Below are 130,393 nucleotides of genomic sequence, written 5' to 3'. Positions count from 1 at the left end.
CTTGATTTCATCGTCCACACAATCAGATTGACACATCTTCTCTGCTTGTGATCTTGCTGAATGCAGGGATGTGAAAAGCCAGGAAAGGAAATGATGAAAGCTACAAAGCGGGATGAGTAATGTAGAGATGAACGGTGAAAACAGATTGAGAATTGGACTGTAGTAAGCACCAAAAGCAGCGTACGCAGCCTGAGTTGGAGGCACAGCATGGAGCCAGCAGTGCTGTGGTGGTTGGGAACACAAACCTTCAGCTGGAGAGGGAAAGAAGGGCAGTTTGTGCCCAACACTAAGCATGCACCCTGTTAGATGATTTCGTGCTTCCATTATACTTCACCCCTTCCCTAAAAAAGGGGGACTACAGAAGACAGCGTGGTCTCAGCAGAGCCAGCTGTTCCTCTGGGTAGCGTTATGCTAAGGTGTCGCTACCCAGAGCCCTCTGCTCTGCCACATGCTGCCTGTTGTATATTTTCCCTGACCCAAGGTGGGCTTGTTAATCCTGTCTTTAAATGGGCAGAACGCGGGTGTTCAGAAGCCTGAGACACGGAAACCCCACTGTCGAAAGCGGGACAGCAGCGGTTGAGTAGGCTGAGGAACAATTTCCATAAAACATGCAAGCTAACTAAAAGCAGTGGCTTTGACTGTGCTTCCCTATTGGAGCTCCCCTCTGGGCTTCTGTTCTTTAATAAACAATTTAAACAGAAGGTCTCGTGCTCTATAAACTCCAAAATGAGTGCCAGATTAGAAGTAAAATCATCCCTTTAACGCAAACAACTGACTAAATCACCTTGAACTTTAAGGCCTTTTGTTCTGGACAGATGTGGAGCTGAGAGAAGTGCGAGGGGATGAGCCGCTGCTGGCTGTGAGATGATTACAGCTCTGCTTGCTTAGCCAAAACCAGGCCCTTGTACTCAATAACCAGCCCCAAATGAAATCTGTGGCCTTAACCCGCTTTCGGAGACATGCTCAAATGGGAAGAGGCGTCGACGATGCAACTGGCAAATGGGATGCGACTGTTCCCTGGGCGATCGCTGCAGCTGTGTGGCGCTGGTGGAGGAATGCCCGTGGAAAGGAGGTGAATGCAGGCATTTCTCTGGCCTTGGAGCTTTGTGGAAATCTGCAGAAGTGCAACTGGAAAGCGGCAAGTAGCTCTCTGCAGTTGGTTTGTGCAGCAGCGCTGTGCTCTGCGCAGTTGTTTGTGCGCTGTGTAACGTGGGTTACCTAACGAGCTGGTTTGCTTTCAGCTGTAGGAAGTTGCACGGATTTAATATGGTAAAAGGCAGCAGCTTGGTGCAGCAGCTGGCCACGGAAGGCCTTTTGTTTCCAAAGCAGAAGCGGGGCAGCCCTCGGCGCGTTGACTCAGGGCAGGGAGAAGCACGGTGGCTGGGAGGTGGCTGGGGGCTTTCCCTGGGAAGGCTGCGCGTAGTCGGGCACCTCCGGAGCGCTGTTCCCTTGGCTGACTCAGCCAGCAGTTTCGAGCAGCACCACGGGTGCGTGGTGTGGCCGAGACACGTGGTGTGGGCTGGGGAGGAGGTTTTCTAATCCCGTCTGCGCCAGGCTTGTTATACCTGCAGGAATGAGGCCTGCCTCCCGAACGGTTTCACCATGTGAAGTCACCCTGGCGGTCCTGCTGCACTTGAAGGTGCTCTGCAAATCTTGTCGTGACCCTCCTGTGACGTGCTTCTTTCTCTCTTTCCAAACAGAGAAATGTTTTCCGGGTCCGATTCTAGCAATAGTGTTTGCAATATAAAGCTATTGGGATGCCTGCAGTTATCTGCCTGCACTCCGTCTTTCAAAATGGATTAAGCGCGGCTGCTGTTGAATTTCCTGGCAGATTTCCTGGCCGTAATCTTAGCTTGTGCAATCCCTGCTTCATTTTCTGTTATAAAAACAAAAAAAAAAAAAATGGAGAAAGTTCTCTAGTTTCAATAGTAGCACTTAGCTTTAACATAAGGGCCGTGATCACCCTGGAAATGCGGCTTTGAAGGCTCTTTTGTGGCTGGAGGAGATCGCTTAGACACACAGCCCTGCATCCTGTGAAAGATCTGCGGGAGCAGCGAGTGCTGGGGGCTCATCGGGGAGATGTCTGCTGGAGCCAGCAGTGAGCCTGCCCCTTCCTGCTGCCCTTCCCAGGTGGCAGCAAGAGCTTGGGCCCTGGTTCCTTGTCCTTGCTGTGAACAGCAGCGTGTGGAACCAGCTTCCGAGGCGGTATCCCATGGAAACAGACCCAGCCACTCGAGCTGAGCCGGGGAAACGCTGCCTGTGCTCGTTGTGCAAGAAGCAACCCGGTGCTCCGGGCGAGCTGGGTAGTAGCAAAGCTCTCGGAGGCAGCTGGGGATGTGCATTTGTACCCTAATCCCATGCCTGAATGTTCACGTCCCTGCCTGGGTCCCCGTGGGAGCTGCTGCCTGCTCTCCCCACGGTGCTGCGATGCGGTCCTTTAGAGCAGGTGACTTCGCAGCAGAAGCCTGCTCGGCTTTCTGGGCGCGAGCTTGTGTGGGATCAGCTGCGGCACCAGCTCAGGCTGTATCACCTGAGGCTGAGCTGGGGGGAGATGAGTAACCGGAGGCGAGGTGCCAGCGCTGGCAGCCAGCAGCTCCCTGCCCACTCCCTGGCCCCAGCCGCCCCCGGGATCGCTGAGCTGAGCATCTCGGCTGCTGCCACGCAGAGCAGCGGGGGAACGGTCACAGGGTGTGCGGGGGGAGGAATCACAGGGCAAAAATAGATGGTGGCAGGCAGCTGGGGAGGGGTCTGGTGGAGGGGAGCACTGGGAAACCACAAACAGGGTTAAAAAGCAAAGGGAAAATGGGAACAAAAGTCAGGTGAGTCCAGGGAGAGCAGGGGAATGGGCCTCAACGTGTGGGCTGGAAAAGCAGCTCGAGACATCTCAGCTCACGCAGGCTCCCAGGGCCTGCAGCTCTTGTGGCAAGGAGTCCAGTGGCTCAGCTGCGTGCTATGGAGCGCCTTCTGTTTGTTTGGAACCTTGTAGCACGATCACTTTGCTTAAAACCCAGTTTCTCGTCTGACAGGCTGCAGTGAATAACCATTTCCCATCCACCTTGTATGCACTATTCATAATTCCCCCCGGCATGCCCAGCCGTCCTTGCAGACGGGCACCAGCACCAGCAGCACCCCAATTTCTGCCCCCTCCTTTATACCTGGCGAGGGCGAGTTTGGGGCAAGGCAGGGGGCTGCGAGCAGAAGCAGTGAAGGCACCAGCAAACTTCTGCCCTCCCTGCCAGGGGCCGGTGCCACCACGCAGAGGGGAAGGCAGGGCCTGAGCCCCCTCGCAGCCTCTGCGTGGGCGCGAAGGAGCTCACGGAGCAGGCGGCGAGGCGCTTTGCTGCTGGCAGAGGCAACCTCCTTCGTGAGCTGGCAACGCCTGCGATGCTGTGATGTTTTTATTTTGAATGCTTTTGCTGATTTAGTGTCACTTCTGTGGAAACTAAACAGCTCTGAGGCAGGAGTGAATTATTAATCTGCTCTGATTTCCTTCCTCTGCCGTGGCTGCGTATACAGCACCAGCTCTGTGCTGTGATCACTACTGGAGGGCTGCCGTCCTCAGAAACACGACAAGTAAAATCCTTTGGAGTCGTAACTTGTCCGTGCACCAGGATTGTCTATTTTTCCTCTTCCTAGTGGAAAGGTTTCATTAAAAGGCTTCCCTCCACAGCACTTGCACAGCACACGACTTACTCCTAGGGATTCCCTGGGAGCGTGCTTGCATTAAGCATGAGCAGCACAGGGAGGGGAGAGAGGAAATAATTCACTTATTCAGACAGTGGATGTACAGAGTACAGAGTTAAATCACCTGGGGAAAACCTTCCTTGTGTGTATTCTTTATGAGCAATTCCCAAGATCATCCCGCCTGCTTATCTTATTTATAAGACATTGTCTCTGTCCTTGCATTTGTTTCTGCTTCAACTAAAGAAAAATTCAGTTTCACTTTTCTCTACAGCTGCTTTGTCTTACAAGTTCGCAGTCACTGTGGTTATAATTTTTTAATTGAAATACAAGATTGCTTTTAATGCGCTAAACAGCCTCGGCCAGATTTGGGCTCTGCAAAACGTGCTTTGTGTTTTTGGTTTTCGTTATCTGTTTTTCAGCCAGACAGGGTTTCCCTTCAGTCTCTCCTGGATAATGCTGGAAACGAGAGCTGGCAAAGGATAAGGTAAGAGCGATCGCTTTGCTGTGCTCCTGGGAAACAGCCACCTGAAGGATGTCTTGTGGGGAGCCTGCTGTTGCCTCTCTGGGCCGAGGGGATCTGCTTCTTTCCTGCTCAGACCTCACAGGGTCTGTCCTAGCACCTGCCACGTCAACCTTTTAAATAACCTTCTAATGTGACCGCCTCACAGCTGGCTCCTACCTGTGCCGTTCTGTTTGGTTGGCTGAAGTCTGAGAGCTGAATGAACGCGAAGCCTGATGTGCTTCCATTCTCTCATCTCTCCAAAATAATATTTTTAGCTGATCCCTGAAGATTCGAAACAAAACAAATGCATGCAGCAATATTCTAAGCTTGCCTAGATGCAAAGCTAAAAACTGCAGCTTGCTGTCATGCACTGTAGGAGAGGAATTGAGTCAACTCATCTTTTCCAAAAAACATGCTTTTTTTTTTTTTTTCTGTTGTGTGGGAGGAGGAGAGAATTAGTTATTCAGTGGAACGAGGACAATTAAAAGCAAACGCAGCTTCCAGCAATGCTATCATCTGTTCTGTTAGCCCTGAGCAAAACGGAGACAACCTGGCTTTGAATTGGCCTCTTTCTTCCTGGCCTGTGCTTCCAGTTGGCATGGAGGCTGGCGTTTCCAAAACCTCCGTAGGACTGAGATGAAGACGTGCCCGCTTTCATTTTGCCTGGGCAATCATGTAAAATGTGATGATGTTCAAAGCAGGTGAAAGGCTCCGAATTTCAGGGGGTTGAGAGGTTGGGTCTCAGCTGTCTGTTTGCAGGGAGGGATGGGGACGTGTCTGTGTGTCCCACAGTGCACTGAGCCCGTGCCACCAGCGCTGCTGGAGGGTGAAGGATGCGCGAGGTGGGCTGCAGGGACACAGCACCTCCCAGCTGCTGCCCCTTCCCCGCAGCCCATGGTCACGGCAAGGCTGGGCAAGCTGCACCCAGGCTCTGCAGAGCAAAGCTGCCAGGGCCCCAGCCTCGTTTCATTAAGCTTGGTTTGCTTCTAAGGAGGAGCAAAATGAAACAGAAGCTCTTTTAAACGCCGAATAACAGCGCTGAGCACGGGTGTTTAGCACTTTCTGACTTAACTCGTGTTAAAAGTGGATTCAGAGCAGCTTTCCTGAGAGAGGCAGGGTGAGTGATGCTGAAGCCCTCGGCTCCACCGCGGCTCCCGATGCTTTCAGTGTTACTCAGCACTCCTGCCAGCGTCACTCCTTATCGCTTGGAAATCTCACGCCGCCTGTTCTGGAGCAGGGGAAGCAGAAGGTGTGCGCGAGTGCCTTGGGGCGTCGATGAATCAGCGCTCACGTCGCACACGGGCAGCTCCTGGCAGCTGCCGGCCCGGGGAAGCCATCGCCAAAAGCTGGGGCAAACGCCTCCGCAAAAGGGGCTGGCGAGGGGCCGTGCCCTGCCAGCCCCCAAGGAAAAACACCACGGCCCCTGTGTCATTAAAATAATATTGCCAAATGCGCCGTATTTATACAGTGGAGTGTTTTTCATGCCGTGGAGGCCTGGGATTAGCGTTCCTCATGACAGCATGAATATATTTATAGGCCGTGCGTGTCTGCATTTTGTTATATTTTTATCTTTATAGGCTAATAGTTAATAAAGCCAGGCTGTATTTATGTTTCTGTGGTGAAAACATGTTGAAGAGTATCACGCAAGAGGCTTAGGCTCCGCTGGCCCCAAACACTCTGAATCAGAGTGCAATTTAGGGACCGATTCAGATTACAGAAGTGTAAACGCGGGATGTCAGACACCAGCTTCCCCAGGCCACAGCCGGGGCAGGGCAAAACCTTTTCTGACGTGGGGAAGAGACGAGCAATTGTGGGAGTTGCTGCGATGCAAAAGGTGCCAGGTCCCGGCGCCTCCCAGGCGATGCTGTCCCCTTCCTGGCAGCGCCGATCCATCTGATGTGGGCTCTGCTGATAGTGGAGGTGTTAATCTGTTCATCGCAGCATCGCTCCGTCCTGAGTCAGATGTCTTACAAAATTCCGGTACCGCTGCCTCTTCTCTGCCACTCTTGTCACCTCGGAGAAGGAAAGCAGGTTTGCCAGATGTGAGTTTTTCTTTCAAAACAAAAAAAAAGGACACCGCGACACGCTGACTGGCACTCTGTTATTGTCCTTTATGGACGAGCTCTGACTGGCGTTATTCTGCTCGCTATGGATGTCAGCTGAGCTAGTCTAAAATCATAGTCCTGGCGCTCTGTTGAGAACCAGCTCATCCATTCGCTGGAATTTCCCCAGTGCTCCAAGGGGGAGAGGGGAAAGGAAACCAGCAAGGGCTCCCAGATTGCACCAACACATTCTTTCCAGAATTTCAGTTGCAAGCTTCTTTGCATCAGACGTTTTGAAAAAGCTTTGTTCGCAACCTAACAAAGAATCCGTGGAAGTCCTCTCCTGTGTTACTCAGCCCCGTGGCAGGGTCAGCCCTACCCGTGTTCTGCTTGCCAAGTGTTCATCCGACTCACACGTCCAAAATCTGCAGTAGGGGAGACTCCACAGCCTCTCCAGGTGTTTTGTTTCGCAGCTCAGCTATCCCTGCAGCGAGAAATTGCGCCTCATCTTGAGCCTCGATCTCCCCAGAAGGTGAGATTTAGCACGTTTTGCTTGTTCCCTCCCCAGAGGACGTGGAGGCAGTGGGGTTTTGCTCTCTGCTTCTAGCAGCCTTTTTACGTATTTGAAAGCTGTTAGCACGTCTCTTCTCAGCCTTTTCTTCTCTACGCTAAAGGAGTCCTTTGATCTTTCCTCGTAGGTTGTGCTTGCCAGACTGCCCTGGTTCTTGTTTCTGTTTCCTGAACTCTGTCTTCAACTTCAGCACATCCCCCCTGAGGCCCTCGACTCGCTAAGTGAAGCGAGAAGGTCCCTGCCCATATCCTGCATGCTGCATGTCCCTCAGAAAACTCTTTCCTGTGGGGAAAAACATCCCCATTCTTTGTTTCAGTGCATTTCTGCCCACTGAGAGGCATTCAGTTTGGCTTCCCTGAGTCCCACACTCCAAAGCAATCCAGATCTCTTACAGTGTCCTCCTTTGGGGTTTTAAGGACAAGGTGACAGGGTTACCCACACCACACCAACTCGGAGTAAATAAATAGTAGTGCTGCTTTCCATGTCACTGCTGCACCCAGGAGTGGGGCTGGGCACTCCTGGGATGGGAACAGAGCAAGTTTCACCCTGAAAAACACCACGTAGCAGCTCCCTCCATACCTGGACTTCTCCTTAACCATCAGCTGTGTTTGTTTTCTGTGCCTCTCCTGAAGCATCCACGATTCACCACTCTCCAGGGGACAGATCCTGCGTTGGGATCTCTCTGACGTGGAGCAGCAGTCTCACACAGCCACGCTGCTCCTGTCTTCCCCGAGAAACCAACTCCTTAATGAACAAAGCTGGAGTTTGTCAGCTCCTGCTCTAATAAGTCAGGCTGAAAAGCAAGTTGAGACCAAAGGCTTACCTGCTGCTTGGGGGGTTTCTTGTATTTTGTTTTTATTTTTAAAAGAAGAAAAAAAAAGCAACCCAAAGCAAAAGCTTTTGTGTTGTAAGCAGTCGTGCAGAGTTTGGAAACGAAGACATCACAACTTTCTGCGAGAGGTCTGCCTGCCATCGACCGGCAGCTTCCCCTGCGTGGCATCGAATGAACTCATCCAACAAATGGACCTGGAAGGAGAAAGGGAGGAAAGGTGCCTAAGAAGCCTTAAACCTCTGATATTCAATTTATTAAAATTTAATGGCGAGCTATTAATAATGAATGCAGGCAGGAAGATGGGAGAACTGCAGTATAATGGCCTCGAGATTTCTATTTAGCCAGATCTCTCTACAGAGCTGGGGAAGAAGAGGGCAGCTTTCAAAAGGATGAAAAGCCTCCTCCGAGGGACAGAGAGAAGAAGCAGTCTGCAACAGTCTCTGCGGGCTGGGGAGCTTGGTGGAAGGGTATTTTAAGTGTTTCTTTCATTAAAAGCTGAACTGGGGGGTGGGTGGCGCGCATGGCTTTTAAGGAAAAGATGATTGTGAATGCTGAGACCTTGAATCTAACATATGGAACCGGGGTCATTTCCTCACTGACAGTGATTTCCTGTGTGAAATTAACTCTTTCTCCCTGCATCTCCCACCTCTCCTGTGCAGAAATACAGCCTTCTGCCTCTTGGGGCACACGGTGGGGCCCACACAGGCACGGTGGTGGCTGTCAGGGGCACAGCGAGCTAGGGCAGGGCGATGTGATGAGCGTTACACCTTGAGCATAAACAACTCACTCGTCTGTTGGGCTCGTAGCAATGTTGTCTAGACCGTTTCCTTTGGTGGCTGCATGAGCCAGCATTATTCAAGGGGAGATATGGCACATCTGTGACTTCCCTTTCCTAGCTGCCAGGCCAGCTGTCTTATCAAAGAGAGGAATGGACTTGGTTCGATGGGACTTGTTTTTGTAAGCCCGTGGTGCCGTGTTTGGATGTCCCCCTGGATATTGATAATGGGCTCCCTGTCCCTCAGAGTTTATAAAGCCATTTGCTTACAACCATTTGAGTAGTTTCTTGAAGGCTCCAAAGTAAATTTTACTTGGCCCTGCTGACTCTGAATTCCTCTGATCTCTCCTAACTATTGTTTGAGCTGTTCTTTTCCTCATCTGGCCTGTATTTCCTGTCTCTGGTTGTTAGTATGAAATGTGTTAATAAGCATCTGGATGACATTAACATATTTTGTGAGAACAGAAGCAGGATAAATAGTAGAAATTGAAGGCAGAGCCTATGCAGGGGTAAATCTATGTTCTTTTATGTTTGCACCACGAATTACCTTGCAGAACAAGACATCTTTGCACCTCTTCCTTGTCCTGGTGAAACAGCCCCCTAGGATTGATGTGTCCCAGTCAGGAAGGTATAGAGACAATGCAGACAGGGGAGCTGGCACTCGGTCAGAAGAAATTTATGATCTAGAGGGTATCAGAAAGAGCTTGGTGTGGCAGAAAACTGCCCGTGGCCTTCTCCAAAAAAAGCCCTTTCCCAGTAAGCGTTCCTGTTCTGGCTCTTAGAGCAGGGAATAAAAGGAGGCAGGACAGAGGAGCACTGATCGCTTCTCTCTTTGCTTTTCAGGGCTGGGTGAATCCACAGAGCATATCTGAGGCTCTTTTGAACAGTCACCAACAGATGAAGTAATTTGAGGCCTCGCCCACACCACAGTTGATTGAGCCAGCTGCTGTAGGTCGTTTCACAGAGGTGCTCTTTAATATGGCGCTAACAGCTTATTAAATCAAGCGCTGAAAAATGGCGCTTTGATTTTGACATACTACCCACAAAATACGAGGTGTTTTCTGCTACGTGTTGTTGTCAAGGTGAGAAAAGGAATTAGCGTGGATTTTTAATGACTTTGATCTTGAACTCTGATATAAGTTGGAAGGGAAACGTTGTCCTAGATAAATAAAGAAGTGGCACAACAGCTGATCAGACCTCTGGTGAGGAGCCGGGTCCTGCAAAAGCAAGGAGATGATTTCAGTCTTGGTTCTATCTCTAGCTTCTCTGATCCTGCTGCTCCTTTCCTACGGAGGCTTCTGCTGGCAGCAAGCAGACACCAGGGAACAAGAAAAGACATGTATTGTCTGAAATCCTGCTGCTCTTTTCTGGAAATCTGGGGAAAGGCTGCCATCTGCTGTAATTTGCCATCTTCAGCAACGAGGCGGCTGCTGAAAATCAAACTGACCTAAACCAAACCACAACAGTTTTGTTGAGGCTGTGCAGAGCTTAGGATAGAAGCAAGGTAAGACAAGCAAAGATGAACTGTGTGCTTACAGACGCATGGATGCTTTCCTAACAGATCACCCTCCTAATAACAGCTACTACCCATCCCTACAAAATCATGCCCTTAGAGGAAAAGAATCACCCTTGTTGCCCCCACCTGCCTTCATCCCTGATATTTCCAGTTGGGTTCAGAGATGAGCAGAGGAGCAGCAATGTTTGTAAGCACCTCTCAGGAAGCTACTGGCTGGGAGACAGACAGTGCGCTGCTTCCTCAGCTTCTGTCCCTGATTTAATCTAGGTGCCCATGGTACCTCTACAGCCTCTCAGCTGTTGTACGTGAAGAGGTACTTTATAAAATGCTTAAAGGTGTCTGTCTCCTCTCCGTGGTATGTATGTGATAGCTAAGACAGCAATAAGTTAGCTTGGCCGCTTCAGCATTACTTGATTAAGATTCATTGTACCTTCTACCGGAGGACCTTGCATCCTGGAAAAGAGCAAAGTCTAAAAACATCTATAATTCAGAGCCCTTATCTCTGTTCTTTATTAAAAACAAAACAAAACAACAACAAAAAAACTTCTGAAACTGTGGTAAAACTAAAATCAAATCCATATCTCTTAAAGTCACTGACTAACATCCCAACCCTCCTTGGCTGGTACCTCCTTGCTCGATTCTTTGAAACTGCACATTTTTGCTCAGGTTTTCTCACAAACAAGAAGTTTTATCGTACTTGAGCAAAGAAAGACCGTGAGGCCAGAAAGAATTGTTCCAAATAAATGAGTTATCATGGGAACAGGTGCAAAGGTGGGAACAAAGGACAGGAACTCCTGACACCCTGCCCATTTTGCAAACAGAAATTCAGTGCGCGGCTGTGGGTGGCAGCTTTGATGGATGCCTGTTCCTGGATTACTTTAAGAATCAAACGCTTCTCTCACATGCTCAGAAGAAAAGGATGTGTTTAGGAGATGATACAGTTTTTAAAACATTTGTGTAGTGCATTTTCTACTTGCTTGCAAGGTAGAGGTAGGGACGGCATCCATTCCTCTGCCGGGCAGTGGCTAACACACTGAACTCCGGTAATGTCAAGACATTTTTCTGCTCCTGCAATGCCAGCAGATGATGGAAGGATGGTTGGAAACAGTGAGGCCTGTGAATAAAAATAAATGGTTTTGGCTGTGTTTTGTCACAATAATCAGGAGGTCAAACAGCAAATATTGCTGAAGAAAAGTCAGGTCAGGGTGGTGGGTTCTCAAGTCTAAATGGTGTAAGCAGACAGAAAGAGAAATTTATCTGTAGGATAAAGCTCTGGGTGAGACGTGGCAATACCCAGGGTAACATACAGACCATAAAAAAGATGAGAGAGAGAGAAGGGGACTTCTTCAGGAGTACCTCAAAGAGCAGCAGGATTAAAAAGGAGTCTACTGTCTGCAGAAGTCTTACACTGAAAGAGCTGGAGGGCCCTGATAAGGCATCTTAATCCCCATGGATGATTTAAGTAAATGCTGTAGATGAATTCCATATACCAGGCATGCCTTCTTCCCAAACAAGAGAATTTCTAGTTGTGCTTTTCAGTAACTTCCCATGTTGCCACCTAATTTAAAAGCAAAGTCCTGTTTGAATTCGGGGTTGATGATAGCAGATTTGCCACTCGGACTAGACTGCTTTCCATTACACTTCTCCGAAAACATCCTGCCAGAATCCCTCCTTTTGTAATGTAGGGATGGCAGTGACTGATTTCAAAGGGAGTACTGCACGTAACAAAGCTAGCCTGGAAAGCTGACAAATTAAAAAAATAAATTAAAAACAAAAACAGAGCCCCTGATGACTCAGGTATTAATGTACTCCATCAGACTAAGCTGGCATCTGATAAAATGTGCTCGCTCCAGATAGAGAAGCCTCTGTACTGGAGGCTGGCAGTACCAAGAAGAAGCTGGGTTAAGCGTGGATACATCTTCAGCATGTCTAATGTGCCTGAATGCCCTGAAGCCAGGAGGAAGTCTGCTGGCACTGCAGATATAGAGAAATAAATGCTCTATCACTTAGGAGCAACAGGAGTGATTTGACATCCCTGTTTTATGAGCTGTCCTCATGTCGTGGTGGTGTCTCGATGGAGTCTACTTACAACACCATGCCTGGCCTAGACAGAGCCATTGACCTCCCCTACCTTGATCCAACCACTTTTTCTTCCTGCAGGCTGTAGGAACAACTGTTTCTTCTGACACTTTGTGTTTTCTGTAAAACTGCTGTCCTGTTCTGCATCCCAAGTTCCTCTCCTCACTGGTTTCTTGTGGCAATGCACACCACGCTCCACTTACACGAGGCATGGAAATGTTTTCCCCAGTCTTGGCATGAAAAATTCAGTCGTAAAATCCCTCCACTTCACTGAAGACAAGGAGAGCAGAAACTCTCCATCTGCTTTCACTGCAGTGTTCATTATTTTACATATTTCTTTTATATCCCCTGCTTCCTCTGAGGAGAGCTTTTCCTTGATGTTTGGTTGTTCCTCTCATTGTTTAATGATGCTCTTTTCATGACAGGATTACCCACTCTACTCAGGGATCCTGGGGGACTTGCCCTTCTAATTACATTTAATCTTTTTTTCTTTTTTCTCTCATATTCTTTATGGATCCCAGTATCTTTTCATTTTTTGCTTGCAGTACAAGTTGAGGAAAGTTTTTATGTGAAAGTTTCTGAAAATTGCCAGTACCAGGGCCCTGCAAGCAAGGCCTTTTAAAATACTATAGCACCCCAAGAAAGGAGCCCAGATATTACTACAGATAACCCAGCTTTTACAATAATTGGCTGACAGTTCTGCCACCATTCTTTTTCTTATCTATTACTATCTGATACCTGGGGAAATGTTGAGCTACTTTTTTCTTTTTACTATTATTTTTTACACCGTAAAACCTACTCCTGTTACTTTTCCAGGAAGACACCACAGAAAACTCCTTGAGCAAAGTGACTGTAGGAAAAAGCCCTGTCATATTTTTGCTGATTCTCAAGAATGCCAATTTAACTCACATATTAAAAAAGAATAGAAGAAAAAAAGAAAAAAAAAAAAGTGATAGAAAAATTTTCCTGGCTAAAAGTACAGGGGATTGGACTTGTTTACTTAGGAGATTCTTTGTAGTACTGTGTCCCACATACACAGGAATAAGGATGTTTGTCATTTTATATCACCAGGGCACCGTAGCACGCTGGCAGCACTGAGTCACATTCCCCTGCAAAGCCTACGTGGCCCTTGGCAATCAGTAGGAAGCTGAGATAACTGAAATGTTGCAGTCAGAAGAATTACCATAAAAACATACTTTATGGATACAAGTCGTACTCAAATAGGCAGATAAACACCACATCAAATGAACTATGGTTTACTGACTCACAATCTCCTCACCAAACTCTGCTGGTAAAGAAATGGCAATTTGTTTTATCTGCAGAGAACTATCAGCATGTTCAGGCTGCAGACACGGGAGTTCACAAGACCAGCCATGCTGTGTGCCCCGGAGAACTTTGTTACGGTTTAAAGGAGCCTTCCCTCTCAAAACTGCTAGAAATCACCCACTAATATCCTACAGTCTAGGCAGGAGGATATACCTTGGGCTGGTTTTGTTATTTTTACAGTGGTGTTTAACCAAAAGATGACAGCCAGAACAGCAAGCAGTAGGACATAAGGGCAAGTCTGTCATCCTTTCACTCCAGTCCACAAATATCATTCAGCATCATTTTACTCTTACCAAGGGGAACAGAGAGCTTTGCTGTTACTACAGAATGCTGCAGGACAGTAAAAACATTCGATTCAGAGATAATGTCAATGAAGCATAAAGTAGAAAATCAAGCGACTGGTTACTCACTCTTTCCCTGTGTAAGTAGATAACAAGGCTCTTTTCATTGCGACTGAAAAACATTAAAGATCATGGGAGGGCGCACAGCTAAAAGGTCACTCGAGAGTATGGCTTTCCTGTATGTCTGCAGCACAACTAATCATTTAAATGCACCTCTTTGGTGAAAGAGAAACAAAGACCTGAGGTTTTCAACCAGCTCAGTACTTCCTGGGCAAGTGTCAGAGAAGGGGTAGGTCCGGCTCTGGGTAAAGGTTACTTCATGCTAAGCGAGTGATGCCAAATTTCTTTTGAAAGTTGCTCTGAGTGACTGACTGAGGATAACCAGGCAGGAAGTCCTCCTCAGCAGAGTAAGGACACTTCAAAATCGTCGGTCTGAACCACGCCAGAGGTCAGCCCTGGGTCGGGGCCAGGGCTGGAGGCTACACAGCAGCGGGTGCCTCAGCACCTGCCTCCCCCACAAAATGGCGCCCGCAGCGCCGGCCTTCAGCCTCAGGCTGACCCAGAGGGCCGGGGAGGGGAAAACTGGTTTACCACTGAGGCTGTGGGAAGGGCTTTCCCTTCACAAACGGTGGCTGTAGTTAACAACCACCCACAGCTGTTCCTCTGCTGGGAATTCCCTTTCTTTTTGCCTTTCCCTTCCTCTCCCGTCTATTTCTTTGCCAGGGGGAAGCGGTTATGTACATACTCACAGGTCCCTTTCCAGAAAGTCAGTCAGGCTTCTGAAAACAAGCAATGAACATGGTTTGAGCAAACCTGGCTGACTTTCCATCTCCCTCAAGAGTGCTTGCAGGAGCCCAGACAGTCTGTAGCAATGACGAACCAGAGAGGCAGGAATGCCATCCTGAACTCCCACGGCTGAGGACATCCACCAGAAGCAATAATAAGTAACACAAACCAGACCCAGACACGGCCTCCATCCCTCCCGCAGCCTCTTGGACTTTCTTTCTGCCACGTGTGGTTGCCAGATCACTCACCTCTTGGAACTTCACCACTTGGGGTTTCCTAGATCTTAAAAACATTGGAGACACAGCACAGGCTCCTCCAGCTGGCTCTGCTTCTTACTGATAGACCTCAGACTCACAGCATCATCCGTGTTGAAAGGAAAATGACCCCTGGCAAACAGGTGGAGTATTTTTGATTACTAGGAACCTGTAAATCTTGAGCATTGCCATTCCCCCTCCCTAGATTTACAACCTATTTCAAAGACATTACTGATTTTACTGGCTTTATCCACGTGAGTAAATTCTGCAAACTCAGTGTTTCTGCAGTATGGATCTATATACAGCGATCAGTTTTGCATTATGTGCATGATCTCACATTTTATTGCAACTGTGCCATATTTGGGGGATGAAAGGGTAGAGAAAGATATATTTTCCCCATGAGAAGCATGTCAAACGTGTGCCTACAGCCTGAACACAGCTGTGGCTGTTAGGGGCAAAGAGATTTCTGCCAGGTAGTGGAAAAGATGCTGCAAAAATATGGTGAGAGAAGTTTACAGGTTGCTGGAGGGAAATTCCTGTTGGCTTCCTAACAAGCATTTAATATTTAACATGCTTTTTTTGCTCCTTTTGCTATTCCAGCTACCAGTAAAACCTGTTTGAGCTCTGCTGAAATTATATTAATAGCAGTACCTCAGAAAGCCAAGCACGGTATTTTAAAGCGAGAGAAAGTACAGCTTTATTTTCTAAATTGTCTCTAGGAAAGGTATAATGGATGTAAAGAGGACGAACTAGTGGTGCTGGTGACATCAGAAGTCGAAGCCAACAGTTACGATGTAACAGTAATATTAAACTAATGATTCTTTTTCTGTAGTGCCACATTTTCTGCTTTTTAACGTGATGAAATAAACCTTGCACAAATCTCTTGCAGGGTAAGACAGAAGATGAGATTACATTGCACCTTCACACACAGAGCAGCTAACAGTGTTGTTTCAGCCTACAGCAGCGTCTCCCAGGCTGTCACACACACAACTGGCAATCAGTGGGCCAGGCTGGGTGGCCAGCACTCCCGTCCACACAGGACCACGTTAAGCTGTGCTTTCAATAAGCTTTGCAATTAAATGTTTGGTGCTGTGTGAGTAGCGAGCCACAAAGACATTGTAAAAAACATGGCAGGAATATTCTTATGCGAAATGCTTGTGATCCACAGCACAGATTTCACTCTCCAGTTGTTTCAGCTTTAGGGTGTTAACCTGGATCAACAATAGCAATGACAACACAAACATCCAAACGTCCAGCACTGGGCATGACATTACCACTTCCCAACAGCTCTGGAAGGTTTTACATGGAAAACAGCAGTATTGATATTGTGAATGAAAGGGAGTCAAAGGTGTTCCCTGTGCCCTCAATAAAATGTGATGTTGTGCTGCTAGGGCTGTGTGACATGCAGGCGAGGGCTGTGATTGTCACAGAGGTGGCCAGCATGCTCACACGCTTCCATGTGGACAGTTGATGAGGAGTTTGTTTGCCTTCATAGTGTCAGCTCAGCTGGGGCCTTCCAGATAGGTAAACAAGAGGGAAGTAATTGCAAAGTAAGCATCTTAGGACCCTTTTTTGTGCTCCATGGCATCACTCAGGATTTCACAGTTTGAATACTGGGGACCCACGAATGCATCCAGGCATGCAGTGGCCTGAGAGAATGAAATTAAGAAGTGAAAGCAGAAAAACTGCAGCCACACATTTACATTGCCCTTTGAGGGTAATGAACACTAATGAAATCCTCCCACCTAGAACTCTCAAGCATTCCTTTCTGCAGTGTCTGAGAAGCTGACAAACCAACAAGAACATAACTGTGGTCTGTGCGGGACAACAGATCCCACAAATAGTTGTCCCCTATTTGGGACACCTGACCCAGGAGATTCCATGTCCTGGTCCAAAAGCTGCACTCTGCCTAGCTCTTAGACTTGTGCTAAGCTGGTGGTAGCAATGCTAGCACAATTTCTTTAGCCTGATGCAGCCATTTGCTGTGTTGCAAACTAAGTCAGACAGGAAAAATGAAAAGGGTCACTTCACTCATAAAATGCACCCTCCCCAGGACCACCAGTGAAATGCAGAATAATAATGTCCTTAAAACAGGGTTGCATGGACAGCAGTGTCTTGCATTTGCTTCTGTTATTCACAACCTTGTAATGTGTGCACGTATGTATGCCTCTATTCTGCATCCACAACTAATTTCTTCTCTTGCAAAAAAATCCCACTCTGCTGCAGTGGCAACTAGAGGGGGTCACTATGGATGTCGGTGGGTTTCTGTTGTCATTACTGCAAAGTTAAAAGCTAAAGACAGGAGGCTGCCACATGGCAGAGGAGCAGAAGGGCAAATTGGGTCAGGTCAGGTCCAGCGCTCTCAAGGAAACAACCAAGGAATCCCTGCAGCTCTCAGGTGCTCGATCCTGGTGACTGCCATTTGGGCCTTACTGCTCCGGAGTCTGCAAAGCAGATTGTACCCAACTAAGGTCTGTCAACATTCACCACCAAGGAGTGAGAAAACATCTTAAAACCAGCTGTGGTGACGTGTTTGAGCGAGCTGGACTGCTGGGGCCTGGCTGCCAAGTTCTCCTCACGCGGTTAGGCTGCAGTCACGCCAGGCAGGACACACAGCGCTCCGTGTCAGCAGGCGTGAGCTGGCGAGCCCTGGGTGTGAATTTCCACAGACATGCGCTCACCCAGCTTACATAGCCATGGGCCCGTGGTGACACGTCCCCGTGCCTTTCTGCTCCTTAACGAGACTGGAATTGCCGCTGGTGATTAATCAGCGCCTCGCGCGCCTCCGCATTGCGATACTTTTTGTTGTTTGGTGTTTGAGTACATTGTACACATGGTAAGGTGTGAGGTGTTTCACTGGGATGTGCCATGCCCCTGTGTTTCACAGAATAATGAGTATCCTGAGCTGCGAGGGACCCACAAGGCGCATTGAGCCCAACTCCTGGCTGCACACAGGAGCCCCCAGACATCAGCCCGGGTGCCTGTGAGCATTTTCCAAACACTTCTTGAGCTCTGGCAGGCTCGGTGCTGGGATCTCTGCCTGGGGGACCCTCCTCTATCGCAAACTTCACCACCTTTGGCGGCCTGCTACGGCATGAAATCCTAAAACACGACCCTGAGGGGCACTTCAGGCGTTACGAAGAGCTTTCAGCCCACGCAGAGCGCCTCACACCTCCCTCCCCAGCCCCATCCTCATCCCACCCCGCTCCGGCCCCTCAAATGGCGGCGGAGCCCGCGGCCTCCCCGGCCGGCCGGGGGCAGCCCCTTCCGCCGGCCGCCGCCGCTCCTCCCCCGGGCGGCGGGGAGAGAAGGCGGCGCCTCGGCTCCTCCTCTCAGCCTCCTCCGTGCCTCCTCCGGGCCGACACCGCCACCGACACCGCCCGGGCCGCTTCCCGAGGGCCGCCCCGAGCCCGGGGCAGCGACGTGTCGCCGCGCTAGGCCGCGCCGCCCGGCCCGGCGCCTCAGGTAGGCAGCGGGGAGCCGCCCCCGGCCGCCCTGCCGCTAGGCCGCCCGTACAGGTGCCACCACAGGGCCGGGGGCTCAACCTCGGGGTCCCCCCCTTTTTGGTTTAAAGGCTTGGAAAGTTGAATAATTTCCCTCAGGGCCCTTTGTCCGGGCCGCCCCCCAGCCCGTGTGCGCAGCGAGGCGGGCGGCGGGGGCGCTGAGGGGAAGGGGCGCCGAGCCGGGGAGCGTGCGGCTCTCCTCTCTAAAGATAAATTTCGCATTTCCATGGCAACCCCGGGCAGTTTGGAAAGTGGTGCCTGGTGGTTTTGTGTGTGTGTGTGTGTGTGTGTGGACGGGAAGGCGTTGTGTGTGGAAATGTCAGCCTTCCCCGGCCGGGCACTCACTGGGCTTTTTTCCACGCAGGTCCTCGGCGTGCTGCTGCCCGGCTACACCATCAGGAGGGTTTCTGTATGATGCAACTGGAAGAGATATGACGACGGCCTTCCTCAGATGCTCTTGGAGTGTTTTCACTAAGGTACGGTGTGGTGGCACCGTGCTCGGCACGGGCAGCTTTTATACAGACCAGCGTAACGCTTGGAGAAGGCGTTTTGGGTTTTCTCCCTAATGCCCAGCTGGGATGGGGAGCGCAAAACAATTTGTTGTTTGTTTGTTTACAGATATTCAGAAGTGTGGTGGTTCCTGAGTTTGTAGACAAACAGAATCACAGCCACTTCCTTCATAGTTGTGGCACTGAGGGACACGGTTGTGGCACTGGGGGTGGTTTAGTGATGGGACGCAGCAGTAGGTCAGGTTGGTGGTTGGACCTGAGCATTTTTTAAGGTCTTTTCCAACCTAGGTGATTCTGTAATTCTATGACAAAATTGTAGAGAAACATTGTTGCTTACCTTTCTTTACTGTAATTTTCCAAATGCAGTATGCCCTGTTGAGAGGGACGTAGCTAAGTGTGTTTGTCAAATGCTGACCACCTGTATCACCAAAACATGAACTTTCTCTCTCTTTGACTGTCCAGTTTTGGGCTTACCACTTTATTGATTCCCTTTTCCTTATCTGTTGTTCTTATATTCTGTAAATACTTTGGATTTCTGTTAGAGAACATCGAGTGATCTCAAACTCACGAAGTACCAGTTCAAAATATTTACTTGATGAGACTTGGATACGTACTTCTGGGTGTTTTGAAGTACAAGCGGTGTATTGACTTTACTGTCTTACTCGCATCCTGTCCGATGGAGTCCTTAACAAGAAGAAGGCACGTGGAACAAAGATCCCCAAGTGTGACCGCAGTTGTCCTGTACAGCTACAGCTGCTTTGTGTCCCTGTGAGAAAGTCGTCTTACTGAAAACCCTGACTGCAGTACGTTAATTGTTGTAGTGGCTACAGTAATTGCTGCTTTACTATAGAGCCAGGGTGACTCTTTCCCAAGCTGTAGTTCCCTCGAAATCCTCTGGAAGTCGGACAGTACTTCCGTTGGGTAGGAAAACAATGCCTAAAATTAACTAATTGACAGATCTGCAGCTCTCTAAGCAAAAGCCACAGCGCATCGTGCTGGCAGCCTCGTCAATGAGGTCTGAAGGCGGTGTGCTGAGAAACAGCTCAACCTCTCTCATCCCATTCCCCAGTAACATCTGGGGACTTCCCACCGGGTGTCCCTGTGTCTTCATCACTATCTTTCTGTTGTAGGAGTCTGGTGCACATATAGAGGAATTTTGCTTTTCTGTTGCCAGCATGAACTTCATGGGATAAAAGGGACACCTATTTCCAAGGCTGAACAGAAACATTTCCCCGAGAAGTGTCAGGAGCCACTAGAGAGGGCAGAGAAAGCAGCCTGCAGACTTGTTCTTTGTCGGTTTGAGTGAGAAGTTGGGAAGTGGAATCAGGTATCGTTTCTCCTTTTGGGGCTCCAGCTTTGTGTAAAAGCCACTTCTGCTTTCCCTCTTCAGACTTTTGGGGAAATAAGGAACCGTATGTTTCTTGAGCAGAAGAGTCAAGGGCCACAGGCATCTTACAATCCAAGATTTAAAATCCTCCAAGTTGGCAGGCTCAGCCAACCTTTTTTTTTTTATTATTTTTCTTTTTAAATCTTTATTTTGTTGATTCTTGCTGATTTACGAATAAGGCATAAAGAGAGAAAGGGTGTGCATGAATGGATGTTCTATGTATATATTTCTGGGGCTTCATACTATTAATTCCAAAGAAATATTTTCCAACACATGTAAGGCTCTCTGTATCTAACTTTTTGCACCTACCTCACCTAGATATTAGGCTTTAAAAAAAAAAAATTATTATTTTCAAAACAATGTATTGAATTGTTTTCTTCCTACTTAAAAATGCTGGATCAGTTTTCTGACCAGATGTTCCAAAACACTCATATTTAGATAGTAGAAATATCCTAGCATTTTTTTATGAATCTGGTCTTAAAACATAAAAAGAAACACACACACACACCCCACCTGAGGTGGCATGCAGTGGGTTATTACAGTTGCAGTAGCTTACTTTGTGCTTTTCAATATGGTAGAGTGTGTCCATTGGTATTATACAGTTACTGTAAGCAGCAGTGTGAGACCTTGCTTCTATTTTTTGGTATTCTAAATGTAGCATAACCATGCTCTACTTTATGGTTATAGAAATATTTTTCATTCTTGTAAGTGGAAGCTCCTTGAGGGATGAAAAGGCAGTGATGAGGTGATCCCTTTTGATTGATCTTCTGTTGGGATGGTGTTAACATCACAAGAACTATTAACAAACACGGGTGGCACTTGCTGATGCTCCCCGCGGTAAAGTTTTGGTGGTCTTGCTTGCAGAATACTTGCCCTGCAGAGCAGCTTCCTGCCTCTTGCTTGTGGACTGGGGTTGCTCAATAAAACTGTAGAAAGTATGATGTGCCAGCTCTTGGATAATCCCTGATCTCAGCTTTTTGCATAATGGCAGAACTGTTAAATATCTTTATTTGGCCATTTCACAGCTGCTTGCAGTTTTTCAGAGCTGTGGTATGGCTTTGGAAAGCGATGATTCTCATGAAAAATCGCATTTTTAGAAAATTAGTTTCAGATTAATGAATTGAGCCTAACCCTGACGAAGATAGCAAGTGGAAAGCCTGTGCAGGGAAACCTGCTGTTGACGCAAATCCCTGTGAGCTTCTGTCTGACTCCTTTCAAAAAGTCAGAACCTTACTGTTACAGTTTTTGCTCTGGCTGATGTAGTTCTGCCTCTCCTCAAAATGTCACTACTCTGCAGGCTCTGCCTTTGACAGACCTTAGCTGGAGTGTCTGCCGGGGCTCCTTGATCTCTGTTCAGCTGCACGTACCTTTGTGGAGCTGTACGAGATGCTCGAGATGCTCATGTTTCACCATTTTCCAAGGAGATGATGCGCACGGTAATGCTGGTGCCTGACAAAGAGAACAAAGATCTCACTCCTTTGTTGTGTGATAGTGTGGGCAAATAACCACAAGGGCTTTTCTTTTCTGATACAGGTTTTTACTGCTTTGTTAATTGTTTCTGAATGATTCTACCACTCCTGGCATTGAAGAACTCGATGCGTAATGACCTAAATAGCTGTAGGAAAGACTGTTCCAGCACAGAAGCTGCCTTCTGACTTCAGATTAGTGTTCATCATTTGGAAGTCAGGTTTCCAGATGAGAAGAAATGCGTTTGGCACATTGGATGTATCACAGATGTTCCATTTAATTTGTTTCATTTAATACCTGGAGAACTGTGAAATACTACTTCTGACATAGCTGGTCTATAGAGAGATTGATCTCTCAAATATTTAACAAAATGATTACACCTGTTTATTATTCTAAATAATTTGTGGATACGTTCACTCAACCATTCAGCACTGGGGGCTTTACAGGGTAACTTTTTTCAGAGGATCTTATTTTTTATGTTTAAAGAAGTGATGCTCAGCTAAAGCTCACGTGGCTCTTCTTTAATTTTTATTTTCATTCTTAATCTACTGCCAAGGTGACTTCAGCTAGGGAAGACAAAAGGAACTGGTACAAACTGTCGTGGTATGAAAATCTGCTGCTGTTTTGCCCTGGCCTTGTAGTCTGCACACAGTGCAGTGGGGATGTAGCTGTCGTGTTCATTATAGTCACTTTTTTTTTTTTCTTGCCAGTTCCCTCATTTGAGGAAGGCTCTGCAAGGTGGTGTTATGAAGGAGATGATGCAGGGCAGGATGGTGGCATTGCTCATTAAGCTTTTCAAATGCTTCTGCTTTTACGTGGTCCCTGGAAGTGGGTTGCTGAGAAAGTAGCACAGTCTGTCTCGGCTCAGCGCGGCCCAACCCAGTACAGAATATGCTGGCTTGTGACAGCACACGTGGCGGAGAGCAGGGCAGATGAGAGATATGGATAACTGATAAACGGCCTCCTTGTCAGGTCGCTTTCCTTCCAGCAGAGCTCATCTGGGCGGTCAGCGCTCCTGCTACCTTTGTGGACAAGGTGGGAGTACGAGATTGGAGATGCTATTACTGGGTGTGCGGAACGCACTGAAATACCTGTGTGTGTGAGCAGAAATACACGTGTAATTAGTCAGCTTTCAGAAGGCTGGGCTGGCACAGGCTCCTCTCCAAATTTTGTAAGGAAACGTGCTGCTGAAATATGCACCAAGCGTGGATGGCTCCTCCTGGGGACAAGTCACAGCTCTCCTCCGAATCTAGCCTTGCCTTCCCCCGACAATCTGCTTCTTGCTCTGAAGCCCCAGGATGTAAATAGTTATTCAGAAAAAGCTTGAGTTTGCAGAACAGCTTCCGCAGCCTTAACATCATTCTCTGAAACTGCTTAAATCTTTTAACTGAAAGCTCACCCTCTTGGCACCCCTCCTGAAAGAGAGATGTCTGTCTTGAGGTGTGGGGGCACGCGGGGAAACTTCAGCCCGAGGAATTGGCTGGTTGAAAGAAACTGAAAGCTTGCATTAGCCCAGGCTGCTCCATATTGTCTTACAAAGGTGGTGTGTACTTTGCTCCTACCGCGGTTTCCTTGTTACAAGGTTAAATCTTGCTGATTCAACAAAGAGCTGTAAAATAGCAGTGGGAAACCTAGGCTTTTGAGGACAGGGTAAATACACCGGACCAGTAACGGGCACATCGTTGCCTGTTGAGGTCCTGGAAGCAATCCGTGGTGCATTTTTCTCTCCCAGTAACGTTTCAAGTATCCGTTTCCTGATAAGTATCTGCAGTATTTATCACTTCTCTGGAAATAGTAAAATGTTTTGCTTTAACGTGAGTTGTGGGTAGCTTCTGATGGTTTTCCGTTCCAAAAGGGCCTCTTCTCAGGTGTTGTGCTTGAAGTCAAAGCTGCGTTTGGAGAGGAGCTTCTATGAATAACATGAAGGTTTGGAGTTAATAAGCTCTGTGTTCCTGGGTGGCTATTGTAGGACCAGCTAACTAATCAAAACTACCAATTTAAGTTGGAGTTAATACTAGTAGGTTAGATTTATTTTCCTTTGAGAGGTAGAGTGCAGATCAAGGAGAAATTACTACCTACTTCTGCACCTTGCAGGGACTGTGCTGGCTTCATAAATTCTAATTTGTATTGTTAGCACAAAATTACAGCTTTACAAACCAGAGCGTGCACACATGAAAATTTCCAGTAAAAAAATAAGATTAATTCACTTGAAGTTGCTACCTCAAGTAGCAAACAGAAAAGTGCTTGATAGTGCTAACGGCAAACTGCCAGCAAATGAGGAAATATGAGAACGAAGCTAACCACGGGTAGGTGAGGCTTAGTTTGTGCCTCGTGTGATAGACTGCGTATGGAGCTGCGTACTGCTGCTTCAGTAGCAGAGGGTAACAGAATATGGACAGGCAGTTTCTGAGGAACTTCACCCAGTTGGTAAGAGCTTAAAAAAAAAGCAACACGTGCGCAGGAGTTACAACCATCCCGTGCAATCACTTCTGAGTAATACCCAGAGGTTGAATCGTTTGTTGTGCTCTCCTTTTAACTGCTGAAAGCTTGCTTGTGTAACTTCAGTCCTAGAGCAGTCATCGCAGCACTTGTTAAAACCGATGTGATTAAGATATTACTAACTGCACAGATCTCATACTGTGCTGAGTGTACGGTATGCACGCGTCAGGTTATTGCATTTATCATTACAGACATTTTATTCAACGCTGCTCATTGTACGGCCGTGTCATATCGTAGTTGCCAAGCCTGTTATTGAATGAGGATGTTTTCAGAGGAAGCTGTGTAATGGTTAAACACGAAATATTAATCTTCGTGTGTTCAGAGTGCTGTGAATTTGCATCATCGAAGCTGTTTTCTTTGTGGTGGTTGAATTTGAAGGGGAAAAAAAAGTTTAACTTCAGTGACAGTAAGGCATCACGACAGTGTAATTCAATGTCATCCTTTAACTAAGGAAATGAATAGTGTGTACAGGGTGGGTTTAATACATCGAAGGCACGTTGCAAACGCAGCCGTAATCCTCTATTTCCATTATTTCTCTAGTACCTAATCCCTCAGGTTTTTTATTATGCTACTTTAGTATGCGTTGCTAGACAAGATGTGAGTAAATTACAGTGATTACTGGAGAGAACAGAGTTAATCTAACCTGGTTTTAATTGGATGTCACTTAAATATTGATGCCATGAAGTCACCCAGATACATATCCTTCTTGCTGCACATATGCTCTCCTAAGCAGGAGGCTCAGGGGATGCACCATCCCCTAACTCATCCCATATTATGCAGTTGGCTCCATTTACCTGCGTTTCCCTTCAAGTTGAAAGAGTTAAATATCCTGCAGCAGTTTTTTTCCACGTTAATGTTGAAAGTCATTGTTTCTCGGGTGTTTAAATCAGCAACTTTATGTATCGCCGCATATTTTAAAACGCTGATTCAGAAGGCTGGTTATAAATCCACTTCTCTCGGAAGTGTTTAGCAGTGTAGCTAAAGGAAAGGCCGTTCTGCTGGTGGGCAAGTGAAACAGCATTTTTGGGTTGTCTGCCAGGTTAACAGACACAGAAGGGCTCAGGTGTAGGCCAGGATTTTTCTCTTAAAATAGGCTTCTCACATTTTCCTTAGCAATTTGGATTTAATTCTGGTAATTCTGTCTGGTTGTCTGCCTCTTTATTTTCTTTTCCTTCCTCTATCCGAAGCAATTCTTCCTAATTTAAGGACTGCAGTTTGGGGAATGCCCGTTCTTGGCAGCACAGATGAGAATATTCCTCTGCAAACGTGGCTGTTGGCTGAGGTTAATTATCCATAAGGCCCTGACTTATGAGTCTACTAGAATAGCTGTTAACTATGAATAATTTAGTGCAGCATCGTATTACATGCCACTTAAGAAGGTCTCTGTCTGTGAATCTTTATATCTCGCTGAAATCCACTCCTTGAAATTCTGTTGTGCTCTTCTCGTTCCGTTTTCAGGTTTTGTCAGTGTCCGAAGGCAATGTGAATTTTTACTATTTTCACCCTAAAACGTACCTGTGAAAGAGGAGGTATCGTTCCTTTGTGAAAATCTGAGGTATTAAACCTGTCCTCGTTGTTAAATTGGCCTTTTAATGTATTTTAAATCTTGCTCCTGCACAGTGCAGCTAGAGTTTTCTCCGCTGAGATTTATGTACTTCAGACGATTTCCATCTTGGAAAATACTTTGAAGCAATGCTTCGTTATAGGGGAAGGAGAGAGGTTTAATGAAAGACTCGCTAACAAGAGGACAAGATTTCGGTGCTTCCTACAAATTGCTTTAGCTGCTCACACATCTGCTAGAGCAGGCTGTGTCTCATTACAGAGGCTTTTTTTTGGGAGAAAAACTGCAAAAACACAACTTTGAAGCAGTTCCAAGTGTGGATAAATTTACTGTATGCCTTCAGGAGACTTGATTATTATATCTCAGCACCGGATGTGTTTTTCAAGATGCTAAAGTGATATTGTTCTGTCGTTATCACGAGCTAGATTTTTCACAAAACACCCGGAAACATTAGGGAAGAGCTTCATAAAGGAAGAATATGCTTTGGGAACGCAGAGAGACACAAAAGTGTGAAGGCTTAACAGAAGTAGCATTGAAAAAAAGTTTTCTTTGGGACATTTTAGGGAGCGACACTGATGTTTATGGTATCTAAGGAAGGTCTGTCACACATTTGAGTTGTTTTGCTTTGTTTTTATTTTTTTTTCCCCTGTATTACTATGTCCAGATTTCCTTTAGTGCCCATGTTCTCTACCTTGAGCAGTAACTTCAGTGTTGATTTAACTGGAAACCTGGGATACTCCTGCCCCACAAAAAAGGGGAGACAGATTTTCAGCTCTTCTGCACGTTTGGAGAAAAAAAGGTTCTGCTGGTCTGTTTTCACCCCCCCTTAAAAGTCACTTTTTAAGCACGTTACCCTCATTGTCGTACAGCATAGTTAGAAGGGGGAAAAAGGCAAGGGTACACCAGCACCGTGCTCAGTGTTGTCTTGTTTTTATGCTCCTGCTCATTGGGATGCTGTCTTACAGCTGTGTATATCTTAGCTTGTCTTCAGAACTGTTTTGTAGGGCACTTCCAACCCCGTTTAGAAAGCAGAACTTTTTTTTTTCCAGATGAGATTGGCTGCAACGTACATGCTGCTGTTAGAAGTTGACACGGTGACGTGCAGTCATCCCTCGGTGCCTACTCGAGTGATTGAAGATGAAATAGGCCTTTTATCTTCCTGTGCTCCTTCACAGGGTAGTAAGTAATTTAGGTGTCCCTTAGGGGTTGGCAGTTAAGCGTTCAGATTTTGCTGGATGTGTTTATTTCTCTTTAGAGGCGAGGATTCAGATCAGTCCCTTTGAACAGGCGCTCTTGGAGCCGTGCGTTATAGGGAAGTTTTAATAAACTCGCCAACCTGTAATAGTTGTGCAGTTTATTACGGAGCTGGCCAACACTTCGATAGAAATGCAGCTTTGTTTGCAGATGGAGGGAACTTGTGCTGGTGTTCAGTCCTGGTGTACGATTTCTAAGGGTGTTTATTTTCAAACGAAGTCTTTAAAATTCAACTGAAGATTAGTGGGACTTTCCCTCCTCCAGGGCTTTTTGATCTGGGTTGTGATTGTCTTCTCTGTGCGAGTGCTTTTCATACGGAAATAAACTGCAGTGTGCTGTGCTAGACAGCCACGAGAAGGGGAATTACCATTTTTCCTGGATGGAGTTAGGGAAGATGTTTGTGCTCTCTGAGTACTGCGTGCTCGTGTTTTTCTCACGCACGTGGCGTGCTCTTCGGATCCTGATTTGTCTGAAACTCCAGGATGCCCTCCGACATCAGATTTCAGCTGCTGTAAATGCTTAATGCTGTATCATTCGCGTGGGTCGTCGCCGCTGGGCTCTCCCCAATCGGCAGGCGTAGGTTTTAGAGCTCCTCTGGAAAAAGCAGCGCGTGCGAGGCGGCGGGGCGAGGGCACCCGCTGCGACACGCCGCGGTTCAGCCTCGCTGAGCACAGCTGCCTACCTGTGCAGACGTCTGGCACGCTGCCTCTGCCTCCACCAGAGCGAGGCCAGGAAGCTCCAGCAGCTTTTGCGAGCCCCCCTGCAGCAGTTTTACATACATCTCCAGGCTGGGAGCGCTGAGCTAAGCCTAGCACGCAGGCTGGCTTTGCACAGGTCTTGTCCTACAGCGCTGCTTCAGGTGCTGGGATCCTCTGTGCCTTCCCTTGCCCTGCTGTACGTGTGCAGGGCAGCTCCAGGATGGTATGAAACACGTACAGAAAATGAAAGTGATCTCCTCCCTCTGTTATATTCCTTTACCTGCGCTATTTGGTACCTCGGAGGGAGTTTTACTGCCAACGTGACTGCAGTGCTTCTGGCAGCAGGAAGGCAGAAGTGCCTGAAAGATTTCCGTTGCTGTTAACGTAAGAATTTATTGGTGCTGTGCGCAGGAACAAGCCAACCTTCATACCTGAAGGTGTGGGAGGAAACGGACGGTGAAGTTACATTCTGCCTTTTATTTTCGTCTTTATTTTTCGTGTTCTTATTGAAATGTGTCAGTTAAATTCTTGCAGTATGAAGAAAAAACCAACAAACCGAAATCTGTGTAACTGACAGAGCGTTTCTTTCTTGCTAGTCTGCAGCCAGATCTTCATTAAAGCCTTGGTATTTGTTGTTTCTCCTTCAGCTTTTATCAAGTGGTGATTTTATGCAATGGCATCGAGCCACAGTTCTTCACCAGTGCCTCAGTCAAACAGCAGCGATGCTTTCTTTAAAAAGGAAATGGATGTGGCCAAGCGCTTTCGACCTGTGCAGTCACTGCCTGATGTATGTCCCAAGGAGCCCACAGGTAATGTTAATGTGCAAGGAGAGTGAAAACACTGTTACGTTTGCTAATGTGAAAATCCATTTTCAATTCTTCAGTCAAATTTCTGAATTCTCTTGCATTCTGTGTGGTCTACTAAGCCATGGCCTTATTTCAAAGTATACTGTAGTTCTGCTTCTTACCATCCAGTTTCCTTTTAGATCTCCACTTTATAGGAAGGGTCTTGTCTGTGTGATTCTACACTGTAGCTATCTATGATTCTTACCACATACAAGAAAAAAGGTGTGTGTGTGGAACAGATCTATCCAGCGTGCTTGGGGTCTTGTTGCTCTACTTCTGTGTTACACCCCAGCCCTTTTGCAGTGGGAAGCAAAAGACCAAGACCTGTCTGTACCACTGTCATAAGTCTCTAGTGGTTCATAAGACCAGGTTTTGGTCAAAGTCATAGCTGCTGCAGTATACTAAAGCTTAGCTGATAAAGAGAGGTGGTGGAATGGGATCTGAAGAATTAAGGAATATGATTCTAGTGAATTTCAACTGTGTTTCTGATCAAGTAGTCCAGATTATTAAAAATGTGTGTAAGGAGTTGGATTTTTTTCTTCTTCAGTGGAAGTTAATGGTGTTGAGCTAAAGATACTTAGTGAGTGTGGATACACTTTTGTGTTCAAAGCTAGTGTTGGTTAATGTGATAGAAGAAATGCAAGGTAGCATTGAAGAAATGAAAATGTCGTGTCTTCTGGATAGGTAATTCTGATCCACTGTGTAATTGTTAAAACGTAGCTTGTTTAAAGATCACATTTTAACAAAAATACAACTTTTGGTTTCTCATCTTAAAAAAACACAACTGTCTTGTCTTTTGTGCCGCAGGCGATCCCAGTAATTTATGTGACAGCCCATCTCTAGTTGCGGATCAGCACAGATGGACTATTTATCATTCCAAAGTCAATCTCCCAGCAGCGCTAAATGATCCTAGGTTAGCAAAAAGGGAATCTGATTTCTTTACAAAAACATGGGGAGTGGACTTTGTGGACACTGAAGTCACGCCTTCATTCTACCTCCCACAGATCACCAAGGAACATTTTGCATTATACCAACAGGAAATCACTCCGGTAAGGATGCAAAATTCGATGCACGTGGTACTAGGGGCCAGAAAGAGATAGGAGAACCTGCTACTAATTAGTGACTGTGCCCGTTAGGAGACCATCATACATTTAGCTGATCATTAATTTGTTCTCCAGTGCTTGTTGACTTTCCATTAGGCATTTCTTGTTTTATAATCTCAATATTATTAGCGTGAAAAATGTCTAAATTCCATCTAGAAAGTTCCATGGTTTTTTCACTGTTATTTCTGAATACTGCAGTCTGCACCAGGGCTTGCATTTCATATTCATTCTTTCTGATTATCAATCCTTTTTCTCTAAGGATTGTTTAATGATTGAGCTCTACAGTGCAACGTAACGTTTTAAGACCTTTGGATCAAATATAAAACATGAGTAAGTGCTGCAAGGATTAGAGATATTTCTAAAGAATCTCCAATTTAAACATTTATACGTGAAGTCCTAAAACTATAAATAGATCTATTATTTCAATGATTTCTTTTGTAACAGGAAATTTTAAGCTACATCTAAGGACACCAGGACCAGTAGGAGACTTCTAAAAACTCTTAAAATACAGGTGTCAGTAAGTATGTAGTAACATTCTTTTTTTATTATTATTTTATTTTGAACTGAAAGAACATACAGAAGTCTCCCACTGTTTTCTGCTTCCTTGGTTTGTAACTTTCTTACCGTTCTGCTGTTACAGAATTGGCTGCAGGAAGTGTTACTTGTGTAAATCACTGTTAAAGTATGTCAAAGGGAATTGTCTGTAATGCCATTCATTCACACGCTCGACATTTAAAGCATTTAAGAGCTCTGTTAAAATTAATGTGTAATGCAGTGACTGCAAAATGAAAGAAGGTTTTGGAAAGAGGAACTGGCCCATGATGTAGCTTCTAGCAGAGAACTAGCTATCTATCAGTAGTCTTTAGAAGCATAGTTTCTGATCGTTATGGTCTCTAGTGCTGACTGCACCTGTAGGTAGAACCTGAAGCTCAGCATGACAAAACAAGATATGTGATTTCAGCTAGGTGTCCATTAACAGGATGTTGAAGCAGTATCTACTTTGATTCAATTAATTTAGCAATGAAAAAGCATTTACTTTGTTGGTGTGATTTCTGGGTCAGAGAACAAATAAGCATTTGGATATGTAATTACAACCAATCTGTGGTTATCTCCTGTTATACAGAGAGGTTATTTTGGCTTTTCAATAACTGAAAAAACAACGTAGCAAACAAAATTTTTAACCTGTGGACAAACATCTGAGCTTTTAAGAGGAAAAAAATATTATTGTGAAACTGTCAGAATTATTTGGCATGATGCAGTATATTTCCATGAAAATGTTCCGTTTGAAAGAAAAAGAATCATTTTTAAGTCTCAAAGTAATTTTTTAATATGTTTTTTGTTTTACAGAGAGAGAAGGTTCATGAAAGGTGCAGGAATATTTGTCCTAAAGATACCTTCGACAGGACTCTGTTACACACCCATGGTATAGTCAAAGCCCTCCTTTTGTCATTAAAAAGTCATTCCTTTAATGAATACTGTAACATACTGATCATCTCTTTTACTTGCTCAAAGGCTTCATGTGCAAAAATAGCTGCTGGTGATTTCTTTGTAACAGTAATTGAAAACCCAGACACGATTGACTAGACGTATTTTTGACCACTGCTCGTACCTGATAGGCCAAAATGCTTGTGAGATCTGCTCATAATTTTTTTTCTTGGCATGTTTACGTTCATGGTAGGTCACTAAGTCCCTGGCAGTGTTTTCTTTAACTTTCTTTTGTTGAAGATAAGCTGAGACTATTACAGCAACCTTCTAGCAGCTCTTGACTTTGCAACAAAGAGCAGCAGCAGTGGGCCATTCCTGGTTCTGCCGTGAGGATCAAAGAATGGCTGAAGGGGAGGTGACCTCTCAAGGTGGCCTAGTCCAAACCCCTTGCTCAATAAGGGTCACCTCAGGCAGCTGCCCAGGACCCTGTTCAGTCTGGTTTTGAGTATTTCTACAGATAGAGGCTACACAACCCCTCTGGGCAGCCTGTTTCAGGGCACCCACACAATAGAAGATGTTTTTTTTTTTGTTTCATTTTGTACTTGTTGCCACTTGTACTGTCAGTGGCCACCACTGAGAAAAGTTTGGTTCCCTCTTCTCTACACTCTCTCACTGGATATTTATAAACACTGAAAAGATTGCCCCCAAGCTTTTCTATGCTAAACAGTCTGAGCTCTCTCTTTTCTTGTATGAAACATACCCTAGTCCCTCCTTCATATTTGTGGCCCTTTGCTGGACTCGCTGCAGTATGTCCATTCCTTTCTTCTACTGTGCAGCCCAGAACTGGATACAGTACTCCAGATGTGATCTCACCAGTTCTGTGTAGAGAATCAGCTTCCCTTGACCTGCTGCCAGTGTTTTTCCTAAAACAGTCCAGGATACTTTGCCACAAGGGTGCAGTGCTGGCTCACGGTTGGGTTGTTGTCCAGTAGGACCCCCCCAGATCCTTTTCTGCACAGATGCTGTGCAGCTGCTCAACCCTCAGTGTGTAGTGTGCCTGGGGTTATTCTTCCCCCAGGTGCAGGGCTTTGCATTTCCTATTGTTGAACCTCATGAAATTCCACTCTGGCCATTTCTGTTTACTGTTAGCAAGGACTACTTTTTTGGTGTCTGCAGGCTGAATTTCAAGATTTTATAGAAATAGTTCAGCAAGTATAAAACTCGACAAAGGAAGGGGAGAGACAAAATGAAAATCAAAAGTCAAACAAAAGGGAAATAAACCCTTATAAACTGCAGCAAGTTTGTAATATTTTTATGTTAAAGTTTCTGATAAAATAAATTAAAGATTAATTTGCAAATCACTGTTTGATCAGGCTCATCTATATCAATTGTCTACATGTAATGCAACAAGAAGCATTCAGTAGTGTACTGCCTGTGATCAAGTTGTTCTTCCAGTCAGCTTTCTTCATTCTTTTCCATGCAAAAGGCAGCCCTTCTGCAGGGTTTCCCTGGGCTTGTTATTTTGAATTAGCTCTTCCCCAATGAATCTGTTTGTGGCATATACTGTGAAAGACAAGTTCCTTCTTTAGGCTTAGCTTTAGCCGTTTTGAAAGAGCTTTGGTTTTAGAAAGAAAAAAAATACTGTGTCACCAAAGTATCTGGACACTCCTTTTGTAGGTGGGAAATTCCTAGAAGCATCATTTGGTAAACTGAAATTCCGGATTTTCTATAGTTTCTTTTTTAGGCATTCTTTGTTTTTCCCCAGCTCTGGCCCACAAGAGCTGGCCTTTCACTTCCATAGGAGTTGGTCTGTCCAACCACTGAGAACAGCAGGATGATTCTTAGGTTTCCTTTAGTATTTCAATACCAATCAAGTAACAGAGAGGTGAGAGAAATGTGGGAGATAATTCTGATGTCCTGCTTACCATGCTTGTCAAGAACAGGGAGACTGTCCTGCTGAGGTACATGCTTTATCCAGTCAGATCTTGAAAACCTTCAAGGATGGAGGCTATTCAATCTCTGGACAGCCTGCTTGACTGTCCTCATGATGAAAAAGGTTTTCTTGTTCAGTCAGAAGGTTTTTGTGTTTCAATTTATGATCCTGTTACTTGTCCACTCACTGTGAGGAGTCTGGCACTGTTGTCTTAAAAATTTTGTAGCATTTTAAAGTATTCAAGGAAATTGTTTTTAATTCTTTGCTCATGAATGAATTCTTGTGTTTTGCTTTATTTTAGATAAATCCAGGACAGATCTGGAACAAGTACCTAAGGTATGGTTTCTGTGAACTCTAAACTTTTATAAGGATTTCTCACATATAGCCTTGAACATATGGATGTACTCTCCTGTTACATGGAAGTCTTGTCCAAGCTGATCACTTGAACTGATTATCAAGAGTGTCTGCGATGCTCAGAATTTACAAGAATTAAGAACAAGCTGCTTTTTCTTTTTTTTTTTTTTTGGTTAATATTGACTATGATGATCATTTTGTTCTTGCTTAAAGTAAAATACAAATGCCATTATTTTTTTCATCTTTAATAGTCAAAACCTGTTAAAACCTTAAAGCTGGGCAAAACTAGACAGCCTGTGTTTTAGGAGGAAGGGGAAATTGGAGAGTTCTACAGATGTTTGAATATTACATAGTGTGCCACTTAGCATTGAGTTTAACCCCTTGAATCCTCAAGGAAAGTCCTTTTGCATAGATGCTTGCAGCATATATGATGTGTTTTTATGCCATGGATTGACAAAAGACACAACCCTAGATTCCACTTCAGTCTGAATACCTTTTTTATAGGTACATTAAGGAGTCAGAGTGTTAACATGGGTCAGCATCTCTGTGCCAGTTGTGTAGCCTGTTGCTTCAACAGCTGTGACTGCAACGTTTAAAGCCCCAGAAACAAGAGTGTTTGAGTGTGGTGTGATGCTGTAGCCTGTGTTGAACCTCTTAAAATTACACTTCACAAATAAAGGGAAAGGGGAGCTACTGTCTACCTCCAGATTTACACCAATTTTGTCAAGTAAAAATGATATGATCAGAGAGAACTTCGGACTGATAGTTTTCTGAGATGTATAGAGTTAATGTGAAATGCTATCAAACCTTTCTACAATCAGCACATTTGCTGTGCTGTGCCTAAAGGAGATACATTTGAGGCCCTGTTGCCTTCTAGGCAACACTTGGTGCATGTGAACAGCTGGCTAGATCCTCAGTCTAGCAGAAACCAGGGCCCCAGAAATGAGCATATCAGCAGTGGGATGTCTCTGCTTGCTCTGATCCTTTAGAGGATCCACCTGCAATTTGTTGTTTAGATCTTGACCTGGGTCATTTCAGAGTAAACTTCTACTTCTATGAAAATAAACATTTGTCAGATCACACATGCTTTTAGGGTGTGAAGTAAATCGGTTAGAAGATCTTTTTGCTTGGTTAAATAAAAACTTGTTTTTTGGAAAAGAAAAAAATGATCAGCATTAGTTTCATTAACCAGGATGTCTGTTAAACTGGCAAGGATGAACATAGAGGTGAGAGACATGCTTTTTTTTTTCTTTTGCTTTTCTGTTTCAGATTTTTATGAAACCAGATTTTGCCTTGGAAGATTCCTTAACGTTTAATGCCGTTTTACCATGGTCCCATTTTAGTACTGCTGGTGGAAAAGGAAATCGTGACGCAGCTTCCTCCAAGTTACTTCAAGAAAAGGTAAGAATTTGATGCAACGTGTCACGATACATCCTAGCTGTTACTACAAAGAAGCAATTGGCAATCAAGTCCATTGCTGCTGTCCTGTACTAGTTGCTAAGACATCGGTATTGGGGACTTTGGCAACTGGTTTTACATCAGGTTACACATTGTTAGTAAACAATGCAAGAACTTTTTTCCCTTCTAAATAAATGTATCTGTCAAATCTGTAGGGAGAAAAAATCTTCATATAGCATAGTAATTGGCTAATGATTGCTGAAGCTGAATGAAGCAAATATACATTGAGAACTTCAAGATGTGAAGCTCTTTGCTAGGGAGGAAGAGCAATTCCATGAGAAGGTTAAGCTAGAGGTTTTAGGACACCTGCTAAGACTACTGCTATCTCATGTCTCAGGAAAACTCCAAGGCACTGTGTTTTCTGTGCAAAAAGAAATAATGAATATCAAGCTTTTGTATGTCAGGAACTTCTTTCCTTTTGTTATGTCATCTGTGCTGACAAGGACTTGTGTATGTTGGAGAGCAAGAAAGCAGAGCTGCTTCATTCATACTGGAAACAGTGTCTTTGCTTATTCTTTTTTGATTTTTAGAGCTATGTATTCAGTATAGAAATCCCCTACTGAATCATTTATACCTTAAAAGTATCCGTGAAGTAGTTACGGAATGGACTCTCAAATTATTTTGATTTTCTAACTTCAGCTTTCCATCCTGCTTAACCTACTATAGCTTCTGGGAGCTGGCATTTCAAAAAAAAAAAAAGTGACTCGGAAAAAAAATAACGTGATGCCCTGGAAGATGTTTGCAAGTTTCCAGGCGTTAGTTTTCCTGTTTCTGCTCCAGTTCAGGAGGGATGGGCAGACCCTGCTTTAAGATAATTGATAACTTGCTCCTTCATTGCTTTATCTTCACACACCTAGAGGTGGCTTTTGGAAATACTCCTTTGGCAGTTGCTGTCTGAAGTTGAAAAAGCAGTGTCTGGCACGTGCTTGAAACTTTCAGAGTGTGCCTGGGTGAAAGGCAGGATGGGCACTCAACAGGGACTTGAATAAAGGAGACCCAGAGCCCACCTGGATGCAGCAGAATGAAAATAAGGTTATAAATAGATGTGAGCCGTGCTTTTTTAGACAGATGATAGAAATATCTAAACAGCATAAAGCAGTTCTGTTGCCTCCAAAGCCACATGCATGAAAAACAAATTATTACAGTTTTGTGCTACCGGAACTGGCCCAAATTTTGTTTTATTTGTTTTAAAGGCTCTGAACTACCCCAAATTTGTTCTCATTTACCAGGTGTAAATATATATCCTGCTGCCCAAATTTCATCCTTAGCTCCAGGCACAATTTTTCAGCAGGTTTTGGAAAACCCTGCCATAAGCACACACATTTAGGCTATTGCTGCTTATCTACTTGAACAACTCCCCCTGATACTTGTCCATCTTACCTCCTATTTCCTGCCCTACACTGGGACTGTCAGCTCTTTGAGGCAGGTAGTGTTGTTTTCTTCTGTTTGTTCTATAGTGCTCGACGTAGTGAAAGGGCCTGGGGCATCTGGATGTGACAATCACGTAAATAAATGATAATAATAACCCTTCCTCTGATCCCTGTGTCACAGCCTGTCTCGGCTTCTCCCATGGGCTAGGTGTGTCACAGCTGGTTGGTGGAGGACTTTTTTGATTAAATGTTGTACAAAAAAAGATGGCTTTGCATATTGCATAAATCCCCAGCATTAAATATATGCAGGATGAAAATAGCTATAAGACAGAAACATTTCTCTGATGTTTTTTTTTTTTTCCCCTCTCAATTTCTGGATGGGTCTTTTGAAATTCAGTGTGAGGTTTTGAGTGCATGGCACCTCCCAAAAAAAAAACAGGTCATCTGAGTATTAGCATTCAGATGAGCATCCTAATGCCTCAGTCCTTTGAGTTTGCGTATTCAGCGTAAGCCAGAACACAGAGCTTTTGCAGCTCAACCGACCAAGCCAACCCAGTGGCCTGGTAACACAAGGAATTGGAATTTGTTTGACAGAAAGAATTTGAATCTCAGGTTCCAAACGTGTAGGTATGCTCTGTCTCTGGAGTCCCACAGTGCCAGCAGACATAAAATAACCTTAGCAGGAGCTCCAACTGGCTGGCAAAAAGCAACTGCAGCCAGACATCTCTTGAGGATTTTTCTATAAAGATGATTCTGCAGCCTTTTAACTGAGCAGACCCAGAGCTGTGCCATCAAGTGCGGTCATGATGCATTTTTATCAACTTGAATGGCTCTAAGTACGTAGTATATTTGCACGTGTATACTGTCCTTACTTGCAAGCCAACCACTGTGGTAGAAAAGCTTGGGTATTTTAAAACTATTTGGCTTTGTATCTTGTAATTTTCAAGCAGGAGAGGCATCAGGTCAGCCTTCCCAAAGTGATTTTTTGAGCTCATTGAGAAACAAATGAACAAACCACAACAGGTGGCATTTGCTTGCTACTCTGATAAAGGGTTTAATATAATATTATAGCATTTTTTATTATTTGCAAAATGTCCTTGTGATACAATAAGACATTTTGGTTGAATTTTCAATGTATGTTTTCATGGTGATGAACATGCCAAGCCATAACAATGCCGTTCAATTTCCCCTTCCCTCTTCCCAGCTGAGCCATTATCTGGACATCGTGGAAGTCAATATTGCTCATCAGATTTCTCTGCGCTCTGAAGCGTTTTTCCATGCAATGACCTCTCAGCATGAGTTGCAGGACTACCTCAGGAAAACCTCCCAGGCTGTAAAATTACTTAGAGAGAAAATCTCCAAAATTGATAAAGTGATGTGTGAAGGATCACTCCGAGTTTTAAGACTGTCGCTCACCAGAAATAACTGCATAAAAGCATACAATAAACTGAAGCTAATGGCTACTGTACACCAAACGCAGCCCACGGTACAGTTGCTGTTGTCCACTTCTGAGTTTGTTGGAGCTTTGGACTTAATAGCAACAACGCAGGAGGTGTTGCAGCAAGAACTTCAAGGCATTCACAGTTTCCGGTAGGTAACCACCTAGGAAAGTAATAAAAAGCAAGCAGAGCTAGAAGGTGTCAAGCATGTTCTGCTGGCTGATGGGGGTTGTTTTACCTGTGTTTGCTCATTCTTAGAGGACATGGTACAAAAAGTACAACATGTAAGTAAAGCATATGTAGTGTGACTGCTGCACGTGTCAAATATATTTTATTTTGGTGAACTTTTAATATCGAGATGCTCTGTACTCCATTCTTGTCTACAGGTGGCTTAGGGGTGCAGGGGAGTGCACCTGAGCAGTGACTGGACCTTCATCTTGCAGGGTTTGTAGCCCAGAGCTGAGAGATGTTTCGAAGTGGTGGTCTGCAATCCTCATGCAGAGTAGGTCTGCCTCCAGCCTGTCCTTGTGCTGGAAGAAGCTTTGCAAGCAAAAGGCGGTGCAAAGCTATCAAACTACGACTCAAAATGTGGTCTGAGGCTGACAGCTGGTCAGATGGGATGTGTTCAGCAGCACCTCCTCTTGGGGAGAGCTGTATTTACCATGGCCAGGGGTGCATCCTCCTGAGAGGGGTTCATCCCACTGAGAAATCCAGTTCTATAAGCTGCTGGAGTTGGGAAGAAACAGTGGGAAGGTGCTGCCTAAGCTCCTGCTGCTGGTTTTTCACCTGTGTTTGCTATGGTTATGGGGGTTAGTGAGTCCAGGGTCCTGTGCTGGTTGCTGCTGTTCATCGTGGATGCTCAGAGCTCTGTCTGGGAGATGGTGCTGCACTGGGCAGGGTCCTCTGTGCTATGCAGGAGCATCAGTACATCAGAATCCCTTCAGCTGGTGCAAAAAAAGCTATCGTAACTGCTGTGTTCACTACAACAGTGTCATATGCAAAGCTGCCACTGTAATACGATGCTGGTAGAAGCAGTGTGTGTTAAATAGGCTCAGAGATTTGTATTAGCCAGTTGAGGAGCTGCCTACTTAGTTTCATAAGTTGATGCTATTTTTCTGTTTGGTTTTGAGGTTATGTGGTTCCTGCAACCCAAGGGTTTCCAGTTTTTGTAATTAAAAACGTGGTTGTTGCTCAATAACTGCAACATGAATATTGAGAACTTTATACGGTTACTGCTGTGGTCCGTCTGTGCTGACAAGCTCTGCTTGTAACACCCCTTTAAGCTGGTTTAGAAAAAGAATCAAATTTTATGTAGGAGAAACTCAGAAAAAGTCTTTAAAAGAAAAATATCCCACTTTTTTTTTTTTTTAAGCTAATAAACTTGACCAAGTCATAGTTGTATTTACATTACTGATACTGAGTGTACTTCTACAAACCTGAGACATCAATCAGAATTAGCTTTCTTTTGCAATCAGGTAAGCTAAGTTACATGCAGTGCTAGCAGAGAGCGCAGTTCTGTTGTCATACTTGATGTTCCAAGCATGTGTCATTATTTTAAATTCACAATCAGATGTGGTACATACTTGCAGGTAAACATCTCGTCTATAAAAAGTGATTTCTGTGAACAAAGCCTAGTTGGTTGGTATGGTAGAATTAAAAAATAATTCATTTACTTCTTTAAAAAGTGATATGAGTGGGAAAAGTCCTCTCTGACTTGGATAGTAAAGGCTCAGAAAGCTGAATTAAATGCAGCCTCACTCCTCAGCCCCACCAGGGACGCAAACGCAGCTCTGTGTCTCTGACAAACCCAGCACGCTTGCTCCCAACTCTTACAATAGCCTCTGTGTGTTGCATGTCTGGAGAAATAATGTGCAATGAAAAGATGGGGATCGTGATGAAAACTGCTTAGTAGAATGTTGGTTTGGAAAACAACAATAATAAATTAATGCCATACACAAATACTTCAGCTTTTTTCCACAAAATAGTGAATGACTGTTCCTGGTTTGCTGTGAGCACAAATGCTGCAGTTGTCAAGTGAGATAAATACCTGTTTTATCTGGAGGAGAGAGAAGTTTCCAAATAATTGCTCTCTTTTTTTTTTTTCCTAAAATATTCAGTATCTTCTCTTTTTTTTTTTCCCCCCCACAACCAAACAAAACAAACTTGTTGCTTTAGTGTATTGTGTGTGACAGCTTGTGGAGTTCGTTGTTAAACAGACATTGTTAGCTTTAAATCAAGTCTTGTTGCAGCATCATTCAATGCAAATTGCTGTCTTTAACATAGGTTAATATCCCCTATGATTATACATATCAGTTACAGCATTATGATCGTTCCTAGCAACTATTGTAGTGTAGAATTACAGTTCTCGAGCTCTTTAACATTTGCAAGTTCGTCTTTTTAATTAAAAAGATGAACAAACAACGTGTTGATTAAATTACGCATCTCTGCTGCCAGTTTTTATGTTGTTTTTACAATCCTTGTTTGGGGTGTTGGAGATCAAGTGTGTTTTTACACGGCTGTGTTGGCAAATCAGGCTTCATACAGCAAAACTCAGACACCTGGAAGCACTGTTCTCATCTGTAAGCTTTTAATTAATTTTTGCCCTGCACTAACAATTTTACTTAAGTGGATTGTAGCCCAGCTACAGTTGTCCAGCTCTTATTGGATGTTTCCGTACTTAGGAGGCACAAGAGGGTAGGTTACGTTGGGTTTAAATACATGGGGCTGATTGTTACAGATACTTGGTGATCTCAATGGTTACTGGAAGCTGGAAAGCCAGGAGTGTTTGGCATCTCCAAAGTTCCCAATTTTGTTCTTACTCTGCTAAAAGTCTCTCTAGCTGCATGACTTCTAAAGAGTAGTTGACATATCTGATGTGAGAAATTCCCTCGTGGCTTTGTATGAAAACAGTTTGCGAAATATGGTTTAAAGTCTGAAATATAGGAAAAAGTATTTTTAAATCTGAATGGTCTAAGAATGGAAAATTTTAAAATCCTTGTGTTCTCTGAAAGCCATTCTGTTTTGTGAAGATGCTCCTGTATCTCAGTCATGTAAAGTAAATTCCTTGACCGTATTAAAAGCTCAAATGTTTGAAGTGGAAGAATATTTAGCAAAAGTAGCATTTCTTTTCGACAGCTAGATACAGTCAAGTGCTGAGTATTCTTGGTTCTGGTTCCCTTCGTTGGGAAGAGAGGGTGCTCAGCATCTTCTGACAAAGTCTTGCATCCAATTTTAACGTTCCATTAACATTCAAGTCCGTATGTTTTTGCTGCAAGGTGATGGTGCCTCTGAAAAATGTGTGGTTTCAGCTGCTCTAAGAACTGAAAGATTTGTGCCTCCCATTAAGCCAGCATTGATTGCATGGAAATTACCTGCTGGGTGGTTATTTTCTTCAGCTGTGAACTAATGATTCATTTTCAGGTTGATTATTGAGCTCATATCTCAATGGCTGTTTTTCTTAGGCATCTTGGCTCACAGCTTTGTGAACTGGAAAAGCTGATAGATAAAATGATGATTGCGGAGTTTTCAACTTATGCTCGCAATGATTTAAATAGACCCCTAGAAGATGATTGCCAAATTCTAGAAGAGGTACGTCTGTTATTGAAATAAACTGTCTGATGAATATGTTTGCATCTGTAACATCCCTAATTAGCACCAGCTAATTAATTCGGGTCCCTGGTAGCAACATTATCATCTTGCACAATTTCTCATCCAAATTTTCCCCACACCTATTTGTACTTGATCTAATTAAATAATTGTAACTAACCATATGGAACTGCAATCCAGTCCTGCTTTATTTCTTTTAAATAATCAGTTCTATTTTAAATATACAGTGAGTTTTAGTTTGGACACTTCATGAACCTCAACATGTAAGTGGAAGAGAACACGGACCCTTGTATCTGCTTGACCGTAAAACTTCAGTTTTGCAGTGAAAGCTGTGCATGTTATTCTTATTCTGCCTCCCTATGCACTTAAGGGTACTTACATCAAGCATATGGTTGCCCCGAGCACATACTTAATTTGCAGAGTATCTTCCTTTAAAGATCATAAATTTCTGAAGATTAAGCTATTGTGACTGCTTTTGAGCCAGAAAAATATCTTTTCTGGCTCAAAAAGAAAAAGATACACATTCTTCTGGATCTTACCTGTGCAATTCTGCCGTAATTGCTAGACCCTATGAACTGTTTAGTCTTGTCTAACCTGTGGGTTTTGTGAAATGTGGTGAGTGGCAGTAGCATTTAAATATTCCCACTTCTGCCCTGCACTTTCTCCCCATCTGGATGCTGCAACGTGGTAGCCTCTCACTTGTGCTGGTGCAATTGTGTCGAGCGTCATTCTTGCTTGCGGTAAGGAAACTCATTAATCTTAGGAAATACGTAGGTTTTCAAGCACAATTGCACGAGCACAGCTGAAGAACAGGAATGAAAATAACTGTGAGGAAGGGACTCCGTTAGCTGGTATTGCCACAGGAAACTTTGTACGGTTAAACCATGACAGTAGTCTCAAGGCACTGGGCTGATCTAAATTCTGTCCACTGTGTGTTTGATACGTGAACTCTAACTGCTGTGAAGATTCTTAAAATTGTTTCTTGTTTTCGTCTTGATGGTTTTAATGCATTTCTTTTTCTTGATAGGAGAGACTTGTATCACTAGTATTTGGACTTTTAAAGCAAAGAAATCTCAACTTTTATGAAATATATGGAGATGAAATGATTATTACCGCAAAGAACATAATTAAACAGGTAAGCCAAATGTTTCAAACTCATCTGACAAGGTTGCCTCAACCTCTTAAAAATGTTTTTTGTTGTTGTTTTTCAAGTAGTTAAGAACAACTTTGAGATGTTTTGGTGGTGAATGATCTCATGTTTAGAGCAGCTGAGCTTACAACACAAAGGACTTCCTGAAGCACAAAAGTCTGTTTGCAGAGAAGACTTTCTGCAAGGAGTAGGTACAAGTAGCACAAGTATGGCTGAAGATCACAGCTTTCTCTGTGTGATTGCCATTATTCTGAATCCACTGATTGTAGCTCTTTTTTTTTTTTTTTAGTACACAACTTTCCCAAATAGTATAGTTGTGTCATAATACCATTTCAAAAAAACAAAAGAAAACAAAACAAAAACATCCAAAAAAAAAAAACCCCGAACAACAAAAAGTTGGGTTCTTGGTGTAAGCACATTAAAAAAAGAACCAAGGAAAATCCCATTTGAAAAGAAAAAATCACCAGCAAAATAATACAGAAAACATTACTTGCCTCAGTGCTAGCCCAGACCTAGTATAGGCACGTGGTTAAAAGCTGGAAAACATCCCTGCCTTTTCTGAAGAGAGCAAGGTGAGTTCATGACAAAGGTGGAACTGCTTGCCTGTAAGAATTACTTCAAAAATGAACCTTTGTCCGCATTAGTCTGGTTGCATGCCACTTAGAGCAGTATATCTGTATTTTCAAACCAAAAGGCTTTGTAGATAACAGCTAAAACCAAAACATGGACAAATAACTCCAGTTGTCTTCTCTGGAGAAAAATGCATGGATTGTTTTGAACAGTCACGTGATGGCTTTTGTTTACAAACAAAAACTCAGGCTGAACTTTGAACATGTTTGGGATTTCATTTTTTACTCATCTCGTTTGTTTGTTTGCATGTACATGTGGGGTATTACGTAGGGGTGGGGTTTTCCCCCTTAAAGAGATGTGATTATTTCAGGAGTCAGGTTGTGATGTGTATCCCAAAGACTGGGAGACAGTTAGGTGGTGGGTTTGCCATTAAAGGTCACAGCAGCTGTGTTGTGAATCAGATTGGGAACTTCCCCAGCTTTTAAAAGTTTGGAATTCTTTTAATTCTTATTATTTTAAAGGTTTTGTTTTAGGCCAGATTAGCTTCCCAAGTCCGTCTTGGACTGCAGCCCTATGGTTCTGTTGAGCAGGGTGGGTGTAGATAACAGAAGCCAGTGTTGCTGGCAGGATGAGAAGACAAAGATGTGTGTGACTGCACAACCACTTCATGTAAGGACTTGGCTATGATATGAGTCCTTTCTCACTTGACAACACAATTTAGATCATGTTTAGTGCCCCTATCTCTCACTACTTGTTTCCTTCCCACCTGAAAGCAGTGGGGAGCTGGGCTGGGTCACTGCCCAGCTCCCTGAAAGCTCAGCGGTGGGTGAGAGCAAGCACTGCTTTCTAGTCGTGCTGTGTTATTGTAAGCCTGGAAAAACAAGGGCATACCCCTTCTGTGTGCTGCTGCATGAATGGGCAACACCAGGATAAACCTGTTATCTGCCCATCAGTCTCCTGTTTTCTCACTTGCCTATGTAGGCAGTCACGAGGAGACCTTTTTCCCATTAAATTCTGCTCGTTCAGATAGTGGGCAGGTAGCACTCTTTTCCTGCTCACCTACATACATTGTTTTCCCCGTTCTGCTGGGAATATTTGTCTTTACTTTGTGATTTTTTCAGCCACCTCTGCTCAGTAATACATGTAGATGAAGCTTAATCAACTTCCAATATAAGTTTTTGCATTAAATTGGGAAAAGTGACAGGCTCAGAGTATTTCTGCGTGGCTTGTGGAATATGTTTGCCTTGTGGCCTATTGTCTGAACTTGTAAAGCCATTTTTCCTTAATAGAGGAAACCATTTCCCTCCCATGTCTCAAATGTGTTTCCTGTTCAGGCGCGTTGCTGGGCTGTTTTGGTCAGTACTTCAGTAGCTCTTTGCTGCCAGGCAAGTGGAAGAGCAGAGATCTGTAAGCACTTCACTAACTCACTGCGTAGTTCAGGAACAAGGTCTGTTTTCAAGAAGCTTCTGTACTGACCACCATTATGCAAAGCTCAGGTAAAATCAGTGTAGCTTGAGAGGGCTGCCCTCAGTCACTGGGTTGTACACATGCACGTAAAGGTATGCTGCTGACTCATTTCATCAGGTTATTGATATTTGGAAGAAAACCCCTCCTTCAATCTAAATGAAGTTAATTTGTACCATGGGCTTACAAGGCAGTAATGTGAAAAGAGATCAGTGAGCAAATCGCTGTAAAACAGTAGATGGGTTTGGGATGAAAATCGATCATTCTGGAGACCTGAAGAAGCCATCCAGCTTCATGTATACGAGCTGAAGGTGTTACCCCACAGCATCCTTTAAGGAAAGGCCACAGCACAGCAATCAGTGTGGAGAAATCTAGCAACAAATGTCCATCTATTCTGCAACTAGATGTTGGGGGGGGGGGTGTCTTGGTTTTTTGTTTTGCTTTGTTTTCTTTAATTTTTTTTTTTCATTAGAGAAACAAGCTGTTAAATGCTACAAACATGTCTTTCCTTTTTGGTTTTCTTTCTCCTTATTTAACTTGAGGCTTATTGTGCATGCGATGAAATTCAGCAGCAGTTAGAAGCTAAGATCTTTTTTTTGTTTTGTTTTTCCCCTTTAAATTTGACAGTGTGTGGTTAATACGGTATCGCAGATAGAAGAAATAGATACAGAAGTGGTTGTTAAGTAAGTATACAGCTAGATTATTTTTTTTTTGTGGTGGGTGGGGGACAGGAGACGGATGCTTTTAGCACAGATAAATTAACCGTTCTAATTTTTGCTTCAGTTTCCCTGTAACCAAGGATTACCCTTCTGTTTCACCTTGAGCCTCTGCTCCTGTCTGCCTCTGCGAGAATATTGCATATTCCTTTTCTCGTTCAGACTCTAATGCTACAAATCTTTCCCTGAAATTAAATCTACTACTGAAATAAATACTAAAATTCTCTGACCCTCATTGCATGAAGCCTAAACTACCATATCTAGGCATGTGTTAACTACCTGAAGGAATTCCCTGTTGTTACAACCTGGGATTTTGTACCAAAATGTGTCAGTAGTTTCGATGCCTCCCATAGGAATGAGAACAGGAGCTACCTGGAGAGGAGATCAGGCAACACCAGCTCTAAGAAATGGGCCAGCAGGACCCTCACAAAGCCCAGCAGAGGCAAATGCCATGTCCTGCACCTGGGGGGGAGCAACCCTTTGCTGGATGAGAGGCAGGGGCTGGCTGGCTTCGGAGCAGCTTTACAGGAGAAAAGGTGGAGGAAATGATCCTTCCCTTCTGTTGACACTTGTGAAGCTACGTCTGGTGGCTGTGCTCAGTTTCGGGCTCCCCAGTACAAGAAAAGCATTGAGATCCAGCAGAGGGCAGTGCTCAAAGGAGCTGGCTTTGTTCAGCCTCAGGAGTGGAGAGCTCAGGGGTGAGCTGCCTGCAGCTCTCCTGCGGGAGAGTTCTGGTACAGATGGAGACACAGCTAAGCTCCTCCGAGCAAGCAGGAGCAAGCAGAGAACAAGTTGGGAGCTGAGAAATGCTAACTGAATCTTAAAAAACACAGGTTTTACTGTAAGGCTGGTCAAACCTAGGAAGAGTGGCCCAAATTGGCTGTGGGATCTCTGTCCTGGGATATATTCAAGCTTTTTCTGGGCATGGCCCTCAACAGCCTGGTCTAGTTGGACCTGCATTGAGCAGGGTTTGGACACGGGACCTTCAGAGGTCCCAGCTCCAGAGGACCCCCGCCCCCAGCCTCTGTTTTTCTGTGGCTCTGATCCTTTTGACTCAGTAAAGGGTTACCCCAAAACAGGAAAACCAAGCAGGCTAGTTGATAAAGCAAAGTGAGCAGCAGAATCTGCCTGGTGTTCGTGCTGAAACTGAGACAAGACTGGGCACAGCAGCATTTTTAAACATTTGGATATTTGTTCACCATTCTCCAGTGTTTACTATTCTGCAACCAGGCCCTAACTCTGTAGTAGAGGGTTTAACTTCTGTTTGGCCAGTGACTTTTTAGCCCTCTGCCTCAAAGAGCTGACTTGCACTTTAATAGCAGAAGTGGTCTCATTGCAATGCAGCAAAGTGGGCTTAAAAACACAGCTTTTGTAATACTTGCAAAATGTTTTTATTTATTTTTTTGTGGTCTAATTTTTTCTACATGATTTGTGAAACTGTTATTAACTCCCTCCCTTGATAGTAGCACATATTTATCTGGGGGAAAAGAGCACTATGCCCTGGAAAATGGTAAAAGTGAGGCTTTTTTCTCTAACATGATCTATTTTTATGCACCTCCTTCCCCGTTCCACTTGCATACGCTGTGTTAATCATGACTGTTGTGCAGGTGATGTCTGTTGTCTTGCCAGATAAAAGTTTGCACAGTTTTCCTTGTATTTACAATTCTACCTATAGCATAGTTATATTCTTTATATGCCAGTAGTCAGCATGGTTAGTAAATATTTTCTGTTTACTGAATACTGCTCTTTTTCTAGGCTTGCAGACCAGATAAGGATGATGAATTTTCCTCAGTGGTTTGACTTACTGAAGGATATTTTCTCTAAGTTTACCATCTTCCTCAAGAGAATAAAGGTAGGACGTTCATTTACCGAGATTTTCACGTAGCTGGTTCAGACGTGACACGGGATGAAGCCGCTTCCCATTTGAAGTTTCAAGGTGTTCGTTTTGATTATAGAGTTCAAACTTTTGATTGAAAGAGGGATATGTGAATATCGGCATCCAGGGCAGAAATGATTAGTGCTAACAAAGAGAGCATTGGGGAGGAGATAATACCTCTTGTAGCGTGATTACATCCATTTCAGGCTGCTGGGGATTAGGGCAGAACTTTTGTATGTGTCAGATTGCTCCAAATGAGGTTTCTTTCACTATTCTCAGAAACATCTGATATTGGTTACCATCAAAGACAGATGGGTCTGCCTCTGAATGCTAATTGCGCAACAGAAAATAAAGCCAGGATTTAGTTTAATTTTGTGGGGAAAAAGAAATTCTTCGCAGTGCAAGCTTGTGGTACGGGGTTCTCTTTTGCTGTGTAATAAAAGTTATGTTTGATTCCAGGCAACGTTAAATACTATCCGTAGCGTGGTTCTCTTGGTTCTAGACAAGAACCAAAGAAGCAGAGACCTGGAGGACACCTTACAAAAGCACTCTGTTAAAGACAGCACGGTGGACACAGAAGTGGCTTACCTGACCCACGAAGGCATGTTCATAAGCGACGCGTTTGGCGAAGCGGACCTCCCGCCCGTAGCAGCTGACACTACCTCTCAAAGAAACACTTCCCCAAACAGTGAGCCCTGTAGCAGCGATTCAGTCTCTGAACCAGAATGCACTACCGATTCCTCATCCAGCAAAGAGCAAACGTCCTCTTCCGTTACTCCAGGAGGAGTGGAGATGATGTAAGTTAACGCACTGCCTGCCTCGGCTCTACAGCTTGTCAGAGACAAGGAGGTGGTCACTAGGGGCTGTTTGTGTGGTGCAAAACTTACTTTGGAGGAATGTCTTTTTCCAGGTAAATGGTGTGGAGTGGCTCTCTGTGATTGCCCTATTGTCTGCCATCTGACTGCACTGTCACTGTCTTGCCTTTGTTTTGTTAGCTTTGTTTTCATCTCTGTAGTGCTATAGGTACTGATTTTGTCACTCCTTACAGAAAAGGGCCCCTTCTGCTGTCTGTTTTGCTGGGGAGCCTTCTTGTGTAGAAAGCAAGGGAAAATGCAAAGTCTGCCCTACATGAAAGGCACAGATCGTTTGTCATGGCCTTAGCTGGCAAAGGCATCTCTGTTCCCTGCACATGTTCACAGTGGTTAGTTTTTCCTTTCTGTTTTAAGCTGGCTTCATGAATACACCTTGGTGAATCCTAGTGAAAAATCTTCCGCTTGTCATCAACTCTGTGACTTGTATGATTAGACAAATACATCTCAGTGCTTTGGCAACGTAGACAGTGCTGCCCTGTGGTGCTCCTGACTCCAGAGCTATAAACTTCTTGAACAACCTTTTATGCGTTCCTTATTTATGGCTGTAAGTCAGCTGCCTTTGTAAAAGAACCAGGCATAACACGTGTGGGACTCAGCTCTGAGCCACTTTGAAAGCCAGCACGTCTGGATCCCGAGTTTTATGAAGCGAAATTGAAATACCAATTTTTACGATGGAAGGTAGCGACTGGCCTGCTCACAGCTGCTGATTGGTACTCGGGTGTCAATCCTCCTGCGTCAGATTTGGTAGGGACCTTCCCCCTCTAAATCACAATGCTGGCAGAATGAGAATTTAAAATAAATATGTTGTGTTTAAAAGAGATCCAGGCCAGAGTATATCCCAACACTCATCCTATGCTGTGAAAAAATAACGCAGTGAGGAGGCCAGGGGGTTACGGTGAGGAGCAAGGAAGCAGGAGGGAGTTGGATCCCAAATGGCCCGGAGCAGTTAGCCAAGTTGGCTAAAAACAGACCATCCAGACAGAGCGTCTGAGGTTGGTGTGAAACTGTTCCAAAATGAACTTGTTTCATCCCTTTTCTGGTTTTCCTTGTACCTCTGCTCCACATACGGAGAGGGCTAATAAACTTGGGCAATTATGGCAACGTTAGCCCTGTTGCTGTGCTGTAGGATCCCAGGTTTTCTCCCTCCTCTCGCACTGTCAGCACTTGAACAGCCAGACTAGACCAAAAGATTGTTATCTTAACTAGTTAGCACATGGCATGGCTCTGCCGTTCGCCTAGCTTCAAAACAGTAGACAAGCCACAGGATTATTTTAAAGAACAGAGACTTAGGAGCCTGAAAGCTAAAAAGCTAGCAAAATAGGTGCAGAGTATCTGTGGTAGACCTTATACTTTCACTGGAAGAAAAATGCTGTGATGCTCAAATGTTGCAGGAGTAACATTTAAAGTTTAGTTCAGTCAACATTACTATTTATCGTATTAGTACTGGTTGCATGTTTTTTCTTATCTCAGCTAGCAGCAATTAGAATATGGAATTAAAACAAAATCTAAGGACAGTGCAGTTGTGCATTTGCTTGTCACGGGGACTGATGTGACAGTGACAGCAGCTTGGACAGTCACATCTGCACAATGTGACTTTGGTGATTAACTGACTGTGTGTTTGAGAGTTGCTGCAAGGTTCTTTCCTCCTTCAAACTGTGAGCAGAAATACTGTTTTTTATAAATTGATGCTCAAGCAAATGGCTCTGTTGTTTGTAGGATCAGCGATGACATGAAGCTAACTGAACTGGAACTGGGCAGGCTGGCAAACAATATTCAAGAGCTGCTTTATAACGCTTCTGATATCTGCCATGATCGTTCAGTCAAGTTCCTCATGGCAAGAGCAAAGGTAAGGAGCTCGGACCAGACCACAGTCGGTGTCTCATCCTTAATGAGCAGGTTACTCCAAGTTAGTGGCTTAATGAGCGAGACTTCTGAAATGGCTTTCTCAATTGAAATTAACTCACTGTTCCCACTGTCACAGGCGCCTGATGTTAATTAAAGCCCAGAGCACACAGGCATTAACATATCATGTCAACGCAAGGCAATGTGGGTTTCTGCTACTTTTTGTTCTCCCTTTCTAATATTCTGACTTGCTGTCTTTGAAGTTCCATGCAGAGAATGCATATCTGTGACGAGATAGCTGCTTGTGCTGCAGTCTGCCTACCTTGTTTCATTTAGAGTTAAATAATGCCCCTCTTAAAATACTAGCAGCCCTCAGACATGCTGACTAATTGTTTCATGGCTTCTCTGAATGTTTGTGGTGCTAAGTCTCCTTACAAGGATTTTCTTTGCATTTAGGGTGGCTTCCTAGAGAAGCTGAATTCCAATGAGTTTGTCGCTCTTTCTCGGTTGATGGAAGGCTTCATCTTAGACACCGAGCAGATCTGCGGCAGAAAAAGTATGTCCTTGCGAGGAGCACTTCAGAGTCAAGCCAATAAATTTGTGAATAGGTTCCACGAGGAGAGGAAGACAAAGCTAAGGTATCTGGGTAGAAAACCTTCATGTTCTTACTTAAATTTTATCATTCCCATGCAAACACAGATCTTCTGTTGCCTGGAACGCTTGTAATTCAGTTGTACTTAGCTAAGTGGGGGCAGTGTGGAACACTGTTCTAAAACGCAGTTGTTTTCAGTGGTTTTAGATTTTGACAGTTTTTATAACAGTTTCTTCAAAGTGGATTGTTCTATGATTATTTAAATAAAGGCAGTTAGTAGCTACAGGGAGAACTCCAAAGTGATTTTGAAGGGCTGAAATGTCCCATCTCAGCGGTTAGTAACTCCAGGATAGTTCACTCCCAACTGTTTTGAAAAACATTAAAAATAATAAGAAACACACACACACACAAAAAAAAAAAACGCACTTGGGAAATAGCCTTCCCAGTAATACACATCAAGTCCTTTTTGCTGTCATCCATCGTAAGTTCTTAAAGTTTTGGTATTTCTACATTACTTCAGTGGCACTGATCTCATAAGAATCTTTACTCCCTAGAGGGTCCTTTGTCCTCTGATAGTATGAATGAATGAATTGTTAGATCTCTAGGCCAAGGAGGGTGTTTTTCTCATTTGCTACTGCACCTCTTTCTAATAAGGATTAATAATGTAACATTTTGGACCACTGGCTTTTTTTTAAATTACTGTATCTTTGGTTCCACAGCAGTACAGGCAAGAGAGGTGCCACGACAAGGTATTTCATTTTCTAAGCCTCCTTTCTTTTGTCTTTATAACCAGCCTACTCTTGGACAATGAGCGCTGGAAACAGGCTGAAGTTCCTGCTGAGTTTCAGGATCTTGTCGATTCTGTGTCAGATGGCAGAATTTCTCTCCCTGAAAAAAAAACAACAGGTATGTATCTTGCAGTTCTACCATTACCCAAATTTAAACATGTTATCAACAAGTGGTGCTGGATGTTGATGGACATATTCTGAAGTCACTGTGTCACTCTTGATCTGTGTTTGCTTTCTGGGTTCTGTGGGCAGAATCTAAAAGGAAGGAAATTGATAGTGGTGTGGTTTTTTTTTTTTTTTCTGTCAATGGTGTTGAAACTTGGGCCAACTTAACATTTATTTTTTTAATCCATTTAAATGTTAGCCCAGGAAGAGAGCTCCTTTTTTATAGTAGTATTCGCATTGTAGAGGCTTCCAGTCCATGCAGAAATTTAGTTTTTCCCCCAGAACATACTGATAAAATGCTGCAAGGGACTGAGTAGCACGTGCATATGCTCAGTCCCTTTTGTGTAAAGCAGTGCTAGCTCTTCTTCCACGGCTTCATCTCCCAGTTGTTCTAATGAAAGGCAGCATGCTATGTGGCTGCTCATGGAAGTGAAAACTTATGTACATTCAATTATTTACCTCGCCACAGAAACCTCATTTGACCTCAGAGAAGTCACTTTTTTTCTCCTTGTGCCTCATTTCCCCATGTGCAAAATGGGACTGCATAATGCATTTTTACCTCGTGGGTGTTCTCATCCAATATTGCAGTGATAAATGTGTGTGAACAGCTAGAACACGAAGAAAATATACACAGAGGGGAAGGAAAATGGCAAGAGCTAAAGAGGAGGAAACTATAGTACTGTCGTGGTGTGGAAACCCTCCCTGCTCCCCCAAAAGGAGCACAGCAGAGATGGAGGGTGAGATGAGGCAATACTCACCCAAATCATGGAGCACAATACCAAAAGATGCTCATCTGCCATTCCTCTTAAAAGAAGCTTTTGCTGCTTCCTTCAAGCAGATGGAAAACTGGAAGCATCAAATTTAGCATGAAAAACTACATCACTAAGAGCTACTGAGGGAAGTAGTGGTTTGAAGCTAAAATATTAATATACACAGCAAATCATTAGAGAATGCACAGTAGAAAACCTAGTGGCTTCTGCCTTTCTTCTTGAATTTCTAACCTGCTGCATTTGAAGCTTCTAAATCCATAATGACTGTGGGACTTTGGTTTTTTTTTTCCATCTAAAATCCCATCTGTATTCTAGCAGATACAACCAGCAAGGTTACTTACATTGATTATGAAGGGTGACGCTTTTTTAAATAAAGACATATTCCAAAGATTTATTCATTGTTTTCAAACTTGGGCAGGGGAACGCTTGGTTTCTAGAAATTAGCATTTTTCGTGCTTCTTTTTAGTTGAACTCATCTTTTTCCTTTCTGCTAAATGTTTTAGCTACTGAAGAGAGAAAGCCAACTGAGTTTCTTATTGTTGAAGGACAAAAATATGCAACAGTTGGGTAAGATGCATTTTTCTCTTAGCAGTGGGTTATTTGGCAAGTGTTTTTAAGTAGAGTTGTGATAAATACTAATAACTTTAGCAATCTTATTTAAATAGAAAGAAAACCTTTTCTTGCACAGATTAATTTCTTTTCTAGCTCCTGAACAGTTACACAGCATTGCAAGCTCTTCTGTGTATTAAAATGCTTTTTATTCTCTGAATGACTGGACTGAACTTACAGTTTCCTTTGATTTTAGCAATTATTTCATGAAGACACTTATTCATGAAAATACAGATTTATCTTGATAGAATATTGTTTTTATTTCTTACAGTATAGGTTATCTCTGGCAAAACACAATAGTCCACTACTGAACGATTGCTTATCTTACTCAGAATAAGAAATAAGATATGGGCTATCTCAGAAGCTGCACTCCTTATTTCGTGATATCCTGATTGCTTTATGTTTGAAAATAGTTTAAAACTGGCCATATCAGAGAGATTTTAAAATACATAATACTGAAACACTTCTTTCATTCAAAAGCATTCTGTGTTTCCAAAGACTGAGAGGCTTAAGCATTAAATATACATGAAAGTGTTTTTGGAGAGGGAGTAAAAGCAGGAAGATCTCACTCCCCAGAGCCCTAACATTAATTTACCCCAAACTTTAACCAAAAAGTGCTGATTTACATAATGTCTTTGACCAGCTGTCGTTGTTTCATGATGATGTGCCGTTGTTCAATTAGAAACAGAAGCTGATGGCTCAGAACTTCAGTGCCAGCCTACCGATATCACTGCAAAAGAGCATTTCAGGTCAAGTAGGAGCATTTAAACACACTCTGAAGGATAAAATTTACTTAATAGACTATATATTAGATAATTCATCTCTGCTCGTTTGAAACTTTATTTTTAGCTCCGCAAACCTATTGTCAGCTTCACAGCGATACAAATACTGTTCCACACACTATTACATACATTTTCATTGTATTAAATCAAAAACATTCACCAAAAAAAGGCTAGATGTTCCCCCCCCCCCGAATTCTTCAGGTGCTTATTCTCAGTGATTGTTCTGCTTCTTTCCACACCCTGCTGCCTAAAAGAAGAAAGTGAATTTATATTTAGAAGTGTTAGAATATCTACTCTGAAATTTGATCTGGCCTTGGTTTTCTGGCCTTCTCTGCATTTGAATTCAAGGGAGTGTACTTGCTCTTCGTGGAGCCTTCCTAATTCCATGCAGTACCTCCCAAATTCTCTGGTCCCCACTGCATTCATGGGAAATTACAGGTACTCAGCATCTTTAAATATTTGGTGCTGTTCCTTGATAGCTGCTTTCTTTCTTTTTGAATCCTCAGCACCCGTTGCATCCTTTTCAGTGGCTGTTGTCTACAGGCTCTGAATTATACCTGCTCAAAGTTGGCCAGAACTATGGAGTGTTACAAGAAAGGAGCTTTAGACTTTTTCACCAGCTAACATCTGCACAGAGGCTTCTAGTTCCACAATAGTTATTTTTGGAGATTAAGAAGTTATGCTGATAAATATTAGAGGTTTTCTCTCATACACATTAAGCACTTTATCCACGCACCACCCTCTGAAATGGGTATTCTTTAGATATGTTTTTTATGTTAAGTTTTTACCTCAGATCAGTTACTGGGTTTATTTAATACTGTAACCTCCAACATTAGGTAGCTTTCTATCAGCGTGACTGGCCTGTTTGTAATTTTGTGATATCCTGTGTTCACTGAGATGACATATTTGGCTGTTTCCTCTCTTGCAGGACAGTATTGCTGTTAATAAGAATAATCCTTGAGTACTGCCAGTGTGTGGATAACATTCCTTCCATCACCACTGACATGCTTACCCGCCTGTCTGATTTACTGAAGGTATGACTCCAAATGTACAGTCTGTACTTGTCCAGAATATTCAGGGCAGCAAATATATTTTGCACTAATGTTTTGCATGCTTTTATGACTTGATATAGATGATACAAATTATTTAGAAACTATTGCATTTGTTATTGTGTTGTAAGGTAAGTTAAGGGAATTGAAGATGCAATTTCTTGTGTCGGGAAGGCCGTCCTTCCTCTTGGTCACCTGGGATATTTGAAATCCCATCTAGTAGTGTTTGTCATAGCTGCTTGTCCTTCGGGGTGGATGTAGGATTAATGCTACTGACAGAGAAGTGATTTGATTCCAGATGTCACCGAGATGTATCTGTATTCAGGAAGGAACCTATTCCCTTGATTTCTACAAGTCGGTAGAAATATGGTCAGTAGAAGCATGAAAAATAGTATAGGATGAAGCTGCTATTGTAAAATGCAAAGATGATGAAAGACCAGGCCCTTTATTAATCTGTTTCTCTCTAGAGAAGATGAAAGCTGATACAGCGCAGATACTGCAAGGTGATACAAGTAAACAAGAATAAAAGGAGCACGTGAGTGCTTCTGAAAACTTCCTTATATATCCATAGCTCACCGGTTAATTCAGTACAAATTTTTCACTGATGTCTTTGTCCACAAAGGTTATACCAGGTTTTACCAGGTATACTCTGCAAAAGTAGGTTTTACACAAAGGGGCTGTGGAGGGAACATACATGGGGAGAGAGTCCTTTAAATAATCTTCCTTTTGGCTAGTAGTTCCTATCTGAATATCCAGACACAGGCACACTCCTTCCTGAAGTCGTCACTCAGCTTCATCCGCAAACCTTCCCCTTTCTAAGTACTATCCAAGGAGAATCAAGCTAGTTTGGGACTGGGATCCTTCTCTTTCCACCTTGTTCTCAAGCTGCTGCTTCACACAGGACTTGCAGCACCTTTTTGCAGGCAGGCAGAACAGCAGCAGCTGCCTCAGACTTGGCCAGATCTGCATCTCTGTGTTACTTCTTTCTTCCTACCATATCTCGTTAGAGCTCTGCATGAATTAGTCATGTTTTATTCCTTGGTACCCAAATAGCATGTGCAGTTCAGTTGTTGTAGTTCCTATCTCTGTGGCAGCGAGGTGACCATCAGAAAGATGACAAGAACCAAAACAAAAGAGTTTTGGGCAAAATAAGAGTTCCTTAAAGGTGTCCTTGCAAGTCGCTATACTTTGTGTGATAATTGCACAATGACAAATGTAACAAGAGTTAGTCTGTGTTGTGATTGGAAGCTGTGAAGTGGTTTCCAGATGATGAAACTCGAGCTGTGGCTGTAACCCGAGTGAAACACCACCTGTGTTTGATCAAAAAAACACAACCACTGTTACTGGAGTTTACCTGGCACAGACAAGAGAAGGTCTGCAGCCATGGTTCCAGAATGTGGAAATGCTTTCCTCCAAGCAGACACAAGGAGGGAGTATTGCTCTTTTGATGTTTCAGACACACTGCTTCCTTGCTCCTTTGTCTGCAACAGGCCATCCGGTAAGTTAGCAATATCCCTGAAAGGCAGGGGGAGAGTGCAAGCGTCTATCATCCTTTATAGAACATGCTTCTAATGGTCTGCCACACAGTTGATGAGCTGACGCTAACCTAAGCTAAATACCTCCAAGGAGCTTAGGCTGTGTAGGATGTCTGCTCAGTGGATCTGCTTCCGAAGTCCACCAGGAGGCATAAGAAAAGGCCCTGCTTTTCAGGAGGAGGGGATGAAGCGAATGACAGTTTCAGATCCTGACTTCTGACTGAGAGCAGGGTAGATTATGCCCCTTGTCGGCTCAGGGACCACGTGTAGCTCAGGTTCAGCTGTGAGCACTAGGTCTGGGTTGCTTTTCTTGCCCTCGACTCACTACTCTGGCAGCCCAGAGCAGGTGCACATCTGCTGCTCACAGCACATCCCCTGCGGTCCTGAGTTTGGTGACTAGTTTCAGGCAATAGCTTGAAAATAGTACAAGAGAAGGTGCCATCTCTTTAGGTTTAACCTCCTGGTTTCCACTCCAGTGTCTCAGTTCTGCTTAAACATGAGCCCTGGAACTCCTGTCCATTTAGCACAGGGCTCAGGGACAACAGCAACAGTTCCTTCATCACTGCTGCATCACCCAACCTGGGCTAGAGTATTTTGGGTCTTGAGCTGAGTGGTAGAGCAGAATTCCAGAATAAGACTGACAGTTCCTCTTAGCACATCCTTAACCTTCCAGAGACCACGTTGGCCTGTGTGCCTTTAATTACTTCTTTCTGCTGGAGCTGAGTTAGGAAGATCAAGTCAAAAGTCATCCATTATACCTGGAATTCTTGTAGCGTTGGTTTTTGATGTTGCTTCAAGACTTCTGTGCATCATTTCCTAGATCTCAGCACTCTGTAGAGTTATAAACACAAATTTGGCTACTTCAGCAGCAGTGAGTTTGTTTTTTTTTTTTTTTTCAAGCTTCCTGTAACATGAACAGTGTGAAAAGTCTGGAGCCAAAGTTAGAAACGAGTCCTTTTGATATTTTCCGTTCTGGTATTAACACTTCTACTCCCTCCACTCTACTTAGCAAAACTAGTGAGATTTTTACCCTTCACTTTGTCCAAGGCCCTGGTTTCAGAAGAACATTTTTTTAGATTTCTAGTACAAAGCTGCCAGTGTAGTGCCTTCAAAGTAAGGCTGAATGTAGCTAGTCTGCAGCACCTCTGACTTAATACTCTATTTCTAGACTCAGAGCAACCTCACCCAAAGGTCTCATACAAAAGCAGAAATTAGTCCCTGGACTGAAGTCACTGACTAGCTAACTGAATTTTTAATAACATTATTTCTACTTCCATTTCATGAAGCGCTGCCTTGAGTGCTTTAGCCTAAGCTGAGTCAAAAAATACTACAGGCCAGTGACTGCTGAAATTGGCTTTAAAAAAAAATTCCTTCTTACTAGTTAATAGTCATGGACTCCTCTGTAGTATGAGTATGTGAAACCCTGGTAGTGCCTTTGTTTATTTTGTAATCATCTGTTTAACCTTGCACAATTCTAATGATAGTATTTCTAAACTGTGGTTATGTGTCGTTCTTACAGAGTCAGCATACCTTTTCATTATCTTTTTTTTTTGGTCTTGTAGTATTTCAACTCTAGAAGCTGCCAACTGGTGCTTGGAGCTGGCGCGTTGCAAGTTGTTGGCTTGAAAACAATCACTACAAAAAATCTAGGTAAGGATTTCTGTATTTGAAGTGTCAAATCTCCTACTCTTGTCTGTTTAAAAAACAAACAAAAAACCAACCACTAAACATTTAGGATAAGCTATTCTTGTGTTGTGGTGCTGTGTGTGGAGCACAGGCAGTGATAAAACCTTCCTTGTTAGAAGGTAAAACAAATATAAAGGGTAATGAGTTGTCTGTTCAAGGGGTGCACTAAAATCCATCAAATTCCTTTGCTGTCTACCGCTTTGCTTCACAAATACAAAGCTCTTCTCTGTTGTGAGAAGGAAATAAACAGGCTAGTAAGTTTTTCCATGAAAATGTTTTGCCTGTGGGAAGGCGTAGTTACTTTTTCAGCGGTGACTTTGGCGTGCTTGGGAGCTGCTCAGCATTTCAGCCTTGAGACTGGAGGTATGTAGGTAGAGGAATCCAGCCAAACGCCAGTCTCGCCGTGTGTTTTGCTGAGCTGTGCTGTCCCATCTGCCCTGTGGTGCTGTGTTTTGTAACGCAGTGTCCAAACGCTGCTCCTGTGGGTTATAACCGCGTGTCAGTAATGTGCAGAATGATTTCTGCGGGTGGCTCTGAATCAAACAGTCTTTATGTGGTCGAATGGCTCAGTGCAGTCAGGTAAATTAGGGCTCTGTGTCTGTGCGCTGAATCCAAACTCTGGGCTTTAGAATCTCTCAGTTGAAGGGTGCAGCTATTTAGCTGAATTGGCAGTGCAGAGTTTGCTGCCTGGGCTGCTTTATCTGCCCTTTTCAGGGAGAGCTAGGTGTAGGCTTCCACGCTGCAGAACAGCCTGACGTGGTGCTTCAGACCCCTCAGTTTTAAACTGAAATGAAGAGCCTTTGGTGGCTCTTCACCTGCAGGTTAAAGCAGGTGTTTGAGCTCCCAGTTCCCATGTTTCAGGGTGTACTGATTACCAAACTGCATTTAACTTCTAAAAAGAGATGAGCTTGAGGGTGGTTTGAGAGGCTTCTGGCCAGGAAGCCACTGGCCATGGTGTTGCAGCAGACACAGGTGAGCAGAGAGAAGCTGCTTTTAGGACCTTGCTCCAGAAGGCTTGGCAGTCGTGCTGGCACCACTGCATGTCCTGCTGCTGGCTCAGGAGAAGCTCAGTTTTGGGAATCCTGCCGGCATCACAGGCAGGAGCTGGCTCTGGGCAGCTCGGCGCTGGCAGGGCAGTGTGTTTGTGTACGTCTGTCGGGGGAGAAATGTTGGTGCCTGGAGAATGTGGCTGCCGAGGTTAGGTAGCTGATGAGTCAGGTCTTGTGAGATCTCTCTGATGTCTGCATGTGCTCAGGGCTCAAAATGTCAAGCAGACACTTAAAGCCTCTTGTAAAATCAGTCCCTTATCCCATATTTTACAGAATCTGGGTGTGAATTGCCAGGTACTCATCTGGTGTCTCCACTGGGTGGGGTCTTCCAGGGGGAAAAAGTGCTGACCTCCTGCCTCGTTACCTTGTTTGGTTGTTTTAAAGCATATTAAATGGCATTAGGTCTATCTCATTCATGTTACAGCAGACACAGTCTGTACCAAATGACTCTTCTTGTGTAATAATTGTTGTTTTTCTTTTCCTCTCTCACTTCTGGATTTACAGCCCTTTCTTCACGCTGCCTACAGCTAATCGTACACTACATTCCTATTATCAGGGCTCATTTCGAAGCTCGACTGCAGCCGAAGCAGTTTAGCATGCTCAGGCATTTTGACCACATAACAAAGGTAATTCTTTTGGCGTTTCCTAATTAAACGGGAAGTTCTGCCTCTCAGTTGTGCTCTGAAAAATACGAATGTCATTAGATAATAAATAAAAGCCATTCTCTTTCATTACAGGATTATCACGACCACATAGCTGAAATTTCAGCGAAGCTCGTTGCCATAATGGATAGCTTGTTTGACAAACTATTATCCAAGGTAATGATTTACAGAAATAATTATACACACTGTAAATTGCAGTTGGAGGTCTCACTGTATACAGCCTGGATGTTTCAAATGAAGTCTTAAACTTTCCTCATCAGGAGTCGTTTGAACATCTTAGAACTTTCTGTATACACAGCTTAGTGCAGTACTTGGGAGTTTATTTTGTCCTAACGCTTGCCACATGGGTGTCATTCATCTTCACCCCCAAAAATTGTTGATTTACTCCTGCATCAGTAATGGGCGCGCTTTGGCTGGCGTGGATGCTCTGGTGTTTAGGAGCTGAAGCGCTCTTCTGCCTTGGGCAGTTTTATCCCTGACAGCTCGTCTACAGTCAGGTTGCTGCTGCTGCCTCTTGCCCGTCCCAAAGAGCTGGTTCCCCTTTCCTGCTTTTCCAGATGGTGCCTCTGTGCGTGTAATTTCCTGCAGCTGAGGAAACAGCAAAAAAATGCTGAGGAGGAAATTTTCTTGAGGGAAGGATCTGCTCATTGATAGAGCTGCAAGCCTGGGGACTAGAAGTCTGTGCTGAGTAGTTCCTGCTGCGTAGCAGAGCTGATGGCTGTGCCATTAGGTTCTCTTAGTGTTTTATGAGTGCCTGTCAGCTCAACAGGTTGGCCCTGGGCAGGCTCCAGTCACTGACTCACCTGGAGGCTGCACCCCTTGGGGCTACAGAAGAGACTCTGCCCCAGGACGGGCCTGTTGGGCACACAAATCTGATGCATAAAGCATGTGAGCGTTTAAAGCTTAGTGCTTCGCTTTGGCTCTTATGCTCTTAGAAAAAAAAAAAAAAAAAAGCTCTTTCATGAGAGAAAAGGATTAATCCTTCAGCGTCAGATTTGATTGATTGACCTTGGCCAACCTCTTCCTTGTGGCAGCTTGTGAGAATCGCAGCATCTCTGTGCTGGGGCATGGCTTGGTGTGTGTGGGGTTTCACTGCAGTGGGGCAGCTGTAACAGGCAGAATTTCTGTCTTCCGTGCTGTTTCTGTTATTTTATTGTGTGTTGTTTATTCCATGCTGTGCTTTTTCTTGTCATGTGTTTCTTGTAGCCACAGTGTCACCTAAATGTAGGGAAAAAATCCAAAACATTTAAGTGAGAACTCTTTTTTTCCCTCTGTTGTGTTTACATTTTGAACACATGTTTATGCCTTTTTCTGAAGTTCATAAATAGCAGTTCTGTGCATGGCTTTTTGATCACTTTTTGTTACTCCTTGTGAAAGTAAAAAAACAAATGCAGGAATGTTGGTCATCGATACTAAACAAGTTAGCCCACAGCAGATCATGAACACGCTTTTTGTTCCTGATGGTAGTGAGCGAGCATCTATCCCCTACTGGCCTTCCATCTTTGCAGCCTGCTTACCTCTTGTGAGCTGGCAGGAGATACAAACTGAGAATATTCCTGTTCTATAAAGGTCCTAAAGGCTTGAGTGAGAGCACCTGGCTCATAGGAATGCAACCCACAGAGTACAGAAGAGGAGGCCATGTGTTGATTTGCCTCCCTTCCTAACATATCCCGTAATTTGGCTCCTCTTGTTCCTGCAGTAATAAAGTCCTGGCACTGAAGACAGTGCAGAATATAAAAACGTGGGAAATTTGCAAACGGGCACATCAGTAGCTTTGTTGCATAGGTTTTTGTGAGGGTCCAGATACTTCAGTGGCTTGTGGATAAAGTGCTCATCTGCTTTTATGTGCCTACATCTGAACGAGGAAGCGAGCTTCACGGCAGCGCCACGTCCAGCATGGTTTAAACCCAAATAAATTGCACAGCCTGGTGCTGGCCTGGTGCTTGGGCAGCGCAGGGAACTGATTTCTGCCTTCCCAAGCCCTGCAGAGCAGGAGCTGTGCTCTGCCACCCCACCACCACGAGGCTGGGTGCTCTGTGGGGAGCTGTACCGCTGTTCAGCCAGCTCCCGGCATCCCTCTGGTGGCTTTGGCACAGGCGTAAAGAGAGAACAGGGATGTGTAACAGCTATAATTAACAGTTTTAAAAGGCACAGGTTTTTAGAAAGGGATAAACGTTCATGGAAAAAACAAAACAGGTGGGGTTCTTTGCTTCTCTTGCAGCTTGCTGTCTTGTGACTGTTTGGAAAGCAGAGCAGTGAATTTTTGTCTGATCCCTCGTGGCGTTACACGCTGCTGACCTTAGCGGGAGATAAAAATGGCCAGCTACGTGCAGGGCTGGAGCTCATGTTTCTTCCTGGTGCTGTAGCTTTTTCCCTGTCATCATGAGGAGTTTGTCTGTAGTCATGCAAGAGCCTTAGCTGCGGCTTGCCAGTTCCCTCTGGCTTTACACCACGCTGGTAAATTGTAAATCGGTTGTTGCCTAACTCACATCTTGAGGCACAATCCTGAGCGCTCTGTGGTTGTCCCACGCAGGGAGCAGGGCTCCTGGAGCACTAAGTACCACCTTTCTGCTGCTTCTCCTATTAGTTATTGGTTTGGCTTTTCCTTAAAGACTTTCTCAGAACTCCCCGCTCCTTTTTTCTCCCCCACTTAGGCAAGCTTTGTTCTCTTTCACAATTCAGGCCAGCATATGAGCGAGCATCTCCTCCTATGTGCTGGTAAATTATTAGTTAGCATGAGTCAGGCCTTGGGCTGAGTTGTGCAAGCCTGTGTGGCGAAGGATCGCCCTCCTTAGAGAGGCAGACCCATGGGTGTTTAACCCAGGCCCCCGCTAGCACAGCCTTCCCTCCAGGAGATGAAGAAGAGCTGGCTTCGCTGCTGCTGCTGGGATAGAAGTACCTGGAAAAACTAAGCTCACATTCAGATTTTCCCTTTCCAGGGTAGGGACGTAAGAGTTTTGTTCCCTTTGCAGCAAATCACTCGCCTTCTGGTGGTTTCCATGCCTCATTTCTCAGATCTCGGGCGCTGTTAGAGAAAAGGTTTCCTACTTTGCTTTCCCAGATATTCCTGCAGCAGTTTGTGTTAGCTGCTTGGCCCACACTGAGTTGTCAGCACCTTACATTTTATGCTTTTCTTCCCTCGTTCCTTCAGAAATCTGTATGCATGCAATTTTAGAGAAGCAGTCTCCTCTGGTGAAGTTCTGGGGGGCATATTCTTCAGAGGTATAATCGTTCCTGTCAGGGATCCTGGCGAGAATATAAATCCGAAGAAGAGTGGAGTGGGCCAGCTAGCAGGGCACATCGCGTGCATCTCTTCAGCCACTGCAGTGATTATTCTGTCCACATCTGTAATTCATAGGGTAATGGAAACCAACAAAAAATAATAAGCGAGGAGAAGCAATTAAAACTAACAAAGATGAGCAGATGAAGTTGGGAAATTCTCAGCTTTCATAGCGCTTTGAATGTGACTGTTTAGAAAGCAGGAAGTGATAAAAGATTGTACGATGTTTTGGGAGCCACAGATCGTGCCCAGTGACTGCTTTCATTTGTGGTGTGCTAAATGAGCCTTGGTCCACGACACCGTTAGCAGTAACGCAGGGCTTCAGGTGGCCGATGGAAACTCTCCTGTGAGAACCAGTTAACCGTGGCAGAAAGGAGTAAGGGCTTTTGTTTTTATTTCCAGTATGAAGTGAAAGCTCCTGTTCCTTCAGCGTGCTTCAGGAATATCTGCAAGCAAATGGCAAAGATGCACGAAGCTATATATGATCTCCTTCCCGAGGAACAAACTCAGGTGAATGTTATTTTTGGGATTCATGTAACACCTCCTTTGCAAAGGCACACTGACTGTGTAACAGAGAGACTTCTGCTTTATCTGTGAACGGGGGGGAAATACCAGGTTTTTGCAAAACCCACACATGAGAGGGGTTGGCAGCAGTCACGTAGACAGCTTGGTCTGAACCGAAATACACATTTGAATGTGCAGCAAGAACAATGAGACACACAAAATTAACTGGTTCCAGCATTTGGAGCTGCAGTTTCATGTCTAGAGAGGTGGATCTTCAATTCAGACATTAGTGCTGAAATGCTATGCAAATGGCAGCACTTCAGGGCTCAAAGACAGCCCTTTGGGGGAATTCTTCTGTAACACTGCTCAAACACAGTGGGTTCTGAAGGTCCCTAAACATATTTTGTGGCCAAATTGTACCAGATAGGCTTCTTTAGTATTTTGCTGCAGAGCTGTAAATCTAAGGGTAGGAAGGGCCGATAGTCACTGAATGTGCTGAGCTGTAGGTTCTCTTTTTACACTAAATTAAATGTTCCCTTCAAACTGTTGTTGTTTTTTTTTTTTGACTTCCTCATGGAAAAAAGACTGTAAGTGGTTGTAGTTCAGAAAAAAGATACGTTGTGTTCTAGCCTGAATCCAAGTTGCTAGATGATCCAGAGGAACAGGGAAGAAAAAGATCATGTTTAAAAGAGTGTGTCTCTAAGTGCAACATGTAACAGATAAGGCCGGTGTATACTGTCCTGTAGGTGATGTATTGAGGCAGAAGGGAAAATCACATGAATTGCATGAATAAAACAGAAGGTCAGTGTGATTTTAGATATTTGCAAGGTATTTCTTCTCTGTAGGCAATGATGCAAGCATGGAGACGGTTCCTTATCCTGTTTCTTTGGTTTCTTCCAGATGTTGTTTTTAAGAATTAACGCAAGCTACAAACTTCATCTGAAGAGGCAGCTGGCCCACCTAAACGTAGTCAATGACGGAGGACCTCAGAATGGGTGAGTTTGAGCACTTCTTTTACCGCTTAATTTAAATGGGTGGACATTGTCCTCTGTAAGAAGTTTGGAAAGCAGAATGCAGCCACACTCCCATATTTTTTAAGGATTTGTTTGGAGCCTTCTTACAATAAGGGACATCACCATCGGAACGCAATCAGCTTGCTAATAGGTTGGGGAGTTGGGCATTGTCGTACTGGAGGTCTGCTGTGAGACTTGTGTAGGACTCCTCAGTTTGTGAATTGCTTTTTCCCCTTCGGTGCGACAGCAGCAGCCACATTTTAACTTGCAAGAATTGAGTGATCCTGGAAGCAGTGTTAAAATGAGGATGATGACTCATGGTGCTAGCAGAGTAAAATAAGAAAAAGCGGCATTTCATCTGTGCGTCGGGTAGCTTCTACACAGCAATAGTTTTTGTGGCAGAAATAGAGATTTGAACGGGAGATAAGCTCTGCGAGCACGTTGCCCTTTCCTGTCCCAGTATGATCTTCTCTCGCCACAACTGGTCAGTGGTACTTCTCAGGGGTGCGTGCCTGATGCTGCCTGGTCACCTCAGGAGGAAGCGTGCAGCCTCTTGTGGCTCAGTCTCTATTTTAAGGCAGACTGTGCCCTGAAACAAGAGGGTGCTTAATGACCCTTATTTATGGCGTAGCAAGGGTGGAATTCAGTCAGCCTAGCCACCTGCAAGAAAGCCTTGTCTTAGGTTGAAGAAGCCAGAGAAGGAGGTTTTATAAATGCTCTTAAATGTTGCTGGAAAGAAGAATTTTGTTCCTGTCCCAATTTATTCTTTCTTGTCCTGCTTAAGCTTATTCATCCTTGTCTTCTATGTGAGTCTCTGTGAAATGCTGTTCTGTACTCGTGGTGTAGTTACAGATAACAGAGATGTAAGCCAGCGAATTTACTGCGTAGAGCGAGGCTGCACAGCCCAAACTCAAGCACCCAGGGTGCTGTGTGGAGTGTTTGATCTTGGACTTCTTGCATAATCCTGAGCTGTGCTGCTGCTTTTGGTTTTGGTCGATGCCTGTAGTTGGAGGGCCTAAAAGGATCCCTTTAGCGGCCCTGTGTTTCCCAGCAGGGTCATCCTCCCTGTCAGAAGGGTCCCTCACCTCCAGCTGGAAGCAGTGATGCCCCCCAAGCCTGCTTCTTCTGTGGGAGCAGTTGCTTCCTTTAGAGCACACATCTCTCCAAAAATGTAGCTGGGGCATTTTGAGAAGGAAAATATCAAACACTGCATTTCACTTGATGCTGTTCCTGCAGTCTTTACTGACCTACTTTTTAGCACGGTTTTCTGTTTCTCATCCCATTGTAACCTGCTTGTTTCTGTAACAATAGTAAAAATCCAAATCTGTGAATCTTGGTTATCTTTCAACTGTGAAAATACAGCTTTCAGCCCTACATCTTGCTGTTCCCTAACCAGAAACACTGTGGTCATGTTTGTGTGATCCCACGATGTTTCAACAGTGTGATGGATTTTAACTCTGGATGTAAGTGTTGTAAACACTCAGCATAGCTGTTTGGTCGCTTTTCTATTATTTTCTAAAATTATTATTATTTTCTAATATTATGAATATTTTCCTATATTCAGAATACAGAAGCTAATATTGCAATAATTAGTGTTCTAAATTGTGATGGAATCAAAATTTTAAGTCAAGATAAGCTTGGGATTACAGCAAGAGGATAGAAGTTTTGGGTGCCTAATTCCTGCTGAATTTTAATCTCCCTTCTCCAATAACTGGTTTTACATCTAGCAGGAATCCCAGGTTGTGTACTATCACCATCGTAAGAAAAACTTCCATCGCATTGAGTTTTGGGCTGATGTTTATCATACCTAAGCTGGTCATAGTATTTGAGCATGCATCACAGTAATTGTTTGATTCATAAATAACCTCTGGTGGCTTTCTCTAAATATTTGAGCTAGATTTGATGCTTTCAGATGCTAATCTTATCCCATGTTCCAATGCAGACTGGTTACGTCAGATGTAGCTTTTTACACTGGAAACCTTCAAGCGCTGAAAGGCCTTAACAACTTAGACCTGAACATGGCTGAAATTTGGGAGCAGAAGAGGTGATAATCCACTGGGAGCAGTCACTTGGCTCTGACAACAGACCGACTTTCTTCTACGAAGCGTGACGACTGTGAGGTGAATACTTAAGAACAGAGTCCAAGAAAGGACACTATTGATAGTCGGGGAAACTAGACTCAGAGTGAGCTGCAGGGAGTGATCTTTTCAGTGTCCTTCAGCAAGAAACAAGTGATCAGCTGTCTGTGCAATGTTTTTCATTCTCTCTGGAAACAGACTCAGGTTTCTTTGGACCAAATCCAAAAGAACACATAGCTGTAACACAGCTGTAGTTGTCTAGAATGCTCTGTATATCTTTATATTAAAAAGATGCTTTGCATTTCTTCTAGTGCAATGAAATTCACATGGTGTCCCACCTTATTTAATGATGGTACAATATAAGAATCTTGCAGTTGGAACTCTGTAGAAAATGTTTTTCTCTATGAAACTATGCTGTTCTAAAATTTATTTTTTTACAGAACTTTATATAAATAAATGTCTTTTGATTGCTTGCATATAGGATTCAGATTTGTTAGGAAGCAGTCCTGTTTCAGGGTATTTCTCACAGCTGGGCTCTAAACTGCCACCTGAAGATACGATTTTCTAATAAACTGCCTGTTCACTGAAGCCATTACTAGAGGATAGAGCTGTGAACTCGTAATCGTTAGCAATGACAAAATAACAGCGGGCTTCTCGTGGAACCTGAAGGTAGTAAAAAGGCTGGTGTGCAGATGGCTTCCTGCAGCTACCCCACCGCCGACTAGGCATTGCCACTTACACCAGGGTAAGTACCGTGCTGAGTTGTTTGGTTTTTCACTAAATAGAGACAAAATAGGACACAGAAAATGGGCCAGGAGGCGTTTTAAAGTTTTTAGGCTGCTTATAAAGGGTTGTACTGTTAAAGAAGGTGCAACTGAAATTAATTTAAGAGTTTTTTTTTTTTAAATACTACCTTTTAAGACTGGATGCTGCCAGTACTAAGTAAAAGTGCCTGTGTATTTCACCTCACACCTCTTTACCTAAGCATAGTCTGAGTGCCTAACCCTGTGCTGATTATGTATGATGGAATGGTCTCCAGTGTGTGCGCGCCTATGGTTTCTTCAGACAGGCATGCTTATCTGTTAGCATAACAGATGTCATTAATTGTCAGTCAAAATAAAGCTATAAAATCAGAGTTGTTTTTAAAGACCAACTTCTTTAATGATACATACCAGTGTTATACTAAGCTTATAAAATAAATTGTCTGCATGTAAATACAAGAGAAACATTAAGAAATCAATAGTGATCAGGACAGGGATTTCAATTCCTGTACAAATCTAGAAATGAGTCAAGAGCAGATAAATTAACATGTGTCTGTGGCAGTATGAACATGGACAGAGTCAACGTGATGTAATCCATTTATTGAAAGAGGGCAGATCAAGGATAAAGGTACTAATGGGTGATCCAGTCTTAAATGGGATGTGAAAAGCAAACACCACATGTGGATACTGAGGCATTTTTCTCAAGTATTAGATTCTTTGGGTGAGTTGGGAACATCAGCGACGCCCACGCTCTCACAATACAGAAACGGAGGCATTGACAGCCTTACCCCAGCATTGTGACGTACAGTATAATCGTGATAGGAATCCCACCTGTCAGTTGTGGGGGCTAAAGAGGGTTATAGGTTGGGGGAGTTGTGAGCACATGAACTACAGGGTTTTGAAACAGCCCATTTAGCAGTAGTGAAACTTTGGGTTTATTTCAACTGTGCCTGCCATTTACACTTCATTTAAAAAAAAGTTGCATGAGTAGCTAACCATGTCCCACATGTATTGCTTCACAGCTTTATTTCTGCGGTTACAAGCAATTCAAAACTACTAAATGTTAGAGGCAAGCCTCTTAACTTCTTATCAAAGAAGATCTGTCCATCTTACCTCAAGACAAACAGTATTGCACTTCAAGGTTATATTAACTGAGTTACAGAATCTCTTTAAGGACTGAAACATTACTTACGCACATCCATTGCGCTATGTGTCTGCTTAAAAAGATAAGCAAGAGAAATTAATTTTAAATTAATACTGCAGGGTACTGTGAGGATGACAAAGCGTAGGCCCTCTGTGTACTTATTTCTAATGCTTAAAAGGTTCTTCCATGACCAGGCTGGTTTAGCACAGCAGCCTACAGAACCGGCCATGCCCTTCCACCGACTCAGTGGTCCAAGATCCGAAGATTGCCTGACACGATTTTGTTCTCTAGTACAGCTCCCGCGGGGATGTCAATTCTGTCGCCATGATTTGCAATGATGATAACTGTTCCCTGGAGTCACAGAAAAGAGAGTGAGTGGTCAGGAACTTTACTGTAGGATAGCTCATTCTAAGTCAACAGTTAGAGCAGCGTTGTTGGGAGGCTGTTAACAGCCAGACCCTGCATGTGCTTCAACTGAATTACTTTTTTTTTTTTTTACACAGAGCTTTGAAATAAGCAATAATATTGGAATTATTGTAATTATATGAGCATACTTGATATCATCAGATTACAAGCAGGGTTGATAACTTAAAGATAGATACTTGCTTTATATGATCCTATCGTGCCTGCTTGCTTTTAGGTGCAAAGATGTTACTGCCATAGCTGGTAATGCAGCTCACCATTATGGTTATAAGGCAAGGATATGTAAGTACTGTGCCACAGATCCTAAGAAAGCATCTGAAATAGAAACTAAATTGCTCAGCTCCAACATTTACTAATAAATCAAGAACCCCAAATTGATGAGAATTGGCCTATGGCTGTAAAGCCAGCCTGGGAAGCAAGGTGGTACATGCCTGGTACATCACAAAGATGCAAGCATTGTTTTGGACACAGAGTCACCAGGTCTGTGGTGTTTTCACAGGCCTGTACTTGTAGACAAACCTCAGCTCTTGCTAGAGCTGTACAGAAAAGCACCGATTCTGGTAATGCCTTGTGCTCATTCAGAAGGGGCAATATTGGCTCAAACTTGACCACTGCAATCCTTGTTGCAGGCTCTCTTGCTGTTGTTTAATTCTTAGCACCTTCCCCTGGAAGCATCCCTGACTTAGGATCGGTTTTCTTACAGAGTGGCAGGGATTAGTCATGTATATGCAAGAGCATCCTGCTTGCAAACTCACCTTTAATGAAACATTCTTCCCAAACGTAACATCACCTGAAACTGTGAGGTGATCCAGTTCCAGCATATCTGGAATACTTTCAAACCTCCGCAGGTAATCTTGAACCTTTTGAAGGGAAGAAACAATACACACAGTTTTAAATCCCTTTGTAGGCTAAGACAAACACTGGAGCTTCTTTTAAAAATTCTTTTTAAAAGGTATTTCTGGACTCTGTCTGACAAATATAAGTGTTGCTACTTCTGTCATTTATTGTCATATTGTCTGAGATGACTACAACCAAGGGACAGTAAGGGCAATATCCCATCAAAGCTGGGTGAGCACTAGAGTCCACCTTCAACCCCTTACTTTTCCTCAACTGATGGGGTGAAGGAGCACAGAACAGTACGTATGATGGGTAGAAGTAGATAGAGTAAACCTCACTTTATTTATTGCTATGGACTGTATTTTTATACCATGAGAAAATACAAGTGCAATTCTGGGAGTTTACCTTTGTGAAAGAGCTTCCCAGTTTGACAAGAGGCACTGTCGGAAATTCTCGCTTCTCGCTCATGGTTAAAGACCCAGCATTAAGGCTGTACAAGTTCGACATCACAAGCAGGAGATCGGACGTGGTCTTAACAGGCAGAAAACGACTGCGCGGTACGTTTATCCCCAGGGAGTTCTCAAAGCTCTTAATAGCAGCACCAACTGCAGTTTCCAGCTGGATAACATTCAAACCTCCATCCAGGGTCTGGAAGAGAAAACTCACGTAAGCATGACCAGCAGGTAAAGGCACTCAGCTTTAGAGCCTAGCTTAATTCAGAGCTCCACATGTACCAACAGACTGGCTCCTTTTTGAAGGCAGCAGTCCTTGTTTAGTTGCACAGAAACAACAATTATTTTTTTGAGTCTATTTCCTCTAAAATCTTCTTATCTGATTACCTTTGGGTTAACAATGATCTCCATGTCAATAGCGTTTTTCTCTTGCAGCCTTTTAATTGCAGACAGAGCAATCCACAAATTGTTTGTGTTGAATATTTTGAATTTTGACACAGACTTGAATTCATCAACGTGTGCTTTTGGGACCTGAGCTATCTCCACCAGTCTCAGCTTGTTTTCATATTGCGTAAGTGTCCCACCCTGCAGGGGTAAAAGAAGAAGTTTTAAGGTTTGTTAGTGAGCTGCCAACAGAGAAGCCACCACCCCAGCTGCATGCACTGCTTTGGTGCCATTTAAGTTGAACCTCAGTGAAAACATGTTACTTGTGTTCAGCTACTGGGTTACTAATTATAGAGCGTGTTTAAATTACAGTCAGAACTGTTAAATGATCATGTTTCAGCACTCCCGAACAGTTACTTCTGTTAATGAAAGTTCTTGAGAATCTTTGGCAAGTGCTGCTTTTGTCAAAAGTCATCTTCTAGCACTTTGCTGGATTACAGTGCAAAATTGAAATCAAATCTATTAACTCTGCACCGTTTCTTAGACAACCTGGACTCTCCATGGGTATTTTTACAGGGCCTTTTTGTGGTGTTATAGGACTGTCAGACCTTTCTTGGTATCTGACAACTAGCAGGGGGAAAACCACATTCCCTCCAGCCTCATACTTTAAAGAGCAAAGGTAAAAGTTCTGTTACATGACAAATTACTACTCACTAGGAATATTTGATATGTGCCCTAAACATCTGATAAGTTGTCAAACCTGGACTTTGTGCGATGTCAGGCAGCTGGGGCAGGAGGGGATTTGCAGCCCCAACAAGCTGCGTTGCATTATGCTCACATGTACAGCTGCACAAGGAGCTTACGCAGGTTTCAGTCAGTAGTGATACAACTCCTATATCCCAGCCATGCACTGCTTTTACCATCCCCAAACCTCTCCCACATGCAAGTGACAGTTTGGAGAAGGTAAGGAGAGTGTGACCTATGGCCTGCAGAAATTACTTGTTGTCAGTAATCAGTCAGCTCCAGGCTGTCCTTGGCTGCTGTTGCCCAGAAGCTAGATCCAATTTGTTCCATGAATTAAAACTTCATAAACTCGCTGATTTTGTGCATCTCAAATGAGATCACAGCTGATGTGTTAAATGGTGCCTGAAATAGCTATAAGAAGATTTAATGTATGTCTGAATTCATGCATACGGAAGAGACAAGAGGCACAGATTGGCACCAACACACGGGCACTCAGACACATTGCACAACTGTTTGCATTTACCTTCACATCTGCCCTGGTCTTATTTGTGACTTCCATGACAAACTCGCAGCGTTTTCCATTGGGTGGGTTCATAAGATGGTTCAGAATGTAGAGGTCCACAGTGGCTCCCAAGTTATCTATATTGGATACAAAAATATACTCCTTCCCCTCTGCAATAAGGTTATCCAGCAGCCCAGAGTTATAGAAACTGGCATAGATGTCTCCGTGGCCTGGGGGATACCAGCACTCTGTGTTCTCTCCTGAGTAAGATACATCCTTGGCTATTGGCAGCAGAGTTTCCTTATTAATTCTAGGATACCTGGAAAGACACCAGTTTTGTTAGGTTGTTAGCACAAAGTAAAACGAAAATGCAATAGTTTGGGTGCAGCTACCTGGGCTTTTTCATGCAGCTTTAGATGTTATGCTTGCTAGGTCACTGAGAAGGTGCAGATCACGGTCTTTCATTCACGGATTTAAAACCACAGTTCTCAGACCATGCAGTAAAACAGCATTCCTCTGACACAGGGCTCCAGAGCATGCCAAGTGCACCTCCAACCCCATCAGCCACTTTCGATAAGAGGTTTCTCTCGATAAGGAAACCACGTTCTGTCTCCCTCCAGAGCCCAGGCATCTATCCTAAAAGCAAATTCAGGAACCAAGTGGCCAGCATCCAGCACTCCATTACACCCATTTCTTGAAACTGTAGCCTGTCCCCACCCCACATCTCTCTCTAATACATCGCTTTTGACTCTACTGAACCCCCTGACATTTCAGTCTTCCTTTCAAATAATGAGATTGAACGTGAGTATAGAAAATACCACTGCTACCTCAAACTAAACACCGTAACTATTTGGAACATGAGAAAATGCAAGCTAGTGTTTCTTTCACCTCAAGTAGAAAAGTTTTTTGATACCTGCTTTGATTAAAGGTATATATTTTCACACGGCTGTGACTGTATTTCTGCAGGATTTTCTTTGTGTCCTCATCGGTGTTGAAGGAATTCATAAGAACAAGAGGAACGTCGGTGTTGTAGGTTTTGTTTAAGTGCTGAGATGGGAAAGAAATGGTAAATTCAGCATGTATTTTTAGCTTTAACTCCTGACACCTAAGATTTTGGGGAAAAAGGAAATACACTTATTATTTCCAGTCTGCTTTATCTATCCATTAGATAAAAGAGAAAAAAATCTTGTACCACTAGAATACACAATAAAGCAAGTAAAAGAAAACAAATCATTGTAAGCAGTGAAGTATTTAAGATAAGACCCATTACTTAACATATAATTAATCTTTGTTTTTAAATCTGCGTCAAGATTCCAAATTTAAAGAGCATGACACTGCAAAACTATTCTTTTAAATTTTAGGCTACTGTTGATTACAAAAGGCACGTTTTCCCCAAAATTATTTAAGTCTGTGAAGGGAAGGTTGCAAAAACTTCTCTGCACAGCAAGCAGTTTTGAGCCTTTTTGTCAGGCTTTGAGACAGAAAATATTATCATGACCACATAATGGATGAAATGTTGCAATGGTAATTATTTGGGCATCTATAAAACAACTAAAATACATGTGAGCACTTTCAGCACAGCAAAGGAAAAAAAGAAAACAGAAAACAAGTGTGTTCTACCAAAAGAACATGCAGAAAGTACACTTTAATTGAATTGAAATCTTGGTGCACCAGATCACCCTTGTCTGTTGGGGAATGTTTGGGATCATTAACCTCTGGGGGAGTCAGAATACTGCAATGACCCTTTTGGGGAAGCGCCCACAGAAGTGAAGGATTAGGACTGCATTAGTTGGACATAAATTTAAGTGGTGTGTGGGACTCTCCTGCATACATGAGACAGTTATTCCAAGCAAAATACACAATGAGGCAAAAATGGTTGGAGTTCTAAAAACTATGGAACAAGCACACTCGATTTCCTACTCTAATGGCCATCTGAAATATCTGCTGCAAGAGGAATATTCTGCAATAGAAACATAAGCTGAAACGTCCTCTCCCAGCACCAGCAGCTGTTACTTTTTCTTCCTTCTGAGGAAAATCCTAGCAATCACTTCCATGATGAGGGTTTTAATTTGAGAAGGAACTCGGAGCTGCTGTGAAGAGCTTTGTTCCGAGGCACACAAACAAAGCTACACTCAGACCTGCACCTGGAGGAGTCGGAAGCGAGCCCAGGAGTTAGCCACGCCAGGCCAGCTCCACAATTTGGTCCCTTGTGTAGCTGGACACAACCAGCCCTGTTCCGGTTGGTGCGCACAGGCTGAATTACTCTTGTGCTAACATGTGCAGAGAGGACAGAGTTCAGTTGCCGATTGCTCCATCCCCTCTGTCCACATGTGCTGCACATCACTAGCACCCATTCTTTCCAAAGCAATTCTCTGCTCCACCACTAGCTCTGAGAGCAGGCCCCCTTTCCCTCTTTCTTTTGGCAGGCCTCCACCGTCACCTCTCTTAAGGCTCCCACAGGAGCTCAGTGTGCCTTGCTTCATCCTGTGCAGAAAGGGAAGGCTCTACCCCAAAGTACAACTCAGATACGCAGCACACTCAGTGACCACGGCTCATACAGCGAGACTAGAATTGGACCCAAATTCCCCCTCGCCCCAAAAAGGGGAAGCGTGACCACTTCCTGGGCCGTGCGCTCACTGAGGTCAGATTTCTAGTGGAAAGTGTTTCTGTACTGGCCAGGACGTCAGCTCTAGGTGAAGGTGATTTCAGAGTTAAGTCTCAAGTGCACAGCTCCCTTGAAGCATCCACAACATTCAAAGCTCATCGGAAGTTACCTCAATCTGCTGCACGGTCAGATCCAAGAAGGTGTTCTCGTTCCGCACCCCGATGAGGCTTTTGGGGCCTTTACAACCCATGCTTGTGCCCAAGCCGCCATTGAGTTTCACAACCACCAGCTTGTTCAAGACAGAAGCAATGTTATCGGGCAGCCCTCTAGCCTTTATCTTCTCATAGGGTTGGATCTGTAAGAAGCAAAATTTTCAGAAAGTCAGGTATTTGGAAGGAAAGTGCTTTCTCCTAAAAAGTTTTCAGAACTTCAAATTTGGTAACAATACCCAAATTGACATATGTGATTTAGGAAAGCTACAGAACGTTTGCAAAATGAGTCTACAGCAGCCCAATTTGGTGCAATACAAATAACCCGATCTATTCCCACCACAACCTATTCTCCAGAGAAGCCCCCTAGGCTCTGTGAGACCTGTCACCATCAGCTTCATCCAGGCATGTCTCAGTTTACTCCTTCCAGATACAGGGAGCCGACTCGATGGTGAAGGGGGGTTCAGAATAAGTCAGCCCAGTTACGCTGCTTAACCCAAGCTTCCTCTTGTCCTGCAGGAGGAGGGGGGGTCTCTTTGTGACTCGCCTAACTCCCTTCCCCGTAAGATGTCCTCCTTCAGTCAGGATGTGATTTAGGAGCGCAAGCTCCACACACTGGACATAACTTTTCTTCCTTGAGCAACCTGAAGTCAGGGCAGATTTTTTTGATACATTGCATTAAGGTTTCTCAGAAACACATTCTTGGCAAAAGGTTGATTCTTTGACTCAGCCTAAAGTAATATTTATTCATATTACCAGCCCAATATAATAATTCGTCACGCCGAAGAGAAGACAGGAAGGAATGCAGAAAGTTCCCAATGAAGGAATAAAGAAAGTTCCTAATTCTTATCCTCATTTTTTCAGGATGTGTTCATCAAACCTTGCAGAAAGCCTTCTACTTTGCTGATATAGCCATATCCTACAGGTTTAAGGACAGAGTATAGGATACGTTTAGGGCTAGGGATAGAGAACAAAATCAGACTTGTAATGAAAGTCAGCATGCTTTCCATTAGGCATTGCTTCTCCCATAGTCCAGAGCACATAAGTCCAGGAAACAAAGGTAATAGTGCAACAATAGGTATCATGCCAGCAAAATCAATACAATCATCTTTTAGCCTGCCCATCTAGAGATTTCCTTCCGAGGAAAAGTCTTTGTGTTTCAGTGCTGCACGTATTCTAGCAGCAAGGAAGTGATTGTAATTCTGATAAGGGATTTGTAAATCGCACAGCTGATTTCCGAAAACAAACACATACCAAGTCCTTCTCAGAAGTCTGTGTCTGCTTCAGGCAAGTCAGGCCCGAATTTCCTTGGAAATTCACGGTGCACTGGAACAAGAGTCAGATTTCTTACTCGGATGTGGGGAGGTTGGGAGGAAAACTTGTGCAATTCCAGCAGGCCACAGATGGCCGATTAGAGCAGATCCCTCACATTAGGGAAATTCTGCCTCCTGCATGATCTGGAAAGCTCACGGTATATATTTAAAGATAAGATCACTCCACAAGCTGCAGCGTAATGACTAACTAAACTCTCATTACTCAAACAGTGGTAACTGGCCCGGGAGGAACATCTTGATGCAACTGCTTAAAACACATTCCACCTAGAAATGTTTCCCAATGCTCCAAAAAAGCAAGCCATTAACTGGACTTGAAAGCCCTACTCCCTCACTCAAATATTTTAGCTACTACAAAAACAGATTAAATATCTGTAAGAATAGCACCGGGTTCCTTGTTGAAACACTCTAGCTGTTGAATAGAAAACCATATGTCAATGTTGTGACTTATTTTTCTGGCTCAGTGGGCAGTGTTAGTGGAGAACAAGACGAGTTTCAATAGTTTTGTGATACACACTCATCAGAATGAATACAACTAAAAGCAAGAGGTTCGTCCAACAAGCTTACCAATTATTTTCCTTCTGTGTGGTTTTTAAAAGCCACTTTCTACACAACTACCAGGAGCTTTGCTGGTTGTTTCTGGCAGGTGCAATCCCTCTCAGCGTCTCCTAGCACAGAGAAGACACTGGGAATTCAGTACCACCAGACCACACGCTTCCTAGAAGAGATAACATCCAGGCTCGCTGTTGACCCTCTGGTGAGATGTAGCCAACACATGAAGGACAGGAATGTTTCCATCTACACGCTCCTTACCAAGTTCTCACATTCCAAGAAAACACGTAAATTCAGGCTTAACTGTACTTCTCCATGCTTCAAAGTGACAGAGGCTCCTATGCCAAAAACCCTTGAGACAGCCTCATGGGCAAGGCAAGGAGCCCTGTGAGTAATGCACGAACCATCCCCAGTGCTACAGTTACCACTGCCTTCAAGATAAACGTGGTTTTGCTTGGGAAAGTAAGAATGAAGAGGAAAATCACACACATTTAAGCCTCCATTTTCCAGCTAAGTCACAGCAGCAGACATTGTAGCTGGACAGGTTTTGTTTCACTCTCCCAGCAAGCCAGCTAGAAGGCAAACAGCATTATCGTGGCTCGGGCAGCACGAAGGAACACAACCACTGCTGCAGTTGTCTGCTAATATCCACGTCCTCCTTAGCAGAAGGAATCAGCTGATTAAACAGAGCAGGTGACGTTGACGTGCTGTTTTCCAGAGTGATAACAGCAGAAATAATATGCCCTTTTGTCATGAATAAGCACACAGGTTTGTCAGAAAAATCTACACGCATCAATAAAAGACAAGGGAGGGGCGATCTGTCAGACCAGACACAAAGTCCAACGCTGACTTCAGGGCAGCCAGAACTCTGACCCCTAGCAATGTCCCTGTGGCACCACAGTCTGATTCACACACCTAAGAGAGACAGTTTTAAAACGAGGGCTCAGGAGGTCCCAGCAATTTGACGGCCAGTTTCTCATCTTGGTTCTGTATCGTAAGATCATGAAATCAAACACCGCACTTCAACAGAAACGCACATCTGAAGTAACCCCCCAGAAGAAGGTATATTAAGCCAAAACGACTGCTCCGGATTTCTGCTGCCTTGAACAAAAGGATTAATAAAGGGCTCCTTCCTTGTTAACCAGCTGGCTTAAAACAGGTCTCCAAAATCCCTTACTTCAGAAGTCTGACAGTTTTAAATACGTGGCTTAAAGTGGTAACTTCACAATTTGTTATGAATAATTTATGCCAGCTCCTTTTATAAAACCAAAAGCGCAACCGAAAGGTACTTTAGTCTGACCACTTTGCTAGGGAAGCGGTAAGGCGAGTCCTTCCATTCCAGCTTTCTCACGTGAGGGTGTGACAGACTCCATTTTACACAAAAAATAAAAATAAAAACAAGATTTAGTATCTGGCAACATCAAGAAATTAAACTACCGTTCCAATCACAACCACATCTTCCCAGTTAGTCACACAGTGTCCAGTTTACGTGCCATGTGTTACTCCAAGAAGCACAGGCAGGGTAAAAGAGGCTGTTACCAGAAGGGAAATACTCACCCATTTTGGCTTGCTTTTTCCTCTCCCCAGCCCACCACGCTGCCCGTGCCCTCCCCTACGTGCTAGCTAGCTGCAGCCTATTCCCACCCCAAAGCGTGGCACAGCTTGCTGCCTCCAGGTTATAAATTATGCTCAGTTGCATCATCCCGAGATGACAGAAGGTTGAAATAAGTAAGGAAAGAGACAGCTGAGGTTGATAAGGGGGAGGAAGGTGGAAGATAAGGTGGCAGCTAGAAATGAATGGAGACTCAGGGCAAAAGGGCAAAAGACCTGAAATACCAGGGAATAAAGCACCGGTACACCACTGTCGGCCCACTAAGCCTTATCAAAACATTCCCCTGCGCATTTTAAATTTACCAGCAGGATTTTGGAAGCATCCCCACAGTCCAACTTCAGCAAAGGCTTAAGAGATGGATAACCCAGGATAAGCAAAATTGGGAGCAGCCAAATGTGGCTCCAGAGCACTTCAGCTGCGACTCAGAGCCCCGGGATGAAAGCCCCATCACGGTGCAGCCCAAACGCATGCGTGGCCTCCCCAGAAGGGAGCCTGCCCACGCCAAGCCTGCGCCGCGATACCGTGCCCTGGGGAACATTCTCTTAATGGTTTCTGTTGTGTTTTTTTGTTTGTTTTTAAATTTGGGTTTGTGCCTGTCAAGTCAGGAGCTCGGCCATCCTGTGAGGTCTACAGAATGAGTTTGTTTGTCTGGAGGCTTAAGGAAGCGATCTGTGTTTTTAGAGGAAACTGGGAATAAGACTTTAACATATTATAACCTCCACAGGTCAATGTAGTCTCAGTGCTCCTTTAGCACAGAGGTCAATCTTTGTCTTACCATTTCCTTGTTTAAAGTGGGTTTCATTTGATTAAAAAAAAAAAAAAAAGAGTCCAACAGGTAAATGATCTGACTATAACTATGCTTTTTTTGTTTTTCTTTTTTATGCAGAAATTCAATCAAAGTCTAAGAAACCCATAAACTATTTCAAAAAAAAAAAAAGTCAATCTTTACTTTGTACTTTCAGTAAATAAACAAGAACACATACACTTGCATGAAACTATACTATTACACAGGGAAAGTGTCTGGGAACAAACTGGTAGCTGTCAAATTGTTTTTGCAGTAGTATGTTCTTTACTCAAAGATGCACCACACATGAGCCCTGATGTCTCCTGCTTGCTAGAAGGGTAAAGAAGGAATGGAAGCAGGCCCAAGGCGGTGATGGTTGCGCTGTTTCAACAGGGCTTTACTCTTTATTCCCTCACACTAAAAGCTGTGGGGGACAAGAGGGGAATTCAGATCCTCTGCAGTGGGTTTCTAAGGGAGGCAAGCTACCAAATGAGAAACCCGACCTACTCATGTGTGGCAGGAGCCTACACCTCTCCAGACATTCTCAAATATTGCCCTTTCTCCTCTGCAAGGGGAAATTGTTCTCCTTGGCCCTGAGCTGTATTCACACAACCCACGGGTTACGAAGCTACTGATACTTGTCACTTGCATCTGTCCTGGCCTCTGTCACAATTCTGCCACGTGCATAAACCTCGACTGTCCAAAGAATACCAGGATGGGAAGGTTACTAAGTCGGGGCAGCCGTGGCAACCTAGACAAACATCATTTCAAAGCCACTTCCTAAATACCCACATCGAGCAGACTCGTACAGGACCATTTCAGATTGCCCACACAAGCACTTTATGTTACAGAGGAACACTACTGCCCTTCATCAGGAAACTTATGACTGGCAATATTCAGCTAAATTAAGACAGAGAAAGCTTTCAAGTCCGCAGAGTTGTTTTATTTATAACTTAGCTGAGAGGCTCATTTCTTCCAGGAAGTGAGATGAAGAAAACCAGGAGACTAATATTTGAAAAAAGAAAGTAAACAGAACACGGACATACATGGCTTATCACTTACATGTGTGGTGTGTATACACACACAGGCACACTCTGAAATAGAGAAAAGTCTCTTGGAAACACCAAGACGTTTTTATAGACTAGGAAATAAGGAAAGTCAGCTCCTTAGGGTATGAGGAAGGGGGAAGAGCGATTACACGCACCGTACCTTCGCTAGTTGGGCAGAAAGGCTGGATTATGACATCTATTTAACGGGAAGCTTGTACAACAATCTTCACAACAAAAGCGAAAACTATCACTCCTGTAATCGTGCCTCAAAGGACTGCCAGTCAGCTACAGCTGACCTGGAAATAATCACTGAACACCACAGGTTTATGGAGCTCGTCATCTGCAACCCCACGGATTCTGCATGGCAGGCGCTGCACACAGCTGAGGTAACTGACCCAGGCAAAACACTGCGCAAGGACAGTGGCAAGAACAGCTCCAGAAATTGGTTATCAGCAAAGAGCTCTGCAACCAAAAGAATGCACACGCTGGACTGGTCTTGCTTCAGCAATGCCTTGGCATTTCCGGATGTCTCTGTTGGTACAACAGCACGTTGGCACAACTGAAGTAGCACGTACCAAAGCGGTGGCAGCAGCCATCAGAAAGGGATCCATGAAAACAGCACCCACCAAACTTTGCACGTGATGAGTTCAGCATTCCCTACCAGGGCTGCGTGGCAACCAAAAAGACTTCACCCCTTCCCACAGATGCCTCTGCTGGTTCAGAGCGGGCTGCTCGCTGCACGGATGTGACACAGCCACGCACGGTTACTGGGTGAGCGGATTCTGGGGCTGTTAGGAGCTAAGCAGGTGGGAGGGAGAGAAGCTGAACATCACAAAAGCCAGTCACACCTGGAGCAAAACCACAGCTTCGAGATAAGCCACAGCAATGAGCTTGCATGGCAGATCTGGTCACCCACTCGTTGCCGATCCAGAGATTAGAACAATTCAAAGGAACCTTCATCAAAATGGGACCTTTTTCACATGAAATTCATTGCTAACTGGAAGAGAGGGGAGGATGGAGAGAGGAAGGATACAAATAATGTGCGCTGCTCCAGTTCCAACTGGAAACACCACCATTTTCACCAGCTGTGCCATCCTCTCATAAAAGCATAAATTTAAGACCTTAAGCTCTAACTTACCACTGCTATGGCCGTGCTAGACAAGAACAGCAGAGGCACACTGTGAACCTGAGGCAGAAGGATTTTCATGCAGGAGAACACAAAATCCTTTCCATCTCACACAACCCTTTCCTTCCCACTACGAGGGAAACTACACACAAGAAAATCCTCTAGCAATCTTCTAGCTGCTATGCAAGGATCTTTGACAGAAGTGGTTTTGCAGAATGTTGATATGCAAAAATCAGACAGAACTGAAGCTTTTTGGTCTAGTGCAATCCCTCTTTTATTCCACTTGCACATCCGTTCAGGAATACCATCTGTTCATAGTCGGTTTATTCTATCCACAGTCCATTTATTCTGCTATACTTTCAAAAGGGAACATGTAGAACAAATGGAAGAGGCAGGACATGGATACAGCATTCCAGTGGTGCAGGATGCATCTGAACAAACTACAGAAGATAAAACATCCTGAAGGTTACAAGCATAGATCTGTCAGAAAGACAGAGACAGCTGATACAGCAGAATGGGTCACTAATGCAGGAATTGACAGCAGATATCCAATTCCAAGTGCACACAGAGAAGAATTAGCAAATATGCATACAACCTCCCAGTTCTTATCTAAAAAGACTGTTGCCCAAACTATGAAGGTGGTTTTTTTTGTTGTTCTTTTCTAAATCTCTAACTAATGGATCCGTACAATTCTGTACCTACAGACCCTTGCCTTCCAAAGGTCAACATTAAAATGAGTTACTCAAGGGCCAAGGTAGCCACGTGCTGTGACTGTAAGATTGCTCCTAAAAACACACACCATATTGCTACTTCATGGAGAACATTGGTGGGAAATTCATTCCAAAGCTTCTAGAACTTCTCAGGAACAGAAGCATACAAAAAGTAGAACCTTGCTGCGTTTTGTCAACAACAGTGGTTGTGTTCAGGCTGGGCAGACACTAAAAACAACTTTTTTCTTGCTAACAAAAAGGTTATAAACCTCAAATTTAACGTGCTGAAGGTGCATCAGAAAGCTTAAAGAACAATTCACTACAAACAGGATCTAGAGATTTATACTTGGCGCTGGGCACCATTCAGAAGAGAAATGCAGCTTGATCCTCACTCCCTGCCACTACCTCCTGTCTACTTCAAGGTCAACACCACCCCGTACTAGACTGCCAGGGGATTTAAACATTTAGCAAGTGGGACATGAGTCACACCCACAGTGTTCAGATGCTGTCTGAAAAGCCAAAAACGTGATTTCACCTTTAAAGTCTTACTCCTTTCTTCTTGCATCATGCCCAGTACAGCTCTCCAAAACCAAGAAAGTCTGCTGCTCAGTTCAGGGCCAGACTGCCTCAAAAATTGTTTTCCTTTGCTGAAGTTCCAACTCCCCCTTTTATGTCTTCACTATCGTGTCTGAAATGAGCTTAAGCAGAAAGCTCAGAGTAAAAACCCAGTCCTGATGCAGTTAACAGTTCCGCCCAGGCCTCTGTCATGCATTTACTTCATTTGCGGTTGCATCAGCTCCAACACAAAATATGTAACTCAGCTTTGCTAAATATTTCAGTTCCTTTTGGCACAGGTATTGGAAATGACAACTTGGCAAGGAAGCCCTGGATCTTGAAGGGTCTTTAATTCAGAGAAAAACAAACGTTGGGAATTGAAATTCAGGCAGGATCCCTGCAGCATCAGGCCTGCTAGGTGTCAGCACTGCCATTTAGCTGTTCCAGTCACACGTAGGCTCTAACACGCAGAGGAACTGCCTCATCACCTCCTAAGCACATACACAAGAGCAGAAAGTGCTCCCCAGTAATAAAAATCACTTCTTGCTCTAAGGGTTTGGAACACTGGGCTTGACAAGCGAGCACTGATGGGGAAATACTTCAGGAACAAAAATGGGCAGGAATGACAGGCGCATGACTACAGTGTTAGTCATTTGAGACATCTCGAAATTGTGGTCAGGGATTCTGCCACGATAACATCTAGCTTCATTTGGTTTTGCACACAATGTCACCGAAGTGATTTTTGGAACAGTCTGTATGAGGCAACATTGGGAGTGTGACTGATCTCAGAAGTATACTCCTACTGCAAGGATGTTTGGAACAGTTTGCCAGAGAGACAAAATGAGCATCTGGGCCCTCATCATGGGTAGACTGGAGAGGAATACACCCATATTAGTCAATATGTAGCTGCAGAAAAACAAGCGAGTATCTACTCAGCACCAAAGGACAGTTAAAAAAGAAATGCACCGAATGAACCCTTAAAACCTGCTTCCAGATTTGAGGGTTAGGAAGACATTTGATTTTTGATTAAAAGCATGCCTTTTTTTTTTTTCTCTTTCTTTTCCTTCATGATATAGTTCTTTGAGGTGACAGCTCAAGCTGCAGACAATCCAAGCACTGGGTTTAAAAAAAAAAAAATATCATAATAGACATGCTCCTTTCACACTCAAAGTGCTCTGGATGCTCTCTTTAGCTCACTGATGAGGTTTTGCATTGCTGCTCTGAGGTTAACTTGTTCACTGCTGTTCCCTCAGAGGCCTCCCAGCACGACTTTGTTACTGCTTCCAAGTCAAACAAACAGATCACTGCAATCTACATCAACAAGATTAAATTACACTTGCCGTGTCCACATTCTTTACCTCGTCTCCTCCTCGTTAACCAGCACTCTAAGTGCACTTTCTTCTCTGAAGACTGTAACAGTAATGGGTCCTAACTATGCCAGCTATCACTGTAAGCCTTTGGACATATAGAAGGAAAGCATCTGGAAGGAAAAAACAAGTCAGAAGTTTACCAATATAGCACAAAATGGGTTCAATCTTGTGTTATCTTCATCTGGAGCCTACAGCTTGCTTGCCCATCGGTATTAGTTGCTACACTAAAATATGGAGTTCAGGAATAAAATCTCCCATTGCAGAGAAAAAGGGGGAACATTACACCACAATTACATTTTGGTTTACTGAAAGGAGCCTTTACTTGTCAGCAGATGCTTCAGAAAAGAACAGAAAACTGCATTCAAAGAACAAGTACCAAGGATAAAACATTAAGTGACCCATGGAAGTCTGATCAGAAATTCTCCTCCTGCGCAGCACAGCATTGCAGAAAAGCCTGGAACACCTTTCCCACTGAACCTGACATTCAGAAGAACCTTATGCAAAACAGAAAACTAAAAGCCAAAGCCTAAAAATGCAGTGAACTATTCATTAACTCTAAGCTGGTAAAACCTTTGGCACGTTTTTGGGTGCTTATACATACAGCCACGTGTGCGTGCACACCTGTATGTATATAGATTTTATAAGTGTATGTGCATATACATACACACATGCACCTACGTACCGAAACACATACTTTGAGCTTCACCAGCTAGCAGTTGAAGATTACACATGCCAGAATTCTTGATCCTTTGGGCAGATCAAGCAGCAAGCCAATTCCCCAGAAAAATCACAGGCAAATCAAGTCACCCTGGGGACTTTAAGTCCTTCCTTTCTAGGCCAAGCTACTTGTAGCACAAGAGTCTCAAAAGTAGATGAGAACCTCACTGCCCCCCACATCCCCACCTCATAAAATGATATCATCAAAATGGGCAATTATAAATCAGCTACAAGATTACCAACCAGCTTTCCAAAAGTCTTGCCCATAACATTCTCTGTGCTGCTCCCACAGGACCAGGAGGAGAGTGCACTGTAAGTTTTTATAGCTAGGAGATGAAAACTCCATGGGAGCTGAATAAAAGCACTCAATCTGCATATATTTCACAGATACCTGTTCCAAAGAAGTTAGGACTGCAGACTTGATTCTGAAGCCCTTCTGAAAATTATCATTCTTCATCCCTTTTAAAAGTTCCTACTGTTCTCATCTACTAGTAAGATTGATAGCTCTGGTTGTAAAGAAATCAAGACTTATTGAATAATTCCACAAGTCATATCTCTCAGCAAAGAATAATCTGGAAGACGTTTCTCTGCAGGTCACCTGGAAACACTTTCATGTAGGACACCTTTCACTTCCAACAGCCCCAACATGACACGTATCATACAGGTGGTAGATCTGGGATAAATACAAGAAGGTTTTGAGGACAGGGAAATGAAACCCTTGCAGGTGTGGGGGGGTGGGAAATAATAATAAATAAATAAATAAATAAATCAAGAAAATTAAGAATACTTTCAATTTTGAGAGCACTCAACCCACCTCCTGTCAGATCAGGAAAGCAAGAGATCTTTATTTCAAAGTGAAGGTAGCATGGGAAGAAAACTTGTTTGATGGTATTTTTCCCTATCTTTTTTCTGTGACATCTTCTGTGACTCCGTGTGATTTGGAGTTCATGCTAGGAAGCACAGTCTCATCTAAGAACATGCACACATCTCACCTGAGCCAAAGCAACAGGATGTTGCATCTTTTTTCCCTGTTTTTGATCAGAAGTTGCTTCCTCGCTAAGGGACACAGATGAGGATGAGCCAGCAAAGGCCAGAAGGAAGAAGAGAGATACCAACTCTAAACTTGCCCTCCTTTCAGCCCTTTGTGATCTTAAGTTAGGCCTTCTTTTTAAACCGCTTGCCTTGCGTGGGCATCTCCAACAACCTATTTCAGTGTTCTCATGCCTCCTGTTTGACATTTGCTCCCATTGTCCTGCCCAGTAATTTTCAGTCCCTTGTAGAACCTGATTTTCTTCCCCCACTGAAAGTGTGCAAAACTTTCAAAATGGACAGACAATAGCTCTCCCTCTCCACAAAGCAGCCTATTCACTTGCATCAAATTACTGTAATTTAATCCCAGGCTTTATCTTGACACAGAACAGTTTATTCCGTTCATTGATTGTTGCAGCTACCTTTTTACATATTCAAAAGTTATCACTCCCCTAGAGCCTCACCCCTCTCTAGACTAAAAGCAGCCCCCTTTTCTGCAGGCTTCCTTATAAAAGGTTATCTAGAACTCCAACTTCTCACCTTGGCCTCTTTCCTCAAGGTGGATTTTTCTCCCCAAAGCAACAGTTTGTTCAGTGTTACAGTACAGAAGAGACAGACATCACATGTTTTTGAAGTTAAAAGAAAACACTCAACCTTGGAAAAAGCCCTATACTTGCTCTAAAACGGCATCATTCATCAACGCTTTAGAAAGCAGCGCTGCATCTGTTCTGGAAGTAACTGGCCAGCCTGTCTTTCAGTTGCAAACAGAGCCTTGATTGAATCACCACAGAGGCGAAGAGAGACCACAAATGTGTAAGGAAGTCTCAGGATATGCCAAGATTACGGCACTGGGAAAAGCAAGAATTCGTAGCACAGCTACACCGTTAGTTACGCAAGAGTCCAAGGACAGCCTCGGGCTGCAGATGAATCAACCAAATGAGGTTAGGTTTAACAGGAATTGTTTATTTCGGTACTAAATATTGCTGAAAAAAAAAAAAATGTTTAGTGCTTTTTCAGCAACATCTCAAGTAGCAGGTTGTAAGTTACAACACCAGAGATGGCATTAGAAAATGATGCTCAAAAACCTTCAAGTCAGCTACAAGTTTCAGATTCCTCACTTTTACAGTGCTGCTGTAGCTTACAGAAGTTGCTAAGTGAGCTATATAACCCAGCCCACTTGCCATATGTCCCTTTCGAATTATTTAGCAGAATGGATTGTTGGAAACAGTCTCAACTGAGACGCGCGACCTTCTGTCATGGGCAGGAAGGAAAGGGGAACAACAAGAGTCCTACCTACTTCCCCTCTAACAAAAGTTACCAGTCACTCCAGAGAAGGTACCAAATGGTAAGATGGCATCTGTCCCACTTTGCTCTCCTGCTCAGAGAACAGCTAACAAAATAACACTGCAGAACTTGATGCATATGTTAAGCAGGACCTGATGTTCAGGAACACACACAGCATATGTCTTAAATTATTACTTCTCAGCTAGAGCCCGAAGTGTTGTCCTACGTGATTTTACAGAACCGTGGCAGTTACACCTATTCCATGGTATATAGCTTTATGTCCCCTACTGACAGCGTCTCCATTGCAACTTACAGAATCTTCTGGTGGTCTTTGAATCTTCCCCCAGTCCACAGATGGTCCCTTTTCTTGTAGGAATCTATGAAACAACTTCTTAAATCCTTCCAGGTCATTTTTGGTGTGCTACAGAGAAGAAATAATATTAATTAATACTGGTATTTATTGTGTACCTACCCTATCATGGAAGCATTTTTACAAACTTGACATACAACACATTCACAAGAGCAAGTTTGTCAGCTCGTGAAGTACAGACATGATAAAATTTTAAATTCCAAAAGGTGCCAAAAGCTCATTCTCACTAAAACTAAAAACGGGAGTGGGAGTTTGGGGGATGGAGGGAGGGCCAAAAAAAAAAAAAACACAAAAACAAAAACAAAGACATCCAACACCTTGGATACCTAAAAGGCAAGTCTTTATTCAAAACTATAAGCACAAGAATTTGGCCAAATCTTTAGAGTAACAGCTTTACCCTCTCTTTCTGTAATCCATTACAGATTATATAGAACCTTTAATAACTAAAGATGATTAAACACTTAGTAATAACTCTGTCGTGCAGTTTGCATGCAACTCAAAGTCTCCTACTGACACTGTATCCAGGCTACTCTTCCACACATGACCCAAGCACATCTTAAAAATAAGGATAGCAATATTCTGTGATTTGTCCCCTTGTATAAAATCTCTACCTTCTCAGGCTTTGAGTTGCATTCACATCACACTTCTTACCTCCAGCTCATTTGAAGGTGCGGTTGCAAGTATCTTATCAAGTTCTACCTTCATTGAATACTCCAGCTCTTGCCGAATGACTTCCTGAAACTGTGAGGGGCCAGCCTGAGACATGGCTTTGCTGAAATCTTTAATTAAAAGGAAAAAAAAAAAAAAGGTTAAAGGGGGAAAAAAGAAAAAAGAAAACTAGCTTATTTAGACCGTAGACAGCTTTCAGATTTCTTCGGGGAAAAAAAAAAATCATGTAATCCAGTCTTGTTTTATTACTGTACAAGCACTCCAGGAACCTAGAGATTTTGCTCCTAGTAACTTGGAGAACAGATCTTAAATTGGGTGCGAAAAACAGCCAACCTTCTCTCAAAACTCTAAAAAGTTCCGGAAGATCAATGATCCATCAAAAGAAACGTTCCAAATCCACAGCAGCACACTTATTTTTTGCTAGGCAGCTAAAGTGTTCGTGTCCTACAACATCAACTTTTACTTTAGCGAGTAAAAGCGCAAAAAAGCCATTCACTAAAAAAATATTGTATGCAGAACATTGTGATCGAGGGCATCCTTCTGTTCACAGAAGCAAATAAAAACACGTTTTAATTATTTATGCTGTGCATTTTCACACAGTCTTCCGTTTGTTCCAGCAAATATTCCCTTACTTTATCGTATGAGTATTTTCACACTACAGCATGCCCTTCAGTTACTAAGCAACCTGGAAAAATAGTCCGTCCATCACTTCAGCATTTGTTTTGCTTCTGAAAGTGATAAGCTCCATGGATGTGAAAGAGTAAATACACAAACGGTCCATGCAGTGAAGCCCATAGTCAAAGCACCGCACAGGAAGGAATGGAAGATAGCTTGACTTTATTTTCCAGAAGAAAACACGCAAACTGAGTGCCTTCCCTAAAGACATTCCGAGTATGTTCTCTAAAGACCTCGGTTAATTTAATTTCTGCCAAATCCCTTGAGTAATCGCTTCTCTATAACACAGAGAATGATGCATTGCCAAATATAGCTGGAATGTTAGAAACACCCTGATACTAGTACAAAAAAGGGGCACGAAAAAACTTTGCAAGTGAACTGATAGTCCCAGGAAACAGAAGAGGCAGCCTTGGTTAAAGTTTTCTTATTTGGGACATGCATTAAAAGGCTATTCTATCAAGAATGCCTCGGAAAGCCAGGGGCAGTTCGTTTGCATTACGGTTTTGATTGTATTTTTAAGCAAAACACTCCCCGGACTCGGTCACAGTGTCAAGCCCTTGCTTTGAAGCCCACAGAAGCCATTTTCCTGACTGCACTGTTTTGCAGGTAGGGAAGGAAAAAAAAAAAAAAGGAGATAGAGAGGCAAGTGCTGCAGTGCACACGCCGTGCTGTAACACATGGGAAACGCCAGCACAAGATGAATAGCACAATTAACAATAGGTTCATTTTTTCATTGTGTGCTTCACTTGGTAGTAAAAACAGGTTAACAGTTGGAGGCACGTTAGGCTTATCTTTCCAGGTGAAATAAGTAAAAACACAAGAGCTCTTCACTGAAAGTACTTCCTCCTACAGAAAGGAACACAAGATCTCTACCACCTGAATAGTTTCACCCAGAACTGCTGAGCTTTCCTTCCCTCATTTGGAGTTGATGCACATGGAAACAGTGTTTAAACTTCCAGGACCACAACAGCTACAAGATACTTTCAGCTGTTTGTTTGTAATCCTCCCTACAAGGAGTTGTAACACGGGGCTGGGGTTACAGCAACAGCAGCAACCATTTCTCGCAGCTCATCAGCCTGTAAAACATGCTGAACCTCCCGATATGATGCAACGCAGCCCAGCAGAAACTCTGCAAATACCAAGTATTCAACAGAGGCTGTCATTTGTTAAGGAAGAGCCAGCAAACAGCTGTCCCAGGCTGCCATGTAAGCAGGAAGATCCTGTTGGCTCGCGATGGCCAAAAGACGTGGATCTCCCTGATAAAAAAAAAAAAAGCATTGAGAGATTAAGCAATATCAGAAGCAAACCAAAAGGATAAGGCAGAGTCAAAGTAAACACGTGATAACGCATTCTCCAGGGCTTCATGAGCAAATGCTGAAGGCGTGCGGAGCAGCAGCCCGATGGTCCGTGCCCAGAGCCACCACCCCACAGCCTCCTGGCCACCATTTGGTGGCCACCACTGGTCTCACCCAGCCCACCAGGATGTGGGTGCCTGGGGAGAGCACTGCTGGTGCTGCCCGTACTGGGATCATCTGGGGGAAAGAGGAATGAGAGAGCTGGCACAGCTGGAGTCCACAAAAACACGCCTCCGACCCAAGTATTACGGGTGCAGGGAGGGATCTGTTGTGCAGGGCTAAGAATTTCAGTGCTGTACCCAACGTCGAGGAGCTCAGCAGCAGCCTTCCTGCTGGGATTTCCTCCCTAAGGAAAACCCCTCCAAGGTTTGGGGAAGAAGCTGGTGTTTCTGTCCTCCAGCCTAGCGATGGCAGGAGGATGGCTGCTGTCCTTCAGCGTGCGCTGCTGTTAAATTTAACAGCCCGGGTTAACGTTTATTTCCCTCTTCACCATAATGGCAACGAAGTAGAAAAGCCAGTGCAACTGCATTTCTAAGGGCAGTTATTTCCTACAGGCAAGGCGAATTTCCTAAGGCTGCAGTGCAAAGTAGTTATTGCACCTCTGTAAAAGCTGCCTCGGATTGCAGCTGAAGCTCACTTTTACAGGATCGCTGTTCTTCAGCTCCCCTCTGAAGGAAGAAAGGGGTGGGATATGGCAGCGGAAGATTCACAAGGGATGGGCCCACACAGGAATGAGTGCAGAACAGAAACGCGTGATGAAACAGTTGGGGCTCCAGAAAACACAGGGTTTTCAAGAAAAATGACAACCCAGGACACCTTCTTTTAATGCCTTCAGCAGAAAACGCTCCGTCAAGTTGTAGAGAAAGACCTTTAGTCAAGTCACCGGTGAGAGTTTCCCTCAAACAGTACTGTCCCCACCTTTATTTCTACTTTGCTCTTATCTCCCTGTTAGCCTGCCACTGTCCTCACACCGTGAACTATGGTAAAGAGCACAGTATTTTTAGGTTTATGATGCAGGATTTTATAACTGACACTTGGGAAACAAACAATATACGATAAATCAGATCAAGTTACTAAAGAGGAGATGGTCACGAACCATGGGAAATAAAATGAGGGCCAGGCTTCCCCAACTGCACACAAAGAGAACAGCAGCGTATTTCCTTTCTGCCATCCCTCCTTTTATTTTACATTAAAAGACAGAACACACAAAGCTCAGTTTTGTTGCCCTAAGAGCTCATTAACTCACTCAGAAGAGAACTCACTGCCTTAGTACATAGCATACGGGGTCATGGCACAGGAAGCAGTCACGGGACAAGCCAAGCAAGAAGTCCTCTCATGAAAATGTTGGGATCCTTTGGGCTGGGAATTGTAATTAGCACCGCAATCCAAGTAAGCACACTGAAAGAGCTGCACCAGAAAATTATTTCTATTTCCTCGGAGCCAGACTACTTGCATAAAAATCCGGAAGGTTGGCCCGTAAGTTGAAACACGCAGCTGAACTTTAAATGCTCTATCCTTGAACTCGGGGCTGAGGGTACAGAGTGAATGCCTTAACTTCCACCGACTCCGCTGGAAAGTTCAAGGCAATTTTTATCCTTGACAGGGATAAGAACTTCACAGACGTCCACACTGCCCAACACAGAACTGAGAACTAGTACTTCACTTGACTTTTGAGAACTCAACATACCCAAGAATCATTTGCAAACTTCTTTCTCCCTACCGCTACAGGCAAAATTTGTCAACACACACGGCACCGAAGCACACACGAAGTGAAACCTCGCCACTGTCTCCCCATCACGGAGAAATGTGTTATCCTGAGCTCGCTCAGAAGTTTGCAACCCAGGCCGCCGTCCTGGCCAGCCGCGTACACCAAGGGCTGCGATGTTACCGCTCAGACCCAGCGCGATTTCTGGGTCTAGAGGCTGATCCTCCTGCTAAAAATACCACCTGACATCAGTAACATGTTTTGGTGCTATCAGCCCAGTAAAAGTACTCTTTAAAAAAGCTTCCAGTGTTGTCAAAAGCTCGGTAATATTTTAAGAACTGTCTTTGATCTTTACGTAGGTTAACACAGTACCACTTGCCTGCAAGATGGCTACCTCCAGCAGAAGGCTGAGATAAGCCAATTCCGCTTAAAAAGAAGGCTTCAGAGCCTATTTTTGTCACTCGTTTCACAGCAAGAAGGGGCTTGTCTCGACAACTTTCAGGACGCCAGGTGAGCAGCGTGGCTTCAGCGCTTCCCCGAGCGGTGCTGTGCGTTTCACCCGGCTGTCACAGGACGTTCACAAAGTGTCACTGCACTTACCCGGCAAGTGTTGCACACTCCTGGGCATCCACTGGGCGAGCGGCTGATTTCCCAAAGCCTGCAGAAGCTCTCAGATCCCCACAGGACCCAAGTTCACACAGCAAAAGACCTCCTATTGCCCACTCTTTTTTTCTACAGGCGGTGACAGGCCTGAGCGGATTTACACCAAGAAAACCTACAGGCATGAAACCCGCAACAGAAAAACCACACACGCACCGCTAGGATCACCAGAAAGGAGGGGAGGGAGGGGGGAGAAGTGCCACAGCAATGCACCAAAGTAATTTTTCTTCCCGAAACGACCCTGGCGGGTCAGTTCCCTGTTTCCCAATGTACAATTCCCAACTCAAGACCGGGCGAGACGCTCACAGGGCAGCGTGCCGGAGCCTACGGCGGGGGCTGGCAAATGCCAAAACACACTCAGACCTCCAAAAAAACTTGGGCAGATGGGGAGAGGCAAGGGGGGGGAGCCCCTGCATGTGTGGTGAGGGGCTGTCGGGGTGCTGCGTGGCGGAGCAGACGGACACGGCCACGTCCACGGGACGGGCCCCGTCACCTGCCGGGGGAAAGCCTGGCACGCCTCACAGCCTGCTGCTGAGGAGAGGAAAGGAGGCGGCACGGCGAAATAACTGAAATAAAACCAAACGGGTGCGGAGCGAGGTCCCTGCGGCGCAGCAGCCAGCCTACCTTTGGCGAACGACATCTTCGCTCCTCGGTAAAGGCGAGAGCAGGGAGAAACAGCGCACCCGGCCGGGATAGGAGGGCAGGGAGGGAGGGAAGGAGGAAAGCAGCGGCCCCGTCCCCTCCGGGAGCAGCCTCCCGAGCCCGGCGCAGCCCCGTGCTCGCCCCGAGCAATTTAAATTTCATCAGTGGCAGAGGCGGACCCAGCAGCGCGCCGGCATTCACCACCCCTTTCCCCCTAACCCTCCCCCGGGCCGAGCCTCCCGCCTCCGCGGGGCTCCCACCGGGCTCCTCCCCGCTCCTTGCACAGCCCGGGTCGGGCAGGGCACGGCCGAGCCCCCCGCGGCCGCCATTTTCCCTTCTCCCCCCCCCCCCCCCCCTCCCCCCGCCTCAGCCTCCCCCCTCCCTTTCCCGCCCCCCCGCCATTTTCCCTCCCCTCAGGAGCGGGCGCTCGGCCCCGCCCCCTCCCGGCGCGAGCGGCCGCCATGGCCGCGGCCCCACCGGACCCACCTGGGCGCTGCGGCGCGGCGGGGGGCGGGGGGAGCCGGGGGAGGGGGCGGGCTCTTCCCGGCGGGCCCCGCGGGGGCGAGCATGCGCGGGAAAAGGGGGGGGTGGGGGGAGTTTTTTTTTTTGAGGGGGGAACCCCGATTTTGGGCAGTTTTGAGGGGGAAGTGGGGCTGTGCCTCTCTGCCGCAACTCGGGGCTGCTGGGCTCTAAGCAAGGGGGGTGCAGCGTGAGGCGGAGGGGTCCCCGGCACCCCCAAATGCTCTTCCCGCTCTGCTGCCCAAGTGCAGATTTTTATTATTTTTATTATTTTTATTATTTTTATTATTTTTATTTTTATATTATTTATTGTTATTATTTTTATTTTATTATTTTTAATATTTTTATTATTATTTATTTTTAATTTTATTATTTTTTTATTTTTTATATTTTATTTTTTTAATTTTGTATTATTTTGTTATTTTTTATTTTTATTTTATTATTTTTATTATTTTTTAATTATTATTATTATTACTTTTTTTTTTTCCCCATGGAACTGTGTAAATCAAGCACACGCCTCACTCCACTCACCTCCTCCCATTTGCACATAACGCACAGCCTTTCTGCTCCCCCCCCCTCCATGTCCGTTTCCTATAAACACCCTTTTTCTCCATTTTTCACACCAACGCAAGGCCCCCTGCCAGCAGCTCCAGGCGCCCATGTCCCCTCACAGAAACAGCTCTGGAGGTGGTCGTGGGGACTCCCTGGGGCTGCTGTCGTGTCACACACAAACAGGAGCTCAACAAAACCTCTGGTGTAATTTGGTGATTGTTTTTACCCCGTTTTTACCCTGCTCCCCTCATGCTCCCCTCACACTGCCCAGCAGCACACAGGCACACAAGCAGCCCGTGTGGTGCTGGCTGAGGCACGGCCTCTGGCACACGACAGACGAGTCCTGTCCTCGTCATCACCTGCTCCTCACCCTTTCCCATTTGTCCCCCGCCCCGTTCTCACCACTATAATTAAGGGCAAATCAGGTGCTGGCTCGCTCTGCTGGACACGGCCTTAAAAATTCTTGGCATACAGCTTCTCCTTTCAATACTTGAAGCCAAGTTGTGGAAGATGGGAGGGAAGAAGCTTGTCACGGGGTCAGAGCATTCCCCATTTTGCTACTTGCTTGAAATGGGTTCCATTTCCCCAAATCGTGTGTGCCCACCTATGTGTCTGTGTCCCCACCTAAACATCTGCGTGTCCACCAGATTGGGCTCACAGCCCTCAAGGCTCGGCATGACCCCTGTGGGGCAATACAGCGCATCCAAAATGTGATGAGCCTTGTCCTCACAGCCTTGTCTGCAAGGCACAACGCTCATCTAATGAAGAACCACCCGATGCCATTTTTATGAAGCCCTAACCACTTCCCCACAGCAGAGATGTCCAAAGGGGAGGGTTGGAAAAGGGGCTTGTTCTCCCTTGAAGGGTAGCTAAGAAACAAGAAAAAAGGCAAAACAAAATGAAATAGCAACAACAACAACAACAAAAAAGTTGGTTGGGAGAGGGGTGAAGGTCATTAATGATCTTTCAAGTTGCCATGGAGTGGCTGTGGAGCACAGAGGAATCAGGATCACGCTGCTTGTGGCCGTTTCCAGGTCCCATCCCTTGAAGGATCTTTCAGCAGCAGAAAGAGGCCCCATGGAGTGAGATAAATGAGCTCCTAGGCCAGCTGAGGCCACCAAAGGCCACCCAAAACCAAGGTAGTCTTGTAGTGATCCTACGGAGACACAAAGATGTCATCAGGTGTTGGCATCGCTTCATTGCAGAAGTTTCTGCGCTGACCTGACAAACCACAGGCCCGTTTGGTGGTTGAAGACCTAGCCCAGGTGGTGACTCCTCCTGTGGGTCTGATTAATCATCTCAGGAGGATTTTGGTGGCTGACAGACCGCCAGAGGTGAGGAAGAGAGGGTTACTCCGGCCTCTCTTGCTCCACCTGGCCAAGCAGAGCTTGAGTAGACATTTGACTGGCAAGTAATTAGAAACTAAATGTACCTGCAGAAAGACAAGGGATTCATTGGAGCATGGTGAACCTGGCAGTAAAACAGCACACAGACTGGTTAAGAACAAGATTAAAGGATTATCACTTCTCTGGTTTCTCCACCAGTAGACTGTGGGTTTTTCTCCACGAGTCGTAGATCTGCAGGAGAACAGAGGCTGGTGGAGGCCTCTGGAGCTGGGACAGCTCCCAGTTTTTCCATGTCATGTGCCCTGTGCTGTGTCCTCGGTCCTGCCTTTGAGGAGCCACCCGAGAAACTGGGACACACCACTGGACCCGCTGGTTGCTTTTGAATAGTGTCACTGTGAGAGGGTGAGGAAGATCCCACAAAGGGCCACAGCCAAAGCTGCTGCTGCTTCCCAAAGCTTCACCAGCAACATGGGGCTTCCCAACAGCCCAGTGCCACCCCACGGCTTCTTCTGGTAGATGTAAAGTGCGGTGTGACTGCTGCCTGCGTGAGGTCATTCTGCGGCAATTTCACAGTAGAGGAATAAGGCATCCCCAGTGAGATTTGGCAGACTCTTGCTGGAACAAAAACCAACAAAGGCCTCAACAAGCCTGGAGCCCCAACTCGCTGAGGATGTCCTGCCCCTTCCAACTGCCTCCTCTCACGGTAAGGAGAAACCTGCAAATGTTGTTTGGTCTCTCTGGGTCCCCAGTGTCCCTTTGGGTGCTTATATTTCAGGAGATGTAGGATGAAGGCAAGAAGTGTCAGCTGCCAAGCCATTTCAAGCGAAGTGTTTGTCATCACTGACTTAGCGCTTTTGGTTTTAGTTCTGCTCGTTTGGGGCACGTTGAAGTCTGTGGCAGAAAGGAGAAGATAGTATCTTTATTGCTATGAAGGAGCATGTTTCTCATCTCTTCCGTGTCTCAGAGTTTCAGCCAAGTTTGTGATCTCCAGGTGAGCCTCCCAGAACCCCCAAAACCACCACAACATGTGTCGTTTCCATTTCTGTCTTCACAATTTTTGTGGTTGGAAACTGCACTGTGTTTTTCCCCAGCACAGTAACTCCCCGCAAAGCCTGCACCGCTCCTTTCCCCGTTCTCTGAGGGAACTCAGCGGGTTTCATCCTTTTGCTTCTCTTCTGCCCCACACCAGACTTCCCTGCTCACATATGCTTCATCTCAGCTGAAACAAGCTTGTATCACTAGGAAGACCGCTTAGTAAATCCTCTTTAATTAATGCCATGTTTTCTTCCCTTTCTTAGTTACAGAGGAACAAAAGGCTTCAGCTGGAACCCTGGCTTTTGGTTTTCTTCACAGTACTAAATATTCACAAAGAAGCTAAATGAAATGCCAGAAAACAATTTATTTCTAGTGCTCACAGTACATGTAGTGACACATGCAACTTCCCTTGTATCTCCTTTTGGTGCCAAATGCAGAGTCTCAAATCCATTTTAATGACATGTTACCATTGCTCAGGCTTTGCTGGTGGCAACACACATTGTCCCAGAGCCGTTCCTTTGCTGTTGGATTCTAAATCTGTCTGTGGAATACAAATCACATTTACTGTTTTGGCAGTTTTTCAAGGAGAGGCTTAACTGTTGGATTGCTCGCACTTTTGGTGAGGTCCTGAGGGCCACGGTGGTCCCTCCTCTGGAGCCAGGTGGTGGCTGTAGGACACAGCACGAGGGGAGGAGAGGGCTGCAATGAGACCAGCAAGCAACCCTACATCACAGAGGGGGGCTGTTCTCCCCTCCAAAGCCATACAGGAGATCTCCAGCAAAAGTAGGGGAGAGCGAGCCATGGTTGCACCTTGAACCTTCTTGAGAAGGTATCACAGTATCTCCCCAGAGAAGGGATCTTCTTTTTTTCTGATCAGAAATAGTGACTCCAAAGCTTTCGAGTCCTTCCCATGTTTTTCTGGGCAGCAAGGGAGGGGGCTGTGTCAGCACCCCATTTGCTGAGAGGTGTCGTGTCCTGGGAGGAGGCTTGGAGAGGAGCAATGGCATATTTTCCCCATTACTCAACAATTTCCCGCACGACAATGTTTTCTCCTGCAGAGGCGGACAGTCCCGGTGCACATATGTTTCGGTTTTCTGCAGCACTCCCAAGTGATTTGCTGCCTAACGTAGTGCGTGAGTAAGAGATGCTAAAACCCAGCCAGGCGCAAATTAGGTCTGTGCTCCACTCCTCGTCCTCCATGGCGGGGGAGCCTCTCCCGGGCAGGTCCATCCCTTCCTCCTCTCCTACTGAAAGCACACCCAGCAGCCTCTCCAAAGCCAGATGCATTGCCATGGCCCAAATCTGGGAACGAAAGGTCACAAACGTGATGCAAAACCTTTCTGTCCCTGGTACAATGTTATTAGTGTGGGGCTGCTAAAATCCTCAGTGCAGGTTGTGTTGCTACTAGGGCAGGCACACAACAAGCCCTTCCTCGCCCCGAAAAGCCCCTTATCGAGGGGAAAAAAAATGTAGGGGAGGATTGGAAAGCAGGTCTGCAAGCGTGTGACTGCTGGGCAACGTGGGGCCAGTGGGCAGCCTGAAGTACCACCTCAGCACCTGGCAGCGAGACAGCTAAAGCTGCTGAAGGAAAGGACACCCGGGGTCATCTCCAGGCTCCTCGCAGCTGCCTTGGGCTGTACTTGCTACTGGGAGTGTACAATGTGGTGTGCTGAGCTGTGTTGTGCTCCATCAGCATCCCCAGCAATAGCATTTGTTATTCTGCAGTTGGGTCCTGATCGTACCAAAGTGGGTCCTTCAAAGCTGGTCATCCCACCTCAACCTCACCCGATCTGTCTGGAAGCACTTTTCATTTTTTCCAGTTTCTATTATGTGGTGAAACGTAACTGCTACATAATTTTTCTGGAGAAATCCAGAAATAGTCAGAGATGTTTTACAAACTTATCAAGGGCAACATGAGGTTCTCTGCTTCAGGGAAGAGGCTTTGGCAGAAGTTTTGGTCTAGTGGTGGAGAAACTCAAAGCATTCCCTGAACGCAGACTGCATGCAGGAGCCAAATCCTGCAGCTTTCAGTGAAAACCCTGGAAACCGACTCCTTAGGAACAGCAAACAGAAGGGTTTGCCAGCTGGAAGCCTCCAAGAAAGAAAGCAACAAGTTGATGTAGTGCTGTAGTGGTGTAGTGCTGCGGTGGACGTGCTGGGCCACGTTCCCGTGTCAGCGGTGAGGGGACAGCACTGCTGTGGCTGTGAGCCACACAGATGTGACCTGGTGCTGGGTCAGGCAGCGGCTGGAAGTGCTCTGGATGGGCAGTGAGGGCGACCAAACCAGCCATAACCATTGCCATCCCTTGTGCTTGCATTGCCACACTGGGCGTTGAGGCAGGGCTTGCCATTCTGCTTCTCTGGGAAGCATGGGGCGAAAAAAGTAGAGGGAAAAAAATATATAATTTATCTCGTGAAGGAAAATAGACTGAAAAAAATGAAGATCAGGAAGCTGGCTTGACCATGTGAGAGGTTAGGCTGGCAGATGCTGTGTCTCCACAGGATGTGCTGGTTTTGCCTCCATATGCCACCAGCCTTCACTGCATCGTTCCAGCCCGGTGCCAGCTTGTCCTGCCCTCCAGCCTGGTGGCAATGCAAAGGTGGCTCGGCTCCAGCTGGTGTATGTCACGGTCACACCTTACCACATCAGCTGCTCACAGGTGGCAAGGAGCTGCAAGTATGTGCAAGGATCCCACACCTCGTGGACTTTGCTTTGCTTTATCAGCTTCTCATCCTTTCCCTGGGCAACTCCCAACATTCCCGTTCCTGTGTGAGCTTGCATGACCCTTTTAGTTTTTAAGAACTTCCTCCTTTCTGCTGTTCACCTTCTACTGAGGTCAAACAGATGGCATCTGGGAAGCTGCGCCACTTGGCAATTGGATCTTTTAAAGCTGATTTAGGGAGACTTCTGATCAGGTGAGAATAGAGGCGGATCTGGCTTCTGAACACATCGGATGGCTTAAAAAATAAATAAGATGCAGTCAGCGCATTGCCAATGAAACCCGGGACAGGGTAAATTTTTTAACTGCTTGTCTCTTCCCTAAAAAAAAGCATGATATATCTCTGTCTTTCCCTAGTAAGAGAGCAGCCCTAGCGTGTTGCCCTTCACCTTCAAGGTTTGTCGACAAGGCTGAGTCATTGCTGCAGCTAATTAGAGCCTTCAAGCTGATTATGAGGATTGCAATAAGTGGAGTTATAAAATCGCTGGGTCTAATACTCGGTAATACAAAAGCCACTTTACGCTGACCTGGCCTTAAAATACACCAGGATAATGTAAAGTGCTCTGCGAGCAAATGGGAGGAATCTGTCTGCGGCCCGAGGGGCCGGCCTGCGCACCCGACCCACCGCCGGCATCCGATGAGGCTCTCAGAGGCCTCATCTGCCCTTGACCAAGCTGAAAGCGTCTTCCTCTTAACAGAGGGCCAGGTCTTCCACAGAAAACTGTAATAAAATAACAATCAGGCAACCACCTGAAGGGCTGGCTGATATTGATCCGATAAAAGCAGAACAAAACCCTGTGGAGTCCATTGCGGGCGCCTCCAGAGGTGTCTTAAGAGAAGGCCTCGCCGACTCGGTAGAACTCCCCAGGTTGATTTTTCCATGTCTGGGCTCTCCCTAAACTTCAGGAATATTTTAAACCTGAAAAGAAGAGCTCAGCTTTTCTACATCAGTGCCACAGAGAAAGAAAATGATCTGCCGAGTGTTTTTAAGATAACTTGAAACAACTGTGGGCACTGCTGTCCGCAGAACAGCTTCTGGGAGAGGGCCCCACCAGCCCCAGCAGCACAAGAGCTGCTCCATCCCATGTCCCAGGGTGTCCCAGGGTGGAGACCAGGCACACATGGCAATAATCTTGGTGGGAAGGGAGCTGCAAAAGGGAGCCTTATCTCCGGGTGAAGTGCAGCTCCAAAAATACGACAATAGTCATGAGACCCGCCGCCCCAGTCACTCGGTGTAGGGTTACAGCTGCAGTGACATTTGGATTACAGCATCATCTGTCACGGCTTTTAGTCAGCCTGTAGGTGCAACCAAGGGTTTATGTTTCATTGCCAGTAAAACCATGCAAAATTTGGCAGGCTGCAAGGTTGTTTTTCGGCCAGGCCGGTGCCCCGAACCGTGCTGCGATGAGGGGCGGGAGCAGCACCTCCATTCACCTCAGGCACCACCAAGACCTGGGTGCCACCATCTGGGTGGGCATGGGATTTTTTGAGGAGAAGCCCCAACTCTCCACGCTGCCTCCCACTCACTTCCCAGGGCAAAAGCAGAGCTACTTCACCAGGGGAACCCGTGATAGGTAGAAGAATGTGGAAAACCCAGCTAAACCAGTATGCCCAGCTGGCAGTATCAGGAAGAGTGGCTTGACCCTGGCTGGTGGAAACTGGGACTCCATCTCCTTCAGCCCAGACACGTGGCCCTTCCCCAGAACAGTGCTTCGGGCAAGGAGAGGTGCCAAAGTCCTCTGTGGTCACCTTTTTGCGTTGGTGGATGAGAGGCCTGAGGAAGGACTTTCCTCACGAAATGGGGAGTTTTGCTGGGGGAGCCTGTAAAAGCTGTGGGATAAAACTGAGTGGCAGCCCCACAGCCAGACAGTTAATGGAGGGGACAGGATGAGCGTGGATGCCTCCAACAACAAAGCAACTAGAGCCTGGATTGCAGCCATAGCTTTTTTAGGAGAAAGTGTGGGTTCAGTAGGATGAAGCACCAGGTTTCTGCATGGCGAAGAGGTGCTTGTGTATAAATACACGCGTCTATGTATGTGTGTTTGTGTATACAAGCATTTCCTGGGTTAGAGATGAATACATGTTTGCATGGCTTGTAATCTCATATTAAAACAAGAAGATATAAAGATTTCTTCATGCCCTGCTGCCCACACCTGTCTAAGCATCTGGGAGATGCTGCGGCAGGATGCAGGCTGGGTGGACTGGGGCAAAGGAACCTCACAGCTCAAGCTCAAAACACTTTCTACTGCTGTAGCTGCAGATGAACAGTCACATCCTGGGTGCGGCCAGCACAGAGAAGCACACTGTGCTTTCCTTCTCTGTTTTTCCCGGGCAGCTCCATCCTTTTCATCTGCAAGGTCTCTTCCCTCTCCATCTCCTCCTCCCAGATATTCTCTGCTTTATGGGCTGCAGCATGGTTGGCTTTCACGCATGTTGGTGCTGGCCCTGTTGCACCAGTGTGTGGGCTGTGGTGTCCGTGTCTTCCACAGCTGCAGCCCTCTGGGTAACACAACATTTTGGGGAAGAGCAGAAAAGCCTCCCTCATAGCCCTCGTGCTGGCTGGACTGCACCCTGCAGAGGACAGAAGCCATACCAAGCCCTAAAGCACGGCAGCTGCAAGGTCAGAGAACTGCTACAGCGGCCATCTAAATTCAAATCGCTCTTCTCCCACACATGGGATGCTCAGATCCTGATTTGGAGTTTCTGCTAAAACACAGGTCCAGCTGCTCATTTCTGAGCCACCTCCTCTGAAGCTTGAGAGGGTTTAGATGGTTTATAGACCCAGCACCAAACCAGGAACGGAGATGTATAACAAAAAGTGTGTTAGCAAGTCGAAAACATGGAGACAGAATTTAAAATATCAGGATTTAAGATTTCAGATTTGTTTATTTTTATTTAAAATATCAGATTTAAAATATCAGAATTTAAAATATCTGCTGCTTCCGTAAAACCTGCAGTTCTGCTGCAATTGCATCAGCAACACCGGACTTTGTCCCAGCCCTTCAGAGTGTCCCACTCAGCGGCGTGGCTGGAGACCTTCTTCCCAGGCAGGATTGTCCTGGACAGGACAATCAGAAAGCTGTGCCTAACGCAGGCTGCCCGGTCCCTCACCAAGAAGATGCGTTTGCAGGAGGAACCTCTCCAAAATCCCCGGAGGGAAAGGTCCAAAGCAGCCTGGTTTTGCACCAGCACAGCAAAGATGGTCAGGGGTAATCCCAAGCACAGGATCCAAGTCCCTTCTGTGGGTAAATTGCTGGCAAAGCTCCAGGGGGAATTTTTGCATGTTTGCATCTGCTCCTACAAACACGTATAAATAATGGTAAACCAGCATGGAAAAAAAACACCCAGGGTTGCTAGGCACGTTGAAGTTCCAGCACAAACAGCAAATAGAAATTAGCTCAGGGCTTTCACTTTGCGGGGGCATGGGATGCTTCAGAGCTAAATGCCAGACCAGGCAGCAAGGCTTGGTGGGAAGGGAAGTTAATGCCCTGTTGCTGTACGAGCCTGGCCAGGCAGGAGGGATGACAGACAAGGAGTCTGGCAGTGCATCCCTCACATTAAATCTTTCCTGTAAGTGTTTTGGGGGGAGCTTTGGCCATCTGAATGTCTCCATGCCTTTTTTTTTTTCCCCCCAAGCCTATGATAATGCAATGGTTTGCAATTCCTCACACCCCTCTTTCTACACCTTCTTAAAAATATATTCTTGTTGGACTCAGCAGCACGCTGGGATTTAAGTGGAGTATTTCCAGTGGCTGTGAGTTGCTGTCCTGTGGTTAAATAATAAACATGACAATGAACCTCTAGCACATTTTCCTAGCGCAGGAGACAGCATGTCTATTGTCATCAGTTCTTAAGAAGTGCTATTTTTAGGTCTGGTTTTATCCAGCTGCCTTCTTCAAATACTTTACTGGGGACAGCCACTAAATGTATGTCAGCAATTCTTGCCGTATATTGTTCTTCTGATATTCAGCTGCTGTTAACTTTGCTAACAGCTTTTCATTTCCAGATAAATGAAAACTAAGTGGTCGGTAATCTCAGTTATAGAGAACTCATTTCCTAATCTTGTGAATGAGGGTATAAGCACGCAACTGAGTCACATTAACAACTGCAGGGACCGGACCCAGTTCCTGCTGTAAAATTCGGAGAAAGTGAGTTATTTCAGCCCGCAAGCTTTTGCCATATAGGCGTTACGCATGACGCAAGGACAAAGCTGTGAGCACCAAGAGGAATTGTAGCCATAACAATGCTGAAGTTTTAAATCTTTTCATTGCCTCTCTGCTCCGTGCTTTCCTGCCAGTCTACCAGGAGTTTTTCCTGCTAAGCACGGTATTTTTTTTCCTGCAATAAAACAACCGTCTTGTAAATCCAGCCCATAATGAGACCCACTGAGAGATTCGCCTCTCCCCGTAAGACAGACCTGCAAGGCACATCCTCAGACACGTGCCTCTGGGTCTTCCTTTCCAAAAGCACCCTGCATCTGCGAGGCTCCGCGTTGCTTTTTCGGACTGAAACGTACAGCACGTACCCAGCGTACAGCAACATTTCCTGCCCCCGTAGAGGAGGGGCAGCCATCGGGGTGTGATTCTAGCAGACACCTCTTTGTCGCTGTGACTTCTGCTCAGCCTCCGAGGCTACCACCTCTCCCAAACCGCAGTCCGCCCTGGATGGCCGCCCACCTAAGACGATGCAGAAATCTCGAGCAGCAGTAATGCAACGTCTGCTCATTGCCTGCTCCTGGGTTTGGACACTGCTCCTGCAAATGGAGAAGCAGCAGGGGGCAAGCAGGAGGAAGGATGAAGGATGCTCATGTGTGGGTAGGGGCATGGCAGAGAGGCAGACGCTTCACAGAGTGAAACAGGACAATAAAATTGATTTGTCGCTTTTGGGCAGCTTCTTGAAAAAGTCCTGTGGGCAACAGCCAAGGCTAAGAGTGCTCATGACCCATGTTGTGGAGTGGCTTGTCCCCGGACAGTGAGCTTAAAATACAGACTTCCTTGCCATTTTTTCCAGATGTGCCTTTTTACTTGTACTTGGGCAGCCTCCTGACATGAGATACCTACAATCACCTAGGTTGGAGAAGACCTTCAAGATCACCAAGCCCCACCTGACCTCCCGAGTCCCATCACTAAACCAGGTCTCCTAGTGCCACCTCCTGCCTCGGCCAAGACTTCGTTAGCTTGTAATTGTCTCAGCACCTCGAATCTCCTCCTTTGTACCCCGTCTGGCACTGCAGCCAGTTAAACAGCTCCCTGGGAAAGGCACCAAAAACACCTTCTCCTTTCTGACAACGTCTTCCACCACCTGCCCTCCCTCTTGAAGCCATGCCAGGTATTTTTGGCAGCGGTGACATCAGGGAACTTATGACTGCTGGCAGTGCTTTACAAGCGCCTAGGTGGTTGGCTCAGGGCAGGTAGTTTTAGTTTCTCTGTTCTTTAAGGAAGCTTAAGCGAGCTCCACAGGCTTTTCCATGGAAAAGTGACTTTACCCCAAGGGGTGGCAGATAGGCAATGCACCTTGCAGCATCGCTGCTTGGGAGGTGCTTGGGTTCACTGCAGCGTAACCCAGGCTGGAGCCTGGGCTGTGTGCTGGTGAGAGCCCGAGCAGGAACCCAGTCCTAGAAATCTTTTATACCTTCCTTGATCTTTTCTTTTCTTTTCTTTTCTTTTCTTTTCTTTTCTTTTCTTTTCTTTTCTTTTCTTTTCTTTTCTTTTCTTTTCTTTTCTTTTCTTTTCTTTTCTTTTCTTTTCTTTTCTTTTCTTTTCTTTTCTTTTCTTTTCTTTTCTTTTCTTTTCTTTTCTTTTTCTTTTTCTTTTTCTTTTTCTTTTTCTTTTTCTTTTTCTTTTTCTTTTTCTTTTTCTTTTTCTTTTTCTTTTCATCTGAGACAGCAGTGCTGAGCCAATTCATCTTATCAAAGGGACTTTGGTACTTTCTACAGTGTGAGACTTCGTCCTTGACAGGACAGCATGTGCACTCCGTGGATGGAGCCCAGCGCATGAGCTCAGGCCTCCAATGTTGCATGTATTGGCACGCTGGTGAGCCCGTGCCATTAAATATTAACACTTATCTCAATACTCCTGCTTTGCCCTGGGCCTGATGCAGGCTCCTTTTCCCTGGAGTGCAGTGGCTGAGTGGTGTGGAGCTGCTGCAGTGCACGGTGCTGGGGGTGGGTGAGACCTTGAGCTCGTGCCCTGCTTCTGTTTGGGATGGCCTTAATCGTGTAAGGATGGCATAATTTATAAATAGCATGGCAGCACCTACCCTTCTCTTCTAGCTCCCATTTAATGCCTGCAGATTGATTTATAGGCTCTTGGCTATTGCGTTTCTTCTCCTCGTCTGCTCGGTGACTGCTCAGGAAGGGCTGTCACATGCCTTTGAGTGAAACTGCCCAGGCAGATAGACCCGAACCACTCCTCTCACCGCTGGCAGGATGATTTCGGTTTCTGTATTTGTAACATGCTTCAATAAAGCACCAGTTGCAGCTTTCTGTGTAGACAAAATTTTTGATCACCTGCAGAACAGTGAGAGCAATTGTTGGCCTCTCCTCTAAAGAGGCAAATTCAGGGCAGTCATTAGAAAACCACAGGAGAAAAAGAAACACCTGGAAAGTGAGGGCTGCACTCACAATACCCTGATAGGCACTGGAGGCAATCGCTGTTAATTTCTATCTCCTTTGTATTTGGCAGTTCTGTGGAGAAGCGGCAACAGCTTGACTTCGGCAGTGATTACACAGCTACACAAAGATGCCAAAAGAGTAACTCTGAGGGGATGAACAGGACTGTGGAAATTCACCCCCTGTGTCTTCCTCAGGTTGGTGGAATCAGGGGAGGTGGGGACTGACGATTTGCTGCTTTCCCCCTCTCACACAAACGTCAGAAATCTCTGAAGAACTGTGCTCATGTACAAAAGCTAACACAAATGTGTGCACTCAGGGGAGTCTGAAAGGGAAACGGCCATTTGGCCCGTTTGTCTTTATCATATTGATTCAGTCAAGTGCTATAAATGGAGGAGAAGCCTTTAAGTCTAAGTACCAGAGCGCTGTGCCCATTTGATGTAATGAGCACACTTTCGGGAAACCACCTGCTTTCCAGACTTCTGGGAGGTCAGCTCACGGGCTCGGATAAAACTTTTTAGCTAGTAGATGCCTGAAAAGGAAAGAAAAGCCTCTTCTTGCAGGTATGCAAATGTGCAGCAGGATGTGCTTTTGCTGCAGGTGAATTTCCAAACAAGCCAGAGCTGGCAGCAGCGGGTCCTTGCTGGGTGCCCAGACGTGTCCCACCATGATGAGGTCTTGGTGGTGACATGGACACGCCTTAACCAAAAGTGTTGGCTCAGTGGTGGTGTGAGGAACTGCCCCTTTCATGGGTATTTCACAGAAATTCATAAACTCTGCACCCTGGATCACCTCCAGGCTCCACACTCCCCAGCTGCCAGTGCCTCCGTCTTGATTTCTGCTCTACAGGATTTCCTCCTGAGGCTTTCAGGCTTTTGCCCTGAAAATCAGAGTTGCCTGAGCAATATTTTTTTTTTGTCCCTGCCTACATGATGCAACTCCAGCGGGGCGAGATAACCCCCCCCCTCCATAAACCCCTCCCAGGCAGGCTGGCTGGCTGCCACTCGTGTTCTGCTTTTTGCAGTTACGCTCATTTGCCTCGCCAAAGCAAACACAGCAGAGGCACCTCGTGGCAAAGGCACTTCTCATGCCACGTGCACTCGCAGCTGTCTGGTCACGGCATTTGCTGAATCCTGGTCCTCTGCCAGCTTCCTTCAGGCATCAGGCATGGTGGCGCGGCCTCAGATCTCGCACCTGCCTAAGTGCTGGGCTGGGCGATGGGATGGGCTCCATCCACCCCACATCTCCAAACACCCATCTCTTCTCTACATCTGCCTCCCACCACCACCTTCTGTCCCTTCTCCCCTCCTGCTTTTTCCTTACTAATCCGTCCTTCTTTCTCTGGGGACCTGATTTCTCCCTATTTCTGCCTATATCCCCCTTCTCCCACACTCGGATTCTCCCTCAGACCAGCCTGGCTTTCCTCCCTCTCCTTCTATCACCACCACTTCATCAGCTCCTCATAAGCTGAGGTGACCTTCACATCCTCCCTCCCAGACAGGTTGCTTTTCTACAGCAGTTGCACATTTCCTTTTCGCGTCTTCTCTTTTTGGTGTTCAGCCACTCTTCTTGTGAGCTTCAGGCTACTGCTTCATTTGGCTCACCTCCTCATTTTCTCCTGTCTCCCCTCTCTTGACGTTCATGCAGTTAATCACTCTTCCCAACTAGTTTCCTTCACTTCCAAAAAGTAGGTTAGCCTGTGCTAGAGTCAAAAACACACCTTCTGTTGAGAGAAAAAGTTAGGAAAGCTCTTTTTGTTAATAAACATCCACAAAACACAGTATTCTCAGTGCTTCTTAAACCAGAAACAAAAATCATGGAAAAAGAACATATCTTTCATCTGAAACAATTAGAAGATAATGGCACAGAATGCTAAAAGAAAAGGAAGGCTGAGGAAGGATGCTAGGACTGAAGACGAGAGGTCTCAGTACAGCTCTCTTAAAAAATAAGTTATCTGGGCAGAACAATGTCTACCTGCTGGACAGGCAAAAGGTATCTTAAGAAGTTCGTGAAGTAACCGGGGGAAGATAAATACTTGTCATGATGAAAAATACGTGGTGCTATCAATAGTACATAATGGACTGAGAATAAGGGTGAGAAGAAGCATTGATTCTGTGCCTGGCCGTGCTTTTATTGAAGTCCATGACCAAACCCCAGTCAAAATCTATAGCAAAATTCATTGGGAAACCACAAGACAGCTTTGATCAGGTTGCATCTTTGCGGCATTGATTTTCATTTTAAGGTCACTTGACCTTTTTTTCTGGTTCATTGATTTTTTGCAGTTGGATCTTCCTAAAAAAAGTATCCAGAAGCCAGTCTGTGCCATGTTACCCCAACATTTACCTTTCCAGCTCATTTAAATAAAAGAGCCAAGGTAAACTTTGAGTAATCATTTATGACTTCTTCTGCCACTCTTCTGTTTGTTTAACTGTGTGCCTGAAGATACACGTGGATGGATGGCTCTTCTGCAGTCACTTCCCTGACCATTTCCTTGTACCCCCCGCAGCGCTGCCCGCATAATGGGCCAAGAAAGTCGTAGGAGCGCTGTGAGTCAGGCTCCAATTTATTTGCTCAAGTATCTCTCTCATTGCCTTGGGAGAAAATTTGTGCCCAAGTAGGTGTGGACTTCGTCAGCGCCTTTGTGGACCTTTCGGGAATCAGGCGGCTCATTACGTGAAAAAAAATGTAATAAGCCATATGTCTTTAATGGATAGCATATTCCGGAACACGGCAGCTCATCTCTCACTGCTGACGTATTTCATTTTTTGATTGGCATTTTTGATAAAGGTATGTAGAGCACAGTAAGTATGTGAACTTTGCAGACAATATTTCTGACACTTCCTTTTTTTCCCACAGAATTCAAGCAGTTTTGCCCAGATTCTCTCTGCACCAGGCATAGTTAGGAATCAGGTATATGGGTAACAGCTGTGTTGATGAACATCTGAATATAGTTTGGGTGCTTCATGAGGGACACGTGTCAGTTCCCAGGGTTTTGGCAGTGTCATTGATGCTTTGTAACAAGACCATCAGCGATTTGGAAGAGGAGCTGCAGCAGCTCTTCAGCCTTGGGTACCTCTGTCAGGCCCACAGCAAATACTGGAGGGCAGTCACCCTGCACACACCATCCAGCTCTGCTTTCGCTGAACACATCGTCAGCAATTTCCATGCCAAATCCCAAGATAAGGGGTTACTTGCAGTCCCTCATTGCATGACCAAGGTCATTATCCAGGTTAAAGACCTGGTTAAAAACCCAAGGACTTTATTCAGCACAGGTTACTCAGAGCCATGTCTTAAAGCAGCTAGCCTGTAGGTTTGGAGAGAGGCTTCAGCAGACAGATATTTTTCAGTCAGGTTTTGCTCAGTTTCCTTCCATCAGCTTCTTTACTCTGGAAGGGGAAATAGTCAGTGCTGAAGAGCATCAACACCAGCCCAAATCTTCGTTATGTTTTAGGATAACAAACTCATTAAATTAATACCAGGAATGGAGGAAGGGCTAGTTAGTGAGGTATGGAAGTGCAGAAGCATGAATATGGGGCACCGTTTTTCCTCCTCTCACCAAAAATAAATTAAATGTCTGGGTTTTTCATCCAACATCAAAGGCTTCTCTGTGAATCAAAATGAAGCATTTTGTTTCAGTGCTTGGATGAAAAGGAAAAGAAAGGAAGGGCTAGTTTCACATAGCAGTGGTGCTTTTGGTTGTGCCTATCAAGTAGCTCAGAGCTTAACAAAGAGCTCTTGCTTCTGCTGTCCTCTTTCCATGAGAGGGTTTGAATTGCTTAGGAAGGTGCCCAACCTCCTGCATAATCTGGGACACAAAGGGAACCTCTCCTAATCTCACCCTGTAGAAATAGCCATACAGTTGCAGGAACCTACTCAAAAACACTCAAGACCCACTTACTATAATCTCCTTGAGGAGTTAAATAGCCTTACCCCACCTTTTTGCTCTTTGGATCAGAAGAATGGGAAATGTCATGGAAAATTTCTGCACCAAAATGATCACTTCTTGTGAAGTTACTGTTTAGCCAAGGAGCATCATTTCTTCAGATCACTTCCCTGCCTCTGCCTGGCTGCCACCTGGAGACACCAGGGCTCTGGGAACAGCGGAGGACAAGGCAAATGACACATTCTGCTTTATCCTGCACCTGTGTTTCACCTACCCTTGTTAGGAATCCAAGGGAGACTGGAAAAGATTGAGTATTTTTCTCTCCAAGTGAAAGGGGAGCACCACTTCCACCATAATACAAAATGAAAACATTATTCCCCTTAAAAAATAAATAAAAAAATAAAAAATCTCTGAAATATCAAGAGGTAGATCTGCACGTCCAACCCTGCAGGGCTGAGTCCTCCCTCCTCTGTGGCTTCCCTCTGTGTACTTCCCAAGCCCATGTAGCTGCCCTGTGGGGACACCTCGTGGTTCAAGAGGCACCTCTAGTTTGGGTGCTGTTGGCTGGCTTCAGGTAAACTGCACCTCTTCCTGCACAACCTGCACAAAACATTTTAACTGTTGGTTAAAACTGTTGGTCCCATCTGGGAGGTGAAACATGAAGTCAAATTTGGCGGTGGGATCTAAACGAGACAAGTCTGGCCTATAATTTCTGCCAAATGCTTACTCTTCTCCTAATGATTTTTAGCTGCTAACACCCATTTCAGACAAAACCCAGAACGCTGCATGAGAGATTTGTTCTCCCTGAGTATCTGTCACTTTTAGGTCACACCAACAGCCAGTTGATAGAGGGAGGTGATGTTCCGCTTTCCTTGGCACTTGTTATGAATTGTCTTAATGCTGCACCCAGTTTTGGGGCCCCTGAATCAAGAACAATGTTAACGAACTGGAGAGAGCACAGGGGAGACCACCAAGATGGTGTATGAGGAGAGGCTGGACTAGTTCTGCTTGAAGAAGAGGAGGCTTGAGGTGAACCTAAAAGTCATCTACCAACACGTACAAGGAGGCTCTGAGAAGACAGAGGCAGGCGCTGTCTTACGGATGCACAGCAAGGGCACAAGAGACAACAGATATGGATTGAAACAGAGGAGGTTCTCACTAGGTATTAGGGGAGAAAAAATCACTACCAGATTAATTAAGCACTGGAGGATGTTGCCCAGAGAGGCTGCCCAGTGTCCACCCTTGGTTTCAAGACCCAACAAGATAAAGCTCTGAGCAACGTGGCCTGATCTTGCCATTGACAGTTAGGCCAGAGAGTATCAAAACCAGACCAGAACACGGTCACTTCATTAATGGAGACTTTAATTAAGTTATTTATTCCAACACATGTCTATTAGGCATAGAGGGAAAATTGTTATTTTTCCTTTCACACTTTTTGTGTCTGTTTAAAAATTCTGCCCACCTTGAAGCTATACCAACACTCATGTTACCCTTCTGGAAGAAGAAACCTTAGTATTCTTCTGACAAAACCACATCCCTTTCTTCCAAGGACTTAGGAGAGGCAGTAGTCCCTCTGGAACCAACATGTATGTGCATCCACAGGTATTTTTCCTCTTCTAGAGCTGTGCCTGCCATGTGTTTGTGGTAAAGACTGGCCTCTGGTTTGTGGTGGTGGCTGGCCGTGGGCAGGGATGTGACAGAATCCGGGTGAAGATCTGCGAGAGACTCACTGTTGTCATGCTGAGTGCGAAAGAAGTCTGGGATGACCTACAGAGGAGAAAATCTGTTTATTTTTTTATACTGGAGAGAGGTGACACGCTCTTCATTTCTGGTGCATTTGTCATGCTGGCCTCCTGGTGGAAAGCCCATCTGTCTGATCTCTTCTTGCAGCTTTCTTTAGCACGAGAGAGACTAATCATCTGGGACCATGTGTTGTTTTTATGAGATGTCTCCGGTGCCTGCACAAAACTTCCTTAGCTGCAAAGTCTGCATGGGCATTTTTATCATGGGCTTGATCAGCTCAGGTGCGGTGTGACTTACAGAAGCCTTACTGGATCCAAATGGATCCAAGGCAGGTCTGAGGTGCCTGGTGGACCTCAAGTGCAGTCCTCACTGTACTGGGTCTAGTAAAACCACCATACTCACACACCTACAGCTGATCCATTGCACGCATCCAGAACCCCACCGTCAGCCCTCGTTGTCACCAGACTGCTGCCCCAAGCAGGAACCTCCATCCCTCAGCATGGCTCCCCACCTCAGCTTAAGGCAAACAAGCTGTGTATTTGCTTTGCCAGGGCTGTGTTGTAATGCCACCATCTCCCCGTGCGTCACGCAGCTCCGAGGAGGCGGCTGAGCCAAGTGACGTGTGTGAACCCGGTCTGTTCGGGAGAAGTCCTGCTCCCTCTCCCTGCGTGACCTCGAGGTCTTTCCGTTCCTGTTATTGCCTATATAAAACCATATATATTTTTTTCCCCTCAGAGATTTGTATTTGCTTTATTACTAAAACAAATAATCTACTTGGGAAGAAGAAAAAAAGAGGATTTGTTCTCTCTGTGAAGACCTGTTTGCCTAACAGAGGCTGATTTTTCCAAATGCATCAGCAGCTACAATAAAAGACGTTGTCCCTCCCTGCAGTTATCACTCTGCCTGTAATCTTAGGTACTGCCTGGACACCTGGACATCCACATGGAAAAACAGCAGCTATTTTTCATTGTTTACTTTGTTTCTTATGCATATTTATAATGCATGAGTAACTTTACAGAGTGCTTCTACAGGAACATCCAGAAATGATCTCCCCACTGAGGTGACAAGGCGGCCACGTGGCTCATGGCAAGAAGGGCCCAGAACAGGCAAAAGCAGGGTGTGGTGAGGACTTGCTTCCCTCTTCTGCCATAACAAAGACTGAGGGCAAGCAGCTTGAGCCTTTTCTGTTCAGTGAAGACAAACTCTGACAGATACGTGGTGGAGACGAGGAGCAGCTCTGCCTTACCAGCCTCCCCCACAGCTCCGGCCCTCCGCCATTTTCTTTCACCACAGGCGTGACAGGCCTGCTCCCTGTTTTGCACAAAGACTCCCTTGATTGTCAGTGCCAAGCAGACTCAAAAACCCATAAGGTCTACATTTCCAAAATGCAGGAGCACAGATGACTTTGGAAAGGTCCTCTTCCCCTCACTGCTAGGTCCTCTTCCCCTCACTGCTAGCTCTCCCCAGCCAGCAAGCCAGGGAAGCTCCATGGGGTTAGTAGAGAACATAATTTCTTCTGGTCTACTGCTCAGAAGCCAGAAGGGGAAGGTTGAAGAGGGGTGGAAGGACAAAAAGAAGTCTGTAGGGCCTTCCAAGCCCACCTCCTTCATTGTCTCCCTGTGTCTGATGGTGCTCCTGGCTCATGGAGCACCCAAGAAAGCGGAGGAAATGTGGATGGGCCCAGATCCAGGCACGGTGGCCAACGCAACACCCAGCTCGTGTGGCAAAGCCCCAGAGATGGCCCAAAAGCAGGGAGTGAAGAGCAAAGCCAGCAGACCAAGTGAATCAGCAAGCATCTGAGGGAAAAGCTTCATCTTCTTTGGCTCAAATTCTTGGCTGGTGTATTATAGAGAAAACCTGAGTGCCAGACCCACACATGTGGCAAGCAACATGAAAACAGCGTGTGTGTGTGCGTGGGATGACAGAAAGACAAACAGATACACGGCACCCTGCTATTAAAGAAAACAAAGCTCGGAGAGCCAGAGCTTGGGAACCTGAGTGAGAGCAAAGAGATGGGAGGCTGGCGAAGGAGAAGAAAGCCTCAAAAAAAAACACCCTGACGCCTGATGTGCTGCTTTCCCAAGGTACTGCAAATCAAAGAGGATTTCTTCTGGGAAGAACATGGTGAGTAGAAAGCCAGGTCCTTCTAGCAAAAACAGTCACAGCACTGCAGGAAAGCTTCCCTTTCCAAGGTGAGTGGCAAAGGCAACCCCAGCTAGTGACTCCTTGTGCAAAATTTTCTGTTTTCCCAAGCAAAGGTTCTGAACATGATCAAAATACATGGACTTTACCATTTACAAAGACTTTTGCAGTTAAGTAGGTGTTTCTAATTTATGACTAGACACAGTACAGACTAGAAAATCAGGGAAATGTTGCACACTACAGTTGCAGTGAGAACATTCATTCAGACAACCACAAACCAGCTCCCTCAAACAAGGCTCACAATGGCAATCAGGCTTGGATGCTGCCAAAAGTCATCTGATGCCCAGATACATGCACATACATACATGCGTGTCCACTCATCCTTTCCCATATTTTATTTTTGCCACACTATCTATGCAGCATTGCTGGCAGACAGTCCCACGGTTGGAGTGGGAAGAAGAAAGAAGCAGGTGATTACTCAGCAATGGTTGCACACCCCTAGCTGTGACAGATAAGCCTAGGCAGCTGGAGAAGGACTATTGCCTCCTGTAAATCCTTGAAGAAAAGGAACATGTTTTGTGGAGACGATACTGAGGTCTGCTCTTCCAGAACAACATGAGTGTTGGTATAGCTTCAAGATGGGCAGGAGCTCCAACACAAGCAGAAAATTGGCAAAAACAGGGGGATAAGATCCTGAGCTGGCACAGCTTAGTCCACGAGGCTGTCCTAGACACTCACCACTGATGCAGGAGCCCAGCGATAGCAAAGCCACATCTCTTGCCTCCAGCAAAGGGCACGCGTGCCTAGATGATTACATAGGTCTCTTTTCTTCACTCCACCTTGACAGAGAAGCATATATAGGTGACAGAGGATGGGATGGTATTTTAGAGACTGTGCACTTCTTGTTGTATGTGTCCAGTGCTGAAGCAGAGCAGAAGGCAATGTCGGTTTTGCTGTACAGAAGTACAATATCCTCTTCCCGGCACACCTCCAAACTCCGGCAGTGCCAGGGAGATGTCCGCTTATGCTGTGCTGGACAGAGATAAAGAAACAGAGATAGAAGCAGGCATGCCATTATTACACACTTTAGTGAACAACTGGCTGCTGACAAGCAGTGTGGCAATATACAATTATTGTGTTTTTATAATGGCAAACTGAAATTTATAAAAGCAGTGAAAGCCGGATGCATGAATTCAGAAATACTGCTACAGAGCTCTTCACGCTTCAGAAAACTTGTGATGATCTGCCAGAATACAATCCTAATCTTTATTTTGAAATATTCACGTGGATTTCGGGTGGGTTACATAAATTTCTGATGCATTTTGCATGGGCATCGAATATGGGATTTAAATCAGAGTAACTGTAGGATTCATATGTGACAGAAGCCTTCCTAAGGGAACAATAATTGGCTGAGCTGAAATCCCCAAATTTTCAGGTGGAGATTTGTGCCCCCTGCCACCAGCCCAGCAATGGTGCTGCCAGGGGTTTGGTTATGGGGAGCACTGGGCACTCGGGGGAATTGCTTTGTAGCAGCTGCTGCAAATGAAATGTTTGCTTGGATTTTACTGTTATCAGACTGAGCGCTCAAGAGAAACTTAATTTAACCCATGCCCAGTTTCGCAGTGATGGATAGTGCTAGACAGGAGCCTTGCTTATGTGCAGCCTGTATTAATTATTTCTCTATTTGTGCGAAACACAGATGAATCACTTTCCAAAAAAGCCAACCTCATCTCCTGCGGCCGTACAGAGAAACGGGAATGGCTGGAAACACACCAGCTGCCTCCCCCCATCCTCTGGGTATTTCAGTGCAGTGATATCACCAGGACCCAGCCCTGCAGAGGTGGCCCCTGGCTGTTTCTGAGGTGAGCTTTTCACGTGGGCCTTCTCCTGCTGCTGCTGCAGGAAGGCACTTTTTTTATTATTATTATTATTATTATTATTATTATTATTATTATTATTATTATTATTATTATTATTATTATTATTATTATTATTATTATTAAAATGGGAATGATTATTATTAATAATAATAATTCTTAAATAATAATAATAATAATAATAGTTTTTTCCTTAAAAGCCTGAAAAAATAACATAGCCATCTTCACCTGTCTAACTTCTCCATATTTCTTTCTCTCTGTATATCTCATATTTCAGTGTTACTTGGTGCACAGCCACCCTGTCTCCGACCAAAGTCTTTGGAACGAAACTGACAGCACCCTTAATAACATCCTGCAGCTGAGGATTTCAGCTCACTTTGCAAATATCAGCTACCTTTTAGATACCACTCACCCCATGTTATCATCTTGGTTTGGGAAAAGCAGATGAGGGGCAAAGCCAGGTTATCTGGCTGCTGGTGGAGAGGATGTCTCCTGCAGAGCCAGGAGCAGAACTCACGCCCTGAATTTATAACCTAATCTCAAGTACCATTCACAAAGTGTGCCTGAGGTTTATTCTTTTTGCCCAAGGGAATCTGCACCTCATGCAGACTTCTCCTCCCTTGGCTGGAGGAAGGTGCCCACCCAGTGTGGACTTGCCTCTTCATTGTGGGAACATGGGGTAACCCACACCTCCCCTCTCCTGCTGAGTGTTTCCTAGCCTCCCCTCCCCCCAGGCTTGTAATTACAGAAGTGGAGGAAGATTCGCCTTTTTATTTTTCTCTTGGTCAAGTATTTGAATTCTTCAGGCTCATAGACTGAGGGGGAAAAGTCCTCCCAGTGTAACTCCCTCTCTACTAGCTCCACCTGGAGGCTCCATAAAAATCTTTTTTTTTTTTTTTTTTTTTTCATTGATTTATTTAGTTTTATGGATTTAAGGCTGCCTTGGTGTCGAAAAACACTACTGCCAAAAAGCTTAATGCCTAATCTTCAGCATACTCAGGTCCTGAGACAAATCAGACAAAAGGAGCAGCCCTGGCCAGAGGGGCTGTGGAACAAGGAGTCACAACTGACTGACACGACCTCCTGGGATGAGAGTATTTGCTTCAGAAGTCTGGTGTCACTCCAGGGATGTGCCACTTGAGCATCCCTGGAAAAGGGGTTGTGTTGGAGGTTTGCTCTCATTACCAAAACAGCTTTGGCGTTTCTGCTTTGTGAATGGTGCAGGCAAGATCTCCTGAATCTTCATGCACAAAAATCATGTTGGTGAGAAGTGTACGTGCACCCAAACAAGCTCCAGAAGCTGTCTCTGCTGCTGTCTGACCCACGAAGCAGAGACAGAAGCACTATTTCCCATGCAGCTCAAAAATCTATGTTAAAATTGCTGTCCTCGACTCTATCCTGGCACAAATACCAGCTTGTTCCATCACAAATTGTTCTTAGAGTAAAATCATATCAGGGATATATACACTGCCCTTTTCCAGAGCAGTCACTGATAATAATGAGTTGAGGAGGGCAGGGACCGTCCATGCCAGACCAACTGAGAGCAGAAGCAGCCCTTCCACAGTCCTCCTTTCTCCAAGGCTTTCCTGCTTAGAAACCACCTGCACAACCACCCACAGCCCGTGGAGTTGTGCTTCTCACTCTTGCCACCCCGAGAATCTGCAGCTGGTTCCCCACCAGCAGATGTACCAGGAAAAACACTTAAGATGCATTGTGACTGACGGCCAGCGATGATGTGGAGAGAGCACCAGGAAGAGGGGATAAAGAAGGACCTCCTGTCAATAAGGAATGACAATTCTGAATTAGAAAATCACGCCAAAAGCTGGATGCAATGACCCAGCCAGAGCAGCACCAGAGCGATATGTAACAGGCCCAGCGTGCTCCTAAGTCAGCTGCCAAATTTATTTTTTCTCCTCTAGTTGATAACGAATCCATGCTGGAAGCTCGTGCCCAGCCCTGCTGCTCTTGAACTCTGAGTCTGCAAACAGCTGTGCGGTGACAAGTCTGTTAGTTTAGGCTATTTTGGGAAGCAACCTGTCCTTTTTTTAGTCATGAAGCACATGAAAGGCACCACGGCAAAATTTGGATGCAATTTCACATCTTGAAATTGCCTAGGCCTGCACTCCTTATCTTTTCCTGTGCTGTCGCAATGACACGGTGTAACCAGCAGCAGCACCCCTCTGGAGGCTCCCTGACCCCAAGCTGTCCTCTGCTGACCTCCTGCACATCCCCAGGGGACTCGGGCTTCCAGTGAATGTTCCTGAAGGTTCCTCAAAAAGCTGGGGACCACTCTCCTCCTGCTGCAGCTTCCACTTCTTTACAAAGCTGAAGAGCAGCTGTCAGCCCAGAGATGTGCTCCCTTCTCCACAGCCAAAGAGGCGAGGTTTGGCCATCATCATGCGAAGGGAACGCACGATGTGATCGTGGACTAGATGCTGCACGTACCATTTGCCATGCTCCTCTGCAAAGCTGACGCTTCGAAACTGCCAGAATGTTTTTCAACCAAACCGGGTAGTTAACACAAAATAATTATTTGCATTTTGAGCTGCAAATAGTTATATTTACATAACTTCCACTTCCTTTTCATCTGAGCAGTCATCATACTCCGGGATTTGCTACTTCAAATGTAAAATGTCTTTTTTAAAACAGACAAACCAAATAAAAACATGGGCAGCAAGGGGAAAAAATATTGCTAACAAACTCTTTTCAGTAGAATTGCCCTAATTTTTGTTAAATTAGGTACTTTGAGAGCATGCTGCATCTGTTTTACTTGCCAGAGTTCTTTTGCTTTACCTTATGCAATGCGAGATTCAAATCACATTGATTTACTATGACATGATGCCTTATTTATAAGCCCAAAGTGTGAATCTTTATGGTGAGCATCAGCATAATGTTTAGATTCATTTATATGAGATAGAGTTTCTGGCTTCACCTGCAGTCACTGTGAAAAATAGCAAGAGGAGAAAAAACAACAATGCAAGAAAAACTGAAAATCATTTTTTTTTGTTCATTGGGGAACAGCTTTGTTTCTTCTCTCAAAGAATTCTTGCTGGGAATGGAAAGCTGTCAAGAAAGCACAAGAACATCAGCTTTGCAGGACTGTCTTGATAAGCTTTCAATAGCACGGAGGGAGGATTTGGGATCCGCAGGGTTTTCCAGCTTCTTCTCATGCCAAACATCCAGGGACTCCCCGACAAAGCATGCCAGTCACGCAGAACAGCTTCCTCTCCTCCCTGGGAGCCTTTCTGCTGATGCATGAGCTCAGCCAGCAGCCCTGATGTTCTTAGCTGTTCTATCTAGAAACCTTCCAGGAGTGGGTTTTGCAATTCAAATCTTGATTTCCCCTGAGGTTCGGTTCTCAAGGAAGATTTATGTGTCCTCATCTTGGAGTTGCTGCTTGGAGCCCCAACTTTTGTTCTCTCAGGGAAGTAACCAAGCCAATAAGTGGAAGTGAGATTCCTTGCTAGCCAGGAACTCTGTGTTTGCTGAAAGTACCCTCCTTGCTAACTGAAGAATGCCTTTTAACACTTACCCACTTACAGTTGTTTAGAAGATAAATGGGGTGTCTAAGGCTCAGTGGCTTTCATAGACCCACTTAGGTCAGAAGCCACCCAGCCCAAACTCCTGCTGAATGCGAGGCCAACCTCTACCTGTCTGCCCAAGGCTACATCCAAGCTTCCACAACTCCTCTGGTTGCTCCAGTACGTGATCATCCTCAGACTTCATAACTCAGTTTCTGGTGTTCCGACCTGTGTCTGTTGCCTCTTGACCCTCCACTGCATGCTGCTGAGAGATCTGGCTCTGCTTTCTCTGCACCTTCCATTTTAGGAGCTGTTGACTCCTGAGCCTTTCCTTCTCCAGGCTGAACGCCCCGTCTCTTCTCATACGTCACAACCTCCAGCACATTACTACTCAAAAACATAATCCCAGGATAGGAATATCTCAATGAAAAGCAAGATGCAAGTTTCCTCTTAGTTGTAAGAGCCTCTAAGCTGTAACAGCCTCTAAGCTAGAAGGAAAAGGGATGGCTACTACTCCTGGTTTCATGCGCGTATTTTCATATGCCTGCTACAACAAGAAGAGCAAAGCTGCCTGCAGAAACACTGCACTTATTGGGGCTTTTGTCATTTTGCACAAGAGACAGCTAACCATAGAGGGAGGAATCTCCCAGAAATCTAAAACCTAGAGGAATTAGAACAAATGCAAACAATATCCGCCACTCACTAGTTTGAGAGCTTTGAGGTAGTGGGCTGGTAGTTAAGCATGTGGTCAATAAGAATTAGGAAGACTTCTGGAATTATTTCACAGAAATATGGAAGAAATACACAGTGTTTAAAATTTGTAACATGAGATGAATCAATTTAGGTAGTGTTAACCTGAGAAGGCATGATCAGATAGACTGTCAAGTGCTGAGGTCAATTATGTGATTGTTCTGACACACCAAGTGTTGTAAGCATCACTGGACATGGATATGTTTTCACCTGGAAAAGGCTGCTTTAAAACAACCAACCAAAAAAAAAAAAAAATACAACCTGGAAAGCCAGATCTTCACTTTCTTTAAAAAAAAAAAAATGTCTCCCCGCATTGTAATAATTCTGTAGGTATGGCTTAAAACATACCGCAAGATTTATCACCTTATTTATGATTTTCAGGCACGGCTCTGTACTTTTTCCTTTCATTAGCTCATAGCCTTTTCAAGCAGAGTTGTGTGAAGTATAGCTATCCCCTGTAACATTCGCTGTAAAGCACACTGCTTTAAAACAAGATGCATCATGGTAATTACTGGCATGAACACCTTTGGTCCCTTGGCTCATGTTGAAATTAAATTTCACTGACTCGGTGTGCAGCACCAGAAGGCACTCGTCACATTGGCAGCTTTCCTTACTTCCCTAATTCCTGTAGGAGTTCCCAAGTTGTCATAAAAAGAGACATACAAAATTTGCTTCTCAGCTTTGCTCCATTTTCTGAAATGCTTGTTTTTTCCCTTTCAACTGATTATGTTTAGTACTTCTTTGCAACATGTCATCATTTAATTTAGCAACTACAGTAGCATTACAAGAGCAACTTATTTTAAGGATTAGCTTACCAGTGTTTGCTGATGTATTTTATATTCCTATTAGTAAATCCCCAAAGAAACCACTTCTTTTGCTTAGAATACATAAAGGCTTTTAGATCTGGTATTTTTTCCTTCCCTCTCTAAAATGGTTATTTCTTCAATCCTTTGTTTTGGTTTGTTGTCCTTAACTGATGGAAATGAGATGAATCCAGCTGTGACAGACTCAAGATTTACTTCAGTACAAGACATGTATTGGAACAGGGCAGACAAAAACTTAGCACCAACATCGTTTAAGCAAAAATCCCATTACCATGAGAGTTTGTAGTCCGCAAGCATGGTGGGACGTACTTGGTGCTCAGAAAACAAGTAGAACACAGAGCACATCTGAGAAATTCCCTGAACAAACCTAGTCCAAATCTTGTAATACGTAAGGTGGGCTACTACACTAGATACAGACAAAACAGGAGTCTAGAGGAGTTGCAGAAATATTCACTTGTGTTTGCAAAGGAATAATTACAGTTCAATATATTTGAAATAGCTTCCTGCAGTGAAGTGGTTGGAGGCTGCAGTAAGAATTCTCAAGCACATGCATTAACCTTTCTTGCCCTTAACCAAGTGAGGTTCCTGTCTCCTGGGACAAAAGGCTCTGATTGCCTTTGAAGCCACAACCAAATTAGTACTGAGCTAGAGTACTAAAACTGCTTTTGAGCTGTAGTGCTGGAGTATAAATCTGCCTTCAGGCTTTCATGTCTGATGTTGATATACAGTAATTTTGCCTGGGAGAGACAAATGGAAGCGTGAATTACCAACAAAGTTCTCAACTTATGCTTGAGAACTTAAAAAATAAAATTTAATACTCTATTTAAGAACATAAGTTGTACTATTAAATTCTATCTACCTAACTAAAACATGCAAATAAAGTCCAACAGACTACTCTTAGACATTATTTGATTAAGCGTCTTTTAATATTTTTATTGACAAACATCGTAAGCATGACCAGAGTGAACAGTATGTATTTGGAGTCTGTCCAGTAATAGACTTGTCACTGAACTACCAGTTCAAGGAGAACTATTGGCATTTTAATTTCCTTCCCAGTTGAGCCACAGGATGCTGAAGTGATGATAGACCAGGATGTGTTCCGATAGTGCCAGATTCTAATCAAAACTGAAGTTGTGCGTCACTAGCCAAGGCAGAGGCAAACAATTACTCAATTATTTTATAATACACAAAAAGCAACTAGTATTGAACAGACAAAGTTTGGTCAACAAACTAGTTTCACTTATTTAACCTTTTTCGCTAAGAACTCAATAGGCACAATAGTACCAGTGAGCATATGAACCTTAAAATGCACAATTGCCACAGACAGTTGACTTGAATACAGTAATAGTGTTGGTAGCAGACTTAGAGACGACTTTTAGATTCTGCCACTGTCAAGTGACCTTGTATTTCTGGATCAGCTAGTCATGCACTAGAGAGGAATTCCACAGCAGTCTCCTTCTCTTCAGTTAACTCCTTAGCAGTCAGATCCATCTTCTCACGAGAAAAATCATTAATAGGAAGACCTTCAACAAACTTCCAGGTCTTGTCCTGTTTGGGGAAAAAGAAAAGTCCTCCTCATGAGAACAAGATTCACTCAGTGTGCACAAAGGAAACTTTACAGTCTACGAACTACAGAGAACTAAGTGTCGCCTTTGAGAAGAGTTTTCAAATTGGCTAATTTAGAACTAGCTTGCTCTTAACGATGTACAACACCAAGTTTGTACCTTAGGAAAGGTGGTAAGCATTGTCACAGCTACGTGAAAAATCCTATTTTCCTGCTGTTGGATAAAGATCTGAACTTGTAAAAGAATTGAGTAAGACTGGTTTTTCAAACGTGATCTATGCAGTCAGAAGCAGTTTACAACAAGTAGAAGTGAGTTTTGTTTTCAGATAAGGAATATTACCAGCAGTAGCTAGTCATGTCAGATTGCTTTGCTGTACTTATTTGACAACTACTTCCAAAACAGTGAACAGCAGTTCCCTCCGTGAAAGACTGCTAAAACCCTCAAGTCCCAGCCACTGCAGTTCCATACCAAAAGAGTTGCTGTTAAAGAAGCTCCTATGATTAGCTATGACTTGCAGAAAACACTTAGATGTAAATACAGACAAGTTACCTTGATCACAACAGGGAATGAGTATAGCAAGTCCTCAGGAACACCATAAGAATTGCCATCAGAAATGACTCCCATAGAAACAAATTCTCCCTGAAAAACAGAACAAAAAATAATTTTTTCATTGCTAAAAGCAAGCAAAATTTTAACTTCCAATCTATTGCACCTCCTGACAGACTAGAAGAGTTTGATTATTACTCTCAACACACATAGATGCCTGAGGTCAACAAAAGACACTGGCATATAATCAAAGCACCGGGCAAACAAGGACTTACTCAAGAGTTACATCTTACCGCTGGAGTGCCAAACCAGATGTCCCTCACATGATCACAGATAGCTTTGGCAGCTGACATTGCACTGGACAGCTTCCTAGCCTTTATAACAGCTGCTCCACGTTGCTGAACAGTCTGCATTTAAGAAAATAAATAAATTATAAGCAGCAGAATCACAGTTTGGTCTAACTGTTGCTAGTGAATGCCATACAGAAAGTCCGCCTTCCACGCGTGATTTAATTTCATCAGTCAAGACACTGTCCTATCAGTAAACGAACATGGCATACAATGCCGAAATACTATTAGAGTTTTGCTATGACAAGAACATGATGGAATATAAAGAAGTGAGCAAGCCTTTGAAGTATCTGCTTTACTGTTAGCAGCCCACTAACTTCTCTTACTAACTAGATCATTCAAGCTTTTACTGTTGACATGCTTGAAGTCTCTTGATGGTAACAGATTTCTTAGAGCCTCATTGGGAATTTGGGTTTTTAGCTGAACGCTAACATGAACAACTTGATGGTCTCAATCCTGTGGTACTTAATGCATAAAGTTCATGTAGTCCCTGAAGATTCCTTCAGCCCCTCCTTATCTTATCCACACTATATTAGCACAGATCAGCATTACAGTGTACCTAGAATGCAAAGCCAGTATCTCGCTGTACTTTGCATGGCCAAGACAGGATCAAGGACATGGCAATGAGAAACTCCTGTAACAGGTTTCTGCTTACATTCTGGCTCATGAACTTTGGTTGCCAGCATACAATCATTTTTTCTGTATCAGCAAACATGGAGTGGAATAAGCTGTATCCAAATCAAGATCGGACAGAGCAGTCATATGACAAAACACACCCCAAGCCCCACACTAAACGTGTCTTGGCTAAAAAGATGAATTTGGCTGTCAACACACCAGTAACACTGCAATACCAACCAATGGACATCTGCTTGGGGTCATGTTGAAAGGCTTTAGTAATTCTCTTCCACTTTATATTGCAGTTAGGTAGACTGTTCTGTCTATTACTACCATTATTTTGTTTTAATACCTTCATTTATTCCTAACCCACATTAAAAGACTTGCATGTTTTCCTTTTTTTTTTTTTTTTTTCCTTTTTCAGATTTGAGAGTGTTGATGATGAGGCCATAGATTCTATTTTGAAGGAGGGGAGAGGGAATGGGGTGCACCACACACACAGTAGGGAGGGCTGCTAGCTTTTTTTGGTGGCTGGGTGGGAAGCAGCCTGCTTCATCCACAAAACCACTACAGTGAGCTGCCAATGGTGCTTGTGTGTCAGATAAGTTGCACCTAAATTATGATCAATTTTTTTTTTTGGTGAATCATTTGAGCAATCTAAGTGGATTTTTCCAGTAGTGTTTACACAAGTTTCACGATGCCTTAAATTTTCAAGAGCAAATAACTGATTAAGACAAACTAACTGAAGATGATTTACTCTAGATAAATGGATATTCTGAGACAGAAAGAGCTTGGCGGACCAAGTCAGTTAGGTATATAGCTTACAGTTCTCTGTGAAGTTCAGAGAAAGCAAAAGCACAGAAAGGATTTTTAAAATAAATAAATAAAAATCAAGATCTTACCAGGATAAAGTCTCCCTTCAGCCAGCTGTCATCTTTTATCGCTTCATAAACTCCAACTTCCTTCCCTTTCACATTTACCTTCGCATGGTTAACATCTGGATATTGAGTGGAGGAGTGGTTGCCCCAGATGATGACATTCTTCACATCATTAGAAGTCACACCAAGTTTGAGAGCAATCTAATTGGAAATTAAAGATGTCCACTGCATTAGCTTAAACTTCTTAATTCACAAACTTCTTTGAGAGCACTGCTCTGTTTGTATTTCGCAGACACAACAGAAAGCATTCTACTTTGAAAACGTTCTTTTACCTGAGATTTAGCTCTGTTGTGATCCAAGCGAGTCAAGCAGCTGAAGTTCTCCTTTGGTATTGACGGGGCTGACTTCGATGCAATCAGGCAGTTGGTATTTGCTGGATTCCCAACAACCACAACCTTAAAAAAACAAAAGGGAAGGAGAATTGTAGAATGATGAAGCATCAAAAAATGTACTTAGTCAGAAATACTATTTCTGCAAAATAGCTCCTTCAAGTGAAATACAAAAACACTGTATATAGGGAACTGCTTTGCCTTTGACACAACCACGTTTTGGTCTTCTCCAACAAGATTGTTTTATAATTGTTGTTCAGTCACTGAGTCTTCTATACGCACACAGGAAAAAAGTCCTAGCAGGTATTTCCTTTACAATTTGACAAATGTAAAAGAACAAGACTTCCAGAGAGATCTGCACACTGACCCACAGCCTGGATTCAAATTCCATGCTACCGGATTCACAAAAACCACGACATATAGATACTAGTCAGCCAACAGGAAATTCACTATCACCTTAAAAACTGTTCCTAGACTGGCTGTCACTGCTTTATATAATTGCTTTATAATTAGAAAGTCAGAACAGTTGCTTATCTCAACGTTCATAGGCAGAAGTAAAATATTGCCTGAATTTAGATCGATTTATTACAATGGGAAAACTGATTTTTATGCACCCTTCATCTACTAATATGCCTCAAATGATTAACGTCCAGCTCCATATAATCTCAATCACACAAGCTAATCCACAAACCTTCCTTTGTATTTCCCCCTTTTGAAAATAAGTTCAGCAAATTTTCCATTACTCTGCAATAGTTATATTGATAGTTTTTATTCCAACTGTATAAAGCAGCAAACAAGTCTTTAGAAGCAGTAGGAAGTTCATCAGCAGAGGAAGTAGACATTAAAAAGTCAGTTACAAAGCACAGTTGGAGTCTGAGTCTGAGATTAAGAGCAGTAGGAGAGCAGCCACATGATCCCATTAACTGTGCTGAAGCGATCTGAGAGAGAACAATTAAAAGCTTCCAATGCTCCAAAGAACAAGTTGCAAACAACTAAAATAAAGCCATTTTTTGTGCAACTGTAATTCCATATTGACACTGGAGTTAAGGGTCATTACGTTAAAGCCACAGACAGATACAAAGTAGGCAGCTGCATGCAGATAATACAGTTCTCCCAGAGAACAGAGAACAAGCAGAATACTTTTTTAAAATATAGACTTTTATTTATTCATTTAAGAATTGCTGGTAACCACTCCAGAGTATGTGTGCAATATAGCAATACAGTATAAGACCTACCTTCTCCACTTAAAGAATTAGGGACTAAACCATTTACCTATTTAACATATCATATCTCAAACCTTGACCGTGGTATATTCTCCACGGCTTAAGAAAAGGAATGCCTGCACTGAGTAGGCTCCAACTTGCACAGTACCATTTCACAATGCATTTAGACCTCTAAGTAACTCAGTAAAGAGTTAATTTTTAAAATTCAGTTTCTGTATTTACCTTGACAGTCTTTTTGGCATACTTGTCCAAAGCTGCACCCTGAGACTTGAAAATTTTCACATTTGCTTTGAGTAAATCCTTCCTCTCCATGCCCTCTCTCCTTGGCATGGAGCCAACCAGAATTGCTATGTCAAGGTCTTTGAATGCAACTTCCTCCTTGTCTGTTGGAATGACCTCTAAAAAAAGGAAAAGGGAAAACAAGAAGTCTGAGTAAGATAAATACTTATGGCAAAGCATTAATGGGGTTATTCCTTGGTTCATAAATTATATTTAATGCAATCTGAAAACAGCAGCACCTTTCCTTTCCAAAAATACAAATACAGTCATTTAGCCTTAAAGCCAAATATTAAATACATGCTAGTCAACAGTTTCTATATACAAGTATTTAAAACTATAAATTCTAAGCACAGGAGAAAGATGTATATCAAAAGATACCTTTTGTTTCTCTCTAAATACATACGTGTATACATATTTATAAATACATATGCATACACACGTATGTATATACGTTGCTCTTCACTGTTGCCAAAATAATTTACAATGTAAAGTACCAAGTACCAACATAAATGAGGTTTTCCTTTACCTTTAACAACAATTCAAACTGAAGAAGGTTTGTTTTGTACAAGAGCTGGAAGGTGCATGTTCTTCAAATAAGTACTGCAATAATTACTGTAGCATCTATTGGCTCCCTTTCTTCTGCTTGTTTAGAACAGATGAACTTGCTTATGTGACTTGAGGAGCAATTTCTCAGTTTGTATCTTTGTAAAGGTATTTCTAAAGAATAGGTTTTTCATTTGGTAGAAGCATGTAGCCATAGCCAAATATTCAAAAGTTATTTCACCTCTAGGCCAGAATACAATGTAAATGTAGAGGTTACTGACGATCTGTTGTACACGCTAACTACTGAGGTTTAGATTATGTAAACCAAAACTCATATCTACTTAGTCAATTTATGCACTGACATTCTTTCTAGCATGCAGCCTAAGTCAAATGAATTTAACTTCCACAAAATACAAAACCAAGAAAAGGATCATCCAAATATTTCTTCGGTTATCACCATTTAAAGAAACTTATAAATCCAGTAGCTATGTTAGAACATCTTGTAAATATAAGAAAATGTAAGAAAAACTTGTTTTGTCCACCTCTCAGCAGCGGCAGGGCACAGTCTTGCAGCTCCATCACTACACCTTCCAGAACAGTCATCATGGGGGTGATATCCAGCAGCACGAGCACAAGCGGCTGTAAAGGAACAATTGAATATGAATTGGTCAGAGTCGATCTGTTATGAAGATTAAGTTTGTAGCAGATAACAGGATAAATTATCTACTGCAAGGGATTATCAACTTCAAATCCATTTACACAAGCTGAAAAACTTCACCACAAACAACTATATAAGCTTGCCTAACAGAGCAGGACTCTTATTTCCTACAGAATAAACTGCTAACGTATTGGTAAAACAGAGTGCCTACAAAAAAAAAAGCCTCTGACAGCTCTGCCTGCAGAACTCTGCAGTTTTGACATTATTCATTAGTGCACAGCAGAGAGAAGCAAAAATTCAGTTGACATTTACCTGTTCTTTGCCAAAGACATCTCCCTTGGCAATACTGTAGAGCAGCGAGTAAGCAATCTGCCCAGCGGCACCAGTCACCAGGACTCTGATAGGTTCACCCTGGAAGAAAGTTGGGAAGACTTAACCACAGCCACACAGTGCAGGCTTACACCACCCCTGAGCGGTAAAAATTAAGTTACTACAGAAATAAGGTTAAGATTATTTAACCAAAATCGTGTGCCCAAATGTGGACCAAGGCCAGCTCCTGGAGTCACACTGGAACCACCAGCAACTTTTCTACCTGCCTTTACAGAACCAAACCACACTTTCAAAAATATCCCCAAGAAGAAATGCTCTTGGAAGAGCTCCTAAAACGCCAGGAATAACAATCTGAAAAACTCTGCATGCCTTTTAACAGTGTTATATTTTTTAGCATAAGGTGTTTGCAACACGTACCCACTCATTAGACTACCCACTTATGCTTTAACCTCACTGCAGAAGTTTCATAAGCTGTTGCACTCTGCCAGTTTTCAGATTCTTACAATACTGAGCGTTGATTTTATTATGCATTTTGAATGCTTAGTTGCAACCAAAGACTTGCTGAATGCCATAAGCCGAGGGATCTGTTGGACTTAAAACTAACACCTCTGTAAACTGTTATGGCAGCAACTAACAAATCCACAGACAAAAGCTACATTATGGACAAATAAAGAAGCTAATATACCATGGTATAACTGTCCATTATCAAAGTAACCAAAAACTCCAAGAACACTGTGCCAACACACTGCTATATTGTAACTAACAAAAAAACACCCAGAAGGCTTACTCAGCAGCAAAAGTCCATTTTGTTAATCAGAACCAGGACGCTGGGAACTCCAGAGGCTAGTTAATACTGAAAAGGCAAAACGTGCCAAAGGCTGTTGCTCATAATCTGATATTCTTTAAACCTGCTTTTTGCATCTCCCTTCTTCTCTAGAGGCATTACAGCTGACGTAGGCTGTGCTAAGACAGGAACAAGCAGACTCTGACCAGTCTGCTGGAATTACACACTCAATTTTTTTTTTTTTCAAATAATTAAAAGATGATTGTTTGAGTTACAGGCAAATCACTTTACACATTTAATTATGCCTGAAGTGATTTAGTTGCATGCTGGGTTACATTACAAAGTACAGCTTGCAGACTACAGGCAGTTGTATTTTAGCTGCAGCTTCCCCAGAAACCAGATCCAGTTTGGGGGCCCTGAATTTTAGAGGGATGCTGAAAACCAGACAGGGTCCAGGCAAGCGTGACTTGGATGGCTGGAGCCCAACGCTCACGTGCTGTAAGATGATGCTGAGGAAGCTGCTCATAGTCCGGAAAGGTAGAGGACACGGGGTGCTCCAACAGCAGCCTAGCATTGCTTCGAGGAGGGTTACAAAAATAACGCTGCCAAATGCTTCTTGGTAATGGCAGATGGCAGAAAAGGAGGCCACAAATTGCAGCTTAGAAGGTTCAGCGTGGACATCAAGAGAAAAATTCTTGGTTTGGGGGGTACTGCTGCACAGGAACAAGGTACCCTGAGAGCTTCTGCAAACTTCACCCTTGGTGCTTTTCAAGATTCAGATGAAAAAGCCATGCAAGGCCCAATTTAGCAGCAGCAAAAAATCTGCTATCGGGCTGCAGTGGACAACCTCCAGACTCAGAGCAAGGCAGAGGTCAGACTGGATGACCTCTAGACATCCTTCCCAACAGCATTCCTGCTATGAATACTTATAGGGAGATGATTTGAGGATTTGAGTATATAGCCCCTGCAGTAGTTACCAGCCAAGCACAGCTGCATCAAGATAGCATTAGATAACCACAAAAATGAGGCCACCCAGAAGTCATCCCATTCTACCCCATAACAGATAAAATGAGAGCAGAAGTGATGAAGTTACTACTACCGAACACACAGATGCAGAATGCAATGTGACTTCACCCTTGTCATACATTAAACTCTTCAAATATTTAATTAAATAGCTGCCAGCTATGGTGTTGAACTGCATTAATTTCTTTTGAACCTGCCCTACTGGGAGCCTCAGACCTCACCAAAATGAGGTAAAGAGAGAGGAAGGAAGAGAAAAACAATTCTTCTAATTTTAAAACCTCAAAATGTGTTTCAGTGCACTGCTCTGAAGTAGGTAAGTTACACCCTACAAATATACTATAACGTCTGAATGATGATGGGCAGCACAGACTAAGCAGGTTTAGCAGCCAACATTTCCAGGTGTTTTTCAGGAGAACCTACATTTTATTTAAGCAAAATCTGAACAACGAATGCCATTTTAGGGCAGCTAATCATATTAGTTTAGAAAATATGTACTGGAAAAATTACTGTGTTGCAAAAACTCAGCCCGGTAAAATCCTGTCTCAGTAGCACATAAAAACATATCCTGTATTACACTTGCTATGCCAGAACTCAGGGCCAAACCCGCAGAAGGCATTTTCTTGGTGTTACATGGTAGCTTAAATCAACAATGAATTTCCATGAGAATTTCTACTTAAATAGAAGACTAAGAAGTTGGGCTCTTTCTCCTTTGCAAACTGTGAGCCAATCTACACTGGTGTCACAAAAGGTAAACAAATTCAACAAGAGTTTTTTCCACTATATGCTTTCCACTTTATATGTTAATGGGATTTAAACATAAAAAATTTCAATAAATCCACTAACATTATGCTGCATATTTAGCACAGCAACGGAACAGGAAGATAAAAAATGCCAGAGATAGGTCTATTTTTTCCTGAGACAGACTTAGCATTTAGCCTTGTTAAAAACCCTCAATCTGACGCAGATCCACCCTCTCAAAAAATAATGTTTGCTACCATCCTTCCTGTTGTCCTCCCTCTATTTTGGGCTGGAAGAAATGCGACAGCTAACAAAGTGAGGAGTATTGCCTATTTAGTTTTTTCTCTCCAAGCCCTCAGTACACTGGATTCACATAGAAACTCTCCCATCAGTGGCTGAGTGGTAAGCAAAGTAATGTTCATGCTCTCTCGATTTCAGAAGCTGGATTAGCAAGCCAGAAGCGTGTTTCTTACAAAAGCAAAACGGAGTTAACTCTTCCTAGAAAACTTATGCCACATCACATCTA

General features: G+C 44.3%; 3 protein-coding genes and 2 long non-coding RNA genes across 8 annotated transcripts in view; 2 read left to right on the top strand and 3 right to left on the bottom strand.

Moving 5' to 3' along the window:
* Positions 1-17,973: 17,973 nt before the first annotated feature.
* Positions 17,974-67,306, top strand: VPS54 (VPS54 subunit of GARP complex). Its single transcript, XM_068675587.1, has 24 exons — positions 17,974-18,173; positions 18,576-18,687; positions 28,234-28,395; positions 29,239-29,480; positions 30,882-30,957; positions 33,194-33,228; positions 34,516-34,647; positions 37,279-37,664; positions 40,975-41,101; positions 42,147-42,254; positions 44,931-44,986; positions 46,775-46,871; positions 47,355-47,692; positions 49,484-49,613; positions 50,066-50,247; positions 50,995-51,107; positions 52,428-52,491; positions 54,244-54,349; positions 57,462-57,549; positions 59,139-59,260; positions 59,372-59,452; positions 62,979-63,086; positions 63,981-64,075; positions 66,036-67,306. Exons 3-24 carry the CDS (start codon positions 28,260-28,262, stop codon positions 66,139-66,141), a joined length of 2,928 nt encoding a protein of 975 aa, XP_068531688.1. The 5' UTR covers positions 17,974-18,173; positions 18,576-18,687; positions 28,234-28,259; the 3' UTR covers positions 66,142-67,306.
* Position 67,307: 1 nt separating this feature from the next.
* Positions 67,308-92,951, bottom strand: UGP2 (UDP-glucose pyrophosphorylase 2). Of its 3 annotated transcripts, none has more exons than XM_068675589.1 (11): positions 92,914-92,951; positions 87,373-87,500; positions 86,665-86,772; positions 75,487-75,558; positions 74,193-74,378; positions 72,332-72,465; positions 71,440-71,737; positions 70,176-70,373; positions 69,742-69,984; positions 69,255-69,359; positions 67,308-68,427 (listed from the first exon to the last, which is right to left on the bottom strand). In XM_068675589.1, the coding sequence occupies exons 2-11, from the start codon at positions 87,484-87,486 to the stop codon at positions 68,320-68,322; spliced, it is 1,566 nt and encodes a 521-aa protein (XP_068531690.1). In that variant the 5' UTR covers positions 87,487-87,500; positions 92,914-92,951; the 3' UTR covers positions 67,308-68,319. The 3 variants fall into 3 exon arrangements, with proteins under 3 accessions (XP_068531690.1, XP_068531689.1, XP_068531691.1); XM_068675588.1 differs by lacking the exon at positions 92,914-92,951 and adding an exon at positions 92,410-92,713; XM_068675590.1 differs by lacking the exons at positions 75,487-75,558; positions 92,914-92,951 and adding an exon at positions 92,410-92,702.
* Positions 92,952-101,465: 8,514 nt separating this feature from the next.
* Positions 101,466-104,117, bottom strand: LOC137853331 (uncharacterized). Its single transcript, XR_011094398.1, has 2 exons — positions 103,017-104,117; positions 101,466-101,896 (listed from the first exon to the last, which is right to left on the bottom strand). It is a non-coding gene; the product is annotated as an uncharacterized lncRNA (long non-coding RNA).
* LOC137853332 (uncharacterized) lies at positions 104,117-116,241 on the top strand. 2 transcript variants are annotated; one of them, XR_011094400.1, is made up of 4 exons: positions 104,117-104,816; positions 105,283-105,406; positions 114,677-114,839; positions 115,855-116,241. It is a non-coding gene; the product is annotated as an uncharacterized lncRNA (long non-coding RNA). The 2 variants fall into 2 exon arrangements; XR_011094399.1 differs by having other exon boundaries at positions 104,474-104,816; positions 105,283-113,027.
* Positions 116,242-120,853: 4,612 nt separating this feature from the next.
* Positions 120,854-130,393, bottom strand: part of MDH1 (malate dehydrogenase 1) — an 11,751-nt gene continuing 2,211 nt past the window's right edge. The window contains exons 2-9 of the mRNA XM_068675586.1: positions 127,305-127,403; positions 126,877-126,973; positions 125,735-125,910; positions 124,233-124,355; positions 123,925-124,101; positions 122,354-122,467; positions 122,064-122,153; positions 120,854-121,497 (exon numbers count right to left, since the gene is read on the bottom strand). Of these exons, the coding sequence (XP_068531687.1) occupies positions 121,372-121,497; positions 122,064-122,153; positions 122,354-122,467; positions 123,925-124,101; positions 124,233-124,355; positions 125,735-125,910; positions 126,877-126,973; positions 127,305-127,403 (1,002 nt within the window). The 3' untranslated portion in view covers positions 120,854-121,371. The remainder of the gene's footprint in view (positions 121,498-122,063; positions 122,154-122,353; positions 122,468-123,924; positions 124,102-124,232; positions 124,356-125,734; positions 125,911-126,876; positions 126,974-127,304; positions 127,404-130,393) is intronic.

The sequence above is a fragment of the Anas acuta genome, chromosome 3 (assembly GCF_963932015.1).
Source record: "Anas acuta chromosome 3, bAnaAcu1.1, whole genome shotgun sequence".
In the NCBI taxonomy this organism is placed as follows: Eukaryota; Metazoa; Chordata; class Aves; order Anseriformes; family Anatidae; genus Anas; species Anas acuta.
The sequence above is the reverse complement of the archived record's forward strand: the minus strand, read 5'-3'. Positions and strand labels throughout refer to the sequence as shown.

What these genes read in the sequence shown, in the direction of transcription:
- VPS54 (XM_068675587.1), top strand. Translation starts at nt 28,260, where the DNA reads ATGGCATCGAGCCACAGTTCTTCACCAGTGCCTCAGTCAAACAGCAGC. An exon ending in ACCAACAGGAAATCACTCCG is followed by an intron (nt 29,481 to 30,881) that starts GTAAGGATGCAA and finishes TTTGTTTTACAG; the next exon opens with AGAGAGAAGGTTCATGAAAG. An exon ending in ATTTTGACCACATAACAAAG is followed by an intron (nt 59,261 to 59,371) that starts GTAATTCTTTTG and finishes CTTTCATTACAG; the next exon opens with GATTATCACGACCACATAGC.
- UGP2 (XM_068675588.1), bottom strand. An exon ending in AAAGACCACCAGAAGATTCT is followed by an intron (nt 75,559 to 86,664) that starts GTAAGTTGCAAT and finishes CTCTTGTTCCAG; the next exon opens with TGCACCGTGAATTTCCAAGG. An exon ending in TGACCGTGCAGCAGATTGAG is followed by an intron (nt 72,466 to 74,192) that starts GTAACTTCCGAT and finishes TTCCCATCTCAG; the next exon opens with CACTTAAACAAAACCTACAA.